The sequence below is a fragment of the Urtica dioica genome, chromosome 3 (assembly GCF_054948205.1).
Source record: "Urtica dioica subsp. dioica isolate 48M chromosome 3, U.dioica_male_clone48M_v1_H2, whole genome shotgun sequence".
In the NCBI taxonomy this organism is placed as follows: domain Eukaryota; kingdom Viridiplantae; phylum Streptophyta; class Magnoliopsida; order Rosales; family Urticaceae; genus Urtica; species Urtica dioica.
In genome coordinates, this window is record NC_142758.1 from 5,901,471 (window position 1) to 6,045,649 (window position 144,179).

Below are 144,179 nucleotides of genomic sequence, written 5' to 3' on the forward strand. Positions count from 1 at the left end.
CTTTTTCTTCTTCTTCTTCTTATTCTCCTCGTCGTCCTTTTTCTTCTTCTTCCCCTCGTCTTTCTTCTTCTTCTTCTTCTTCTTCTTCTTCTTCTTTTTTCTTCTTTTTCTCTTCTTCTTCATCTTCTTCTTTTTGCTTCTTCTCTTATTCCTCTAGTTTCTTCAGCTTCTCGTCTATCTATTGTTCCTCTCTTTATTTTCTTTTCTTTTTTCCGCTTTCTTCTTGGCCATCTCTGCTTTGTGCTTCCTCAGATTGGCCAATTTCTCTTCGGCCGATAATCGGTCTTGTTTCTCTTGGCTCTTCTTTTCGAACGCCAGTCTACGTCTCCAATTGTAGTACTGATCTAGTTCATCAAGCGCCACTCTGTAGCTCTTCACCGCGTCCAAAATCTCCTTTCTGAACTTTCTGTAGTCCTCTTGCATGTAGAGGAAACGATCGTGGAGAATTCCAACTGAATTTTCGAGAGCATCGAGCCAGGACTGTACATGAGCAAAATAACAATATAAGATGGCTGACGAACTAGGGTACTTTGTGACAGGAGGACATAGAAGACAAAGTATATTTTCAGGTAATTTACGTGAACTTCTATCAGCCATTCCTTGCTCGGCTCCAAGAATTGGTTGACCAAGTTCCTACTCAAATACTTCCCCGGGAAGAATTTTTTGAAGAGATTGTCATTAGAAACAACACCCTCGAACTTGAATTCCTCGTAGTCATCAACGACTTTGAGGAATGTAATCTCTTGGAAGTCTATCTTCCTAAACTCCCGAACATGGCCTCCAATCTCAATTAGGATCCCGTCTTTGGTTTCTCCCTCGAGGCTCCCGGTCCTCAACACCAGGTGGCTTATGATCGTCGATGACCGGACTATTCGTGGTTGCCTCACAAACTGCCAAAAACATGATTGGGCGAAGCCAGTTTGAGTTTCGACGCTGCGGCCGAGTAAGAGAGTGAGCAAATTGTCCAATCCCCAGTGACAGTTAAACCCGAAACCTTCTATGTTGGCCTTGGGTATACACTGTTTCCACTCCTACACATATGAGTCAATGACATAATTAGTGAAACAATTACATAAAGTCAATTACATCAACTATGTGGCCCAAACTGATTGTGTTCGTGACCGATATATCACGAACTCATTCACTCCGTGACCGATGTGTCATGAAGTGGGCCAGTCTGTGAGACATCGGTCATGAAGTGGGTGAGTTCGTGACACATCGGTCACGAACTCAATCAGTTCGCTACCGAAATGTCACGAACCAGGATCAAAATGTCACGAACTCACTTTTCGGGAAACCGGAGTGGTAGGACTCTCAAAGGCGGCCGCAACGCCTGAGGACTCGGCCTTGTTCTATATCAAACACAAAACAAACCAAGGCGTCACAAAAAAAAAAAACTCTAAATAAGCCACTTAATTTCTATTCTATACCTTTTTTTATCTTGGGTGGTGGGACCATGAACGCGTCATGGTCGAAACTCTTGGACGGCTCAAAATGTTCCTTTTCGAAGTCGTCCTAGGGCTTCGTCGGACACATTTTGAGGCCTCATCTGCCTTGGTATCTTTCGACTTTGTCATTGAAGATAAAACCTAAAACAAATCAAGTCACCAAACATGAAGCTGGATGCTAAAATACTCATCAACTAGAACAAAAAAAAAATTGTGGAAACATTACAATCCTTATTTTGAGTAAATACTCATCAAACAGGCAATACTCTACTGTTTTTTTAACCTAAAATCAAAATTTTCAAAAACAGTAAATGAATTGCGTTCCTGCTAGTTCAGAACTTTCACAATGAGTAAACATTGTATCTTCTTCAACAAACATTGATAAACCATTGAAAATATTGAGATTATTTTCATGAATGAATGTGATAGGTTGAGCGAGAAACCTAGGGATTTCGGAAAATAAACTCTACAATCGAAAGCTAGGGATTTCAGATCAATTTCTCTCACACAAACTCAACAAACACAAATTCAACAAACATGCAATTTTGGATCAATAATTAAATAAAACTCTTTTTTTTTTTGACAAAATGTTATCCAAGATCTAGAGAAACTCACTGTAGATAAATGGGTAGCCGGAAATGGGTCGTCGAGATCTGGGTTGCCGACTGAAGAGAAAGACAGTGAGGATGAGTCGTCGAAATTCTGGGTTGCGTGTGGGTTGGGCGAGAGTGCTAGTCCGCGTTTTGGGTTGCGCGTGGGTTGAGCGAGAGTGCTGATCTACGTTTTGGGTTGCGCGTTTAATTGGGTCGCCGAAATTTTTGGTTTTTCCAAGAGGGTTGAGCGAGACGGAGATAAAGAGAGAATGGTTAAATGGGTATAGAAGAAGGCGAAGAGGGGCCGACTGGGTAGTTGCGCGTGGGTAAGAGATGTGAAGATGGGTTGAAATCGTGGGTTGAGCGAGAAAGAGAAAGAGAGAGATGAAGATGAAGAGGCGGTTGAGCGCGAAAGAGAATGAGAAATGGAGTGAAGATGAAGAGGCGCGACGAGAAATAGAGGGAATGAGTACTTTCTTTGTTTAAATGAAATTTGAGGTATAATAGTCTTAACCCATTTGACTAGGTATTATATGTGTCAATTTTTGAGTTTTTAGCTATATCTGGTAAGTGACATTGAGATGATATTATTAGTGTCAATATCCCATAAATATAATACTAAACTGCATTACTAATCGAAGTTTTTCCATTAGAAAAAAAATTAATGAAAGTTTTTATATTTAAACCAAAAAGAGAATATATATATATATATATATATATATATATATATATATATATCAATTGATTAGCATTGTATTTATTTTTATATATCACGCCAAATAAAAAAAAAGTGTTATCATTAATATTTTTTTTATGGAACATTATTATTGTATCTTATCTTGAATTTCTTTAATCTTTCAAAGTTAACTGAATTAGCTTTTAACTGTGCTTTTTTTGCTGAACGCCGTTAAAAAAAATTAACTTTTTTGTTTTTGTTGTGTGTAGTAGTGGTATTATCATTTGTAATATTGACATATTTATTATTATTATTATTATAAGCTTTTAACCATTTTTAAATAATATTACTCTCTCTCTTTTTTTTGTTTTTTTTGTTTTTTTTGTTTTTTTTTGTTTACTAACTAACGGCAACGCGCGTGGGTTAAATAACTCGAATGTCCGTAAAATATGATACAAAATTCTTCTTAAATTTTTGTTTTGCTAATTTTGATTTCTCTATCGTAGTTTGGCGGAAATTAACATTTTTTTTTTAATAAAATTCATAATATATTAAATATTTTTCTAATAAAGAAACCAGGCTTTGTATAACGCGAGCACCTTTTTCACATAGAATCGTAGAAGCTGCAGAGTGCGAGCAATTGTCTTCTTCTCTAACTTGTAAGTTAAACATCGGCTCCTCTCACTTCTCTCCCTTGTCTCTCCATTTTTAATCGCGCCATGCTTTTTATTTTATTTTATTTTATTATTATTTTAAGTTCGTCCCCTTTCTCATTCTTCTTCCTCTATTGAATCGACTGGATAGCAAATTTGCCAACCTCGAACATTTTCCTGTCCTCGATCGGTTAATGGCGTCTCTCTAACAGTAATACCTAATCTTTCGCATCCTTGGCTTTTACTATTTGTTGCGTGTCCAGATTTTAGCCAAACGCCGATTTAGGGCGAGAAGAGCTCATTTGTGTATTTTTTTATTTTATTTAGTAGAACGATTGTTATTGTGCGTAGTCTGTCGATACTTGTAGTAGCTGATTAAGTTATTTGCTTTCATTTCGAAGTGCTGAATCTGAAGAAACTGTTGCTGTAGGTGATCAAATCTCCTAAATGCACGGAAAGTGGCGAAACGGCTTGGCAGTTTCAACGCTCTCAAAACTCTAAAATTACTAACATTATCTTAGTATTTCCTCGAGTTTCGTAATAATGACGACGCCAGCTCCAAACATGGGCTCCGCGCCACCTTCGTGGGTCCGGCCGCCGGGGCCCGGTCCCCTGGGAATCCCACGGCAACAGCAACAACCACAAAACTTTGCTAATCACGGGATGCCAAGTGTCCCTCTTCCTTCGGGCCCGGGTGTTGCTCCCCCGCAGATGGGCGCGCCGTACCCTCCCATGGGTGGTCCCCACCACCAGGTGCTCTGGCCGCACATGGGCGCCGTTCCGATGCCGATGCGTCCGCCGTATCATCAGCAACACCATCAGAATCAGCATCATCATCATATTTCCGTCCCCGCTTTGATGGCACGGCCCTTGCAAGCGCCCGACTCTCGCCCTCCAGGTGTCACTCCCTCGGGAAGCGTCGGCTCTGCGAATAAGGCAGAGTCTCTGTCCTCAGGTATTGGTTTGCAATGAAAATGGCGACGGAAGGTTGAGTGTGAAAATTGAGAGCACAAAAAGAAGTAGATCCTTTACGTTTTTTTTTTTCGTTTTTTTTACGTGAGAATTCAGAATTCTAATTTGTTTTGATTCGATAAATCAAAAAGTTCCGCCTATAAATGCGCTGTTTTGGACTGAAAATCGAGTAAAGAGTCTAGCTTTGAATAAAAGAAAAAGAGAGACAAATACACAGATTAAATTCAAATTTTTTATTTGGCCTAATTATCGATTAGAAGATTTTGCTTGTATGAACCGTTATTGGTTTGATACTAATAATAGGAGCCGTTTCGGTCTCCTAAGGATACATAAGTTGAGAGTTAAGACAGAGAAAGAAAGCAGGCATGTGCGAGATAGTGAAAATGAAATCTTGCGCACATTTGCATTCCCTTGGATTTTGATTTTCGATGCTATTTTGTTTTTGTAGGAAAATGAAATTCATGCTTAAGTTATGTACAAGTCCAAGCGAAATTGCTTGAGATTTTCATTCGCCCCGGTTCTAAACATGTGACTAGGGACAGTATCATTGCCATTGATGTTTATAAACTTTATATTGTCTGATTTTTCAATTAACTTATGTTTAGTGGGTTTGGCAGGTGAGAGAACCCACGCCCAAGTTGGTGTTGTTGTGAGTGAACAACCAGATTCATGGACTGCCCACAGGACAGAGACAGGGATTGTGTACTATTACAACACTTTGACTGGAGAATCAACTTATGATAAGCCACCTGATTTTAGAGGCGAGGTAACCATGGCTGGATGTTCTTAATGTTCGCTGCTCCACTAGTAGTGTGATAATTTAATCATAGTCCTTCAGCGGCCCCAAACTATTTGCTTGTATATGTAATTGCTTAAAGACTTGAACTTCCATCACGGGCTGTGTCTTTTGGTGAATGGTCTGAAGTCGATTAAAATTGGTCGGTTTCTTGTTTTTCAGATGTAGTAGTTGTAATTACCATTTCTTCGGTGCAAATTTAATGAATTTTTCTTTCTACTTGTTTCATGGATGCAGCTGGAAAAAGTTGCCGTGCAGCCAGTTCCAGTGTCCATGTAAGTGCTCTTCTGATTCATTGTTTTCCTGCCTATATCATTTAAAAAGAAAGTGATTGTATACGCTATTGATAAGTTGTTTTATATTGTGCTCATGCCTGTAACTCGCCATTTTTTTCCGGTGATTAGGGTGAACTTGCCTGGAACAGATTGGATGTTGGTCAGCACAAGTGATGGGAAAAAATATTACTATAACAACAAAACCAAGGTTAGATATAACCTTAGTTTATAATAATGTTTGATGGATTCTTTGTAAGATTTCATTATTAAAATATAAGTAGTTTCTCTTCTGTGGAAGAAAATAAAACCAAGTTAAATGCTATGCAATATATCTATTTCTAGGACTTCTGGCGCTAAATTTCAGTTTTGCTCTGGAAAACATAAAACAAAAGGGTCTTGTGGCATTCACTCACTTATTCATCTTCTGATTCTTTTGAATCAGAAATATGAAGTTCCTTTTAAAATAAGCTTGCAAATTATCACAGTGAAAGAAGAATACGAGACTTCCTAATAAAACAGAAGATAATTGTTTAAACTTTCCCTTCATGGACTAGTCGACTGTTTTCTTCTTTATGATCTGTCAATTTGCAGCCTTTATACATGAAAACTTGTTAAAATATTTAAAATTTCACTTTTGTATTATCGATTTTACTCTGCTGACATGAATGTGTTAATTTTTCTGTCCTCTAAAACTAAAATATGTCTAGAACTTCACAGTCAATAAAAAGGAATTAAGTTTCTCACTTGTAAGACTAATTTCAGAAAGAGGTTATGTGTTTGGTTGGAAGTTGACCATTATATGGATTTTTTTTTTCTCTCAATCTGTGATCAGGTAAGTAGCTGGCAGATCCCGAGCGAGGTAACGGAACTAAGGAAGAAGCAGGAGAGTGAGATATCGAAAGAAGAACCCATGTCAGTGCCAGATACTAATGTAGTTAGTGAAAAAGGATCTACTCCAGTAAGTTTAAACGCCCCCGCGATTAACACAGGTGGTCGTGACGCGATGCCTCTTAGACCCTCCAACGCTCAAGGCCAAGGATCATCCTCTGCTCTGGACTTGATAAAGAAAAAGTTGCAGGAATCTGGAACCCCCTCGGCTGGGGCTTCTTCCCCACATGTCCCCCTTCAGTCCGGAACCACCACGTCAAACTCAAACGGTTCTAGGGCAACCGAGGCCGCAACAACGAAGGGCCAGCAGAGCGAGAACAAAGACGCTAATGATGATGGGAATGGGACCGATTCCTCTTCCGATTCGGAGGACACAGATAGTGTGCCCAGAACGGAAGAGTGTATTATCCAATTCAAGGTACCTATGCTTGTGTTTAATGTTTTCCATTGATATTTTTCCCTTCTACTTTGTGTATCAAAGTTTGGGTTATTGTTGACCGTAGCTTGTTGCAGTGTACCTATATTTCATTTTGAAGGAAATTTGAATCCTTCAGCTTGGTGGGTTTCTTTCGTGTCCCCTAGACTTTTAACTTTAATTCAACTTGGGCTATGTCTGATAATGATAATGGATGCTTGTGCAGGAGATGCTCAAAGAACGAGGAGTGGTTCCATTCTCAAAATGGGAAAAGGAACTTCCAAAGATTGTCTTTGATCCACGATTTAAGGTTTGTTAAGAATTAAGTTCCTTGGTGAAGGTTCGAGGAATTTGCTAGTTATCATTGTAGATCAGGCATTGTCACATGTTTTAAGTTAGAGATTAGTCACTTGACAATTGACATAGTGTATGACATTTGGTTCCGCATGTTTTTTTTTTTAAACAAGAATGGTTATATTAACAGGCTGAAAGCCACTTTACAAAAAGGGAGTGCAAAACGCACTCCAGACCAAATCTTAACCTCCCACAACAAACCGGGAGGTCGGTCAGTAAAGGAACCAAAATTACAAAGGAAATCCTAAATATTTATATCCAAAAGAGATTTATATAACCGGGAGGTCTATAAAGCACTACTCCAGTCTCTCTGGAGGTCCGCCGAGGAGAAATTTTAAAACTCCTTGCAAGCATTGTGAAGCCAAAGAGCAATGTGACGAACTTAAAGATTGTCACATCGGTTTCTATGTCTCTGAAGATTTCTGAATGCTGTATGCTTTGGAAGAAGCTTGTGCAGTTTGTTCACTATTCCGGAGGTCCTGCCAACAGTTTTTTTATGCTTTTATTCCTACTCCTGTAACGTTGGATGGCATTATGCACTTGATGTTGTGATACTCTCAATTTAACATTAAATTGGTGAAATATTCTCTTAATCTAATAAATTTAGTTTCTTCTAAGAAATAAAATAAAATCGGTGAAGAAGTAGAGGAGACATGATGCTGTATAGTTTTAATGATATCAAGCAATTTGTTGGTAACTGTGTACATATACAGCGGCGATGTCATACATGGAACTGTAGGGCTTTGTTTTCCTTCCCTTCCCTTCCCAGTGTAGATACTCCATTTGCGACGTTTCTTATGGTCAAAGGTCTGGTTTTGTAGGCTATTCCTAGTTATTCCACTAGACGATCCTTGTTCGAGCACTATGTTAAGACTCGTGTGGAGGAGGAACGGAAAGAAAAGAGAGCGGCTCAGAAGGCTGCAATAGAGGGATTCAAGCTGTTATTGGATGAAGCCTCTGAGGTTTGATTGTTTTCCTTGGATTAAAGTGTTTTTCCCTCTGTCTATTGCATTTAGGAACCGAGTTATGTGATGTAAACTTGTTTGTTTGACTAAAATTTGTAATTTTCAGGACATAAACCCGAAGGCCGATTATCAAAATTTCAGAAAGAAATGGGGTGAGGATCCAAGATTTTTAGCCATTGACCGCAAGGATCGAGAGAATTTACTGAATGAGAGGTATGGTTGTGAGTTTGTAGCTGATTCACTAATAGGATTTGTCTTTTAATTTCAGAAACTTGGCATTTTAATTTATATATTTTTTATGAAAAATTTATAGACCTCCACTCAAATTCAGCATCTGGTCCTCTTAATTTTATTACTAAGACGCTTTTTTTTTTTTTTTTTTTTTTTTTTTTTTTTTTTTTCCCCCCCAGTAAAGATAATATAAGGTTCTTTCATTCTTTTTGTTTTACTTATTGTTTAATTTTTTATATAGTTTGTTATCTCCTTTTTTCCCTGCTAAGGGTACATCACTTATATGGTGTTTGAATTCCTTTAACTCTATAAAATCGGGTTGTTTCTTAAAAATAGAACTTATCTGGTGTTTTAATTTTCTAGAGTTGTAACATGGCTTATCTTGGTACACTGAACGCTAATTAATGTTTCCTTTGTCTTCCTTATTACTCGTAGATCTTAGCTTGTAGTCTGTAATACCTGTAACAGGCTTGCTGAGTAATGTTCTCTACGTACGTTCTTATCATATTTATATTGGACATTTCCCAAGACAGACTGATTTCTGTTGATAACCATTGAAAGCAACATGAGTCGGCAAGTACTAGTCTAGTGACCAGATTCTCGGATTCAATTTGGGTGTGTCCTTTTGGCCCTGTGTTTCTTTTGCATGTGTGTGGTAAAATGCTGTTTGTATTTCACTTTTCCTACTATGGTGGTTTAACTTATATTCTCTGTCTTTTCTCAGGATCCGTCCTTTGAAAAAGGCCGCCGAAGAAAAAGCTCAAGCAATTCGTGATGCTGTCGCAACCAGTTTTAAATCTATGCTTCGAGAAAAAGGAGATATAACAGTCAATTCACGCTGGTCAAGGGTGGGTCATTTCTAATATCGGTTATGTTGATGGTCATTTCCTGATATCTTGTTTTGTGCCGGGTTATGTAGTTTTCTAAATTTTTATTCTCTTTATGTGCGAAGAAGCATTACGTTAATAGTTTGACTGCTATTTTCTAGAAGAATTTAGTTGCTTGGCATGAGATAATTATTCTATGCTTTATGGAACCAAGCTGCTGATATCGATGCTACTTTCTATTATGGATTTATACAATGTCGCTACGATTCCTTTTACATTCAACTATATCATGTGACCCACAAATAAAACAAAATCCGATTGATAGTTATATTTTTATCCTTTACATTCATTTGTGGGTTTTGTTTTATAGGTGAAGGATGGTTTCAGAGATGACCCAAGATACAAATCTGTTTCTCATGAAGACCGGGACGCCTTATTTAATGAGTATCTATCTGATTTACGGGCTGCAGAGGATGAAGTGGAAAAGGAAGCAAAAGCTAAAAGAGATGAGCTGGTATGTCTCTTCTACAGCACTAAGAAAATTTTCACATCCTCGTTGTCTCTTTAACATTCTTGAAATATATATCCAATGGTTATTCTTTCAAAATCAGTTTGAACAGTGCTTATACGGGTTAACTTTTATTCTCCATTTTGTTCTTCATATTACCAATATTTGTAGAAATATACATCGTTTTTTTGGATATTTGTAAATTTTTTCATAAATATGAAGGATATTTGGGGATTTGCTGAGTATCTTTGACTTCCTTACAGATATTTTGAGTATTTTTAGGAGCGTCAATGTCCCTTCATTCATGTAGCTCAATTATTAAAAGGTGACTGATTTTGTAGCTTTGCCTGGAACTAACTTTCAGGATAAGCTAAAGGAGAGGGAGCGGGAATTACGGAAGAGGAAAGAAAGAGAAGAACAAGAAATGGAGAGAGTGCGAAATAAAGTGCGAAGGAAGGAGGCAGTTTCGTCTTTTCAAGCTCTACTAGTGGAATCCATCAAAGACCCTCAGGTACCTTGCAAATTCAGCCTTAAAAAGTATAATATGAAATGCGATTGACCAAAGAAGAATTCACGTGAGAAAGGAATGGCTGAGTCTGACTCTGAACCTCGTATTTGGGGCGTGTGTAGTTCCAAAAAAAAAAAAAAAAAAAAGAAAGCCAAGAGTGATTTAACAAGGGTAGTGAAGCTGCTTAAAAGTTAATGGTATGTGTACATACATAATTTATATGCTGAAGCGGATTAGTGCATTCAGGCATCGTGGACAGAATCAAAGGCTAAACTGGAGAAGGATCCGCAAGGCCGTGCATCGAACAACGATCTCGAATCTTCTGAAATGGAAAAGCTCTTCCGGGAACATATAAAGATGCTACATGATGTAAGTGTCACCACAACATTTAGCTCGCATTGTTTTTTTTTGTTTATTTTCCGATAAATGGGTTGATGTGATTTTCTTGATTCCAATTCTCAATAATATGCAATTTAGTTCGTTAATTGCCTATGATTGTCATGAATATTGAGTTCCCTCTTGTCACGCTCACGCCTCATAATATTTTAAAGATCAATTTCTTGTCATTATTTTTTTGAGGGACAAAATTAGCCCTGTTCAAGCACTTGCAAGCTTTGCACTCGTGAAACTCAACCTCATACTTATTCTATATTATCCGGATTTTTTTTGTTTTTTTATTTTTATTTTCAGCGATGTGCACGTGAGTTCAAAGCTCTGTTGGTGGAAGTTTTGACTTCTAGTGTGGCTTCTCAAGAAACAGACGACGGGAAAACAGCCCTCAATTCTTGGTCAACTGCGAAGAAGCTCCTAAAACCCGATCTCCGATACAACAAAATGCCAAGAAAAGATAGGGAAATGCTGTGGCGCAGATATGCTGACGATATGCTGAGGAAGCAAAAGTCAGAAGCCGGCTCCACGGAAGATAAAAAGTCGAACCCGAGAAAAAGAAGTGCCGTGAATTCCTCGTGGTTGCCCTCGGGATAGAGGAGCACACTAACAAAGATGAAACTAGTGTTGTTTAGAGATACCAACCAGACCTTTGGTTTTCACTTGTTTTCCATTGTCTTGATATATTTTCCTTTTTAAGGCTTGTATAAGTTCATGAATCTTGAAATATGGTATCTAGTAGTTTTTAACTCATTTCCCCAGTTTTGTTCTATATGTGTTGAGAGCATAGTTTTTCACCCAAATTTCAACTATATCAGTGCAGAATCTACAAAACCTAATCTATGACCAGTGGTTCTAATCAATTACTAAAAAAATGCCCACCAAACCCCAACCAAATTCCCTTTCTTTCATCTCTTTTCTACACCGATTTCATATGGAAAAAAAGGGCCGGAAAAGAAGAGGTGGATGTGTATGAGGGTCAGCCTATATACATGCTGTATGGTGCGAATCTGATGGCCTGTTTGAACACGAGCCTGTACACCAAGGCTGACTCAGGTTGACACGTCACTATGGCTCGGCTCTTGCCAAGGCTGAACGCCAAGATTTTAGTTTCCATTTAGATCTACCGCCTTCCATAAACACTCGAGCAAGTTTCGAGCGTTGGACATTTGTGAACTAATTTAACAGGACAACGGGGTTCTAGTGGGATCCGATTTGGCTTCTTCAGCTGCTAATCGGAATTCGGGTTTAGGACCTTCCACAATAACATTTAATGATTTTCTCTCTTTTTGTCTATTATTATTATTATTATTATTAGGGTAAACTAGCAATGTAGCCATTTTGAAACGTGGTTTTTAAGATTTTGTTCACGTTTGGTAAATTTTGTAATCTAGCAATTTATTGAAATTTACGACAATGAAATATCGAATATACCCTTGTGTGGTAGATATATTCGTGTGCATTGAAAGAGAAAGTCAATGAAAATCAAATCCATCAAATCAGATAAAGTAATTGACCTACGAAATAGAAAATAAAAATATGATGGAACAAATTCATATAACGTGTAATAAAGTGTACAACAAAATAAACGAAAATAAATAGGCGATTTTTGCGGTACTTGTGAATCGTCCGTAAGTTATGGAATAAATTCATATAGCGTGTAATAAAATATGTACAACAAAATAAACGAAAATAAACCAAAATAAATAGGCGATTTTGGCGGTCTCTCGTGGTCTCCGATTTACGGCGGAGGAAAATGAGGCGATTATGGTGGATCTAGGTGGTCGCGCAGATCTGTGGTCTTGCACGAAGGAGAGAGCACGGTGGTCTGGTGGTCTGCACCGATGGTGGACGAAGAGAGCAGCGAGCGGTAGTCATTCAACCGGTGCACTATGACCTCAAGGTCAATTCTAGGCATGTCGGCATGATTCCATGCAAACACGTCCTTGAAGTCCCGGAGGAAGGCAGTAAGTTGATTCTTGATTGTGAGCGAAAGCTGGTTGCCAATCTTCACAACCTGGTCAGGTTTCGATTCGTCGAGGATGACTAGAGGGAGATCGTCAGAAGACTTTGAGCCTCTCGGTTTCATCGCGAGGGTCGAGCTCCCCGACTTCCTTGCATCTTTCAGGTAGCATGGGTAACTGTCTTCCAGATGGAAGATCGTATTAACCATTTTTCTGGCAGTGTTGTCGTCGACCCCTTGGATGTAGCATATTATGGCCCGGGCTTGGTGCCGGCCATGGTCTGACCTCCCTTGTTTAGTCTTTTTCGGGAGTCGCCTTGCTCTTGGCCAGGTTTGACTCGGTGGCGGGAGCCTTGGTTGTTGCTCTTTCGACCGTCAAGGTAGTCTTCGACTCCCATGAAATTCTGTGCTCGAGTCATTAACTCGGTCATGGTGGAAGGGACATGACCGACGACGGACTTTAAAAAGTCACCAGTGCGAAAGCCTTCAATGATTGCGGCTATCGTGTTACTGTCGTTGAATCGATCAACCTTATACGATTCTTTAGTGAATCGGCCGAAATATCTTCCAAGAGATTTGTCATTCTCTTTTCTTCTTTTGGATCATAGATGTAGAAAAGCATGTCAGGAACGTTTCCTTCAGGTCTTTGAATGATAGGATGCTACCTGGTCTCAAGCTTTTGAACCACTCGAAACCAGGTCCTGCAAGTGTGAGAGAAAAGTCTTGGCACATGGCCGCATGAGTAACACCTTGCATCGCCATCTAGGTCCTTGCAGATCTCGGAAAGTATTTGGGCCATGGAAGGCAAGGAAGTTTCCTCGATGATCTCGTAGGCTCCGCTTCCACCTATGCCGTATTCTCGGAGGTCACGAACTTTTTTCAGAGATTGTGGATCATCGCGACGATATTGAGGCCGGTGGTCAGAGTAACCCCTTGCTCGAAAGGAGAAACTTGTCGCCTTTGTTTGACCCTTAGTCCGTGCGGTGATTCTCGTTAGTAAGAGCCGAAGGAGGAGCATTAGGTTGAGAACTTAGTTGTTCTCTCAGGTTTGCCACACGCAGTGCGCTAGGAGGTGATGTGATCCCTAACGTCTTGGTTCGTTGCACGAAGGCGCGAGCTTCGCCTAGGACCGGCTAGAGAGTTTCCTTCTCAGGAAACCGCCAGTGCGTTCCTTGTCTTTGGCAAAAGATTTGATGGATCGGTGATAGGTGCGTTTATTACGCGTAAAACTCCTATTTCCCGGACTAAAAACTAACGAGTCCTCAAGTGTTTTTGATAGCTTTTGTATGTTTGTGAGTGATTTTCAGGTTTAAAAGGTCAATTGGGTCTTGAGGAGGTTATTAGCGCATCATGTGACGATTCCGAACAATTTCAAGGAGATTCATACACATTTGGACAACTTGGAGCGAAACAAGGAACGACGTCCTCTTCGGCAGGATTTTGGGATTTTTAAATGATGATTCTGGATGATCCACTTCCAGAATTGGATAGAGCTCCCTCTTAGCTTTCCAACGCATGTTTATTTGCATAAATCGGACATCGGAGCTAGGAGTTACGACCGTTTAAAAAACGGTGTGCAGTGAACCGGGAAGCGCGCGGCGCGCGGACGAAAATTTCGCCGTTTTCGCCTCCAGAGTCGTACGTGCGGACCGCGCGAAGCCGAAAAAATGGTCTGCACGCCGCGCAGACAAAAGGGCGCGCCGCGCGGTCCAAAAATCAGCTTTTTCCAATGTTGCGTTTCTGAGCGAATTTTGGCCATTGGATCAAAATGAAAGGTCCAGATGGCTCCGAAAATAACCCCATTCAGCCTTAAAAACACAAATGCTAGGGTTTGAGGATGATCTCTCATCTTTGAGAGAGAGTAATTTTCTTTTCTCTTCATGTTTTCTTAGAGTTTCTTGGTTTTGCTTTGGAGAAGAAGGAGGTCGGAGTGCCATCTCGCCGGAATTCGTCCAGCCATCACCACCATAGTTTTATCCTCTTCCTCTATCTCTTGAACTCCATTTATTTATGAAGATTATGTTGGTTTCATTGTTCTTGATTTATGTTTGCTTTGTTCTTTGTATCACCATGAACTAAGCCTCCATAGGGCTATGGTGTAGCGAGTTCTTGACGGTTATGGATTCCTAAATAGATTGATTTTATTGTTGTTGTTCTTGTCATGTTGCTTAGTTCAATTCCATGTTTAATGCCTTGTATGAGATTAGCTACCTTATGCATGATATGTGTTCGATCTAATGCTTGAGAAAGATTAGGTTGTTGTGCTTTTGTTTTGGATTACTAAAATACATTCCTAGGCTAGAGATAGCTAGGCTGTTTTAGACTCGTGTGTACTCTTGTTGTGAATGCTTGCCGTGCTTTTTAGGAGTTGGGATCGAGAGATAAAACTCCGGCATTGAGTTTAGGTTGCTAGATGCTCGAGAGAGATTTAGTGATACGATTAGCGTGAGTACGAGTAGTAATATATGAACAACAATAATCGTGCGTAATTTCCGTGAATCCGAACCGTAGATTGAACTCGTGAAACCATAGTCCCCCGTCTTCATAATTGTAAAACCGTTCTTTAGTTTTGTTGTTTATTTTATTTACTTGCTAGATAATTTTGTGACAAACTTTCTATCATTATTTTTGGGTTCTCATTCAAACTTGTGAATCTTGAATCTTCAATTTAGCTAGTCCTCGTGGGATCGACTCGTTCTTACGATTTATTACTATTGCGACCACGTGCACTTGCGTGTGCGAGAAAATTCGCAACAATCGGCTTCTTTCACGGTGGGGAGTCCCCCATCTTTTGTGTGAGAAGTCTCGATATCCTCAAAATCTTCGAGGCCTTCGTAGTCGGGATCGTTGTCACGACCTTCCTCATTGAGATTTTCGGGTTCTCCGTTGGGGATTCTCGTATCGTGCATAGGTCGTTTTACAGCCAGCCGGCTACGGAACCTAGCGTTTATCGCCTTTAGTCAACGAATATCATACTCTATCTCCTAAATGCGGTCGTCCCGATTATCAGGAGGTGAAGAAATATTTTGAACCTTTAGCTGTGTTATCGACGTTTCGAACGCCCTCAGAATGCACAGGTTGTTGATTGCTAATCTTTTCTCAAGTCTGAGAAGATCGAGTTTTCATAAGAACAGAAAAAGATGATTGGAAGAGATTTCGGGCCGTTTAAGTCAGGAAGTCCCTTATTTCTAGCGCCAAATTATTGTCACACAAAAATGAACAATATTTTTTAATGCTTCGGGAGGTTCGACTCAAGGCCAGATCAAGTGGCCGCATCTGAGCTAACTGGGAGAAACTTGAAAGTCACAAGTTGTCGCTCCTCTAGCTAAAAAGAGTTCTTCGTTCGTTGCAAATATCTGAGAGTAAGAAGGAGATAAATTAAGCTTGGAGGGGCACATAGGCATTGTCTCTGGTGCGCGTTCTAACGCTCGACATAATCTGATTGCTATATGAGGTGGGAGCTAATATTTATTAGTGAATATTTTGGAAGATTAAAGACTCGACAGAGGAAACGGAGTGCGGAGAGTCCTCAACAGCGTTTCAGATCTCTAGAATCGAGTAATCTTGAGAGAATGAGAGTGTGTGTGTTCAGAGAGAATTCTTTGTACCTTGCCCTCTATGAAGAAGGGCTATTTATAGTGTTTAGGAGGCTGAGAAAGAGCTTCTGGTCGTTTGGCATGGAGCGTGCGGCACGATTTGGCTTGCGCGGGCGCATGAGGCTGTGCGCGCGTTTAGGTGCTGGCCCGCCGCGCCATGTGATAGACGGTGTGTGTTTTCGGAGGAGCGCGCGAGGAGCAGTCCTCGACGAACTGGCGCGGCGCGCCAAGCCCTTCGCGGGCCGTGCGCTTGTGTGCTTCGCTTCGTGGATGAGCTTGAGCTTGGACTTGAGCCCGTTTTAGACGGGCTTTTGGCTCTCTTTGGGTCTTGATGGACTTTTTAGTGGCTAGGTCTACTGGGGTTTAGGAATTAGAATTCGACACAAGTCCCGCTGAATTTAATGTTTTGGGTTTTTTTTTAAAACGACCGACAACAAATCGTACCTACCAGAATTCGAGAGAGGTCCCAAACCAAGAAGCCGGCTGTCTTCGGAAGCCACCGACCCATTCAGGCATCCACCGAAGCTTCGGATCCAATACACCATCTCGAGCCTTTAATGATGATCACATGGCCCACATAAGCCCTCACCAAATGCTCGAGACATAATTCATGTTGCCCGTTTTGAGAATATTCGAGTTATGAAAATAGCTAGCTTTTATCACTCGGGCCGCCAAAGAAGAAAAGAACCTCAGAATTCTTCACACACTCTTCACCAATAAAACTTGATTAAAAATTTCGAGAACTTGGAAATCCAACCCACCCTCTTCTTTGCGGCAACAAAGTATATCCCAATTTCTCCGATGAGTTTTTTTTTTCTTTTTTTTTTTCCTGATTTTATCCTACCAAAGTCTGCCGCAATACAGTGTATGTCCTTGACGAGAGTCTTAGATAGAATGAAGCAACTCATTACCTAATTAAAAATGGCTTGAAAAACCGCTTGATGATCATCTTCTTTCCGGTAAAGGATAAATAATTCCCCTACATGTTCTTTAGTTTCTTTTCCCGTAACCAAACAGCTAGTACTAAAGTTTTATTTCCACTCGCTCGATTCTATTAGTCCGTGGGTCCCACTAACTATTAAAGTTTTATTTACATTCACTCGATTCTATTAGTCCGTGGGTCCCACTAATCACATGTCACCCAATCAATAATGCAACTTCCATGATTAATCTACAAGGCTAACCAGAGAAAACATCAAAATTTCTACCACATGACAAGGGAAGAGTAGTAAGATCATGCACCAAAATACACAGATTAAAATCAACAAAAGTACAAAAATATTGAAGGCATGGATTCCTGACCTTGCCAGAACCTGTCACCAACATCTGACGATATATTTTTATCTCTTCGTGGGTGACTCTCTATCAATGATATATAATCATCTATATATATGTTTATTTACCTCCAATAAAATGTTCTTTGTTTCTTCTATAACTACGAACTTATTGATTTCGTAGTAATAGAAAAAGAGGATATATAAAAAAAATACAAATTAAGCATATACAAGACGACATTATTTCTAGGTTAGAGTTTCTCCAGGAATTGAATAAAAAATAAGGGATATTCGAGTCACGGTTATGAAAAACAAATCTTAAACAATCTGATTGCACTAATTATTTATATTTTTCCTGAACGAACCATAAAAATAAACTTCACTATAAAATATTAGAATTAATGACATTTTTAGTCCCTGGACTATGTCGTGTGTAACAACTTGGTCCTTCGGCGAAAAAAGCTGTAGCATCGATACCTGGTGAATGTGAGAAAATCACGATTGATCCTTCTGTCAAATTTTTCGTCTATTTAGACAGAAATGTGCTGACGTGGCTTGATCGACTAGGGTAGTTAAGTAATTTCCACGTCTCCTCTTTTTTTTTTCCGGAGCGGACTGTCCTGGGCTTAGCCCAAATATCTTCATTCGCACCTCTCACTAAATTCACTTCCAGGACGTCGCTAACAGAGGACCGGACGAGGTTCCCCGGCGAACACACTCCAAAGAAATCCCTAATCTCATTCAACCAGAAATAATCAACAAGTCCCCAAAACCAATCCCTGCAAAAAGCCCTAAAGCTCCGACCTTTTATCTCTCAAAATCCAATCCAATCGAATCCAAAGTGTTTTTGTTGATTAAATTTGGGGGTAAAGCCCAGGAGAGTCAAGTTGTGGACATCACGGCTATACACGGAGATTCGCGGTCTCTTCCGATTCATGTCCGGTCAATTCTCCGTCGCAAAGGCTCAGTAGTCTTGACCTGTATCCCCTCCCCTCACGGCGGCCGCGGCGCTCTTCCCTCCGAAGGCGGTTCTCCCTCCGACCTCCTCTTTCTCGCCGGCGGCGGCCTCGGCGACTCTTGATTTCTCTTCCTTCTCCGATCTACAATCCACTCACTGTTTCTTCTCTCTTTCCCTTCTCCTTCCTCGCCTCCTTTCCTTCTCCGTTCAAGAGGTCGTGTTATAACAACCGATAAGATGATGCTTAGAATCAAGCGAGTTCCGACCGTCGTGTCGAACTACCAGAAGGACGACTCCGACGAGCCGAAAGTCGGAGGTTGTGGCCGGAATTGCTTCAAGACCTGTTGTCTTCCAGGTACTAATTTTTTTTGGTAATTTTGTTGTTTGGTATGCGTTTTGAGGAGTTAGGGTTAGGGATTTGTGATTTTGTTGTTTATTGTGAGTTATAATAAATTATTGAGCTGATATGAAAATACTTGAAGAATTTGAAACCATGAACAAAGTTTGTGGTTTTGATTTATTGTGTCTGATTTCGGTGAGGAGTTTGTATTTTGTGTTCATGTTCTAGCTAATCATGAAGATCTAAACTTTGTTGCTGTGATGTGTTTGGATTATAGGGTCAAAACTTCCCTTGTATGCATACAAGAAGCTTGAGAAAGTTGTGGAAGAAGACAACGATTCGCTCTCCAGGCCGTCGGAATCGCCTCTGCCCCCGCGGACCACGCCGCGTCGCACATCGGAAAAGCGAGCTCGCTCCTCCTTCTCCTCCGATCTATTCCTTACCACGCGAGCCGGGGCCGAGAGCGATTCTATCTCCCTCTCGAGGTCGCCGAGAAGCACGGCCTAGGGTTAGGGTTAGGTCCGAGTCTGAACGATCGTCGGGAAAGTCTCTCCGACGCTGTGTTCGAGATGGCCTCGGTGGCTGGAGATCACCTGAGGAGGGCAAGAGATTTGGCTCCGACGGTTCCGGCGGAGGCTCGCCCGGTTTTGTTGCCGGCGGTGGCGGCGCAGGCGGCGCTGGACGGGCTGAGGAAAGCAAACTTCGATGTTTTCGATCCGAGGCTGAACAGAGGCGTCCTCGGATCTCCTCCCTTGTGGTTTCAACTGAAATTGAAGTGGCATTCTTTGAGAGGGAAATACTGATTCCAGTTTCTTAAACTTTTTTTTTTTTTAGGGAAATTTAGTTTCTGAATTATAGAGTTTATCATCGAATTGGAGATCATATACAATTGGATGATCTGAGTTTGATTTTAAGCTTGAGGATATTTTTATTCTTGTTTGAGATATATAATTCCAGGTTGTTCTGAGTTTTGATTTCGAATATGATCTCATTGTTTAGACTTTAGATCTCCATGAAAATGGCACAGTGTGTCTGGTTCAATTCAAACACGTTAATGACTAAACCAAACAATTAGAAAGAGGGAAAACATATAAAAAGAAGAGGAAAACCATTAAAACATGGGCAAAATGGTAACTACCCTGCCACGTCAGCACATTTCTGTCTAAATAGACGGAAAATTTGACAGAAGGATCAATCGTGATTTTCTCACATTCACCAGGTATCGATGCTACAACTTTTTTCGCCGAAGGACCAAGTTGTTACACACTACATAGTCCAGGGACTAAAAATGTCATTAATTCAAAATATTAAAATTTAATAAAATTCAAATGTCTATTGCAAACATTCAACATCAATTAGTATCTTTCTTGTCCCTATATGCAGAAACAGAGTGTCTCATTTTATAGGCTTATTCCTCTCTTAGATTAGTAATGTCTATAAAATTTTGTGATATGTCGTTTGTAACTCTCTCTCTCTCTCTCTCTCTCTCTCTCTCTCTCTCTCTCTCGTTAATCGTTAATCGTTAATATTGATAATTGAAAATTAACATTCTGATAACTTTTATATAAAAAAAAATTGTCTTGTGTAAGTTGAATACATATAATTTGTGGTATAAAAAAAGTCTTTCCATAATAGTTAGTGCTACGGTTTTTTTTTTAATGACTTTTTTTGTCGGTGGGAGGGATCTCACGACTTCCACTAGACCAAACTAGCTATCACTTAGTATTATGATCTTTTAAAATGTGTTTTTGTATTTTTATTTTTCATGATTGTTGATTATATGTATAGAAAAGCTCTATGAAAATTTAGGTAATTTTTTTAACAAAATTTTTTTATTTGAACACTTTATCTTATTCCATGATTTAGTAATCTTTTGTAATTTAGCAATGAAATTAATTTATTGTAGAATTTAATTGAACAATATTTTTTTTAGTAAATTTATAAAACTTTAGTCAGCGTGTTGCTAGACAAAAATGTTACAGTAATTATCATGCGAGGAATAAAAGTTACCGAGCAATTAATCTCAAGCACTTAGAATTTGTAGGCAGTATTATCTCTAAATACAGACGAATATAATAAAAAGAGAAAATGTAATTTAGGGTGTTGAACGATGTATGAAACTTTCTGATCGAGTTTGAGTGTGAAATTGTGCACATCCCTCTTCTAGTTGCTTCGCCTGTACGTTGGTTAATCAGACCCACGTCCTGTCATTTTTTGCATAACAGCCCCAAACGTGTAGTGTATTGTTATATTCTCGTATGCTCGGAATAAGCGTCAAGGTGCGTGTTTTACGTACTTTAGTTTTATTTATGGTCACGTGTTCTATATTTGACTAGTCTTTGACCTACTACTTTCTCTTGTCTTCAAAATTATGTTCGGTAGGGTTTATTTTTACCTTATAAATGGGTGATTCCTTCTGGATTTATATAGTTTTCGGGGTATCCGAGCTTTTTGTTTAGACTATGCAAATTGTATGAGTAACATGGTCTTTTCTATTTAGAACAATATTTTATGATTATTTCCTTAGAATTTCTTCGGTTTTTTAATTGACAACAAACAACATTTTCATAAAACCAAACCACCTATGAATAATAACTAATTAACTTCCATTTTTTAATCCTACGTTGAAATCATGTTGTTGATTAACCATCTATGTATTCACGGCTCACAATTAAAGATTACAATTGATAGAGTTTGGGTAGGATCTTGCAAAATCATATCCTACTCACAATTTTTATTTTTATTTTTATTTTTATTTTTTATTTATTTTATTTTATTTTATTTATTTTTTTGTAAAACCATACCCATTTATTTTTATTGAGTTTAGGTCTGGGTAACACTCTAGATGGTACATGGTAACCCACGAGTTTTTTTGTTTTTTTTGTTTTGTTTTTTGTTTTTTGTTTTTTTTTTTACTTATTTAATAGTAAATTTGTTAATAAAAAACAAACAAATCTAAAAAGGATACTTAAATTAATAGATATGTGCACTGAAATTTGTTAGAATTCATAAATATAGTAATAATTTCAAACGTATAGGGTATGAGTAGTGTGATGAGTAAGACACTTAAAACCCATACTCTATTCATGCTTATATAATTTTTAATGAGTAATATCAGTATCATATATAACTCATTTATTCGGATAAGACTCTATTCATGATAAGTAGGCATGAGTAAATTGCCATCCTACTCACAATAACAATAGGCAAATTGACTATGCTCAGTCTCACTATTTTCGTGTTTGTCTTGTTTGAAAAATAATAATTAAAATAAAGGAAAAATGGCATGAACTAGCCAATTCAAACTATGACTTTTGCAAAATAGCCATAGTTTCATTAGGTTAACCAAAATAGCCATTACTCTCATCCCTGGACTAAATTAATCCTGCCTGGATTAAATTTAATCCCGATATTTTGTGTGGATTAAATTTAATCCTGCCTGGATTAATAATCGCAGCTTGGCTATTTTGCTTATACTTGATAAACTTTGGCTATTTTGCAAATCCTTAAGTTCTATTTGGCCATTTAGCCGCTTGACCCTAAAATAAACTCAATGTATGTAAATTGCCATCCTACTCACAATAACAATAGGCAAATTGACTATGCTCAGTCTCACTATTTTCGTGTTTGTCTTGATGTTTGAAAAATAATAATTAATAAACTCATGTATGAGTTTAAAAGCGCGTTCTTATTTGAAAACAAAAATAAAAGCGGCCCATATATTTTTCGAATACATACAATCATCAAGATTTGTCGTACACTCTCCAAACTCTCGTTTTTCTCTTTTCCTTGTTTTTATTATATCTTACTTCAGCAAATAACAGGTCTCTCTTATTATCAAAGAAAAAAAAAATGTCAAATCTCTGCAATGTGCAAATCCACATTAATGGTCAAGAGACATTCTTTCTAAATGAGGTAAGTTGATATTTGGTATCATCTGATCAATTTCCCTTACTCATGTCCTGCTCATATCTTTCGTCATCATTCGAATTCAAATTAATTTTAATTTTTCAGAAGGTACTGTGTACTAAGTCAGAGAAGCTGAGGAAGATTGTGAAGCAAGAAAGGAAAAGAGCCCAGAATAAGATAACGACGAGCATAGTGATAGAGCTTGACGATTTCCCTGGCGGCCCTGAAGGTTTTGAGATGGTCTCGAGATATATCCACAACAACAGCGCCGATGGTGAAATTACAATCACGCCCTCGAACGTTTCTCTTCTCCATTGCTCTGCGATCTTCCTAGGAATGTCTTCTCTTTCGCAAAAGACAGAGACTTTCTTAGATCAAGAAACGTTTTGTCATTGGTCCTTCAAAGAAGTGCTTTGCTGCTTAAAAAGCTCCGAGTCCATGTTGTTTCGCCACGTGGAGTCTAACGGTCTGCTGTTGGAGAAGCTTGTTTCCGCTCTCTGTGCCAAGATCGCCCAGAGTTCGGACCCGACACGGGTCGCTCTCTCGTCGTTTTCGTCGTCATCGTCGCCGGGCTCGTCGAACAAGTCGTGGTGGTTCGACGATTTGACCGTTTTGTCCCCGAAGATCGTCGATAAAATAATCAGCCATTCACGGGTCTACAACAACCACATCAGTTATGATAATTACAATTTAGCCCTCACAAGGTTCTCACTCCACTACCTTAAAGTCGCGAGCTCTCGGAGAAGAGCTAATAAATATTCGAGAGCTGAGTTTGAGCGGTTAGTTGAAACGGCGGTTAGCGGGGTTTTATCTTCAGGCATGTACCTCAAATTTATTAATTTCAGTTATCTTACATGCAGTAAAATAAAATTCTCCCCCTAAAAATAATATTTTGGTATTTTTTTTTCATTTAAATAGTAAAATTGATTACTGATCCTTCCTGTTATTAGTTATTTTAGATTAATGTAATAAAATTAAAAATTGGTCCTTCGTAAACTTTTTATTTTAAATTCCTCGCTAGAAAAGATAAAGTTAAGTTTAACTCTTGTTAATCTTAATCGAGATTATTTGGTTCTGCGAACAAAAAGTATTTGGCTAGAGGTAATTAACAGAATTTTTTATAATCAAAATAGTGTAATTAATTAAAAAAAATAGAAAATTAGGCTAGTTAACAAAATATTTTAGGATTAACCATTTTAAAAAATAAATAGAAATATTTTCTTAGCTATTTTATTAATCTTTACTAGTGGATGGAATTATATTTCCCTCATCTGAATATCTTATTTGATCTATGGTCTCCTACTATAATTTTTTGACATTCTTGTCCCTTGTGTGCTTGTAGGGAAAGGGTCATTGTCTTGCAGATCACTCTTTTGGGCGCTAAGACTTCTAACCGGTTTCGGGATAAGCAACGACTCGAGGCTCGGCTTAGAGAAGCTTATCGGCGAAGTTCTCGACGAGTCAAACTTGGATGACCTTTTAATTTCTAATACCAACAACATTAATAGCAACATTAATGGTGGTGTTTATGACGTGAATCTTGTGATCAGATTGGCGAGAGTGTTTATGCTTAACACCGATCATACTAGTTGTGTGTCCCTACAGAAGCTGAAGAAAGTGGGAAGATTGATTGACATGTATTTGTGTGAGATATCGCCTGATCAAGCCCTAAACACGTCTACATTTCTTGAGGTTGCAGAGAGTGTACCGGATTCAGCTAGAGACTGCTTTGATGGGGTTTATAGAGCCGTTGACATCTATCTCCAGGTGAATATATTTCTCAATTAATAATCAAAATTCGTAATTATCATCGCCTAATCATTGGTAAATCCATCTCATCATACAATGGCCTACGCCCGCAATTAAATGAGTGACTAAAATTAAACCATAAATTGGAAGTTTTGCAAATGATGAAATGAAAACAAAACAAATAAGAGTTCAAGGTATTGTGGCTTTATCGTTTTTCCAATATGTATTTTTTTTCTTCTAAGTTTGCATTATTAAAAGGAAAATCCACTAAAAGCCCATTTTCCAAAACAAAGATTCTTTTTTTTATTATTATTATTTATCTATTTTTAGTTTGCATTATTTGCGGGAAAATCCAAGAAAACCATTTTTTTTTTCCTGAAACAAAGAGTTTTGAACCATGCAACACCAAAGGATAAGATATAAAATAATCTGATGTATATAGCTATACAGACATACACTTCGTGTGTATGTCAATGCGCTTTCCCGTGACGCTGTTGTGTTGTCCAAAAGATTCTCCATATCTATTTACCCTTCTAGAAAGGGCAACGAGAGGGAGAGAGAGAGAAATCGATGAACGTATGTAATACGTGTCAGCTTGTTTACAATTGCCAAACCAATGTACAAGGAGAATTCTTAGTGCGAAATTTAATCAAAACCATTTGATTTCTTATAGTGTGTTGTGACTCGGTGTCTTTTGGAGGAATATAGGTAGGACACATGAGTTTGTTTTGGATTTTATTCGCATTGTCGGTGCCGGGTAATCAAATACTTATTCTCTGACTTGAAAAACCAGCCAGCCTATCAATGTACGAATGATAAATTAGAATCTATGAAATTTAGAGCATCCTGTCTTTGTTTTATTTACTTACATACATATCCCTTTATTTTTTTTCATAACTTCTAAAATGTTAAAATGTAGTATCTTATATTTTCCAAATAGATTGTTTTTTTTTTTTTTCAAATGACATAATATATTATCTCCTACTCTACACTTTATTTAAACACCAAAATTTTATATTATTGTAACAATTTTATATTATTGTAACAATTTTATATTTATTATTTTTTAGACCACATATATTAAAATTGTGTCTTTATTTTCAATCATTTATTTATTTATTTATTTTATACATTTAAGATAAATTTAAAATGATTTGTAAATAATATAAATTAAAGCAACTAGATATAAAAGATGTAAATTAAATTAAGTTTAGAGTTTTTTTTTTTTGAAATTATACAAACTAATTAATAAATATAAATGAATATTTCATTATGAAATTTAATGAATTGTACTCCCACTAAAAGACAACCGTAATAAGTGCCACTAATCTAAATAGTTGTACGATATTGTCTTTATTAGTGACGTTATGAATATATTGTAAGATTATTTTTTTAATATTATTAATTTAACAAAAAATTGGCTACGTAAGCCACCTAAACTATAAGAATTATAAATTAGCCAATCTTTGGTAAATGCTTTGTAAATAGCCAACTTGCATACGTGACAACCTATTAACTACCTAAAATATATGTTTGACTATGTTAAATAAGTCTTTTATTAATCTGTTAATAAGTTTACTTGACTATTTACAAGAAATTAACCAAAGGTGGGCTATATCTCAATTCACTATATCCGTGTGGCTATATAACTTAATAACCCTTAATTTAATTATGAATGTATATAATATAATTCAATGATTAGAAACATATATATATATATATATATATATATATATATATATATATATAGTCGAAGGCAACTATACAACTCTCTTTAGGTTGTCGCGACTACATAATTCTCTTTCAAAAGCCATGACATGATATAGGCACGATTTATTGTGGAAAGCGGGACATAAATCTTCTGAAATCTAATATAGTACCTGTGGATATATAAGAAATATATTGAATCAGATTCTTATTTTATCTCATTCAAAACCAATATATTACCTATGGATACATAAGAATAAAATAATGTATTCTCCAAATAGGAATAGAAACTAAGATATTCACATAAATTAGTTGTGTTATCTCATTTCCATAACTTCCTTTTTATTATGGTCCTTACTTAAACCTCTGTCTTTGCCTTAAAATAAAGAGTATTTTTTTCAGGACTCACCAACAACAATTTAGTGAAGATAATATTTGAGAAAACATATAAAGCTTTAGGTTGTAGTAGGTATTAAGTATACTATTAAGAATATATATATTTTTTTAAGATATTTAGCTCGTGAGGTATTCCAACAATGATTTTAAATGTGACATAAAAAAAAATTTATTTATCCATTTCAAAGTTATGTAATATTTCCTTCAAAATATATGGGAGAAATAGGGAAAATATCAATAATACGCCATAATTTAACAGAGTTAGCATGATAACACTCATTTTTATAAATTTTACATTATATCAAAATACTCATTTAGTTATTACATTACAACAATTGTAAAACTATCTTTTTTATGTTTTTACTTTTTAATAAGGGTGTTCATGAGAACCGACAAACCAAACAACCCGATCATCCAAACCAAACCATACTCTTTTCTAACCAGCCCCATTACAACCCGAATTTTTTTTTGTTGAAACCAACCCAACCCGCAAGTGTTTCGGGTTGGTTTGGTTTTTGATCGTCATGAGATTGGGTTGAACCAAACCAACCCGATCCCGTTAAATAAAAAAAATTTCTCTAAAAAAATGAAAAATATTATCAAGGTAAAATAAAAAAAAAATGCACCATATGCTTTATGGTTTTAAAATAAGAATATAAATGCAATTTTAAATTAATTAATTATTTTGTAGGTGTATCTTTATGCTCACAACAGTTGACAAATAGATAATATAAGTAGATTCAATATGATCATAAAGACTTATATATATTAGTTTCAACAACTCATTTTTTTTATTACTTTACAGATTTTTCATGACGTCTAGATTTTTATGAAGTGTTAAATTTGAAATGAGACATAATTTATTTGCATGTTTTTTTTTATGAATTTGATTCAACGATTTTATTTTGTACCTTTGTTGTGTCAAATTAACCCGAACAACCCGACTTAAACCACCCCAAATAAATCGAACCAAACCAACCCGAACCGATATTAATCGGGTTGGTTTGGTTCGATTTATATCGGTTCGGGTTGGTTTGGTTTCAGTAACATAAATGGTTTGGGTTGGGTTATAAAAATGACAAACCGAAGATTTCGGGTCGGGTTCATGAAATGTACAAACCCGAATAACCCAACCCGATGTACATGCCTACTTTTTAAGAAAAAAATATTACCTCATTCTTTTCTTTCAACGACTAAAATAATCTAAGTGATTTCATCCTCATTATAATATATTTTTTAATTTATTTTTTCTTCTCTATTATTATTGGCTTCGGAATAATTTTTTATCTTATAAACTCTTGCCAATAGAAAGAATAAGGATATTATGAATTTTTTTTTTGAAGGCAGAGTATTATGATATTTAAATGTTCTATAATGCATGTTTCAACAATTAAGAATAGAATATAAATGAAAGTTTCTGATAAGTCAAGTATCATGATTTTTTCTCTTAAAACTAATTATATTTGAGGAGTAATCCTGGTCTTATACTTTCCTACGTCATGTCATCATTTTGACGTTTAGCTCGCCTTTTTAAGAAGACAGTTCACACGTCTTGGCCGAATTATATATTTGTTATGATATGTGTTTGCATTTTATGGGCTCAAATATCATATTACCATTGGATCACATCTCAAAAGAGAAGTATGAGCTTATAAACTCTGTTGTCTCTTCATCTTCTTGAAATTGAGAACAGGTCACCTTAATTATACTAAAATTGTTTGTTTACACTTTGCGATTTTCCCTAATGATAAGGCTCTAAACTTGTTCATGTACAGTCTCACCCTAGTCTCTCCCCCGAGCAAAGATCGACATTATGTAGATGCATGAACTACACAAAGCTAAGCCTTGAGACGTGCAAAGAGCTCGCAAAGAATCCAAAAATACCACCTAGAATAGCAATGAAAGCTCTCATGTCGCAGCAATCAGAAGCACCTACAAAACAATTCTACGTAGAAGATCTGCGGAAACCGGGTCCAAGAAAAATTGGTCCAAAGATGGTTGTGTGTACTAGATTTGATAATAATAAGAGCTATGTTGAGCAAAGCCAAGATGTGAAGATGAACTTGCAAAGGATGCGAAGACGAGTCATTGAATTGGATAAAGTTAGTAGAGATATGAAAGGTCAGATGTCAAGAATGGATAGCTACACAGATTTTGGCACGCCTACCCGTTCCAAAGCTTTGTATAGACTTTGTTAATTTATTTGTAATTTTTTTCCTTACTGATACATGACATAAATTATTGCTTGTAAGAGAATCAATGCTTCTATTGACGCATAAAAATATATTAAACATCGGTGGATATAATGACTCAAAGGTCGTTTTTGTCATGAATTGTTGTATTGTACTCAAATAGTTACAGAACTCTGTATGTACGCAAGTAAATTAAATCTTGGGGAGAGAAACATAATATATTTTGAGTTATGGCTGTTTGGAATAAAATTTTTGACGTACCGATGTTGACATACTATGTGTAGAGCCGAGTTTGTGTTGAATGGAATTCGGTCCATCACTGGAGAGGCTAATGAGCACTTATGTTCATTAGGAAAAAAAATAGGCTTTAGATGAGACAGAAAGCGAACTGAGCAAGGAGTAGCGGTGAAGATTTGGATGACGAGCGAGACGAGAACTCGTCGACGACGAAGGATCTCGGTGTTCTAGGCGACGGCGACGAAAAGAGAGATAAGGAGGCAGTGTTAGGACTCGTTGACAGCGGTGTTCTAAGCTCTTCAGCGACCTGGGTGAGAGAGAGAGAGAGAGAGAGAGAGAGAGAGAGAGAGAGAGAGAGAGAGAGAGTGAGTGAGGGAATGAGAGAGAGAGAGAGAGAGATCAAAATAGAGAGAATGCGAGAGAGCGAAACAGAGGGAGTGAGATAGACAAACCAAAGACACGCGACGGAGCGGCGGAGAACAAACTCGGATTTCGATTTGATCTCTAAAAAATATAACTGATTTGATTAATTAAAACCTAGAATCTATATGTGGGTTTTGCGCGCCTAGGTAGTTTAATTCTTTTAGACGCGAGTAGTAGCGTCTACACTCGCGTCATTATATTTTTGGTGCTAAAAGAAGAGGAAAATTTCCCTCTTATTTCTTTATTAAATTTTCAAATCAGCATGATTTATCGCATCTCGTAAAGTAACGATTTTCTTTAAAGGCTTCGGCTACTATTATCAAGATTAAGGCTTCGGTTACTATTATCGAATATGTAGATTCGGGTTATTCATGTTATGTTCAAACGTAACTCGCTAACAACCCATGCATTTATCTATGTGATTAGTCAATGGAAGTCAATCTTCCATTGACTCACTAAGAGATTTATCCTACGGGTAACATGGGTCACACCTTGAATCCTCTTTTAAAACACTCAAAGCGAGCAAATTAAAAACTCTAATAATATTTTCCCATAGTTAAGTTAGTACGGTATGTTGTCAATGGTGCCCACAAGAAGAGTTGTAGTCTTTATTTTGTACATTTGATGTAATAAAGTCTCACAAAGACTCTTGCTTGTAATTGCTTATTCATTAATAAAAAGTTGAAACGTTCTTTCATTCTTCATTGTTTGTTTGAAGCTTTATGATAAAACATTAGTCTTTAGTCCATAAACAAACTTAACAACTTACGAAGAGACAAATGTAGATTTGCATGAACAAACTCTTCGTAGTTTGCTTAAAACGATATATTCGCAATCTAAGGGTCAAAGGACTATTGACCTCAGTACGATTGTTAGGAGAATCTATGATGTCTGGTTATGGGGCATTGAGAGTTGGAGACTCTATAGTATTCTTCTAAGTATCTTCCGAAGGTACTGAATTGACCAGTGCACTTTTAGAGACAAAATAAGAACAAACCATTTAACCTCTTTTGTCTCGAAGTCACTACGTATGAATGGCATCGTGCTTACCTTAATCCTGAAATGAGACATGCCATTTCACAGCTTACGTATTCTCATTTGAGAAAGTCAGAGTTTGGACTCACTATGTGATTCTGAACAAGACCTATTGGTGAAGTACTAAGTTGTGAAGATGACATGAGTAACTTTGTGAAGTTCTCATAGATATGGAATTCATGTACAAGATTGCTGAAATGCAATGTATATCACCTCATGCTTTGTTCCTTGGAATGTGAATGAATGAACTGGCCAGTGTCCAAATTGAGTCTTGACTCTTTTGGATGAAACAATGTGACTTGTTAGCTCCTCGTAAATACATTGTTTCTAACTTATTCACAAGCGACAAAGGAGTTAAGGAAATAACAGCTAGAACGGTAAAATGGTAATTTTGTAAATCCCGACTAGCTGATGATATTCATGAAGGGTAAACATAGATAATATTCAGTGGATCTACTCATTACAATTAGGTTGAATTCTTGAGTAGAAAATAAATTCATTTGAACCGAGAGATTTTCAGTGTCAACTCTATAGTGGAGTCAGTTGGCATTAAGCTAAACTTGGAAAAGGTTTGTGAACTTTTGAGTCCAAGTATTTAGCTCAAGCTTTGTTCATTTGGATCCATGAGGTCACTGTCACAAATCACATCGAGTAGGAATAGTTAAACTAGAAGCTAAGTCAAAACAAGAACGAGACAAGTTTTACGAAAATTGTCAAAAGGGTAATTTTGTCTTTTTGGACATGGCATGAAATGAATGTCAATACATTTTTTGACATGGTCATATGATGACTTAAATCACTCGGCCATGATGTGTTCATTGGGCCTTGTGAATTAATTTCATTTCATAGAATTTTACTTGAAAATTCTTAATGGGCTTTTCTTATGTTGTCATGAACAAGTAAAGAAAAATCTAGAAAGGCTTTCTATAAGCCTTTTGGTTGTCCAACCCAAGGGAATGGGAGACTAAATTTCGTGCAGCCCTTATGAGAAAGAGAGTTTATTTTGTGCCATAATGTATGAAGATACTGTTGGAAATTGAGTAACATTAAATAGGTGCTTTAATTAGCTCAATTTAATTTGTTCACTAAAAGACAAAATAGTGTGTTGTTGATTGAGAAAGTGAGTTTGTGTGTGGGAAAGAGTCCCACATGGATCAAATACAGGTGAATGAGGAAGTGACAAGGTCGACTAGGCGAGCTCGACGAAGTCTTTTCAGCTCGACTAGGGCGAGGTCGACTGAACGAAATGACGAAATCATTTCAGCTCGACTAGGGCGAGGTCGACTGGATGAAATGACGAAGTCATTTCAGCTCGACTGGGGCGAGGTCGACTGGACGTCCTCCTGGTGAGCTCGACCTCCAGGCGAGCTCGACCTCCAAGCGAAACGGCACGGTCCGCGGGCTTCTCGCTGCGATTCTTGCCAACGGTCGCGCCTCCTCATTTAGCAGTTATTTGTGGTTACCGTTCGAACTAACGGTCACGTCGCTTCGAAACGAGCTATCGTTTGGCCAACGGTCGTGTCGTTTGCGACTATAACCGTAGTTCGACCAAAACAGTGCGTCTGTTCGTCGAACCTCTTCGCGAACAGGTACGATTGCTTATATAATCCGACTTCGGATTCAGTAATCAATACAGGTTTTCGAACCAACTTTCTCTCTTCCCAAAACACTTATCCAGAAACACTGTTCTTGCTTATTTTCGGATTTTCACTCTGTCTTGGTGCAGTCCGAACTAGGCTTGTCGTATCCTGCTGTATTCTTGTACAGAAACCTTAAGACAATTTGGGGTACTCGAAATACTATAAGGAAAGCGTTCATATGCGTGATTCAAGCCTCGAAGTCTTCAATTTCGAAGAATTATCTAACAATCTTATAGTATCTTGTGCTATGGCTACCGAGGCGTCTGTTTCAAGTCTGAAAGTGATGAGCCAGGACTTCGTCAAGTTAGATCGCTTCGACGGCACTAACTTTACTCGCTGGCAAGACAAGATGCGTTTCTTCCTCACCGCCATGAAGATCTTCTACGTGCTCGACCCGACGTTGGTGCCCATCCCAGAGCCGACGGACGAAGATGATGACGAACTCAAGGCGGACCGGAAGAAGCGTCAAGAGGACGAACTGCTGTGTCGGGGTCACATTCTGAACACATTGTCAGGCCGACTCTACGATCTCTACACCGACAATCCATCGGCGGTCGAGATATGGAAGGCTCTCGAGTACAAGTTCAAGGCCGAAGAAGAAGGTACCAAAAAAGTTCCTTGTCTCGAGTTACTTTGATTTCAAGATGTTTGATGACAAGCCTATACTTGCTCAAGTTCATGAATTGCAAGTTATCATCAACAAATTGAGGACTGTGAAGATAGATATTCCGGAGTCTTTCCAAGTTGGTGCAATTATTGCGAAGTTGCCCAATTCGTGGAAAGGCTATCGGAAGAAACTTCTTCACAACACCGAGGACTTCTCTCTGGAGCAAATCCAGAAACATCTTCGAATCGAGGAAGAATCGAAGATGAGAGAGAAGACGACGGATGCCGGTACCTCCAAGGCCAATGCGGTGAGCGCTAAAGGCAAGAGGAAGTGGAATGACAAGGAAGGAATTTCGGGTTCCAAAAAGGACTCGAAGAAATTCAAGCATTCCGGTCGAGCTGGGTCCGGCAACAAGCCCGTGTCCAAGGGGTCCAAAGGGGGCTGCTATGTGTGTGGCAAACCCGGTCACTATGCTCGAGATTGTCGACACCGCAAGACGGATGTGAAAGAGGTCGACGCCACTATGACCGATACTAACATAGTCGCTACGTTGAGCGAACTCATGGCGGTCAAAGGCAAGGTTCAAGGGTGGTGGTACGACACTTGTGCTACCGTTCACGTCGCCTATGATAGTGCTGCCTTCAAAACCTATTATGAAGTCAACGATGGACAAGCGGTTCAGATGGGAAACGAGCATCGCTCTCAAGTTGTCGGCATCGGGAACGTGGATCTCAACTTCACCTCCGGGAAGACGGTCACTTTGACAAATGTTCTCCATGTTCCGGATATGTGTAGGAACCTAGTTAGTGGCGATCTCCTAGGCAAACCGGGGATCAAATCTGTGTATGATTCGGGCAAGCTTATCTTGACCCATAATGTTGTATTTGTTGGCAAAGGCTATTCCAGTGAAGGGATGGTCAAACTTTGTATTATTGACAATGTTATTAATGAAATTTCTCCTTCTGCTTATATGGTTGATTCTGTTTCTTTATGGCATAGTAGATTAGCACATATTGGTTTTAGCACTATGAAAAGGTTAATTAAATGTGGTTTAGTTTCGTGAAAATCCGATAAATTAGATAAATGTGAAATATGTGTGAAATCTAAAATGATAAAGAAACTGTTTTATAGTGTAGAGAGAAATTCTAAGTTGTTAGATCTTATACACTCTGATATATGTGAATTTAATGGCATGTTAACCCGTGGGGGAAATAGATATTTTATTACCTTTATTGATGATTGCTCTAGATTTACATATGTATATTTATTGAAACATAAAGATGATGCTTTCAATGCTTTTAAGGTGTATAAGGCTGAAGTAGAAAATCAATTAGGAGTTAATATTAAAGTCCTTAGAAGTGATAGGGGCGGTGAATATTTTCCTAGTGATTTTAATGCTTTTTATGAAGAAAATGGTATTGTTCATGAATGTTCCGCACCTAGAACACCACAACAAAACGGTTTAGCCGAACGTAAAAATAGGACACTTCAAGAGATGATAAATGCCATGTTAATGCATTCTGAATTACATTTTAGTTTGTGGGGTGAAGCTTTACTTTCCGCATGTCATATTTTAAACCGTATTCCTTTAAAGAAAACTCAAATATCTCCGTACGAGGTATGGAAAGGGCGAAAGCCTAATATTGGGTATTTCAAAGTGTGGGGGTGTCTAGCCTACTACAAAAACATGGATCCTAAAAGGACCAAGTTGGGTCCTCGAGGGATACGAAGTGCTTTTATTGGCTATGCTACGAATAGCAAGGCATATAGACTTCTAAACTTAGAGTCTAATGTCATAGTAGAATCCCGACATGTGGAATTCTTTGAGAATCTTAACTCGAAAGGAAAAGAATCTCAAAATTCCATTAATGAAGAACCTCGACTAGGCGAGCTCGATCTCCAGGGAGGATCGACCTCAAGGCGAGCTCAAATCCCAGGCGAGCTCGACTAGCAGGAAGGCTCGACCTCAAGGCGAACTCGAACCTCGGGCGAGCTCGACCTCCAGGCAGGTTCGACCTCCAGGCGAGCTCGACCCCAGGTGAGCTCGACCCCAGGCGAGCTCGACCTCCAGGCAGGCTCGATGCCTCGAGAAGAAAGTTCTTCTAGAGTAGTTGTAGAACAACCCGAACTTCGGAGAAGCAAAAGAGTCCGTAAGACTAAGGAAATAGATTCTCGCCTCATTTCTTTTTACCTAGTAGAAGGAAATAGAGAGAGTTTTGCTCGAAAAATTCCTATTATTCTTCTTATTGAAGATGATCCTAAGACTTATAATGAAGCTGTGGCTTCTCGAGACTCTGCCTTTTGGAAGGATGCTATCCAAGATGAAATGGATTCTATTATGTCAAACCACACTTGGGAGATTGTCGATCTACCCAAAGGATCGAGACCTATTGGGTGTAAGTGGGTGTTCCGAAAGAAGTACCATAGTGATGGTACTCTTAACACTTACAAGGCAAGATTAGTAGCCAAAGGATTTCGACAACGGGAAGGAATTGATTACTTTGACACATATGCACCGGTAGCAAGGACAACAACAATTAGAGTGTTGTTTGCCTTGGCTTCTTTGTATAACCTCAATGTTCATCAAATGGATGTCAAGACGACATTTTTAAATGGAGATCTCGATGAGGAGATTTACATGGAGCAACCGGAAGGTTATGTGCTTCCGGGTAATGAACAAAAGGTTTACAAACTTGTTAAATCCTTATATGGATTAAAACAAGCACCCAAACAATGGCATCAAAAGTTTGACTCAGTCATACTTTCGAATGGATTTGTTCCTAACGTTTGTGACAAGTGTTTGTACACAAAGGTGCGTGGTAACCTTGTGATCTTCCTATGTCTCTATGTTGATGATATGTTGATCATTAGCAATGAGATGAAAGGAATATTAGAAACGAAGAGGTTTCTATCTTCCACTTTCGAAATGAAAGATCTTGGACAAGTTGATACTATTTTGGGTATCAAGGTTCGTAGAGCCAGTGGGGGTTATGAACTTAGTCAATCACACTATGTTGAAAAAGTGCTTGATAAGTTCAAACATTTAAATTTCAAAGAGGTGAACACCCCATTTGATCCAAGTGTAAAACTTGAAAAGAATGATGGAAGGGCTGTGGCTCAATTGGAATATGCTAGTGCGGTTGGTTGTCTTATGTATTTGATGCAATGTACTCGACCAGACATAGCATTCGCCGTTAGTAAAATGAGTAGATTTACTAGCAATCCAAGTACCGAGCATTGGAAGGCCATTGGGATAATTTTTGGATTTCTTTTGAAAACCAAAAATCTTGGACTTCAATACGGTCAGTTTCCTGCCGTACTGGAAGGATATACTGACGCAAGTTGGATATCGAGTGTCGGAGATAACAAATCTACGACGGGATGGGTGTTTACACTTGCCGGTGGGGCAGTTTCTTGGAAATCAAAGAAACAAACTTGTATCACTCATTCGACCATGGAATCAGAGTTCGTGGCTCTTGCTTCCGCAGGTCAAGAGGCTGAATGGTTGAGAGATCTTCTTTTAGAAGTTCCATTGGCTAAAGACAATATATCAACCGTGTCGATACATTGTGATAGTCAATCAACTTTAGCTAGAGCATACAGTGAAGTGTATAATGGAAAGTCTAGACATATTAGTCTTAGACATGACTATGTGAGGAAATTGATCAAAGATGGAATCATTTCGCTCACATATGTGAGATCAAGCTTTAATATTGCTGATCCGTTCACTAAACCTCTTGCAAGAGATTTGGTGAGATCGACCTCAAGAGGTATGGGTCTTAAACTCCTTGAGTAGCGATCTGACAATGATGGAAACCCAACCTAAGGTTATGAAATGACTAACAATAGGTTCAATGGGTACGAACAAGTCATTGAATTGGATATTCATAACATTATATAATAATGTTGACTGTTACAATCGAGAGGTTGAGTTTCTTAACTCTTAATGAAGTTCAGTCTTGAGGACAAGTATCTATACGTAACAGAGATACTGTAAGAACTTCACCTATGTGAATTTCGGGATGGTGCCGCCCCAAAAGTGAGAGTTGGAGTTTCTCTCATGAAAAATTCACGAGACAGGATGAGCACATGGCCATTAACGGTGCTAAGCGTCTGATATAGGCGAAGAACACTAAAGGGTGTGTGTTGAGTAATACCGATTTTATCACATGGAAAATAGGTTCAAAGCCTGGCTACCTAATTTCCGATAAAGTCTTGTGTTGCTTATACTAAAGATAAGTTCAAATCGAAAGATATTTATCTGTACTAACACTGTTTGTTTCTTTTCTGGATTCTACTTTGTCTTTTCTGAACAAGTGGGGGATTGTTGGAAATTGAGTAACATTAAATAGGTGCTTTAATTAGCTCAATTTAATTTGTTCACTAAAAGACAAAATAGTGTGTTGTTGATTGAGAAAGTGAGTTTGTGTGTGGGAAAGAGTCCCACATGGAACAAATACAAGTGAATGAGGAAGTGACAAGGTCGACTAGGCGAGCTCGACGAAGTCTTTTCAGCTCGACTAGGGCGAGGTGGACTGAACGAAATGACGAAATCATTTCAGCTCGACTAGGGCGAGGTCGACTGGATGAAATGCAGCTCGACTGGGGCGAGGTCGACTGGACGACCTCCTGGTGAGCTCGACCTCCGGGCGAGCTCGACCTCCAAGTGAAACGGCACGGTCCGCGGGCTTCTCGCTGCGATTCTTGCCAACGGTCGCGCCTCCTCATTTAGCAGTTATTTGTGGTTACCGTTCGAACTAACGGTCACGTCGCTTCGAAACGAGCTATCGTTTGGCCAACGGTCGTGTCGTTTGCGACTATAACCGTAGTTCGACCGAAACAGTGCGTCTGTTCGTCGAACCTCTTCGCGAACAGGTACGATTGCTTATATAATCCGACTTCGGATTCAGTAATCAATACAGGTTTTCGAACCAACTTTCTCTCTTCCCAAAACACTTATCCAGAAACACTGTTCTTGCTTATTTTCGGATTTTCACTCTGTCTTGGTGCAGTCCGAACTAGGCTTGTCGTATCCTGCGGTATTCTTGTACAGAAACCTTAAGACAATTTGGGGTACTCGAAATACTATAAGGAAAGCGTTCCTATGCGTGATTCAAGCCTCGAAGTCTTCAATTTCGAAGAATTATCTAACAGATACTTGCCAAAAGAAAAAGAGGAAACAATTTTCCTCTATGAAGAATGGGGGTAATCGGCCAAGCAAGGCAAGGGAGCAGAAGAGGAAACAAATCCAAGCCTTCTAGAAGCCCCCTTGGCCGCCCAAATGAGAAAGGAAAATAAGGCAATTTTGCCCATGAATATGTGATATTCTATAGAAGAGGAAACTACCTTATTGAAGGTAAAGCCTCTCCTATAAATAGGGGCCTTATTCTTCTCATTTCATTCATCCCAAGTTTTAGAGATTGATAGCTTCTCTCTCTAGCTTGACCGCCCATCCTCTCTCTCTCTAAGTTCTTTTCGTTTTTGTTTTGGCACTTAGGTCCACATTTGACCTAGTGTTTTAGCTCTTTTACTTTGAGACTTGTTCTCGAGTCTTCGTGTTTAACAGTGCCCACTCATTAATTCCTTTTCTCTCGAATGATTCTTGTGATAGAAACTGTCGCGGTTGCTCGTGTTGCCGAGGAAAGAAGAGAGACGTGTTGCAAGGGGAGACGAACGTTGCAACCTTTCAAAAGCTTCTCAACGTTCAAGCTTCTAAAAAGGTTAGTAAATTTATAATGCTCATAATAGTTTTTATTTATGTGTACTTGCTCTTTGTCTAGGTTAGTAAAATCGTTTTACTTGTCAAAAGAAAATTTTTAAAATTCTGCCGCTTACCCGAAGCCTTAGACTTTTTCTCAAACCCTAGATCAATTCCAACAAATGGTATCAGAGCTATGGTCAAAGATATGCATGTACATGTAATTAAAATTATGAGCTTGAAAATCGTTTTCGAAAGTTTACTAATTTTGTGACAAGTTAGAATTGTTTTCTTAGATTTTTTTTTTAATTTATTGCTCTTGCCTTTAATTAAAAATCATATTGTTTTTATATGAGTTTGGGATGTTATTAAAACAAATTAGAATCAGTTCTAAATTTTTTTAATTTTTTATATTGAAAAACGTGTTTTCAAGTTTGAGAAAATTTCGAGTAAATTTTATGAATAGTTTGCTTGTCTTACTAGTTTCTTTTATTAACTTTAATCGTTTTATGCTTGTTGTTATTTCTTTTATAACATGTTATTACCATGTTAATAAAACAAAAATAAAAGCTTTAAAAACTTACTAAAACGTTATGTTACACTCGATTCTTTTTACACACTCAAAGACCGAACTTTAATTATTTCTGTTTTCTTCGAGCTGGAGTAGAACCCGCAGTAAAAGTGGCATAACTCTCTTCTCAGAATTCGAAATTTAATGATTCTTATATCAAATTAAAGATCTGTCTGTCTTCTTTCCAATTCCACCAGGTTTTAGGTCAAAAGGACATCGGAGCCACTAGTTATGGCGATTTTACTCCGAGGTGCGCGGCTGTTCCGAAAGTCCATTTTTTTTTTAGAAATCCGGATTTTCAGCCCCACGACCATGAGTTATAGAACTCCAATGAGAAAATTTTCTTGAGCAAAATTTTTTTTCATAAGATTATAAACATGATGTGAAATATTAAAATGTTTTGATTTTGAAAGTTTAATTGAAATTGAATTTTTACAAAACTAGTTTGAATTTTGAAAAACCGTTTTCGTTTTCAAACTTGAAAATATTTTGTCATCCAAATCAAATAAGTTTTCAAAATGTTTTCAAAACTATATCTATATCATATATGTTCAAAATCTATATGCTCTTGAAAATTTGAGTGGGAGGTCTCTTCGTAGACAAGCCGAAAAATAAAAAGATGTGTAATCTCAAACTTTCAAGTGTTCGAGTGAGTTGAAGTTCACACTTCCCTCATGCACTTTCCCGGATAGAAAATAGGAAAAGATCCGAGTATGTCCCTTGTGCCTTTATGCACTAACACTGCTCTGAACATGAAGATCTAGGATTCTTTTCTAGTTGTCCGCTCTGTCGCTCTGTAACTACGAAATCCGTTTCCGAAATTATAAGAGTCGATGTACCAACTCCAAAAACTAAGTGGGAGGGTTATACTCGTTGTTTGTAACCCACAATCCCCAACACTAATGAAAGAAGTAATTAACGTGAGACTAAGAGTCACTCTTGTGGCCCTCTCTTAAATGAGAATACTCTATGGCGTTTATACTTGGATCATTGCTCAATGAGCTACGTCCGAGAGTGAGACAATGAAGACAAGGCCTCCTCTTGGGGGATTGTTTTTTCAAAGTTGATCTTTTGGATTAAGTGGTTGGTTGCACACTTAGGCTTAATCCCTTAGTAATCCTCCCTTGAGGCTCTGCCAAAGGATGTGAGTGATCAAACCAATTTAAAAGGTGGCTAGTCAAAAATTGGTGTATTGACATCTTGGCTAAGCATTAATGATGTGTCATTTACTTATAAATGGAGATTTTTTTGCAGCCTTCTCTTGAGGGAGTAAATTATCGTTTGGTTTATAACACCTTTGGATTTTATCAAGTCTTAAACAAACTTAAATCCTAAACCAAAGACTAAATCATAAACTCGTTTCAATTTAATTAGGCAATATGTCTCTCAACCTTCTCTAGATTATCTTTTCCTCGAACAAACTCGAAAACAAAAACTACGTAGATTCGAAACATAACCTCGATATCATCCTTACCGTTAACAAGCACAAATGGGTACTCACCACCCCGTGTCCTCCTCTGACGAATGATGATTCGACTCAAGAGGACAAAGACGCCCTGGCGGCCTGGCTCCGATCCGATGAGATTGCGAGGTGCTATAATTTAGCATCTATGAATAATGTGTTGCAACAATAACATCGTGACATCGAGACTGCCGCCAATATGCTCTACAATCTCCACGAGATGTTTGGAGGGCAAGGACGTCAAACAAGGAAACAAGCAGTCCGACAATTTATGAATTGTCGCATGAAGACTGGGACTCCTGTCAGGGACCATATGATGCTGATCATTAGTTACCTGAATAAGATGGAAATCCTAGATAGATATGATCTTGAAAACTCTCCCCGGATCTTTTGATACCTTCAAGAGGAACTACTCCATGAACAAGCTAGAGTACACTGTTACCAAGCTTATGAAGGAGCTTCACACTGCAGAAGGTCTCACTAAAAGAAAGAGGAATCAAGGAGAAACACATGTGTAATGTATAAACTTTTGTAAACGCTCGACTTGTGAATTTGAATAAAATGGGCGGGTTTTATTTCAAATTCTTGTTGCATATGAGACGTCCTTAAATTTTAAATATCTTGGGAAATGATAATATTTAAGGTCGATGAAATTTCGGAATGAGAATATTCGAGTAATTCAATATTATTATTCGGAACATACTCGGAGATTTAAAAGTCTCAAGAGTAAAAATAAATTCCGGAATCCCTTAAATATATTCAAGATAACAGGAAATAATAATAATTTTCTCGGTTATTTTTCAAGATTATTTTTAATTAATTAAGGACAAAATTGTGAGATTTTATTTTAAAAGGACTTATGTGCAACATTTTGAGGGATGAGATTGAAAGAAAAAGAGAAAAATGGGTCGTTTTAAGAGAATCGTGGCAATATTTGAGTGGACCACATGTTCACATGTGGCGTGACGAGAGAGTGCCACATGGCCACTTATTCCACTCTCCCTCTCTCTTTCACGGCCACCTAACACAATTTCCAAAAATAATTAGGTTCTTTTTATAAATTAGTATTTATAAATCCGCGTATCTAGAAATTCAGGGCATATCGGTCAAAAGTAGGGCATTTCCCATTTTTATAGGAACTAGTTTAGTTGAGATTTTACAAAAAAAAAAAATTTCAAATAATATTAATAATAAAGAGTACCCTCCCTCACTCTCTTTCTTTCTCTCATTCTCGGTCTCTCTCTGTCTCTTCTTTCCCTCTTCTTCCTCACGTTACTCGGCCGAAAGAACCAGACAAGGAAAAAAAAACCCCGAGCTCGATCTTCACCCGTCACCAAGCCCCATCATCACCGCCATCCTATCTCACTCTTCTCCTTCCTTTCTTCTTCGCGCGTCACCCAGCACCGAGCCACCGCACGCGCCTCGACCGAGCAGAGCAACTTCGCCGCGAGCTCGCCGTGACCACCGCCCGAGAAAGAGACGCCGGGAAAGAGTATTAGCACACCGAGGAGTCCAAATTCACGAGAAACCTGGTAAGGAAATCAAACCCGAATGGATTTGTGAGACCTAAAGTTCTTAGTTCCAAAATTTGGGGGTTTTGGTTCCGGGTTGAATTTGATGAAATTGCTTAGTTTTAATCGCTGTTTGGACTCGGTTGTTGATGTCTATAGCTCGAGTTTAAGGATTGATTCCGAATTTCCTTGATTTGGTTTGATTTTGGCCGAAAATGTGATGAACGAGGGTTTGATTTGGGGCTTTTGAATGTCTGTGTTTCAATTGATGTTTCTGAGACGTTTTTAAACCTGTTTAAAGCTTGGGTTCTGGTTGATGATGGATGTTCAATGATGATTTGAATTTTTGGGACGAGTTTTCTTTGGAAATTGCTCTTGGCCGTGTGTTTTTTTTTAATGAAATTCTGATGGTTGTTGTCATTACCTGAGGCTATGATGATGAATCTGAGAATCTGTGTGTTTTGGGTTGAGTAGTGGCTTGGCCGTGAGTTGTTTGATGTGTTTGGTTTGGTCAGTTTTTTTGTTTGGCTTTGGTGAAGTGTGTTGGCCGTGTAACTTGTTGGTTGGGTGGTTTATTTTGATGTTAGCCATGAGCAATACTTTTGGTTGTTTTGACCTGGTTATGTGTGATGATATTTCTGAGCCTCAATTTGAGTTTTGTGATCGTTTCCGTGTTAGGACGTTTTCGGTTAGTTGGATTCGGGTTGAGTTCGCTTGAATTGATTTTGGGTTCGGGTTGTAAGTTATGAAAACGGGATTTGGATTTTGGAAGTTTATTAGAGTTGGAATTAAGATGTTAATTGGTATCGGTTTCCGCGATTGAATTACAGATCTTGACGGACGGACGGGAACCAGACAAGTCGGAGGCGACAAGATCAATTTCTGAAGATATCAAGTGAAAGAGTTATCGAAATAAAGCTCGATTAACTCGTGAGTTTTAAATCGCTTATAGCGTTTAAATACTCTTAGATTGTTTTATGATATGTACTTTCAGTATTTAAATAAATAATTCCTAATTATTTATTTAATAATGCTTATGAATTTAATTTAATTATTCGTTTGGAATTCTCGGTTATTTTAATTTCGGATTATTTAATTTATTTAAGACCCATGACTACTTGTTGAACTTTATTTCGTATCATCCTCGATACGAGAATACACGAGTCTTGAATAAATTTAACTTCCGAAAAACCGGGGAATAATAAATTAAATTCTCGAATTCCGAACCAACTCTAATCCCGACAACGAACCCTATCCTCTTTAAGTAAACTCGAATCCAATAACTAACGGATATTCAACTCCGGATGCTAGCTCTTCCGACGTTTCGCCAAGAGTCAAGTGCCTTGAAGAACGTGTGAAGTAAGACATCTTCAGGAATCGTCAAGCTTTCTGTCGAACAAGTCCGGGTAAGTGAGGAGACATAAGTCAACTACTTACCAAGGGTATAACCCTGTTTGTTTGTGCGTTGGCTTGCCAGTAAACAAGAGTAGGTGAAAGCCTAAAATGAATAAACTCAAAAGTTAAGGCTTCGGCCACTCTTGCTTGAAAACTTAGCTCGGGTTCGCCCGTTAGGTTCAAACGTTAACTTGAACCAGCCACGTTTGCTTTGTGTGTAGTTAGACTTCTCTTCTAACTCTAGGAAGTAGGTTAGAATCGAGAGGACGGAAGAGCGATAGACTCTCAAATTCAATCGAGAGTAGAGAGTTCAGAAGTCACATTTCGAGCTTTCAACTTAAAACACTTAATGAGCTTCAAAGGGAAACAATAATTTCTTTCGGGGTTTATCCCGTCACGCTCTTCCGTATATAAGTTTAACGTGTACACTGCTAGCTGCAGAGTACCCAAACTTTTAAACTCGTGTCGGTGGTACTCATAAGTCCACGACTTGTGCTTAGCGGGCCATGCCGGTCCGTACGCCGAGTACTCGAAGCAATGGGTGAAGGTCGCGCATCGCGAGCTCATTGCTAGCTGGAAGACTCACCGGAAGATGCCTTGAGCACACCGGGGCGTAGTGGGTGAAGGTCGCGGTTCGCGAGCTCACTATGCCAGAGACCAGTGGCGCTGACGTCATGATGAAGAAAGTACCACTAGTGGATCCCAGACAGGTGTTAAAACTTAGATCAGCTGACGACTGCTGCTCGAAGTCTGAAGCTGGTCTCTAGTCGGACCGGAGGTTATAGCAGTGAGGAGTGTATAACCTTGCGGGACGGCCAGTATTCTAGGATGCGCGCTCATTAGTCACTTTTAGGTGATAGTTGCATCATGCATTCTTGTTTTCTTGTTCGCACGTCATATGCTTTGCATTAGCTGCTTTTCTTTCCTAGGCTAGACTCTCGCTTGCTTAGTCATTCGACTCATAGTTTTATGTCCCTTGGTAATGTAGATAAGGGCAAGGCGGCAATGTAAGCAACCGAGAAGGAAACCGAGACGAGACGCGTATCTCTTGACCTACGGGCTATGGGTTCTGGCTCGGGAAGTAGTCCTCAATATATAATATTTTGAATAATATCGACTCTTCCTTAAATAATATCCCGTGTATATATGTAAAGTCGGGAGCTTCTATGTACATATATATGTATGTATAAGGGTCGATATACGACTTCTTTTTCTAAACGAAAAACGAAAAATTTCCCGAGATTTTTGATAACCACTTTTGTTATAAACGTTTCCGCACTTTTAATAATATTGTATTTCGTTTATTATATGTTTAATAAATTTTATGTTTACTTTAAGTGTTTTATTTACATTACATTATTCATATGTAATATGCTCCCGCTACGTGATGTTGGTTCCATCGAGTCGTGGCTTGTGGGCGAGGTGACGACGCTCGCGTGTCGTGACAACATGCTACTGAGCAAAAAGCCTCCGCCTATGGAATTGAGAAGAGACCTCACAAGGCCGATAAGAAGAACTGTCTTGCCTATCTCAAAGCAAAGGAATATCGTATTGTACTAATTACCGAAGCATGCTTAGTAGCTGATAATGTATCAACGTGGATTCTTGACTCCGCTGCTACTAACCATATTTGTTGTTCCTTGACTGGTTTCAAGAAAACCAAAAGCTTAGAGGAAGGCGACTTCTGTTTCAAATGGAGTGATGGGAGCCTGGTGTCTGCGAAGGCTGTGGGATCTGTGACGCTGTCTTTTGAAGACCGCACTTTAAACTTGAAAAATGTTTATTTTGTTCCTACCTTTAGGAAGAACTTAATATCCGTTGCTCGTCTTCTTGAGCAAGATTATTGTTTAAAGTTCATTAAGAATGGAATTCGTATTTCGTTTCCTGATAATTCTTTTGTCACTGATGCATGCATAAAGAATGCTTTTTTCTACATCTATCCCACTCAACCTTGTCTTTTAGACACTGAAATAGATAATGATCTAGTTAGGAAGCCTAAGAGGATCAATTTATCTGAATCCTCCGATCTAATAAAATCTACATATCTCTGGCACTTAAGACTTGGTCATATCAATCTAGACAGGGTTAAGAGACTTGTGAGGGACGGTCCACTCCAAGCCTCTGCAATAGGTTCACTATCTACTTGTGAATCTTGCATAGAAGGAAAAATGACAAAGCGACCTTTCTCCGATAAGGGTCGAAGAGCCACCGAGTTGCTGGAACTAGTACATTCTGATGTATGTGGTCCGCTCAGTCAAGAGGCACGTGGTGGATACGAATACTTCATTAAATTCACTGACGATTACTCAAGATACGGTTTTGTCTATTTGCTCAAACACAAATCCGAGACCTTTAACGTATTTAAGGTCTTTAGGGCTTTAGTGGAAAAGCAAACTGGCAAAGTGATCAAAACCCTTCGATCCGATCGAGGTGGTGAGTATATGTCTGGAGAGTTCGATGACTTTCTTAAAGAAGAAGGTATCGCTTCTCAGCTTACCGCACCTGGCACACCTCAACAAAGCGGAGTGTCAGAGAGAAGAAATCAAACTCTTATGGAGATGGTTAGATCAATGATGAGTTACTCATCACTCCCTCTTTCCTTTTGGGGATATGCCCTCGAAACAGCCGCTTACATTCTGAACCAAGTTCTGTCCAAAACGGTTCCTGATACTCCTTATGAATGATGGACTGGTCGTAAAGTAAATCTTGGCCGCATCAAAATTTGGGGTTGCCCCGTACACGTGCTGAGACAAAAGACTAGCAGTTGGCTAGTAGGTCAGAATTGTGTCTGTTCATTGGATATCCAAAGGAAACCAAAGGTTTCACATTCTATAGTCCCGAGGATGATAAGACTTTCGTTTACACGAACGCTCGTTTCCTTGAGGAGGACAATATGAAGGATGCAAAACCTAGAAGCAAAATTATGCTTGAAGAAAAGTTGGGTGAGGAAGCTTCTACCTCATCTGTAAGAACTGTTCTCACCCCAACTGAAACACAACCTAACTCTTCAGAATCTCGTCAAGTAGTACTTCGACATAGTGGGAGGGCTACTCAAAATCCTGACAGGTACATGTCCTATGGAGACACTCTCGTAGCCGTCTCCGACATGGATGATCCTGTTTCCTCTAGCCAAGCAATGGCTTGTTATGAATCAAACCTTTGGCTTGACGCCATGAAAGTTGAAATGCACTCGATGTATGTCAACAAAGTCTGGAAACTTGTAGACCTTCCTGAAGGGATTAAACCCGTAGGGTGTAAGTGGATATACAAGAAGAAAATGGGTCCGGATGGGAACGTCGAGACGTTCAAAGCACGACTCGTGGCTAAGGGTTATACCCAAAAAGAAGGGATTGACTATGAAGAAACCGTTTCTCTAGTCGTGATGCTTAAATCCATCCGCATACTTCTATCCATAGCTGCAGCTCTGGACTATGAGATCTGGCAAATGGATGTCAAGACAGCCTTCCTGAATGGCAATCTTGACGAGCGCATTTATATGGCTCAACCAGACGGTTTCGTGGAAGAAGGTCAAGAGACCAAGGTTTGTGAGTTGCTTAAGTCCATTTATGGATTAAAGCAAGCATCTAGGTCATGGAATATTAGATTCGATGAAACTGTAAAAGGCTTCGGCTTTGAGCAGTCAATAGATGAGCCGTGCGTTTACAAGTCAATGCACGAAGGTAAAGTTGTGTTTTTGGTACTATATGTCGATGATATATTACTCATAGGTAATCATGTGGGTAAGTTATCTGAGGTTAAGGTCTGGCTGGCAAAGCAATTCGATATGAAAGATCTAGGAGAAGCCGCGTACATTCTGGGGACCCAAGTCTTTCGAGATAGGAAGAACCGGACTTTGTCGCTCTCTCGAGCATCTTATATTGATAAGCTGATGGATTGCTTCTCAATGAAAGACTCCAAGAAGGGCCAAACACCCTTTAGGCATGGATTTTCACTATCTAAGGATATACCGACTCCGATTTTCAAGCGGATAAGGATTCAAGGAAATCTACTTCGGGATCTGTGTTCATCCTTAATGGTGGAGCTGTTGTGTGGAGAAGTATTAAGCAATCTTGCATTGCTGACTCCACAATGGAAGCAGAATATGTGGCTGCTTGTGAAACATCCAAAGAGGTTGTATGGCTTAGAAGATTCCTTAAGCATTTGGAAGTTGTTCCAAATGTCAAAGAGCCCATGACCCTTTATTGTGATAATAGTTGGGTTGTCGCTAACTCAAAGAAACCTCGAAGCCATAAGCGCTCTAAACATACTGAGAGTAAATACCATTTGATTCGAGAGATCGTGCAGCGCGGAGACGTGGAAGTGAAGAAGATCTCAACGGTGGACAACCTGGCAGATCCATTCACCAAGGTCCTAGCGAACAAGGTCTTCGACCAACATCGAGAGGCATTAGGCATGAAGGACTACACACATCTTCTTTGAGTCAAGTGGGAGTTTGTTATCAATGGTGCCCACAAGAAGAGTTGTAGTCTTTATTTTGTACATTTGATGTAATAAAATCTCACGAAGACTCTTGCTTGTAATTGCTAATTCATTAATAAAAATTTGAAACGTTCTTTCATTCTTCCTTGTCTGTTTGAAGCTTTATGATAAAACATTAGTATTTAGTCCATAAACAAACTTAACAACTTACGAAGAGACAAATGTAGATTTGCATGAAAAAACTCTTCGTAGTTTGCTTAAAACGATGTATTCGCAATCTAAGGGTCAAATGACTATTGACCTCAGTACGATTGTTAGGAGAATCTATGATGTCTGGTTATGGGACATTGAGAGTTGGAGACTCTATAGTTCTTCTAGGTATCTTCCGAAGGTACTGAATTGACCAGTGCACTTCTAGAGACAAAATAAGAATAAACCATTTAACCTCTTATGTCTCGAAGTCACTACGTATAAATTGCATCGTGCTTACCTTAATCCTGAAATGAGACATGCCATTTCACAGCTTACGTATTCTCATTTGAGAAAGTCAGAGTTTGGACTCACTATGTGATTCTGAACAAGACCTATTGGTGAAGTACTAAGTTGTGAAGATGACATGAGTAACTTTGTGAAGTTCTCATAGATATGGAATTCATGTACAAGATTGCTGAAATGCAATGTACACCACCTCATGCTTTGTTCCTTTGAATGTGAATGAATGAACTGGCCAGTGTCCAAATTGAGTCTTGACTCTTTTGGATAAAACAATGTGACTTGTTAGCTCCTCGTCAATACATTGTTTCTAACTTATTCACAAGCGACAAAGGAGTTAAGGAAATAACAGCTAGAACGGTAAAATGGTAATTTTGTAAATCCCGACTAGCTGATGATATTCATGAAGGGTAAACATAGATAATATTCAGTGGATCTACTCATTACAATTAGGTTGAATTCTTGAGTAGAAAATAAATTCATTTGAACCGAGAGATTTTCAGTGTCAACTCTATAGTGGAGTCAGTTGGCATTAAGCTAAACTTGGAAAAGGTTTGTGAACTTTTGAGTCCAAGTATTTAGCTCAAGCTTTGTTCATTCGGATCCATGAGGTCACTGTCACAAATCACATCGAGTAGGAATAGTTAAACTAGAAGCTAAGTCAAAACAAGAACGAGACAAGTTTTACGAAAATTGTCAAAAGGGTAATTTTGTCTTTTTGGACATGGCATGAAATGAATGTCAATACATTTTTTGACATGGTCATATGATGACTTAAATCACTCGGCCATGATGTGTTCATTGGGCCTTGTGAATTAATTTCATTTCATAGAATTTTACTTGAAAATTCTTAATGGGCTTTTCTTATGTTGTCATGAACAAGTAAAGAAAAATCTAGAAAGGTTTTCTAGAAGCCTTTTGGCCGTCCAACCCAAGGGAATGGGAGACTAAATTTCGTGCAGCCCTTATGAGAAAGAGAGTTTATTTTGTGCATTAATGTATGAAGATACTTGCCAAACGAAAAAAAGGAAACAAATTTCCTCTATGAAGAAGGGGGGTTAATCGGCCAAGCAAGGCAAGGGAGCAAAAGAGGAAACAAATCCAAGCCTTCTAGAATCCCCCTTGGCCGCCCAAATGAGAAAGGGAAATAAGACAATTTTGCTCATGAATATGTGATATTCTATAGAAGAGGAAACTACCTTATTGAAGGTAAAGCCTCTCCTATAAATAGGAGCCTTATTCTTCTGATTTCATTCATCCCAAGTTTTAGAGATTGAGAGCTTCTCTCTCTAGCTTGGCCGCCCATCCTCTCTCTCTCTCTCTAAGTTCTTTTCGTTTTTGTTTTGGCACCTAGGTCCACATTTGACCTAGTGTTTTAGCTCTTCGACTTTGAGACTTGTTCTCGAGTCGTCGTGTTTAAAAGTGCCCACTCACTAATTCCTTTTCTCTTGAGTGATTCTTGTGATAGAAACTGTCGTGGTTGCTCGTGTTGCCGAGGAAAGAAGAGAGACGTGCTGCGAGGGGAGACGAACGTTGCAACCTACCAAAAGCTTCTCAACGTTCAAGCTTCTAAAAAGGTTAGAAAATTTATAATGCTCATAATAGTTTTTATTTACGTGTACTTGCTTTTTGTCTAGGTTAGTAAAATTGTTTTAGTAGTCAAAAGAAAATTTTTAAAATTCCGCCGCTTACCCTAAGCGTTAAACTTTTTTGCAAACCCTAGATCAATTCCAACACGGTATTCTAGGATACTAGTTAACACCAAAAAACAAGTAAGGAGATATTTGATGGTACCGCGGGTTCTTTGGAACGAATTGTTGAGAGTGGGGCCATCGGGTGGCAAGATCAACCCTAGTCAGGTGCTAGTATTATATAAATGTCGTAACCATCAGTGGATCCCAGAATAAAACTTTAAGTCGTCGAAAGAATAACTGCTCGTGTCTTAAGGTTGGCTTCTATTTCGTCATGAAGGTCATTCAGGGTGTTGAGTTCATGCACGATTTGGGATTGCTTGGCGATTAAAATAATGCACGATCTAAGATCGTTAATAGTTTAGCGTTAATGCATGGTCTTGAGTCAAGGCGACAAGTTCTTATTAGGTGTGCATCATACACAAACTATATGCGTATCGTTTTGATATTTGAGTTATTTATTTATTTCACATATATGAATTAGTTTTCATGCGATAGTTAATCTCGTATTCCTTATGTGTTATTTGCATGTCACACGACATTTAGATGCTTTCAATGCAATATAGATTTTCACATCCTGAGTCTTTTTTATTAATAGATTATGACCCTTGGTAATGTAGATTAAGGAAAAGCTCTAGCCAGTAAAGACGATAAAAAGTTAGTCCGGACACGTGTCGTTCGACCTGTGGCAAAATGAGAGTGTTTTCAAAACGAGGAATATTGTGTTTTGATTTAGTAAGTATACCTATACTTATTAACCTCGATTCAAACATGTTTGTGAAAGAAAAAAGAACCCCCCCCCCCCATTTGTAGGTTCTATATTTATATATTTCGTAGCTATTTGACTCAAATTACCTTATCTTCTGAGTTACCACTCGCGGTTCGCGGGTAGTGACATAATTTTTTGTATCAGAGTCTAGGTTGAGTCGTTTCTGTAGACTTTGAGATATGTGGTCCGGTATAGGTTCCTTAAACATCTTGAGTATCGAACCCTTTCTGAATTCCAATATAGCTTCCCTATATGAATCTGTCACTAGTAAACCCGACGCCTCGCTTTGTGAAGAGCGAAGCTTACAACGCGACCCCAGGTCAGGTGGGGCTACCCGCTGAATTTAATCATATCAATAATCGGAGGAAAAGAAACTTACAAGGATTCCCTTAGTAACGGCGAGCGAACCGGGAACAACCCAGGTTGAGAATCGATCGCCTTCGGTGTTTGAATTGTAGTCTGAAGAAGCGTCCTCAACGGCGGACCGGGCTCAAGTCCCTTGGAAAGGGGCACCGCGAGGAAGCAGTGTTAAGTTCTTTGAGCTACCTTAGTGGTTGTTATGCCTTTAATTGACCTTTGCCCTAATCAATGGAAAATTTATACTGAAACAAGATGTTGAGCTTTTTGATGAGTTGGGTACCCCAAGCATGCGTGCATATTTTTAACACCCCAGCTTTTACGAAGATGCACATCATTCAGCGGTCTCCAATACTAGCAACGGAGTACAAAAAGCGTATGTATAGAAAGTGTCAGGTACCCTGGTTCCGTTATAAGTCGGAAATGTTAGATGTTAGTTGGGAACAGAGATATGGTAGACGTGGATCATAAGAAATAGGAAGACCTCTGCGAGAGTCCCAGGAAGGAGCCTCAGTGGATCTACGTGAGCAATCACTCTATGAGTTTAGAAAGAGTAAGATCACCCATTCTACTACATATCTCTGGAGTGGACTAGCTTATTTTCTTGGGATTTATAGAGATATATAGTTATGAGTGTCATGTGTACCTGCATGTTTGCAGTGTCACTGTGTATGGCACTTTAAAACTTCATATACATGTGAAGGTATGTTCTCTTTGATAGGAATAACTATTTCCTATGGTATATACGATGTTAGCCTTGCTAGAGTCATGAACTCTATTGGCATAAAAGGCTTACATGTGTCTTGTGTGAATGGAGTGATGAAATTTTGCTTTTTAAATTGCCTTAGTGTCACCACATTTTTTTTAGAGTGGTGAAGAAGGATAAAATCGTTGGCGTAATGTTTAAGATCTCGGATATGCTAGTCAGAAGTTTTGATGTTTGAATGCTCACTCACTTCTTCACCTGGTGAGGTAGATGATGAGATGAATAGGCAAAGTCATGCTAGTGCACTTCGGAAATCAGCCTGATGTGAAGGGGATCTCAAAGATTGGGTATAAGACTCCTCTAGAAGAGATGTCTTTGTGTAGAATGATACACTAAGTGTTTTTCTTAGAACTAACCAATAAGCAATCACTTCAGCACCACTATGTGTATAGTTGATAGAGGTAGCCCAACTTTTGTTTCTCTAAGTTTGATTGTGGTGCCAATATTGGAAAGCCAAGATGTTGGTGTTTGGTGATGAAATTCACCAATCTTTGTCGAGGAAATTATCCCCATGGAAGATGAAGGTGCATCCGAGTGGAACTTTGTGAAGGCCAGGCAGTGGAAGTTACGTGTGATCGAGTTGATAAGCTCGCTAATTTTCCCTTCAAAAGTATTGGTTGATCAAGCTTGTGCAATATAGTTTCTATACCATCAAGTGTTGTTACCCTGTACTAGGTAAATAGGGGCAATATAGGACATCACCCTAACCAGATCTTTGTTGGATAGACTCTAAGAATCGATGAATGAGACAAGAAACAAAAGATGCTGCATAATGGACGTTACCAAGGTAACTAGGCTACGACCACTTGCAACTGCTATTCCAAGGGAATAGAATCTCTTCAAAGTCTTTCTAGAAGATCTTGTAGGTCTACCAAAGTTGCAAAAACGCGTTCAACATGGAGGTTGGTTTCAACATAGATATGGTAACGAAAGCTCTACATAATATGACTCTCACAAGAACTTCAAGCGCTCGTGGATAATGAAAAGCATTTTATATACACAATCACGATTTCAGATTGAGATGTTGATTCAGATTTGTTTAATGTGACTCAATTTCTTATAAATAAGGCTCGATCTTGTGTTCTCGAATAAACATGTTTAATATGCGATATAAGTTATATAATATATAAATGAAAGGAAATAGAATAAAGAATGATTTTATGCTTGATCAAAATAACAATACAGGAAACGATCAGCTAAGTGGCTTGATTACAAAGCGGAATAAATGGGAGTCACGCGTAAAATTGTGGTGGATTTTTATACTTAATCTTCTTGTCGTAGCATTTTTTTTACCCTTATATGTGCGCAAGTATTTTTTAAGGGGGTCCCTGTTGGTGATTATGCACCCATATAACCATGCGGAAAATTAATTACACTAACAAGAGCTAATTAATATTGATTATATGTAACAAGATCAAGATTTACTTGAATTAATATAAGCATGAGAGCAATATCAAGCAACCGATTTAAAATAGAAGAGTCATTAGGAAAAACTTACGGGTTTCTCCTTAGCTACATAATCTTCAATGCGTTCTTCAAGCTTTCGTTCCGAGTTCCTCCAACTCCTTCTTCAAGCTTTATCTTCCACGATCAGATTTCCGGGAATGGCTTTCGTACTCTCATCGTATGGCACTCAGAAGATGACATTGTAGTATTCCGAAACGTAATCTCCGAGATGAATAAGAAGAAAGAGTAGGCACACTCTAAATCTCACTACGACTCTGATTTATGACTTCAGATCGTACCGTGTTTATGGGAATGGAATCACAGAATTCCAAGGGAGAGGGAGAGAGAGAATTTTCATCCAACACCTAGGTGAGTTGGTCAAAATTCTTGCTTAAGCAATTGTGTCATTTTTGCTTTCTCTTAGACTCCTATTTATAGTGGTAGAAATGAGATATTCTAGGAAGATCATAGAGATATTTAATTCACCTGTATTCTTTCCTATATTGTAGTTAAACATGAACCATTGGATCTTAACTACATATCTTATTTTTTTCTCTCATCTATCACATCATAATTTAGGATATTAATTTCCTTATTTGTTTCTCCTATATTTAAAGAATCTAGATATTTAAAAATAGTAAGGACAATATTTTATTTCCTTATTTAATGGAGACTAGCTGGCCGTTTAGCCTTTTATCAGCTTGTTGACAAAGTTTATTGGTCCGTTCTAGTCATTCATTAAAATCTATACTAATCAATTATTAGATAATTTAAATGGAGTACTTTCGATAAAGCAATAAACATTAGAAACCATTTTCTAAGTTTACATAATAAACCTTAAGGAGCAAATAAATAGTCATTCATACAAACAAGTTATGAATATTGGTTATATGATATTTTCTAGGGAGAAAAATAAATTTAAATTTGTCCAATCCAATTGTCATAAGCATATGATTCAATCTAATTGATCCTTATTAAATAGACCCAATCGAATTGACCTATTAAACAAATATAATATTGTTGAGCTTTTGAGAAATAAATTAAAAATAATTTTTAAAAATATACTGCACATGTAAATGTCCTTTATAATTTTAAAGCCCAAAAATATTATTCCATAAGTTTTATAAGAGAAATAAGGCCTAATCCAATTGGCCCATTAGGAAATAATATCAATTCCTAAATTTTTTTATTGTGTGCCTAGGCCCAAATAATAATCTGAGCCCAGCCCAGAAAATCCCCATGTCCAGCCCACAGGGAGGCGGGTTGACCCGCCTTTGACCTCCGATTGCAGCATGGGCCACGGCTGGAGCTTTTCTTCTCTTCACGTTACCAGCGTTTGGGCTGGAGCTTTCCGTTAGGCCCAGCCTTCCACATTTGTCCAACACGCTGGATAAACGCTGAAGAAAGCCTTCACGCGCTTGATACCACGTGAGTGTGAGACATGAAAAAAATGAAATTTGTAACTTACTAAGTCATTTCAAACATCACGTTCTGCATATAGCTAATGTTTCGAAACTTATTAAAAAATAACAAAACAGATGAGGTGACACTTGAGTAAGTCATTTCAATAACTTAGTACTTTTTTTAAAGCCATAATGCTCCTTCATTTAAAGCAGTAATTTTTTTTAACATTGAATGACTCACTCACTAACTCACACTCTCTCTCGCATTTATTTTTCCGTTTTTCTTTGCTACAGTTCGTCACTCTCGCTCTCTCTCTCATAATTTTTTGTTTTTTTTTCCTCATCAAAACTACAAAAATCTGTATCTTCCTCATATGAACTCGAAATTGAGTGATTCCAAATCATACAGATTTGTAGCGACGAGAGCTTCAAAAATAGATCCAATGTGTTAGATGAAAGGTCATGTTTACTGCTATAGAATTTCGCCGGAGTCCACCATTGGTACATTTTCCGATCACCGGCGAAAGGTAGTCTTCTCCCCAATCTAAAAATAAAGTTTACGAGTTGGGTAACTAAAGCCCTCTATTAATTTATTTATCTCTCTCTCTCTCTCTCTCATTTTCTTATTTTGAACCACGTTTTTCTCTCTCATCCACTCTTGAACGCCGATTATGTGTTTCTTTGATCCGCGTTTTCGAGACCAATGCATAATAAAACATCAGGGTCGTCATTATCATCATCATTTCTTCTCAATGTTGCGCTGCTCAGATACTTTAAGAGTCGTTGCAATGAGAAAAAAAAATTCCACTATAACTTGTGGGAAACAACCAAGAGTCGTTGCTTCATCAAAAGTAAGGCTGGTGAGCATACTTATAAACTAAGTAGAAAGACTTGGAAAATAGTGATATGTTTCAAGTACCTGTGTACATTACTGAACACAATTGTTCTCGATGTCATTGAAAGTGGTCAACAACAAGCTGCACCTTGGATTGTGTTGCCACGTTATCAAGCACAAGTTTAGTCTTTATACGAGACTTCCTATTTGGCATAGAACATACAAAAAGATTTCATGAACGACTATGGGATCGAATTGACTTAAGAGAAAGCTTGGAGATGCAAGAAGGGTTGTTGGTTACGTAAGGGGAACACTCGATGAGTCATATAATATGTTACCTACTTACTTCTACTCATTGGAACAGAAAAATTCAGGTTCGGTTACTAATGTTGTTCTTGATGTTGATGATCGATTTCAATATTGTTTATGTTACCTTAGAGCTATTTTACGTGGGCTCACACATGTAGACTTATTCTTTGCATCGACGATACTTTTTGAAGATGAAGTGCAACAGAGATTTTTTGGTATAATTGCATTGGATGCAAACGACCAATTGTTTTCACTTGCATTTGTAGTTGTAGATAGCGAGAATAACCACTCTTAGATCTATTTCTTATGAAGGGAAAAATCCATGTGTTGTGTACTTTGCATGTTTCTTCTTCCCCGACGACCAATCATTCTTCTTCTCATGTAAGCTACGAAGTTGCCTTGAATCTCTAGCATCCCAAAGGAAAGCTCATAAAGTAGGCGGTGTCATCGGCAAGGCTCAATAACTCCATCTAAATGTGTTGCCCCAAATCCTTGCCGCTTAGAGCGCATTCTACAAGTAGACACAGCCGAATCTTGAAGGTGTCGTCAATATCCGTGCTATTCTCGAGAGCTATCTCAAACTCTGCTAGTGATGCCCCTTGAATCCAACTATTAGTGGAAGCGGGCCAGACCTTAACCTCGTTACCAACCCGAACTCTTCTCTTTCAGACCGGATAGGTTTTCCCCTACACCGAAATATATTGCATCCCTACTACGATGCTTAATTTGTTGCTGCAAAAGCTCATCAACAAGACATGTGAAATTGTACATATGTAGCTTAATTAAGCTCGCAAATTAAGTTCCACTCACTCTCATTAAAATCTTGTGATTTTTTCACTTTTCCTTCACTTCGAATAAATGAATGTGTCACTGTACGCACTTGACCGTCGTAATCCGCCGACTACAGAACCATCAACTCGTACGGCTGCATTAGAAAACAATTGGATGAGTTAAATTCCAAAAGTCCAAATTTCCGAATTAAGGCACAAATTCACTCATGAATTATGAAACAAGTCACAAAATCTGAAATATGGAGAACAATTTAACTACTGAAATCCGAATTAAGGAAAATTCTGAATTAGACAATAATTTCTGAAATAAAATGAAAAACATGGTGAATTTCAATTTAACAAAGAAAATTATGAAATATTAAATAATTTTCGAAATAAAGAGTACGAAAATATTAAATAGTTTTTGTGGGCTGCGCGTGGAGAACGAGGGCGACGGCATCGTGGGTTTTGTGTTTGGTGTCGGGATAAATTTGCGTGGATGTGTTTAGCGTGGAGAGTGGTTTTGGACAAAGAAATGGAATGAAAGGAAATCGTTATTAAAGAGTATTTTAGATGTTTCATAGACCAAAAACTTTAATTTTCCTAATATGTTTGATGAGGAAATGGCGGCATAAGTGCCCAAAGTTTTCGGGTTTTTACACTTATGTACCCAAACTTTTTTTCTCGCGGCATAAGTATCCAATGTCGCTTCTCCGTCACGCTTTTAGTGTTTTGGACGTTAAATGTTGTTTTGGACGTTAAATGTAAACGGAGAACCACGTGTCTTCATCCTACAATGTCTGAGTTAATATATGAGAGTAAATTATAACAAATTGAAAAATAAAAAAAATCAGCTCTGAACGAGATCATCCTGATGAACGACAACCTCACGGCGTGCATTCCCGCCGAGATCGGGAAACTGAAACTCGCCACCGTATTCGACGTCAGCTTCAACGGCCTCCAGGGGAACCTTCCGGAAGAGATCGGAAACATGAAGAGCGTTGAGCAGCTCAACGTCGCTCACAACAAGCTCACCGGGAAGGTTCCGAGCGCAATCTGCTTTATCCCTTCGCTTCTGAACTTCACTTACTCGTTCAACTACTTCACCGGCGAAGCGCCGTCGTGCTTGGAGAAGGGGAAGATGAACTGCGTCGCCGGGAGGAAGGATCGGAGGTCCGATCGAGAGTGCTCTTTGGAGGATTCTCGTCCTGTCGACTGCTCGAAGCTCGGCTGCGGCGGCGGAGAGTCTCCGTCTCCGTCTCCGCCGACGTCGAAGTGGTCTCCGTCGAATCGGTGGAGATCTCCTCCGCCGCCGACTAAGAAGGTGTCTCTGTCGACTCATCTTGCTCCGCCGCCGCCGAGAAGTTCCGCTTCTTCGCCGCATTACAACCGCAGAAGTCCACCGCCGCCCAAGAGTTCGGCTTCCTCACCAAGCTACAATCATAGAAGCCCACCACGTAACCACTACTCTCCCGAACCGACCTATCACAGCCCACCACCTAAGCAATACTCTCCTGAGCCGACCAATCACAGCCCGCCTCCGCCACCAATGCAGTACTCTCCAGAACCATCTTACAAAACCCCGCCTCCTCCGCAGCCGACCTATCACAGCAACGCCACCGCAAGAAAGAGAGCTGATTTTTTTTATTTTTCAATTTGTTATAATTTACTCTCATATATTAACTCAGACATTGTAGGATGAAGACACGTGGCTCGCCGTTTATATTTAACGTCCAAAACAACATTTAACGTCCAAAACACTAAAAGCGTGACGGAGAAGCGACATTGGATACTTATGCCGCGAAAAAAAAAGTTTGGGTACATAAGTGTAAAAACCCGAAAATTTTGGGCACTTATGCCGCCATTTCCTCTATGTTTGATAGGTATTTAGTTTTATGTCCCAACAATGTATTATCAAGTTTCCCTAAAATGTTCCTTTCATAAAGAAAAAAAAAAGTTTCCGTAAAATTTTTCCGACCTAAACATAAAACTTTACCTGAAGTAAAATCAGTGACATTTTGCAATATTTTATTCTTCATATTATGTAAATTTATATATAATACATTTAGGGGAGAAAAAGGAGCAGCTTTCTTGTTCAGCACTTCTATACTTCTCTACACCAGTCCGTCGTCGAAATCAAATCTGGGAGCGAAAGAGAGAAGACGATTTTGAGAATGGATGTGATTAAGACACAGCAGATATCGGCGAGGCCGATAGAGAAGGTGATAGTACATCCTCTGGTTCTTCTCAGCATCGTCGACAACTACAATCGCGTCGCTAAAGACTCTCGCAAGCGAGTCCTCGGCGTTTTGCTCGGAAGCTCTTTCAAAGGAACTGTCGATGTCACCAATAGTTATGCCGGTTCGTCGCTCGATCCGTTTATTCTTCTTCTTCTTTGAATATCGCTTGAAAACTTTTTAGGGTTTCGACTTGGTACTTCCGGCGATTTATATCTTCCTAAGATATTCAGCTCAGAAGACTATTCTCTGATTATGATGCGAAAATGGATTTTACCCATTCTCTGTTTCCTATCGGAAGTCCATTTTCTAGGACTTTGTTATATTTTGGTACCGAAAAGGACGGGAGCGAATTTCATAGGCAAACACGTCCTTGTGGTTGCCAATTAATTTTGTTCTGAGATTGTTATTTTGCCGATTTGAATTTGCTTCGTAGACATCCAATGCTGACCCTTAAAATGCTTGTTTCAATATTCCAGGCTTTAAATTAGTAGAATAGTTTTACATCACTGTCATTTGAACCTAGTTATGTATTGTTTAGGTGTTAAGTTGGGTTCTATCAGAAAACCCCCACTTCTTGGACTGTTAGGATTCTGGTGTAAAAAACTAGGTTTTTTTTTTTTTTTTTTTGTTGACGGTTTTCTACCCATTGTTCTACAGCAATTAATGTTCCCAAATATCTATCTTGGAGTTGATTAACTCTGTGTTTACATTGATTCCAGACTTCTTACATTACATCCATACATTCATTTATAAGTATATGCAGAGTATGGTTCACATTAAGTGTCCTTTTGTTTGAACTAATTTTCGGATCTAACAGTTCCATTTGAAGAAGAAGAAACGGACCCCAGCATATGGTTTCTTGATCACAACTACCACGAGGCAATGTTCTCAATGTTCAAGAGGATCAATGGTACGGCTTCATAACTTGACTTGGTGTGGACAGTGTTTTTTTTCTGAGTTTCTGCGGTTCATGGATTTACTTCTCTTTTTATCGGCAGCCAAGGAACACGTTGTTGGGTGGTATAGCACTGGTCCAAAACTGAGGGAAAATGATCTCGATATTCATGGTTTATTCCACGAGTAAGAAGTTTCCATTTTACTACGCTTCATGCACTATGATCTTTCCATGGGTGTTACTAATTCCCATCTCTGTGGTTAAATCTACAGCTATGTTCCGAATCCGGTTCTGGTCATAATCGATGTCCAGCCTAAGGAGTTGGGAATACCCACAAAAGCATACTGTGCTGTTGAAGAGGTCAAAGAGGTATTAGATTTAATACAAATAACCCGTTTAATTGCTCACAACTATAACTTCATTGTTTTCTGTAGTATGAACATTGTTAGTAACCAATAATCATGTAAGCTAACATTTTACTATGGTTTCAACTCTACAGAATGCTACCGAGAAAAGCCAGAAGGTGTTTGTCCATGTACCTTCAGAAATTGCCGCCCATGAAGTCGAGGAAATCGGTAATCCCATGAGATGCAAAATTGAGTCTCCAATATTAATTAAGAAGAAACTAAATTATATTAAATAAAAGAGTTTTGGACGAGAAGGGAAACATAAATTACATAACTAGTTGGGACTAGACCAGTCCTCGACTATATTAATCAGACAAAGAGAAGTCTTTGAATTCATTCCAAGAACATAGAGGGTCCCTCCAATATATAGCCATATGTTTTTCCTCAAATTAGTTCTGTGGTATCCTCTAATCGATTAACAATGGGGTTATTAGTTGCTTTTTTGCTTGTTCTGTTAAATATATTCCAATTATGTCGACTTTTTTTTTTTTTTTTTTTTTTTTTTTTTTTTTTTTCTTTTCTTTCTTGTGGATTTCACACTTTAACTTTCTAAACCTCAACAGGAGTGGAACACTTGCTTAGAGATGTGAAGGACACAACTGTTAGCACACTTGCAACAGAGGTTTGCTCTTTGTCTCCCTTGAATGACATATTTTCACATTGGGTTCTACTCTTACTGTTTGGTTGTAACTCCCAAGAAAACCGCAAATCTCTAACTATTATAGCATTCCTAATTTGATTGAGAGATTACTTTTAAGACTTCCTGAACGTTTTTTTTTCCTTTCTTTTTTCTTGTGCAGGTGACTGGGAAACTTACAGCCTTGAAAGGTTTGGATTCACGACTGTGGGAGATCCGGAGCTATCTCGACCTTGTCATTGAGCAGAAACTCCCATTAAACCATGAAATCCTATATCATCTACAGGTTTTGTTCCATCCATCATACTTGAATTTGCTATATTTTGCTTTTACCGTTCTTCATTGTGTTTTATTATTTGTTTCTAGTATATGAAATCTTACCCTTATTCTTTGTTTATAATTGAATACTTGCAGAATGTATTCAATTTACTACCAAATCTCAACATTTCAGAGCTGATTAAAGCTTTCGCGGGTCAGTGAAGCAAAATCATTATCCAACCGAGTTCTGGGTTTTATTTGAAGTATCTGACCTGTTTCACTTTCTATACTTTGTTACAGTGAAAACAAATGATATGATGTTGGTCATCTATCTGTCTTCTCTGATCCGAAGTGTCATTGCACTACACAACTTGATCAACAACAAGGTCATTTTCTTTTCTGATAAGTGTCTGCAATTTGCTTTGTGAATTGGTTGTCTTGGTCTTGTGGTCTTTAAGAACCTCTTCATTAGTTGGTCAATTTGATGTTTTTAAGCTATCGGTTGTACTTGTGCCTCATTATCGTGCCAATGACAATTTGCTTTAAACATTTCAGATGCTTAACAAAGAGCACGAGAAAGCGGAGGACTTGAAACCCGTTAGCGTACCAGCTGCAGGAAGCGAAATTGCTCGGATTTGATGTACTCGGTTATCGAACTCGATGTTTGTCATTTTATCCCTGAGATAAGAGGAAGTAGTGTTGTGTTTTTTAAATCATCAAATATACCTGGTTTCTTTTTTTCAATTATCTGTTGCATGTCCTTTCATTCAACAATTCAGATTTTGTTCAACTAATTTCTAGAGCATTATTACTATTTAATTTGAGCTCTGTACTCCCTTTATTTAAAACTTGGAAAATTAAGCAGAACTACTTTCTTGAATGGATTGAAAAATATTGGGGAAATTTTACGAATATCCCATTTGAAGATTGTAATCCCCCGTTACCTCAGATTTTTAAAATATTCTATGAACAGCTTCTCTTTTAAAAATTAAATGAAATTTTAAAGGGTAAAAAAAAAAATGCAACTCAATTAGCATGTTCAGATCAGAACGACTACAGAGCTCTAGCGGGATGTGAGTTTTGATTGGAGCAAAAATCTGAAATCGACTTGATCTAGACTAGTTTAGAATTACTATTTAGGGGTAACTTTGGTGTTAGAACGTCTAAATGTGCTACGTATAAATGTTCTCTCAATCAAGATTTAAAAGGGAAACTTGATAAACCAAGCTTAGTGTAGCATGTGCTTTGAAAACCAAACCATATTTTGGGTCCTTTAGGCCTTGTTTGGTATGAGAGAAAAGAGGAGGGATGGATTAGAGAAACCAAGCATTTGACCATGTGAATTGTCCAAATTACCTTTAAGTTAAAATTCTTTTCAAAATCAATCCTTTATTTGTCTCCACTCCCATTCCCTTCCCAAATCACGCGTGCCTCCCTTTCCTTTCCCTTTTCAATTAAAAAACATAAAAAAAAACCCCGCTCAGGCCAAAGTCCAGCCCTACTCTCTTCACTTATCCCCGTCGGTCATCCTCATTTCGGTCCATCCCTACTCGTCATTTCGGTCCTTCGTCGCCAGTCCAGCATCCTCGCGAACCAACAGAGCCCTCCTCGCCAGTCCAGCCCTACTCGCCATTTCGCTCCTTCCTCGCCAGTCCAGCCGAGTCGCGAACCAACCGAGCCATCCTCGCGAACCAACCGAGCCCTCCTCGCCAGTCCAGCCGAGTCGCGGACCAAACGAAAATGGTGAGTTTGTTTTGGGTCCCATTGTTTTAGGGTTTGTTAATGGTTTCATAATTATTTAGATGACATTATTTCAAAATCTTCGATTATGACTTGTTAGGGTTGTTTAGAATATGTTTCGAAGATTTTGGGTCTGAGGGTTTGAAGTTTTCGATGAATTTTTGGTGATTAAGATTGTTTTGATATGAAATATTGGGTATTTTTGGTGTGAAAGTTTGGGATGTAGTTTTGATTACACATTTCGGATTTTTTGGCTATGAAGTTCATAGCGGTTTGAAGGGATTTCGAAGATTTAAGTTTGCTTTGTTTATGTAATGGATTTATTTTTTGTAAACGATTTCAGAGTTTTCAGTTAGTTTATGTGTTTCATTTCAGACGTTTCAGTTATTCTTTGTAATGGATTTTCAGAGTTTTCAGTTATTTTATGTAATTGATTTCAGAGTTTTCAGTTATTTAACGTAATGGATTTCAGAGTTTTCAGTTAGTTTATGTAAAGGATTTCAGAGTTTTCAGTAAGTTTATGTAAAGGATTTCAGAGTTTTCAGTTATATTTTTTTATGGATTTCAGAGTTTTCAGTTATTTTTTGTAATGGATTTCAGAGTTTTCAGTTACTTTTTGTAATGGATTTCAGAGTTTTCAGTTAGTTTATTATGTAAAGGATTTCAGAGTTTTCAGTAAGTTTATGTAAAGGATTTCAGAGTTTTCAGTTATTTTTTGTAAATGATTTCAGAGTTTTCAGTTATATTTTTTTATGGATTTCAGAGTTTTCAGTTATTTTTTGTAATGGATTTCAGTTAGTTTTAAGTTATTTTTTGTAATGGATTTCATAGTTTTCAGTTAGTTTATGTAAAGGATTTCAGAGTTTTCAGTAAGTTTTGAGTGATTGATTCTTTATTTCGAACTTTTCTCACTGTTTTATGACAACTTATCATTTTTTTGTAGGCATCGAAATATGAATTGTTAGTTCCCATCTGTAAGGAGTACAGTGGTCAAATAAGTTTCAGAGGCAGCGGGTACTTGAAGAAAACAAGCACACGATTTATAGCATTCGGATTACAGGCTAGGTTGAATGACACACAATTTAGTTGGATCGATTCCCCTTCCGTTACGGGGTTCAACTTTAATGGTGTGATTATAGACCAACTTCTCCAACGACGCATCCAGCAAAGATGTCCGGATGCAATTTACTTTGGTATCGGTAAGAATCCTATCCGTTTCGGAAGAAACGAGTTTGCTTTGATGACCGGACTAAAGTTTAGTGTGCTTCCGTCAACGGAAGAATTCAAGAAGCACCTTTCAAGCAACCGTCTGTTGAAGACGTATTTTCCTGACCCCGAACACCTTGATGACAACGACAAAAGAAAACTTCACAAGCCACCGTCTGTTGCTGAGTTAGAGGCAGCTTTTCTGAAATGCACGAACAAAGAAGACTGCTACAAGCTTGGACTTTGTTTGATTGTGGAAGGCGTGATACGAGGGAAGGATAGTTGGCAAGGTATTTAGGAGGAGTTGTTGAGTATGGTTGATGAGCTCCCATACTTTATGGCGTTTCCGTGGGGCCACATTAGGTGGGCTGCCACTCTCGAGGGGTTGCTAGCGACGGACCCAAAACACCTTCGTAGCTTATACGAGAATCGAGGTAAGAAGCAGAAGAAGGTTCAAGACGCAAAGTATGTGGTCCACGGGTTTCTTCATGCGGTTCAATTTTGGGTGTACGAGGCCATAGAGTTTCTCGGTGTAGAGTATGGCAAGAAATTGACCGAAAATAGCATTCCGAGAATGCTCAAATGGGTGAGCATGAAACAAGCAAGACAGAAGGGGTTCACAAAAAAGTTAATCCGACAAAACTCTGATCTCCATTACATAAACTAACTGAAAACTCTGAAATCCATTACATAAAATAACTGAAAACTCTGAAATCCATAAAAAAAGATAACTGAAAACTCTGAAATCTTTTACATAAACTAACTGAAAACTCTGAAATCCATAAAAAAAAGATAACTGAAAACTCTGAAATCCTTTACATAAACTTACTGAAAACTCTGAAATCCTTTACATAAACTAACTGAAAACTCTGAAATCCATTACATAAAATAACTGAAAACTCTGAAATCCATTACATAAACTTACTGAAAACTCTGAAATCCATTACATAAAATAAATGAAAACTCTGAAATCCATAAAAAAAGATAATTGAAAACTCTGAAATCCTTTACATAAACTTACTGAAAACTCTGAAATCCTTTACATAAACTTACTGAAAACTTTGAAATCATTTACATAAACTAACTGAAAACTCTGAAATCCATTACATAAAATAACTGAAAACTCTGAAATCCATTACATAAACTTACTGAAAACTCTGAAATCCATTACATAAAATAACTGAAAACTCTGAAATCCATAAAAAAAAGATAACTGAAAACTCTGAAATCCTTTACATAAACTAACTAAAAACTCTGAAATACATAAAAAAAGATAACTGAAAACCCTGAAATCTTTTACATAAACTTACTGAAAACTCTGAAATCATTTACATAAACTTACTGAAAACTCTGAAATCCTTTACATAAACTCTGAAACTCTCAAATTTATCTCATACTCTTTTCGTACATCTTCTATGATGTTCCTTGGTGTATATGATGTCGATTGAAGACTATACTTATGCTTGATAACATGTCCTACAATCCATGGTGCAGCTTGAAGTTGGCCACTAGCAAGGGCATCAATCGAACAAGTATGTGCAGAAACATACACACTCACTTCGAACATATCACTGTTTGGTAGTTTATTCCCTCTCAATTTCCAAGTACAATCACCAGCTTTGCACTTGACTACCCACCGACTCTTGCTTGTTTCGAAGACCCTATACTGAAAGCTCTTTCTCATGGCAAGCATGGCAACTTTAGTTTTCAAATCAAACTTGTTATAAAAAATTTGCCCAACACATATGTCCGAAGAACTGCCAGTGGAAGAAGGCGTACTTACATTTTCCTCCAAATCGGGAATTGAAACATGTGCATCCCATAATTTCGACTTCTTATGAGGCGTCACCGGTACTGGCTCTGACATGGGAATATCATTATCATTCATAACCGGATCATCCTCACAATAGAATCCTCTTGCATCAAAATCTTCCTCATCATCTCCATCATCATCTTCTTCATCATCACCATCCTTATCTTCCTCATCACCCTCTTCATCGCATGGCGCCTGAAAATCATTCACCTCGACGCTAATACCTAAGCATGCTACCTGAGAATTTGGGGTTAGTGAAACTCCCCTTCTTGGAGTTGTACTGAGAGCTGCATCAACAATGTTTCTTTTCACGGGTGTTACGCACAAGGAAATCCTCAGCTTGGAGTGACCAGAATTCTCTAACATAAATGACGTCACACTAGCATCCGATGCCAAAATGAGAGGAGGCATTGGTCTTCCAGCCCAAACATACGCAACTTCAAGTTTCAAATCGTATAACGACTCATCGACACAAAAAGCTTCGTACATAGCGATTAATAGCTCCGCCCGAGATATGTCTTTCGCGAGTGCACGCAGTTCGAATCGCGATTCATTAGTATATTCCCATCTTGTACCTTTGTTCACCCAAGTACCATCAAATAAACAATATATATTCACGTTTGAACTTGTTACGAAGTTAAAAAGTGTACATTAGAAGTCAAATCTGTACAAGTTAAAAAATTCGAAATTCAATCGAAATAATAGCTATAAAGTTCGAAATTACAGACAACAATTTCGAACTTTTTCTTGAACCCAACATGACGAACTCAAGTTAAAAAGTTCGAAATTCAATCGATATAACAGCTATAAAGTTCGAAATTAAAGACAACAAATTCGAACTTTATCTTGGATCCAACATGACGAACTCAAGTTAAAAAGTTCGAAATTCAATCGAAATAACAGCTATAAAGTTCGAAATTACAGACAACAATTACGAACTTTTTCTTGAACCCAACATGACGAACCCAAACTCCTTTTTTCAGGAAATCAAACAACTCTCTTACAAAATATCATCGAATTAGGGATCGAAAGTTACCCATTTTTCTTCTCTCGCCGCGAGGAGGGCTCGGTTGGTTCGCGACTCGGCTGGACTGGCGAGGAAGGAACGAAATGGCGAGTAGGGCTGGACTGGCGAGGAGGGCTCTGTTGGTTCGCGAGGATGCTGAACTGGCGACGAAGGACCGAAATGACGAGTAGGGCTGGAGTTTGGCCTGAGCGGGGTTTTTTTTTAAATGTTTTTGAATAGAAAAGGGAAATGGAGGCACGCGTGATTTGGGAAGGGAATGGGAGTGGAGACAAATAAAGGATTGATTTTGAAAAGAATTTTAACTTAAGGGTAATTTGGACAATTCACATGGTCAAATGCTTGGTTTCTCTAAAGGACCCAAAATATGGTTTGGTTTTCAAAACACATGCTACACTAAGCTTGGTTTATCAAGTTTCCATTTAAAAGACCACCCATGATGGGGATATTTTGCTTTCCGCACACTTACAGAAGCCGTTTGAAAATTTCTCGTGGTATGCTCTAAAAAATCGCCCAAATTCTGCTAATAGGTATGCTCTAAAAATCGCCCAAATTCTGCAAATATTGCAAATTTATACCAAAAAAAATGTTAAATGGAAATTTTACCATAAATACCGCTGTTAATTATTATTCTTAGTTTATTAATGAATCTGGTATATTCATCACAATTCTAAATTTTGTATTAGTAATATATTAAATATTAGGAATTGATGATATATAATATAATATATTAGTAGTGTAAAAACTAATTTATTTGTTTATGAAATAGCCTCCGGTATAACATTTTAATGCAGTTTACCCATGCGATAACCGCTTGTCACGCGGTACAGGTTACCTTTAAAGTTAATCAAATACCACAGTATATCACACGGTATACGATATACTAGAAAAATCGAAGGTGCAGTGCGGTTGCGGTAATATTTTTATCATGGAACTCGATAAATAAGAATATTCATTCTACACACTTCTGGTTTCATTGTATTATAAACGTTCTCTAAAGAGATCTTGTTCGATATTGAGAAAATCATAAAACATAGAAAGATAAGTTTATAGAGTGATTCACATTCATCTGATTGTGTGATTATATTTGACAAGAAATCACCAAAACATATTGGCATCTTCTATGGAAAGTGACATCAGTTTCTCACACTCACTGATTAGAAACGCAAAGGCGAGATAAATATTGAAAGAATTATAGGAATTGCGGTTATGATAACCGAAGAATTGTAGATGATCGAATCAGCTAAATCAAACCATCAACAAGATAAAATGAAGTAGCGGTGAGTAACCAAAGAGAAACTACCAAAACATAAAGGAAAAATTGTACAAAATAGTCATTTGAAATTTATTGATTAGCAAAATAGCCAAAGTTTCAACTTTTCAGTAAAATAGCCAAATTTACGCTTTCAAAATTTTTTTGACAGTCAGGATTAATTTTTTTGATGATTATTATAACCAATTTATCACTTTCAAAAAAATTAATCTTGGGTTCAAATTTTTTTTTAAACCAACTTGCTTCACATTTTGGTTATTTCACTAAATTAAGACAAACCTTGGCTATTTTGCAAATTTGTAACTTTAAATTGGCTATTTAGCTACATCACCCAAAAATAAAAGACGAAATGTTTTACCGGAGTTGAGAGAGCAAAGAATAACAAAAAGTGAAGGTTCGAAAATCCCTTACCAGCATAAAGAAATTGGAATTTATTAAATTTAGTCATTGCAAAATATATATTTTTATATTATACTTCATCCATATACCTATGTAAAATGTATACGTGTATATATATATATATATATATATATATATATATTCATATTTGTCAAAAATAATTATTATACAAGCCTTTATATACACTTACTTAGTATACTATATTTTGATGAAAAATTACACGGACTATCCAACCCTAAACGTTGCAATTTCATTTTAACCAACGTTTCAATATTTTTTTTATTAACTAGCCAAAGCGATGACGGGGCAACTAATTTCGAATTTCTTTCACCAATTGTGTCCTTTTGAATAAAATGGGTTAGTTTTATATTAGTTTTTAAAAAAATAAATAAAGTTCTTTAATCAATATGTATTTATGTGATTTATCTCAATATCTCTCAATAAATGTTGTTTATTTGATCTCTCTCTCTCTCTCTCTCTCTCTCTCTCTCTCTCTCTCTCTCCAAGTATGTGGAGTATAAAATGGAAATTTCTTACTCTTCTCTTTCCTTGTCCTTTTACCATTTTAGCTAAAGAAAAACCGAGACATAAAGGATTAAAAATTGCTTTTGCTAATTCAGGATAATGAATCATGCTTCATCACTATATGTTATGATTTTTGATCCATTGTGTGATGTTTGTATTATAATTTTACTTCACACTAGAGTTGTCTGACTCACAAAACTCTTAGTGCTTTAATAGGCTGCACAATCATTGAGGCTTCCTCTGGCAAGATATTTTATTAATTTATTTATTTTGGCGATTCTGTAACAATAATGCTTTTTTCAATTCATTTTGGTCTTACCCCTTAACGATTTAGGGTTTTTATTTTCTTTTCCCGATTATAAACAACTAATAATGACTATATAGTTAATAATCAGAAATTTTGGTTTGTGGATCATTAGTATGTTATCTTTTTTGGAGAATCTGTTTGACAACAAAAATGGACTTTTCATGTTTAGTATGAATATCATGATTTAAAGGTTTATTTGCAATAATGAATGTTTATTTGCGTTAATATGCGTTGATTTGAAATTAGTGTTGAATGTCTTTGGAATATGTTAATTTGTGTTGATACGTGTTGGTTTGTATTGATTTATTGTTAAATCTGTTGACTTGTGTTGATTTCTATTGATTTGAAAACTAGTGTTGGTTTGTGTTAATTTGTGTTGATTTACGAGTTAGTGTTAAAATGCCGTTGCAGTCTGTTAATTTGTGTTAATATGTGTTTATTCGTATTAATATCGATTTTTATTTGTAGGAGAATTGGCGACTTTGTGTCTCCGGTCAGAGAATTGGCGGTTCGAGACAGATCGACGATGAAGATCGGCGGAAAATTGCGCAAGTGACTTGGCGTTGAAGATCGGCGGTGAATATCTCATAATATCGTTAGAGATTTTTTTTAATCTATTAATGAAACAGTTATTTATTGTAATATTTTTTTATTAATTTATTTATTTCTGTTAACTAATTTATATTTGGTAACTTTCATTTTAAATGAATGGTATTATTGTCTATTTATGTTGGTTAATGTGGTTAATTGGCTAGTCCACAAAATAGACCAAACATTGACTATTTTGCCAATTTCATGTTTCATATTGGCTAGTATACACTAGCTCCCTATTTTATATACTATAGCTAGTGTGTACGGTGTTGATCAAATTCATATGTAGTATGTTTTATTGCTTATATTTATAAACTAGTAGCACTTTGCACTAACTGAAGTTAAGCAAACACGAACATGCCAAACAAAATGTTCAAACTCAAAGGTGGACGAGCTAAAATACTTTCAAATGGCGAGAATGAACTGGGGAGACATTTGATTGATACATGATCATATTTCGAAGAGATGGACACTCGAGCTACAATTCAAAAAAAAGTTAAACATTTGAAAGAAAATTTACATATCACATTTATATAAAATATTAAGCAAATAAGTCATAAAAAATAACAATAAAAAAGGTTCAAAAAAATTTCAAAATTGTATACTAGCATTATAAGTCAGCTTTTATCTTCGGAACTGGTATACTTTCGATATACGAGTGATATGCCATGGTATTTAGTAAAACGGTTTGGTATAAAGTGTTGGAAATAATGTGTGTTTATTGATATTAAAGAGAACTTAATATCAATTTATGGGCTGATTTGTGGAAATAATAGTGTTGGAAATTGAAGACCGGCGGTGAATATCTCATAATATCGTTAGAGATTTTTTTTAATCTATTAATATCTCATACGAGTAAGCCCATTGTGTATAAAAGGCTCCTTCAATTTAGATTAGGTGAAAGATTACATTATAATATATAGAGTTTGGGATTGCAAAAGTGGTTGTTCACAATCAATGTGAGACTAATTTGTTCTCACTTTTAAAAAATAAAAATAAAAGCGAAGTGAGATTGAACACACGATTTCAACTTACTTTTCAACTTACGTGCTGTGAAATTACTAACTAGACTTTTTGTTTTACACTCGCTTTACACTTGCTTTTGTTTTTTTGCTGCTTCAGTCCACCCTACCACGTACGTTTGTTTGTATTTTTTGTTTGTTTCTTTCTTTGTTGTATTTAGTAATTAGTGTAGTCATCAGTTACGTATGGTATATAACATAATTATTAGGTTATATCAATGTAGATATGTATCTGAGTTACTAACTAAACTCGTCACTATAGACAACAACAAAAAAAACAACACGACTATGCACATTATTTTCCTGCCTTCGTAGAAAATGGAAGATTCAATCTCTATTCATCGGATTCCAGGCCTTTTGTTTTCTTCCCTTTGCTTGCTGAGAAATGAAGCCTTTCCATCAAAGGCCGTGGTGCACGTGTTTTCTGGTCGAATCCTCTCACACACACATAGCCTGTGATTAGACCACCACTTGTTTACATTTCCACCGTAGTGATATATATTTATTGACAAAACTGAATTAGAATGAAACCGTTTTTTCTATTAAAAAAAAATAGAGTGAAAACTGTACAAAAATTCAGCACTTGTCTTGATGAGCCTCATTTAAATTTTGAGGATTTGAGAGCTACAATGCCTGTGTATGGGAATGGTGTACATATAATTCATTTTAACATGATTTCCGTTGAAGATAATAGTAAACTTGAGCAGCACTTTTGGTGAAAAATTGTATATTCTTGCAAGTGCAGAATAGAGCATTGCTTAGGACGGAATTTTAAGTGCTATGGAGAGTAGAGGCTAGACGCTTTATACTCATTTGTTACTGGTTCTAATTAAGATTACGTGGACATACCTTTCCAAAAGCAGTGTTGAATACCTTGCGTTGTCATACCTATAGGACATGAATTACAATGTAATAAGACTCATTTGTTTACTTATTTTTTTTTTTACTTCTTACAGCATATAAACCTAGTAAATCATACCTTTAAATATGGATGGTATTGACTTGCCAAAGTACACAGTTCGCCTTTCAAGCTTCCAAATCCATTCCCTCGGGACGGGTATTGGGTTTTGGCTTGAATCTTCGTCTGCGAAAACCTGCAAAAGAAAAATAATGGTTGTAAGGCCGAGAGGATGATATGTCGTTGTCTTGGCTTCTCACCTCATTGACTTGAAAGTATGTTCCGTTAAGAGGAAAGCTTCCTCTCATTGCTGTCCGACACGGAATCTGCCAATGAGATAGCCATCACCAGTTTCAGAATTCATAATAAGCACATTTTTTGCATGTATAATTTATTAAAGCAATTTCTATATATTTCTTTGTCATTCTCATGATATAGTTCACAGTTGAAGGTTCCGGAAGATGTTCATACCAAAACTGTTCCTCGGACTTCTTGAGAATTTGCTTCCCGAGGGCTGTTGCACGAGAAACACTCCACATCATTGCACAATTTTGTAGAGATTTGTGAAAAACAGCTTTTCTTTGGTGGTGAGACTGAATTTGGTGTTTCACCTGAGACGAACTTGATGGACTCTTCCTTAGTACAAGACTCATAAAAAAAAAATAACTTTTACATTTTTCTTTCTAATCTCTAGCTGTCTTTCTTTTAAATATAAATCAAACAAGAGACTATGATTCTTACACACAAATCATAAATAAGAACTACAAAAACATTGATAATTTCTTGCCTGGTGTCCATATAGCCAAGAGATACTGGGTCGGGTCATCAGGTTCTCTCTTCTCCATTTGCATCTGTATAGATATAAACATAGCCAATCCAGCCAAGTATAAAAGAAAGTGTTTACATGCCCTTCTGAGGATATGACAGTATAGTTACAGCTTTACCCTTTTTAGAAGAGGGTGAGTATCCGGAAGCTCATACCTGCAAGCATTATATATTCTCATCGCGTTAGTGAACTAATTTTCGCATTTCAGAAACTAATGATTCCAGTTCAAACTCATCTTCTTCGCATAATGACTAGTTTGTCTTTACTCTTCAGACTTACACTTGGTGCTCTGTTCGCAGCCGACTCACGCTCTTGAGCTTGGGCATGGGAATGGACGCAGCTTCACGGTCCATAGAAACCAAGGCTTTAGACATCTCACCCTCTCGGAGCTCCAGTTTTTTCAGAATAAAGCTCTCTACGTTCTGAGTGAACTCACGGAGATCGAGCTCGATCGTGGGAATATCATCAGGATCTTCGGGATAGAAATCCTCGATGTCCGGGATCGTGAATTCTGGCTCGGGCGACGCTGGCTCTTCGATGATCGGCTCGCAGCATCTCGGCCGGCCTCGTTCTGATTCTCCGACTCGAGGCTCGGGGAGCGCTAGCAGTGCTCCCTCGTGGGTCCGGCTGAGGTTTGCGTTTGCGCATTCCTTTTCGTCCGGTCCCGGAAGAGCAAGCCCTGCACTGGGTTCCGAGAATAAATCATACCAAGATGTTAGGCAGCTTCTAGTCATAGGATGTCTGGTTTACTTATTTATTTGTAATTACTCTGATAGAATCTTAGGGGATGGGGTAATTGTAATAATTAGCTATTAATTAAGGGTTGGTTTTTGGATAATTGGTAATATCTTACCCTATAAATAGATAAGAGTTACGGTGGTCTCTAATACCCGAGTATCTTTGTATTCCAGTATCAGTTTGTATAAAGAATTTCAGAGATTCTAATCATATTCTTGATTTATTGTGATGGAAGAAACCTGGCAAACGCACTCGCAAAGTGCTTGCATTCTCCCCTCATTGGACACGAGTCGCAATTCGGCTTGCTTTTGGTGCAAAAGACCTTCATTAAATATCAGTTATTAGCCGTGACAAATAATTTAGTCTTAATAGATACTAAAACCGAACCTTTCCGAATGTAATCAACTGGTAATGCAACTCGTACCTGCAAAACCAAAGTTTCAGATGTTCGAGTCAAACCAATATACGATTTTCTTTTCAAGTTAGAAAGGAAATTTGCTTCTTATTACAGTGTTTTTTGGTCGAGCTTACACAACCGGGGCCAGAGATACTTCTGAATATGGTCCAACATCGGGTACCTATAAAGTAATGATGAAGTGAAGGGTTAAGGAAACAACATTTTTATTTATTTTTTTTAAAACTGAAATTTCCAGTTAAAATTAACCGAGAGATTTCGAATAACCCTGGTTAACCTTGACTATGAAATCATGAACATATTTTGGAGTAGTGATAGTGTATAGAGGCGGAGAGTTCTCACAGCTCAAGAAGATGAAGCTGCAGCGACTCTGGCAGCGGCTGAATGGGGACCCATCCTAGCCGTACAGCTATACGACCCACATTCGTGTCCACCTGTCAAAGAACGTTGACTTATTTTCTTGGTTCTGATTTCCAAAGGACTCTTAGCAACAAACACCGAATTACAGTTTTAGCATCGAACTTAACTGGGAATGCGAGATGGTGAAGTGTCAAAAGACGCACGCACTCCACGCTTTTCAGACCGAGTCCCCTGATGCTTAGCAGGAACTCTCTGCAGTTTCAACTCACATTTTAACAGAGAAGAATGAGTAACACCCAGCTAGTGAAAATGAAAGAGACTCACTTTGCTTTGTCTGGCGGAACATCTCTCAACCACTCTAGCTCAGTACTTCCATGCTCCTTTACAAGTCGCTCGAGAAAATCCTACACCAACGTACCAGATCTTTTTTATTTTCTTTACCATGTGAATTATTACAATTAATACGATACTTTTTTTTTTCTTTTACCTGGATTCGCTGAGAGAGCTTCTCGTGCATCCCTCGTTCTTTGATCGCATCAGCAACTTCACCAACATCGGCTTGTCTTACAGCTTCCCAGTCCAAAGAGTCCCTCGTGTTATCCGGTCTCTGCTTTCTTCCACCAGCCTCTGCTCGTTTTCTCAACTGATCCCAGTCCCGATCGTCCTTGTCCTTCCTCATAAATCTCTGACTCTTCTGGTTCGAACTAGATTCCTTGTGACTCAAGGTATGTTTGGAACGATTTGACAGATTTTCCTGAGCCGTGACCGGTGTGCTTTGCGATTCGAAGGTTGTCTCTCTGTCTACCAAAGGGCTACCTGTTAGAGTCTCCGTCGATTTCGCGTCTGAACTCATTTCGGCGGGTTCATCAACATGCAGATTTTTCAACAAAGAAGTTGAGGCCTCTAAACTATCACTAGTTTGAGAGGTCGAGGGAATTTCTTCTCGTTCCATGCAACATTCTACGCCGTTGCTTCCGAGAGATTCTTGCCTCTCGAGGCCGGTGATTTCACTCATATCATCTCCATTATCCTCGGGAGCATGTGTCACGATCGGAATATCACGGGCTGAATGGTTCGGAGTATTCGGGCCGAACGATTCTGTTTTATGCTTTGATATAAGAGGGTAACTCGCAGCTAGGGACATAAATGCAGAGCTGTAACACCACAAAAGACATCAAAAAATAACTAGTAAAAAAATATATTATTAGGACCCTATTGATTTAGAGACTATCCTCACCTAGACAGATGGTCCGACACATTTTGAGTGAGGAAGACACCGACTACTGAATCTACGACCGATCCTTTCCATTTAGAGAAGCGTCTATCTCCTGCAGATTATCGTATTGTCTTAATATACAGCAAGCAGGTCTAGAGAGAGAGCATATCTTATTAGTAAAGAACATGTCATTTCTTATATCTCAATTCAATGCAACTCTACAGATAATTATAGTATAGAAGTGTTAAGTACCTTGAATAATGTGCATTCTGGCGATAAAAGAGTCGGCTCGTCTCCGAAAAATGCTCCGCTCTTGCTCCCACCATTTCCTTTTCTCGTCATCTAACCCATCAACGCCTTCGTTGTTGATATTCTCAAGCAAAAGATTCCAGACTCGGGATGTCTCTTCATCGAGCTCCACTTTAGCTCGAGGCCGAGGAGGCTTCTCGATGGGAACGAGAACCATCTTGTTCTCTCTCTCGCCATCGATATTCAGGCGCTCGAGGCGCCTCTCGATTTCTTCAATCTCATTGAGCAGAGGAGATAGTGGCGGGCTTCTCTCCTTTCTCGCCACCGCCGGCTTCGTCTGAGCGATCAACGCTTCGATGCAGGTCTCAGCAGAAGAAGACGAATCGCGAGCTCTCGCAATGTTTCTCGATCTCTTCTTTGTAGTCATCGGTCTCTCACACGCCGTTATATCTATAACGATGCGATCATTTTGCGTGTCTTCTTTTTCAAACTCCACTCTGCCGGAACATCGTTGTGCATCGCAAAACGCAGAGTTCAACGATACCTCCTCCGCGTTGTTATTCGACCCTATTTCGCTTCTCTTCTTCTTGTTGTTCTGCCATGAGATGAACCGATACGCCCCTGCACTATTATCATCGTAGTGAACCCTGTTTGCTGGTTTTGCCGCGTTGCAATAGTTCCCCGTCGACTCGTGTCCCTCGATCTCTGCTCGTGCGTTTTGGACCGTCACTTCTTCGATCCCCCGACAGAGCTGAGCAGTGACATCCGAATCGCTCGTCCGATCTCCATTCGGCTCTGTTTCCTCGAAGTTCAACACCATTCTGCAAGATCGCTTTCGGGGCGATCTTCTTACAGTGTCCGGTTCCATGGGAGTTTCCGAAGAGGTTTTCTCAATGAGTTTACTTCTAACATATTTTCTCTTTTCCTTCGTCGTTGGAGCCATTGGGGCTCTTGGGTTTATTTCAGTGAACACTCTTGGCCTAAGCCGTTTCCTCCTCTGCTTCGGCTCCGGCGTGACGATCCCCACATTCTCGGAATCATTCTTACTCTCCAGTGTTGCTCGAGAAGCTTCCTTATTATCGTCCACATTCGAGCTCTCATTCGATCGTGCAGACTTGCCCGGTGTTATTGGGGCGAAGCTGGGAATACTGTTCAGCTGAGTAGTTTCCGGCGCCAAGTTCAGATCATGATCTGTAGCAATATTTCAGTTCAGTCATATACAAACAATGTAGCTATAAGATGATCACATATCAAGACATGTATGTAAACTGGATCAACTTCATAGCTAATTATCAAAATACTAACTTTAAAGCTCTTAGTCTGCCTGCCAACTTATTTGATTATTAAATCCTTTTTTTTTTTTTTTTGATCGTTCACCAAACATAACGGTGATGCATAACTATTGTCACTCACGTGAGTTGACGATAATTTTTTTTTTTGTTCTTTTTCTTATGTGCGAGCGTGAGCGTTGATATACGAACGCTCACGTGCACACGAAAAAATATATATATATACATACGCAGGTGGGACCCTCTAGCATGTGGGCCCTCCCTGCCTCCTCTCTTAACAACGACCGCTGATGAAAATCATTTTCGATTTTCGTTGCGTTCGCGCGCGCGGAAACACAAATTTGTCACGAGAACTTGACACGAGTGTGACATGCATCAATATATATTCCCGCTATATCAATCGATTACGTAAATCACAGAGAAACTAAAAGAATCAACTCACGTGGGCTGATTTTGTGGCTGGTGAGATTTCCGAGTTGGAGCGCATGCAATAGCTCGAGGCGTTTCCCATGCAATAGACTCGGTGCTGATACAGCTATCAACTTGTTTCCTTTGCTGTGATCCCAAACCGAAGATTCCACATTTCTCGCCCTAATCGGGTCTGAAATCACCCTCTCGCTCTGTTCTCCACCACCACTGTCCATTTCGCTTCTTCTTCTTCTTCTTCTTCGACTTCTTTTTCTTTTCTCCCTTTTCTCTTTTTGCTCTGATTTTTCCGATTTTTGTTTTCTCCACTCTTGATGGTCTTCAATGGCGCACTATATCAACCCTAAGAAAAATAAATAAAAATGTTGGAATGACCTCTGGTCGGTGAACCCATTTCAGCTTTTATAAAGAAAGCCTTTAGATATTTTCTTTTATTGATATGATGTATGGGAAAATAAAGACAATTGTATTGATCATAGATATATAACTGGGAGATTAACCAGTGAGAGTTGAGTCAATGCTGTAAATCTAGCCAAACTAATTAAATTTTCTTTTAACAAAAAGAATAACAATGAAGTTTTAATTCTCAAAGAAAGCAAGGGAATTATGCAAACACCTTTCATCATTATTTCAAGAGCTTGTTGAACTATCAACTTCTTTTCCCGGTAATCTAACGTCTTCGGAAACCTTTAAACATCAATTCAAAGGGAAAATTCGTAAAGTCCAATGAGAGTGTCTCAATGATGGCATATGCAATACGCGTGTCTCAACCCAGTAAAGCGACGAAATGCATACGTGGCGGCAGATCTGCCACGTGGTATGTTGGACTGTGTGATTATTATTATTATTATTATTATTATTATTATTATTATTATTATTATTATAATTATTATTATTATCTTTTTTGAATGAAAAGTTGTGACTTGCGATGAAAAGCATCATTCGGTAGTTTTGGAGGGGGTATCCGGTTTGCTGTTATTAATTTAATGTGCATTTTCACTAGAGTTGTTGATCATGAATTGTATTGGCTATGCGTTTCTAGAGTGTTATGCAATTTCAGTGGATTTCTTAATAAAAATGGAGTTTTTCAAAACTAGGAGTAAATAAATACTAAATGATTTTTTGGACGTTTTTTTTAAAAGGTCAGCAATAGTACCTCTTCATTTATTTCTATTTATGTAATTACCATTATACCCTTATTTATTTTCTATTTTTTTTAAAGAATCCTAAAAAGTAAACCCTACTCTCATCTCTCATTCTTTCTTTTCTTTCATTTATTATCGGCTTCATCTTCTCAACTGCACTTGTTTCATCTCCTCCATTGTCTCTGTCGCATCTCCTCCATTGGCGTCGTGTTTCATTGTCGTCCGGGTGTCTGGATCTCAGCCGGCGTCCGTCCTCTCTCTCTAACTTGACGGCCATCCCTCCTCTCTCTTAGTTCGCGCCGTCCGTCATCTTCCAAGGCCACCCACCTTCGCCGCCGTCTCTCTCTGCCCTTTCCGGCGCAGCAAGCTCCCACATTGACACTCTTTTCGCTCTTTATTCCGGTAAGCTCCCTCATACATAGCCATTTCGTTACAGTGTTTGTGACCAACGTTGTCACGAAAGATTCAGCATGACTCAATATTTCGTGACAATATAGTCACAAAACGAATTTAGTTTCGTGACTGTCACGAAATTAAATTATTTCGTGACACCCATAGTCACGAAAGCTTCAGCATGACTCCATATTTCGTGACAATAGTCACAAAACGAAATTATTTCGTGACACTATTGTCACGAAATTAAATTATTTCGTGACACCCATAGTCACGAAAGCTTCAGCATGACCCCATATTTCGTGACAATATAGTCACAAAACGAAATTATTTCGTGACACTATTGTCACGAAATTAAATTATTTCGTGACACCATAGTCACGAAACTAAAGTCTGCAATGACAAACATGAACGATATTATATAATATGGATTCAAGTGCTTACTATATATCTGCGCATATAATAAAGTTTTATGAGAAAATAATTTAATGTGACTTTATCTCCACTATTTGCAGTTATGAAAGACATTCATATCTTCGTCAAGCATAGCGGTAGATGGGTGAAACATGAACGATATGACGCTGGCCCTGGGTGTGCAGTGGGAATCTTAATACCGGCAAAAGCAACGTACGAGGTGTTTATGCAGCTATTGTATGCCACGCTCAATCGCTCACCTAAAACTCAAGTCCTCCGTGTTTCTTATGAGACAGAAGGGTCGGTACCCCCAGTAAGTATTGACTCCGACCTAAGTTTGAAATGTTACTTGCATCTTCGGAAGGAGACACCGGACAGATCCAAATTTAGTTTGGTAGTAGATATGGAGCTATTGAAGCAAGAGCCGTTGGTTTCGGACTCAGGCGTTGGTTCAACTCCGAACACCGGTCAACCAGCACAAGCGGACATGTCGTCTCCTAAGTCGGAGGCTAGTTCTCCCGAGATCCCCGACCCGAATCAGAGTCATTCAGGCACACCATGGCAGACCCCTCCGCGCTCAGGCACTCCAAAACGGTTTAGTACGCCTTGCTCTAGAACGAGGAGGACGAGTCAATGCGCTACGCCTTCCACGGATAACCAAAATATGCATCCTGACCTTGATGTGTCAGATATTCACTCTCCGCTGAGACTAGTCAAAGGAGAATTGTACGCCAACAAAGCAACTCTGAAGAAACATTTATGCATGTTAGCAATCACCATACATTTTACGTTCAAGACGAAGAATTTTAACAAACGGTATATCCATGTTGTTTGTCGAGATGACTCATGCGCGTGGTCTGTTCGTGGAGTAAAAAAGACTACATCCGAGATCTTTGAAGTGAGGAGGTGACTTATTACTTATTTCTACATTGATATTATCGTGGTCACCCGAAATTAACATTGCTCTTACATTCTTGCAGGTATGATTCTGAGCACACGTGTGCTACACAATTCGAACAAGGAGAACATCCTCAAGCTACGTCCACATTTGTAGGCGAGACTATGAAACACAGGTACATCGATCCATCATGTTCACCATGCAAACCCAAAGACATCATGTCCTACATGCAACAAGATTTTTGGAGTGGACATGTCCTACAAAAAAGCATGGAGGTCAAGACAGGCGGCACTATCATCATTGTTTAGCACCGATGATGCATCGTATAGATCTCTGCCTAAATTCATGTACATGTGGTCGACTAACAATCCAGGTTCGTCATTCGACCTTGTCACAACTCCTCGATCCCACCGTTTCAAATACTTCTTCATGTCGTTTAGTGCTTGGAAAATGGGGTGGAAGTATCTACGGCCCGTAGTTATCATCGACGGCACTTTTTTGAAGAGTTACTATAAAGGCACACTGTTTTCAGCATGTGGTATGGATGCGAATGAATAAGTTTACCCCCTCGCATTCGGCGCTGGTGATTCAGAATCTACTGAATCGCGGGTTTACTTCTTGACAAGGTTAAAGGAAGCAATCGGGGAGAGGTCACATCAGGTCATAGTGTCTGACAGGAACGCGGGAATCATTAACAGTGTGAAAAAGGTTTTCACTAACTCAGACCATGGTTATTGCATGTTTCATCTTTTGAAGAACGTGAAGAACCAAATCAAAGGTCTACCAAAAGAGGTGAATTGGACGTTCTATGCTGCAGCAAAGGCATACACGTATGCAGAGTTTGAAAAGTATATGCTTATGATAGATGAGGAAGATCCAAGAGTCCGAGCGTATCTTCAGAACGACGTAGGCTACGAAAAATGGGCTCGTAGTTTCTACACGGAGAAGAGGTACTCAATAATGACATCAAACAATGCCGAGTCGCTGAATGCAATGAATGTCAAACCGAGAGAGTTCCCTATTGCCAAGCTATTTGATTTTCTCCGGGAGAGAATGAGTAAATGGTTTTACGAACGTAGAGAAAAAGCGTTGGGAACGTTGACGATCCTTTGCGTTGACGCGAATAAAAAACTTGAAGAATACCACGCTAAATCTACTGGAATGGGGGTACGTGATAGGCATTCAATTTTTAATTTTTTTATAATATTTTTTTTATTATAACCCGTAAACAAAATGGTATTGGGTGCGAAACAGGTGCATCCATCATCGGTGTACGAGTTTGAAGTCGTTGATAGAGAGGGGCAAAAGTGGGCTGTAAATTTGAGAGATAAGACATGTAGTTGCCGTGTCTTTCAAACTGACAACTTTATCTGTCCCCACGACATTGCGGCTTGCGGTTTTCGAAACTTCGCAGTTGAGAAGTACATATCAAATTACTACACCACCGAATATTGGAGAAGTTGTTATGCAGGTGTAATTCATCCAATTGGCAGCGAGGAGTCGTGGAATTTTCCAGAGGAAGTCACGCAAAAAATAGTAAATCCACCTCATGTTGCGGCTCGTGCCGCCGGAAGACCGAAAAAGAAAAGAATACCCTCTCAATGGGAAGGGGATGAGGATAGAAGGAATAAATGCAGTCAGTGTGGTGGAGTAGGACATAATCGAGCCACATGTCGCAACGCGATCCCGACCCACCATAGCCGACCCCGAACATGAGCTCGATTGTTCCTTTTCTTTAAAATTTTTATTTGATGTACCAATTTGGATTTGTACTTTACTTTATTTCTCATTTAGTTTGTTATGTTTGTTATGGATTTTTATATTTCTCATTCGTGACGTTTTAGTCTCATTAAACAAGTTACGTGACGTAAACGTCACGAAATCTATTGATAGAGAAGTCACGAAATAACAATTCTTCGTGACATAGAAGTCACGACATCCAATTGTTTCCGTGACAGAGAAGTCACGACATCTTCATTTTTCTTAAAATAGAAGTCACGACATCCAATTGTTTCGTGACAGAAACGTCATGAATTCCCGAAAGTTTGTGACATAGAAGTCACGAAGTTCGAGCCATTTTCGTGAACCATGATATCTTTCGTTGTTTTGACCGAGTTGGTAATTGGGATATGGATATTTAATAGCAATAAATGGCATTCATAGCAATTAAATTACTGAACAACCAACTTTGGAAGTTAGGTAAGAATATTTATTTTAGCATTTACTTACTACAAAAGTTAGGTAAGGAATCCTCATATTTATTTGACCTTTGATATTTACCTCATATCAAACTGATAATATTGTTCGAAAGAGTCTAACGGTGAAATGGACGCTAAAGATCCAACGACGAAGGGAAGAGATTCGAGTAAAAAAGTTTTGACGGTGAATGAGACGTCGGAGATGCCTTCAGGAAGTGCAAACTCGACCGCGAGATATTACATGATTCCATCTCTGCGCCCTCCCAGGAAATTAAAGAAGCGTCATGACATGAGGGAAGCTGAATACAACGAGTATGTAGAGATGCATGCAGGTGAGGATTACAAATCTCCGGTTTTAATGGCTAACTCCGTTCTTCAAGAAATATTCGGCGAGAATTGGGAGGAATTTTTGAAATCAAAGGGAGCTATTGTCGAAGACCATAAAGATTTGCCGGCTTGCCAAAGGGGGGTGGATGGAAAGAAATAAAATGTAGTTCGAGATGAGGTACTCAATATTTACAATGTTTTAATGTTTAGACGGTATCACATGTTTTAAAACTATTTGTATAATTCTCCTCCTATGTTCATATGTTTTTAAGACTTTTTCTTGATGTACTAATGTTGGGTATGGACTTTTTTTTTTCCAATTTCGTGACTGGTATGTCACGAAAACGTACCGTTTCGTGACTTGAAGACTTCATTTTTATGACATGAACGTCACGAAATCCCCATTTTTCATGACAGGAACGTCATGAAATCCCCATTTTTCGTGACAGGAACATCACGAAACCCCCATTTTTCGTGACATGAATGTCACAAAGTCCCCATTTTTCGTGACATGAACGTCACGAAGTGCACAATTTTCGTGACAGGAACGTCACGAGATCACTATTTTTCGTGACAGGAACATCACGAGATGCGTACCAATTAACCGAACTTATGATCTACTTCGCTCATTTGATCTTGTTTGGTCCTCATAAATTTCCTTCTAGACTCTTAAATGAGTTGTTTTGGGAGGACTACCAAAAAAATCCAACATTAAGGAGAAATTAGAGTTGAAAACGACATGTCGGACGACATGATGTTCAACCTCATTCACCTATGTTCATATGTTTAGAGTACTTTAAATTCCGTCCCTTTGAGATGATGAAATAAAATGAGACAAATGAATGTATGTCAACAACACTTCACGATACAAAACACATTAGTTCGTCAAGATGTTCTAGGTAAGTAGAACTCACTTGCCATTTATCCTTCTCATATTTTCTTGATATTCTAGGTAAGTAGAACGGCTGTCCATTTATTTTTCAAATTTTATCATTTTAATATTCATAGCAACCATTGATCCCCTACGACGGATTTAATGAAAAGAAGAAGAGATTTCTCATTAAATTCCATCAAAGGGAACAATTTCGTGACTGGTATGTCACGAAAACGTACCGTTTCGTGACTTGAAGACTTCATTTTCGTGACAGGAACGTCACGAAATCCCAATTTTTCGTGACAGGAACGTCACGAAATCCCAATTTTTCGTGACAGGAACGTCACGAAGTCCCCATTTTTCGTGACATGAACGTCACGAAGTGCAAAATTTTCATGACAGGAACGTCACGAGATCACTATTTTTCGTGACAGGTACGAATGATAAATATAAAAATTAAAAAAGAGGTATTTTACAATACCTCATTTTATTATTTTGTAGTTGTTTAACTTGAGTACAGTACGACCTTCGAACCCGTTACCTAGAGGAAGCCACATAGCAATCGTCTAGGCTATCGGGAGAGTCGTGATAGGTGGAGCACTAAATTTAAATTTATATAATTAAAAGCTGGAGTTCAGGTTAGACTCGTTATACTCATTGTTCGTGACAGGAACGTCACGAAATCTCACTTTCGTGACATTATATTAATTTTTTAATTTAATTTTTTTGTATGTAGAATAGAAAATAAAAAATTATTTCATTAAGGGTATTTTGGGGAGTTCAAATTATTTTTTTGTAAAAAATAAACGAAAAGGGTGATATTTGTAATATAATATTTTTTTAGGGGATAAATCTCGCATTTTGATTAAACACGAGGAATACTCTTGTAATTTTCCCTATTAATTTCAAACTTATTTTATTAAAATAATAAATATAATAAACATGTGTCTATTTTATTATTTTCGTGGAAATTAATTTAAAACTTATTTTATTAAAAATAATAAAAATGTGTCTACTTTTTTCGTGACAGAGAAGTAACGAAGTCCCCATTTTTCGTGACAGAGAAGTTACGAAATCCCAATTTTTCGTGACAGGAACGTCACGAGATCACTATTTTTCGTGACAGGAACGTCACGAAGTCCCCATGTTTCGTGACATGAACGTCACGAAGTCCCCATGTTTCGTGACAGGAACGTCACGAGATCACTATTTTTCGTGACAGGAACGACACGAAGTCCCCATTTTTCGTGACAGTAACGTCACGAGATGCGTACCAATTAAGTGACATCAAGAATCTATTTGGCGTTGTTATGAAATCATATGAATTGTATTTCATATAATCACATCCAAAAGAGTATAGAGTTACATATTTAATAATTTACTGGCCCCTATACGTACGTATAAAACATAGACCATGTCTTCGTGACGACCTTGTCACACAAATTCTACAAAGGAGAATTAAAAGTCACACCGCCATCACAAAGACATTCCAAAAGAATACACTTCACCCTATTTATAAGATTTGGATCATTAACCACTTCTCCTACTTTCAATTCTCTTCGTCTGACTCAACATTGTTTGCGATCTTTAATGCCCCGTACTTGTACAACTCGGTTGCCATCTTCTTTCTGTACATGGAAATATTGTCTTGATGCAAACTACTCACCGGAATCCCATGGATCATAAATTCGGCGGCCTTTACGCAAAACATGCCACAGTCTCCCCTGTTCATGGTTGCTTACTAGTATTAAATATACATCAAAATAGAACATGATAAACGATTATGAGAAGAGATCTTACCCATTGGATTGTTGTGGCATAGGCGCTATTACTATTTTAAATGGCTCCGAGTTGCCATCTCCCAGACCGACGACGCCCAACATAATGGGGATAAAATCCGCCATCATCCGTATGCTATCACGAACATTGCGTGCATACTTCGAGTCCATAGAGTCGTATATCGTTAGCGCTCTACGGCTTAGGGAAATTACGACAAGGAGCCAGTGGTCTGGCACATGGACAGGGACGTAGATAGTGTTAACATCTGCCCATGGAGTGTTTGCAAAACCTGTTTTTTTTCGGCAGTTATGTAGTCAAGCACAACTAAATGGTCCGTCCAATCAAACACGTCCTTGTTCTTCCATTTGGACCAAGCATCATGGCATCGGGTGAGCATTGGTAGAAAGTACGAGTTGGTTGTCGTAAACGGCTTTCGGACATTTCCATACTTCCCATTCTTTCTCAAGTAGTAGAAAATGACGTCCATATGCTGCAAAATAAAAAAATTCACAGAAATCAGTGACATATAAGTGTTCACTTCGTGATAATATTGTCACCAGATTCTTATCTTCATGTGGTGACAACAACACAGTTTCTGGTGACAATGTTGTCACGTACTAAATATTAACAACAACAAATAAATGCAGTTGACTATTGAGTATGTAGAATAACAAGCGAAATCCAAGTGAATTAATTCAGGTATCCAGGTTCAGAAATTCATTGTCACGACATATAGAATTTATTACATGAAGTTCAAAAAACCAAATAAAAAACAGGTCACAACAAAGCTAGAAAAACCATGGTTTTATCTATTTACATTCACACAAACAAAAAACAATCCGAAGTGCAGTGGTGTTTGTCATCCCTGGCTCTAAAAAACCTGGTTGAGCGGACATACCTCTCCCGTAAGCCACTCAACCGGGGTCCACAAAGAGTAAAACCACGTCTTCGATGTAATCTCAACCACCGTAAAATGGAACGAGGGAGATAAATCTTCTTCTGGTGACTTGTACTTCGGACGGCTGAAAAATCACAAGTATTAGATCTCATTTTTATTTAAAATTACCAGACAATATATGTAACAAGGAGAAAGATACTTACGCATTTTTGTGATTCGATTTAAGACCAACTTTAATCCATTTAGCCATTGCTGCAATATCTCCCACATAAATCTTGTCTTTAGGGTAGGAGAATGGATAGACTGACAGTGGCCGAAGTGGTCGTGTGAACCTCGTAAACACAGTCGGCACGGGTGTCGGTGTGAAGACCGCTGGCGCCCTCCTATGGCGAGTAGGCTTTTCATCTGATGATGAAATCATTATGAGCTTTCCAGGTATCTTCAACAACGAGGAACAGACCTCATCAGCCGCCTCTGGACGTGGCATAGGCGTTTTAGACTCCTGGGTCTCTTCGGCTCGGGTCTGGTCCTCGCCGGTTCGAGTCTGGTCCTCGCCGCCATCCGCGTGCGTTTGGTTCCTGTCTACTTCTTTTGGCCCTTCATCTTCAGGACCTCTCCCACCGTCTTCATCATCTTCAATATCATCTTTTTTCTTCTGAAGATCATCTTCTTTACATTTGCCTCCAATAGATGGTTGATCTTCATCATTTTTCTCGGCTTCTTCGTTGTTGTTCTCAAACTCATTTGATTTGTCCACAACTACTTCTTCATTACCCTTCTCCTCTTCTTTGTTCTTCTCATCTTCTTTGTCCTTCTCCTCTTCCTTGTTCTCTTCTTTGTCCTTCTCCTCTTCTTTGTCCTTCTCCTATTCCTTGTTCTCTTCTTCTTCTCCTTGTTTCTCTTCAACATCGATGTCGTTCATGGGAACTTCTGTCCCATCATTCCTGTGCCCTTCTTCTCTGTTCACATCTTCCATATTCTCTTCTTCCTTCTCCTTCACCTCTCTTCATATTTCTGGAGGTTGACAAAATCATCATCCTGAGAGACTTGTTGCTTGTCCACAACCTATTTCAAGGTTTATGAAATGGATCGCACTTCAGTGGAAAACTGCTTCTTCCACTCAAGAAACTCTATTCTGAAATGTTTCAGATCTTTTTCCATGGCGGACATGCCTATCTGCAATGTAAAAATAATTTTGTATGAGAATAGAATCATGAAATGAAGTATTTTCGTGACATACAAGTCACGAAATCAATTATATTCGTGACATACTTTCGTGACATAGATGTCACGAAATCACGTATACTCGTGCCATGAGAGTCACGAAATCAAATATTTTTTGTGACAATAATAATGTCACAAACATACTTACCCATTTCGTGACTGTTATGTCACCAAAATATTGGAATTCGTGACTTACATGTCACGAATATAATTGATTTCGTGACATATATGTCACGAATTTACTTGATTTCGTGACTTTACTGTCACGAATTTACTTTACTTAAGAAACCATTACCTCAATTGATGATGATGTTGTGGTAACAATGTCTTCTTTTTTCTTCTTCCCCCTCTTCTCAGAGGGGCTCACAACAGTCCTCGCAGTTTTCGCAGACTCTACCTCACCACCGATCGGCTTGAATTCGATCTGGAAGAGGTCCGAAGTTAATTAAATTTGCATGTTCTTATAAGTAAGAGATTAAAATTCAGTTAAATGTACATATTCTTATCAATCATATTCATACCTCTTGGAATCGAATCTTTTGTAGTTGGGACTCCAAGACCTTCCCTGATTTAGTAGCCCAACGCCTCATCAGCGGCGTTGCATCGGCAACGAGTATTGAGGCGAAGTCCAGCTCCACGAATCGTGTGATGCACTCGTAACCCCATATCTGGAGTGGGAGCACGAAACCCGGCAGGTGGAGTTTTGGGTTCTTACCCTCCTTGATGGTCTTGGGCTTGCTCACAAAGCCCACGATAGAACCTAGAAATAAGTTCCAGGCGACGTCTCCCCATGGGTAGTTGTTGAAAACAACCGGGTCATCCACCATCTTGATGTAGCTATCGCAGGGGAGGTTGACGGTCTTCTCGGCCGCCAAGAGAACATTGTACAGAAAGTGGAGGAGGAGTAGTCTCACCCTCCTCTCATCTGGCCATTCCTGGCTACTCTCAAGGATTGCACCAATGTTGGCATTTTTTCGGCAAAGAGCACCATTACAGAAGGTGACATTGTATAGCCCTCCCTCAACAACATTAGCGTACCGTGGTTGTTCTGCGTAGTTTTCGCTGAATCTTAACCCTGTGATCAGGGAAAAGTGCTCTTTGGTGAACTCGCGGGGTCTTCCACCAATCTCCATGACCAGATAATCGTTAGATGCACCGGCCTCATCATAATAACCAGATCTCAATACCAAATGACTTATTATTCTGGATGATTTTGTTATCAAGGGCATGTCTAGAAACTGCCCAAAACACGTCTTTTTGAATAAGTCTTTTTGGTTGGCGGTCATGCCGGTCTCCTTTTCGAAGTCGTCCAAGTTCCCATGGAAGTTGAACGAGTAGCCTGAGTCTATTTCATCTTCTTTTATCCTTCGTATGAAACCCTAAAAATTACAACATTAAACACATAAAGTTAAAACATTAAACACATATGATTTGGAACATTAAACACATAAACATTGTGGTTTTCGTGACAATTGTGTCACGAAATTTCTGGGTTTCGTGACTCTTGTGTCACGAAACTTCTGCGTTTCGTGATAATTGTGTCACGAAAGTTTTAGGGTTTCGTGACACCTATGTCACGAAATTTATGGGTTTCACTACAATTGTGTCACGAATTTTAGGGTATCGTGACATAGTTGTCACGATACCCAGAAATTCGTGATATAGTTGTCACGATACCCAGAAATTTCGTCACATAGGTGTCACGAAATCCAGATATTTCGTGACACAATTGTCACGGAAATCCATAAATTTCATGACACAATTATCACGATACCCAGAAATGTGTGACACAAAACAATTCACAGAACCTACATCTAATATGAGCAAGCCTAGAAAATCTAATTTTCTTACAAAATACACACATAATCCCCAATAACATAAAAAATGAACACTTTTGTCAAACTAACAGTTACATGAAACACACAATAAACATGCAAACCCATGAATCAACACAAAATCCACACATAATCAACACAAAATTAACATGCAAACCCAAAAGTTTTCATTTTTGTCACGAAATAAAAAATTTAAGCAACCAAAAAACTGAAACCACCAATTGCAAGTAAAAAAACTCACCTTGTGAGGTCTCTCGGATGTACAAGGGACGAGGAGTCAGAATTTCAAGGCGACTCAAGAACCACCTTCCTCTTCTTCTTCGGCGGCGCAATAACCTTCTTCCATTTCTTGGCCGGGGAGTTTTGCATTGGTGACTCCGAGCCAAAAGTCACGTGTGGACTCCGACGCGGGGATGCATGCGTCACTGGAGGTGGAGTTTCGGCCGATGATTGAGGAAGACTCCTCTTTTTAGGGTTAGGTTTTGGAACTTTTTTTGGGGGGGGGGGGGGGGGCGTTTGGTCGGCGACCTGTTCTTTTTCTTCATTTCTTGGGCGAAGAATGGACGAGAGTGACGAAATGAGTGAGATTATGGAGTTTGAAAAACAAATCGAGACGGTTTTTGGAGTGTTGGTTAAGGAAGTTGGACGGTTTTTTTTTCGCTCGCTCTCTCTCTCTCTTCTGGTTAAACTCGGTCAATGACGAAATGAAGAGGAAGGTGACGTGGAGGCAAGGTAAGTGAGGAAGGTGACGTTGAGGCAAGGTAAATGAAGAAATCCGGTCATCTTAGTTTTTAATATATAATTAATAAAATATACACATTTTTTATTTTTTAAAATAATTTTGTGTTAATTTTCATGAAAATAATAAAGTACACACATAAATAATTAATAAAATAGACACATTTTTTATTTTTATGAAATTAGTTCGATTTAATTTCCATGAAAATAATAAAGTGCACAAATAAATGATTAATAAAACAGACAAATTTTTTTATTTTTATGAAATTAGTTCAATTTAATTTCCATGAAAATAATAAAGTGCACAAATAAATGATTAATAAAACAGACAAATTTTTTTTATAACACATGTATTAGCGTTGTTAGTCCTCCAAATCAACTCATTTAACAGTCTAGAAGCAAGTTTATAAGGACAAAACGAGATCAAAAGAGCAAAAGAGAGCATGTTTCACGTAATTGAGTGGGAATTCGTGACATCTTTGTCACGAAAAAAAAAAAAAGAAATTCGTGACTTCTATGTAACGAAAAATAGGAATTTCGTGACTTCTACGTCACAAAATATTGGGATTTCGTGACTTATTTGTCACGAAAACTAAGGATTTCGTGACTTATCTGTCACGAAACAAAGCTCTTTAAGTCACGAAACAATACGTTTTCGTGACATACCAGTCACGAAATGGGATACTTTGATGGAATTTAACGACAAATCTCTCTTTTATTTTATTAAATACGTCTTAGGTGACCAATATTTGTTATAAATATAAAAATAAAAAATTTGAAAAAATACATAGTTAGTCAAGCTCTACTTACCTAGAAGATAATGAGGAACTAATGTGTCTTGTTTTGTGAAGTGTCGTTGACATACATTTGTCGTCTGAGTTATCATTTGTCACGAAAAATGGGAATTCGTTACCTTTATGCCACAAAAAGTTAGAATTTCGTGACTTCTATGTCACGAAAAATGGGGATTTCGTGACTTATCTGTCACGAAAAATGAGGATTGCGTGACTTTTCTGTCACGAAAAATGGGGATTTCGTGACTTTCATGTCACGAAAAATGGAGATTTCGTGAATATCCTGTCACGAAAAATTGAGATTTCATGACGTATCTATCACGAAACAAACTCTTCAAGCTACGAAACAGCACGTTTTCATGACATTTCAATCACGAAATTGGATACTTTGATGAAATTTAATGAGAAATCTCTCTTTTATTTCATTAAATACGTCTTAAGGGACCAATGATTGTTATAAATATAAAAATAAAAGAATTGAAAAAATACATGGTATGTCAAACTCTACTTACTTAGAAGATCATGATGAAATAATTGAAAAAATACATGGTAAGTCAAAATACATGTAGGCTAATGATATTTATTTTTGTCAAAACCTATGGTAATCAAACAGTTATACAGAACTATCCGAGTTTAGCTAGTTCTTTCGATAAAAAAACAAACAAAAAACCCGCAAGAGAGATCAATCAATGGCATGATATAGCACATTATAAAAATATGAAGCAACACAATATAGCTGTATACTACCCACACAACCTGACCTTGTTCCACCGGAAAACTTCCCCGTCGTCGAATTTGAGGGACAGAGGGTTAAATGGCTTGCAGTGCTGACCTTCCGACGAAGCATAAGCCGACACCGCAAACGCAGCGACGTTCAGCGCTCTCTCCAAGCTGTTCCCCTGAAGAAAAAAAACCCATAAACCAGTGTCTCTCCCGTTCAAAAGACATTCTTCTCATTAATATTAGAAAGCCGTGTTTTAGAGCGTGTACCGCTTTTCCATAGTGATAAGCGCGATCGAGAAGATAAGAGTATTCCATGTCTTCGCAGCATTTCTGGAGGGAGGAGATGGGCTCGTTGAAGAAGACGGGGAGGCAGAAAAAGATCGAAGAAGAAGAAGAAGAGGAGAAAAATGGTGGAGAGAGAGATGAAGTGAGATAGTCAGAGTAAAAGGAAAAAAATATATTAAATGAAATATAAGGAATTGTAATTAAAAAGTAAAAGTAAGGGTAAAATTGTAATTACATAATTCATTTTAAATTCATAAGTCCTATTTGTGACCTTTTGAAAAAAAAAGTCCAAAAAAGTCAAAACACTTTTTTTTACTCCTATTTAGGGCAATTTCCCTAATAAAAATGAGTGTTTCCAACATGTGAAGGCCCGGGATGTCGTTTGTCCAACATGTGAAGGCATTCTGACTCGGCATCCACAAGGCCGGTCTCAGCGCATAGGGCCGTTGCTTGACTCGGACTTTGCGAGCCCAATTTATCATTTTTTGAAATTTTGAGATCGATTTCTTTTTATCCCGTCAGAGCGTAGTTCCTTCAAAATGGTCATCCACCAAGCACACAAGACGTGAAAAGTCAACATCACTAACGAATTGTCGTCGGCCTCCTACATTACATTTGGAATAGAAATCATATCAAAATTATGATTATTTCAGTAGTTTTTTTACTGAAGACAACTCCAACCTTAACACTAAGTTTTGTGTTAAAATCACACTATTTTTGTGTATTTTTAACGCTAAATTTTTTTTTTTCAACTTCAATCACAACACTAAATTTCACGTTAAAAGTACAATTCTTCATTATTATATTATTAAAATCACTAAAATAGTACAATAAAATTGGTTTGGCAATGGAATTAGTAATCAACTAAAGCTAAAATAATATAAAACTATTCTTTTTGGATTCTTATCCTACACGACTAAAGCTAAAATAATATAAAACTATTCTTTTTGGATTCTTATCCTAACACAGAGATTGAGACCATATTGACACAAACAAACCATTTATCAACCAGCATTGACATAAATAAAATTTATGAACTAGAATTTCACGTCGAACCAATAAATATAGAAATAACTAGAAAAAAACAAAGCAAAAAAATGGGTTTCGGTTTGAGATAGAACCCATTAAGAATATATAATCCAATAAGTCTTTTACCCGTGATCAAAATCCTAACAAAAAAATTAAGAACTTCACAGCTATCAACGACATGACTTTTTCAATTTGAGATGTTAATTTATTTTCAAACGTTTAGAGTAAGATGAGATTTGGTGTAGGGTTTGAGACCAAATAGTTTAAATTTGGTGTGGGTTTCTGAGAGAGACGTTGTGGAAAAAGGCGTGTGAAATTTGAAAGAGAAATTTGTTTTTATTTTAAATAAATAAATAAGAGTAATTAATGTTATATTGCGTGTATAAAATTAATTCAAGGAAATTAACAAATCTCGATCTACTTAATTGATTTCAATTTCGTTAACTGTTTGTATATTTTTTTTAATTGAGATATGATGAAGCGTGGGCTACTTAGTATAATAATGAGAATGCAACAACAATGGTCATGTGAGACTTTTTACATTATTCATTGGATAAATTACAAGAATACCCCCTAAACTCAAGGGTCGGTAACGAACTGCCCCCTAAACTCGAAAAAGTCACAAAAAATCATCTGAACTCTCGTTCTGTTAAAGTATTGCCCATTCTGTCAAAAATATTCCGTTAAAATGAGCACATGACTCTCACGTGATTATTATTTGAAGAGAAAATTAATAATATTGTTTAAATAATTAAATAAACCATTTATTTATAAAAATCACAACCCTTTTTTTTTATCCCTTCTTCTTCTTCCTTCGATTTCTTCTTCTCTCTTTCTCCTTCTTGCGCGCGCCTTTAGCTTCACCGGCTTCAAGCCTCTTCGACAGCAAGTTTATAACGATTTCATCCGAAACCAACTTGCCCTGGTTTACGATCTCCGAAAGCTAGCAGATAAACAAAATTAGCAACAAAATTAGAACACACACGTATTGGATATGTGAGAGCTAATCAGAAACCAAAACAAAATCGCCTTTGTTGATTTCCAACCTCAAAAATTGATATGTTTTATTCATCAAAATCAATAATGTTCATATACAACAATCCTATCCAAAAGAACTAAACAAAAAATCAAACTTTCTTATCTAAACGTCACAATCACAGCCAATCCAAACTAAGCTCAGAAATCGAGCTTACAACGAGAGCTCAATTTACCCTAACTTTCTTATCTACGCAAATTCTGTCTGTAAATTTCACAATTGACAAACATTTATCATTAATCAGAAATAAAATTACATAATTCACGACTCCAATTGATCACGGATTAAGACGAAATAGAGAGCCTCGGACCGAATCGAACCTGGCGGGAGAGAGGACTAGTGGAAGCGAGCTCGTGGCGAACGAGATCGCCAGTGGCGATGTGAGGGATTCCGAGAAGATTGCAGATCCGACTTGCGTATGTTCCTTTTCTGACGTCGGGAACGCCGAGGAAAACCCACTGGACGTTCCTCTCCGACGGATCTCGGCGCGCGAGGCTGCTATTAGGGTTCAGAGCCGCCGAGGAAGAAGAGAACGAGCGAAGCGCCGATGAATTTAGGGTTTGCTTCGATAGGCGGGTAAGAGCCGCCATTGGAGTTGAATTGAAAGAAGCAAAGCATCCAATTTAATCACGTGAGAGTCATGTGCTCATTTTAACGGAATATTTTTTACAGAAGGGGCAATACTTTAACAGAACGAGAGTTCAGGTGATTTTTTGTGATTTTTTCGAGTTTAGGGGGCAGTTCGTTACCGACCCTTGAGTTCAGGGGGCATGATTGTAATTTATCCTTTTTTATTTCAGTTAATGACTAAATTGTAAAATTAACCAAACATACATATGGCCGTGATCATCCTAATTCAATACCTATATAGAATTTGTCATAACAAATTCAATACCTCATCTACATCGCCGTCCCAACAAATTTTAAAGTCGCTTTGTTCATCATTTTTCGAGTGATTTTGGACGTGACGATATCTAAAATGTATTGAGTAAATTTATTATTGTTAATGGTTGAAAATAGATCAACACTAAATATCATAGTGATTTAATCCAGGGTCGGACAATGTTACCTCACTAAGATCAAATTTGTATGAATTCATTCAACTCCAAGCTCCGTGTGAAGAATTTGTCGTTTGATTTGTGAGCTTGCTCCAACTTTGCTTGTGTGTTCATTAGAAACAAAGAACACTGAGTCATTGGGGTGAAGAGGCGGTGCCTCTGGCGCGCTCTCCGACGCTCACATTAATGTGATTGTGTTGGGCGTTTATGAATTCTCAAGAGTAGACTCAGTGAGAAGTAATTTTACCAAAGCTTCGAGTGTGTAAAAAATTGTTACCCCTCCCCCTCGCGGAGAAGGGGTAATCATAGAGTTGGAGAGGCCATGGGAGACCCCTTGAGCTTGCCTTGGGCAGCAAGGGCACGCCTGGGCTTCAGATGGCTGAGTCGTGGATCGGCCACTGGCCGAGGGCTGCCCCGGTTATGGATCAGCCATTAGGTGTGAGCCGGCTCGGCTGTGGCTCGATCTCTGGCCGAGGGCCGACTTACTTGTGGCTCGGCCTCTGGCCGAGGACTGGCCCGACCGTGGCCCGACTCCTTGGCCGACAGTTGGACCGACTGTGGCTTGGGCTTGGCCTCTGGCCGAGGATCGGCCCGGCTATGGCCCGGCTCCTTGACCGAGAGCTGGCCCGACTTTGGCTCTGCTCCTCGGTCGAGAGCTGACCTGGGTATGGCTCGACCTTTGGTTGATGATCGGCCCGGCTTCTTGGCCGAGAGCTATCCAGACTGTGCCTTGGCTCCTTAACTGAGAGCCGGCCTTGCTATGGCTCGGCTCCTTGGTCGAGGGCTGGCCTGACTTTGGCTCGGCCTCTAATTGAAGACCAGCCTAGCCGTTGCAAGGCTTCTTCGCCGAGAGCTGGTCTGGTTGCGTCTCGACTACTCGGACTCGGGTCAGGGGCCCTTCCTTGCCTTTTGGCTTTAGTTTGGTCGAGCATTATGGATTTATTTTAACCTTAGCTTGGCGGGATTTTTTTCCGTTCTTTTTGTCGATTTAATCTAGTTGCGGGTCATATGTCTCGCTTTTTTTAAAACTGAGAATGACCGCATAACAATTATTTTTTCATATAAAGTTTGATAACAAATTTCGAAGTGTTATGTGTTTAAAGAGCTAAGATTTAACATTGTTTTAATGACTTTCAAAAAACAAAACTATCCGAATACTTGAAATTAACAATAAGTAATGTGTCATATACGGACATCTGCGACTGATTGAGGTCAGGATCAGCCAGGTGTGGCCACTTGGAGTCGACTACGGTTGATTGCGGTCAATGAACAACGCATACGATACCGCAGTTGACGATAGATATGCAAGACAAGATGAGCAAACCCTTGATTTTCATCTCTCTAACTCAAAAACAATAAATTATAACTTAGAAATATAAAATCCAACAACATATATTTAAATTTGAGAAGTTTTAATTTGAAAAAAGACATTTTAGTAACACATATAATTTTTTTGCAATATTTAACATATAATTAGACTCAACTCCTATTATAAAATTCATTTTATATAAAAAAAAATTGTTGATGTGGTTTTATCGCACAACATTTGCGACGTGCATTCCACGGAGAGGTCCGGTTCAACACACCGTGAGTGGGAGATCTCCTTCTTTGGCTCATTGGAACTAAAAATGTCAAGGGTTAGGAACTGTGAGACATCTTCTTCCAAGGCTCTTCGGGTTGGCGATCAAAGCAACTTCTTGCGGTCACAAAGGGATCAAGGCAGATGAGGACAATCCCGAAATAACCAAGATCATCTTAGTTCCTTATGAAAGTGGTCCTAGGTAGTGGTGGACGTCCAAGTTAGCTCCTCCCTTGCTCTTTTTCCTAGATCAAGTGATGAAATAAGATAATAATAAGATGTTCATATATGTGTGGAGTGAGTAGCTTGTGAATATGAGTTCTACAAGCCCCTAGACACTCCTAAAAGGTTGATAAATAGATATTTGTGACACCATAATGTATGAATAGACAAGTAGGAGAATGATGTGTAGAGAGTGATTTTCCTCCAAATCTAGAGAGAAGAGAAGGAAAATGTCACTCTTTTAGTGATGCTTGTGGTGTTCTTGAGTGTTGTGAAGTGAAAAATAGGGGTTTTTTTTTTTTTTTTTTGTGGTTGTGTAGGTGAAGGATAAAGATGAGTGGGAAAAGATGGAAATATGTAGGAAATGATGAAGATATGTGGGGAATGGTGATGATTTGGGGTGAATTTGGTGGCGAGATTGTTCTTGAAGTGATGAAAGAAAATAGAAATGATAGCGTTTGTGGTGGAATGAGAGAAAGATGATGATTTTGAGTGTTAATATGATGTAAGAGATGAGAGAGGTGGTTGAGAGAGAATTTATGTAGAGTTTTGGTATAAAAAATTGGGTCTCTCTTTCATGTGGTGAAAGATAGGATTTTATAGAGTTTTTGAGATGTAAGGGTGTGTTGTGTTGCCCTAGATGCGTAATGGGACCCATTAAAGCAGAAAAATGAGGTTGGGAAGCCTTTGGCACAAGCCTTGGCTGCGTGGCACCAAGAGGCAAGGGAATCCGGGCCGACAAGAGAATCATAGCGAGGCATGGCACACGACGAGAGGTATGGTAAAGCTCACAACGAGGGTGTTGCGCTTCGGTTTCGCTGTTCGTGGCACGTGTCTTTTTGCTTTTTTGGAAAGTCATTTTCTGGTGTCAAAAAATATTTTGGAGTATGGAATAGTGTCACGTCATATTTGGCGTGACACCAAACTCATTTAATATCCTACACCATAATGGCGTGAGATATAACGTACGGCTGGAGCATCAAATATACGATATTCCCATCATATAGCGTACGGGTGGAGATGGCCTTAACGATAAGATAAAAAATTAAATGCTAACAAAATGGGAGCAAAATATTACTAACCATGTAATAGTTTCAATAGAAACCTATAAACTATATAATAGGAAAGGAGACCCCGAATTACAAAAATACGTACACGTAAAATAGAATTTAGGAAAATTGATCCCGTAGATTGTTGAGAAGAGCTTTCCGACCAGGGAACAAGAGCGATGGATTTGCAGCCTTGTTACTCCCATGATGCTCTTCTTTCTTCACATTCTCTTGTGTTTCTCCGTTTAAGTCTTTCGTCCTCCTCTTCACCCTCGCCCTCTCTCTCCTCTCCGCCCTCTTCCCTTCTCCCCTCTCTCTCTCCTCATTCTCCCTCGGAATCCTTCCTTCCTTCTCCGCCGCCTTCTCGCCTCGCCTCGGAATCCTGCCGCTCCGGGAAGTCCCCAGCATGTCAAAGTCAACCCTCCGCCACCCCTCGGCGTCGTCGTTGTCCCACTGAAACCGATCGCTCAGCTCCGCCAGCGCCGACGAAGCCGAGGAGACTCGGTGGTGGTCTCCGGCGAGGAGGGCGCGGGCGAGCTCCCACTCGGTCCGGTCGCGGTAGATGGGGTCTCGGAGGACGTGGTCGGCGAGGTGGGCCCACCGGAGGGAGTCTCCGGCGCGGAGGTTCTGCGAGACCCACCGCAGGTAGTTTGGTGGGAGGGTGCCCAGGAGCTTTCCCTTGTGCTTCCCGAAGTCTATGGGCGTGTCACGTGGCAGAAGCGATGAGCATTTCAGCCGGTTCGGCGGAGTTTGAAACTGTGTGACCCAAAACCCGCTCTTCATCCCTGAAATTAGGAAAGGAAACACGAAGCCCACTTACACCACCACCATTTTGTACTTGTAATGTGAGGATAAGATATTTTCTGAGACCTTATCAATGACGTCATCATGCCATTCTACAGACGTCACTGTCAAACGATGCGACATTGGAGAGTTGAAAATATGAGCACATTAAAATCAACAATAGGTATATTTTGTTTTTTGCTGCTTGTATAGAGTTTTGATATGTTTCGTTTTTCAGTCCAATGAAACATTAAAATTAATACAAAAATTATTGAGCATAATCTTAGATTTGCAAATGACACGTGTGAACTTTACTTTATCAAAATTCCTCCCCGTCTTCTCCCTTGGATATGAATCATACTCGTGAGCATACGCAAACTTGTGTGTGTGTATATAATGTATCCGTATATATATGTATATAGATTTGCATGGGTGCATGTTTTTAGGCATCATATCGATGAACTAGTACTCTGATGCGACTGATGTTCCCATGAAGCCCTCAAAAGGCTCATGAAGTGCGGGTAAAAGCTCAGTTTGATCCTCTCAACCAAGCAAAGTCTTCCAACGCCTTTTGAGCGCTTCACACGCCTCGTGACAAGGTACAGCTTGAAGCCTTATGTTCCCATCATTGATACTTTCTGTTGCCAGCCCAAGCCTCAGCAGCGTATCGACTGCTTTATCGACCGGCATTTCGACCTGCATGAGGTTAATTAATGCTTTAAACTGGCTCCAATATGCCGTATGTACTGTGCATATATATACATATATATATGTATGTATAGACACAAACACCGTGCACGAGTCTATGACAATATTTCTACCTTTACTTTGAAAGCATCGTAGATGAACCTCTCGCATTTGTCCCCAACACTTGGATGACAACCCTGCATCTGTAATTGATTAATCATTGCTAATTATAAAGAAGTATGCTTACTTACACCCTTACAAAATGATCAAGATTCTACATTGTTGTAGACAAGAAAAGAAATCTGTTATTAAAAAAATAAAAATAAAAAAGTTTCTAAAGACAGAAATATTATGCATTGAAGTTTCAAGGTCTAGCCACGTTCCATAGTGAAACATGAATATTGGCCATTGGGGTGATAAACATTTTTTTTCTTCGTCTTAATGGGTTGTGACCACTAAAGCCAAAGAGAGCTTTTAGATATGGCAAACAAGAAGCTCAATTAATCATGTAGATGATTGAAGAGCCATTTCTTCGGCTTACTTTCCTTGATAGTTTTTTTTACCCCAAAATGAGGCAAGGAGATGAAATTTATTGCATCAATGTTACCAAGCGATAACTCAGATTAGAGGTGTGCAGAAAATTAGAAGCAGACCTTGTCCGCCATTTTGAGCAGCACTGCATATGCTAGAATGGCTTCCTTATACTGCATATAATATTACAGGAAAAAAAATATATAAATGGCATGATGAACCAAGAAGCAAATTACCTGCTATATCTTAACATGTAGCTTTTCAACGTTAAAAAAGAATCCAAAACAAGTCATTTTTGCTCAAGTAGGATTGAGTTGCTTTCTGATAAAACTACGTTTACTTTTCATTAGAAAAGAATCCAAAACAATTCATCTGCTCAAGCAGGATAGAGTTGCTTTCTGATAAAACTACGTATACTTTTCACCATTTAAGAAAAAATATAATTATGTTAAATCTTCAAAGAAACATCTAAACATTTCTTCACATATTCATCATTCAGGTAGAACTTTCAGGAAGCTAATTGGTCTCATCACTTAGTCAGCACTGATAATTTATCAGTATCTAATTTTGTCGAAACTTAGTGTCTAATTAAAAGGTTAATAACAATGCAACCCCAAAAAAACTTTAAACTAAATTATATAAAAAAAAAAAAAAAATAGGGGCAATTAGGCAAGTAGCTCATTAGTCCACTCTCCTTTTAAAAAATAGTTCAAGTTTCATTTTATTAAGAAAATAGCTTTATTAAATTAATTGTTCAGTTAATTAAATTAAATGTTAAATTATGTTCAGTTAATTTAATTAACTTAGGGCTGGTGGGCTGTTTTCTTAATAAAATAAAACTTAGGCTAAATCCTTAAAAGGAGGTTAAGGGCTAGTTGCAACAAATACTTGAAAAAAACATAACTAACATAAAAAGAATGGAGAAGCTTCTTACTTGTTGCTGTTCAGAAGCATCCAAGATAAAGTGTACGGCTCCAAAACCACTTGCTAAGGTCTTTTCATAGAGAGTCCTGTTCACCAATAGCTGAAGAAGAAATCTTAGTTTAGAGCTTAACCATTTTTTTCTTGAAATCACCAACAGATCTATATGGAGGGACAGAGAGAGAGATAAATGTTTTCGACTATGTTCCTAGATGGAAATCAAAATCATCTCTTATATAGCGTTGGAGAACAAAGTTGTCTCACTTGATATCTATCCCACGTCTGCTTGTAACCGAGAGCAACTCGAGACGCGAATATTATAAGTGCAGTAACGGCAACTACATCAAGGACTATGGCCGACCTGGAATGAAATGGCACAAAATTGTCAAGTTTCTGGAAAATAGACTAAAAGAAATCAGTGCATAATCATTGGTAGGTACTGCAGAGAGCAAAATTTACTCAGAAGTTTATACAGCTAAGGGCGTTATGACAAAATTTACACTATCCATGTATACTATATATTGCTCAATCAAAAACTTGAATTATACAGCAACAAAACACATGTAGAGCTGTGTTTCGCTGCAAATATAAGATATTTAAATAGGATATACCATTTTGCAGCCATGCAAACGAAACATATTCATGTTTTCTTAGCCTTTATCCATTTCAAGATATATCCTTTACAAATTTATCCTGCTCAAAGACTCGAAAAGGATGAAACCTAACAAGCTTGAGGAATTACCCAAAACACATGCACCCTATAACCTTGAAAACCTATTAAAAATGCCAAACAAAATACCATTGACCTGAGAATTTACTACTATGTGAGTAAAGAGGTGGTAACATCCATTTGAAAGAAAAAAGAAACATACGGAGAGGATGAGACATTTTCAAATTTGTAGTTTATGGCGTATGCCAAAAGCCCTACTATACTTGCAATATCCAAGCGTACCTACAAGTTAATAAGATGTGGTCAAAGTGCTATTTTTTCAAAGAATAACAGCAATTAAATATTGCATCCCATTTCCAATTGGCACTGAAACATGGAACTTCTAGCTCAGTTCTTTTTATGGGGAATGCTAGCGCAAGAACAAAAAATACATTGAGACCAAATTTGTAATGAGGAACATCACAGTACTTTCAATGTAATCTGGTAATTTCTCTTTGGAACATCACAGGATATACTACATTTTCTGAGTGACTCATAGGTGCAAAGAAGAATATTATCAAACTTGTTTTTCCCTAGTTTGCAATACATTTGTGAATTCTTCTTTAGCCCACAATACAACATAATTATCTCAGAGTTCCAAATACTATACTATAATGTATAAGAAAATCTCCATACCGTGTCTATAATCCGGAAAGACAACTTTTTGTGGGGAAAGACAACCTGTAGAATAGTATTTCCGTGGAAAATCATAGATAAACATTACAAATAATCAATATATAGCCGAAAACATTCTATTATGTAAACATATAACTTGAAGTCGTAAGGCTTACTGGTAAATCTGGAATAGGAATCAGCTCATATATCTTTAATTGTAAAGAGGGAATGTCACTTTTGTTTTCAGCATCCCTTTCATCCGCTTCATTGGTGTAAAGCAAAATCAACTCTTCAAAGGCTGGCTCCTAATTGATTATGATGCCACACGTCACATTAGAGTGGCTTCTGCCAAAAAAAACTCACTAACAAAATAACTTTTGAAAAATTAATGTCAGAATTAATCTCCATAAAACAAGTGTGAGAAAGGAAGGAAACCATTTCTAATCAATTTTGCCGGCACACATAAGCTAAAAAGCTACACAGTTTTTTTTCAGTTGATAGTTTCTGTCTAGTTTTTAAATTGGGAAAGTAAACATTTTTCGAAATTCTTCATGCTACATGATATACCTGAAAAAAGGGCAAAACAAGACAAAACAAAAACTAAACGGTGACAGCATCATAATTTTCAGCATAATTATTGCAAACAACGTCTCATGTAATACACAAATTGAAATTCATGCATTCACGTAGTTGAAACTGATATAACAGGAACTGTGCTTGAGGCTTACCTGGAGGATTGATTGCGAGAGAAAAATGGATACTGAAGTTTTGAACTTTTTCCAGATGTCATTTCCACAGTTTTTAGTCGAAGCGGGTCTCCAAATATCACCAAGAGTTATCCTCGATAAGAGAATGGGCCTAGAACAAGAATTTTATTATTAAATACACATCTTTAAGTGTGTATTCATGCATATTTTACTACCATATGAAATGAAACCTAGCCCTCAAGATATTGGTTCAACGGTATGGAAACGTGCTTGTGATTCTGAGTGATACATAGTCAAATCTTGGGAGCTGAAAGGAAATTTGTTCTCTTCGAACATTGCGATAGGCAGCGTGGGGTTATATACATGAAACACAGAAAAAGTCATTTTATAACCAAAGTAAACCCACCTCCAACTTCCCTACTACACGCTTCTCCATTTCTAAGATTTTCACCGTTTATTTACGCTATTCACAATGTCAATTAACTATGACGAAAGAAACTGTGAATCGTGCAAACATATTATTGAGGTTTAAGCTGAGATGTATAGATATTTGCGAATCTTATATCGCAAGTTAGTTGTGTACCCTCGGTGCATTTCAATCCTAGTAGGAAGCTCAAATTCTACTTCTAGTGAGATGGATATAAGCCAAACATAACAGATTGAATTGCATACTCTGTAGCTTCCAAGTATTTCTTTACGGCTATATAAATATATTTTTTTTCTTTAAAAAGAAATCCAAGAAATAAAAAAAAAAAAAAAAAAAGAGTAGGAGTTCTTTTGGTTCTTTAATGAAGATGCTTCGTTTGACCTTTCTTTCTTTTGAAAGGAAACGGAGAATTTTTATTTAGAAACGGCAAAGCCAAGAAAATACAAGAGCCTGCCGTCGGAGTTTTTTGTTTGTTTGTTTGTTTGTTTGTTTTTGGAAAGGCAATATTTCTTTTGTCGTAGTGAATGCTTTGGGAAGAGTAAGACATACAAGTCAGCTCCCAAACTGAAAATTCTACCTTCTTTTTGGGGTTTATGGTGGGAGAGATATAAGAAGCCATTTACATTTAACAAAGTCAATAGCCGTCAGGGCATTGCTTCGCTGTAAGGCGCAATGACACAAGTCCAAATCCGGAACAAAAATTTATTGTCTCCTGGAACCTGGTATTCACTACGTGGGTGACAAAAAAAAAATACAGTAAAGACAACTAGGACGGCTTTTTGGAGATCGCCAACTATGATGTAGCTCTATGCCACTTTCTAATGTTTCTGGATTTAAGTATTGTGTATTATGTACCCCTTTGTACTTTTTTTTTTAAATAACAAATTATCCTTTAAAAAAACACTTGGAAGAAGGAGAAGAAAAAAAGGGATAAAAGTAAAGGGTACTGGCACAAACCTCTGATAAGGTTCGGAAGCATGACCATCACCATCGAGCTCAAATGGCGTTTCAGGTATGGGAGAAATGATTCCAGCCCAAGTAAGCAACTTCCTTATAAGCCTTCCACGGGGACCAACAGGTGACAGAAGTCCTTCATAACGAGAAACAGCCCTTTGAGCTGCGAGCCATATTGGAAGATCCTTATCTGAAAGTTCGTCTGCTCCTAGCACCTCATCTGACGTTTCTCTGTTTTGTTGAAACGATTGCTGAAAGAGAGCTAGCTCCTTAAGCCAAAGCTTGTACTGTTTCATCCAATCTTGTCCTTCCGCAACTTGCAGTGTGTCTCTAAAAGCCTATTGAAAAAGATAAATAAGCCGCTATGAATTCAATGTCACGTGCCATTAAGGGCCAAAACACTAATCCTTATATCAAATTGTTCTATAGTTTTTCCTGTCTCGTAGAATATCATGGACTATAAAAGGTTGTCAATTTAGTTATTCAATAGTTGAATAAAGCAGATGATTAATTTAAATATGCTCTATAGAGAAAGGAAGAACCTCCATCATCCAACTACCAAGTTTTCCCAACGGTTTCGATACGACGAAGAAGATCCCTAATAGAAGCTTGGACTGCAAGTAATCCAGTTTTTCAACGAAAAGAAGGCCCTTTTGTCTCTCCGTGGCATATCCCCGCCTTTACAATGAAAATTAAACCTTACGTGAGCCTGTCAATAAACTGCGTTTGCTAGTTATCTTGGAAATGCCATTTGAGCACTATTAATCTGCATCTAAGTCACTATTGTTCGAGAAGAAAGTAGAAATGTATAATCCATGTTTTCTGTGCCCTCAAAAAAAAAGAAGAAGACGAGAGAAATATCATACAAACTACAAAGCAATTGTGTTAGCTACAAATAGAATCACCTGAAAATTATTGCATTTGATTCAGATGCCCTCTTCCAATCAACGTAAATCGGCAAATTAAGTAGGTAATCAGTGTTCAGTGCAGATGTAAGCATCAAATCCCTTGCTGATAATTCCTCAAACTGAGCGTTGCTAAGTAGTTGCATGAAGGCACGCTGAAAACGAGTGGCCACAGCAACTCTATCCCAAAAAATGTATATTAATAATAATAAAATATTTTACTTTTTATTTTTCAGTCCGAGTCATTTGTTCCCAAGGCTGAAGAATCATGTTCTAGTTGTATTATTTATCTCCCATGGGAATCTTTAGTAAGGTTTGAACAACCCATTCCTTTTTCTTTTTTAATTCTTCCCCGCCTACAAAGCTTATTTCAACTCTCAAGAATTGAACCAGCGACTTAGTTAAAGAATCACACTTAAGAAATCCGTGTGGGTTACCATTCAAGAAGCTATGACATAACGTGATTTCTCTTCTCAAGCTAGTTCAAACCTTAACAGCAAAATTGATAGTCGCTATAAATGAATTTAACAATCAGCCTAAAACTTGACAATCACATTGCAGTACTATTTGTTCCAAAATCGATTTAAGGTATGTAGTTTTATTTCTGCATTTAATATTTTTTGTGGCTGAGAATCAAGTTTTGTTTAGGTTATAAAACATTACAACTGTAAGGAGTCCAAGCACAGTTTAGTCTACAATACCTTTTCACTTCTTTGGGCGAAGAAGACGAAGAAGGCAAGAAATTCCTCAAATTCAAAACGTAGTTGAACGCAAATGGGTCTTCGATATCATCATCACCCCTACCAGTACCTTCAATGATTGTCTCAACGCCGTTAACGTCATCGAAATCCGACTCTTCTTGAGCTTTCTGCTGGAAATAATCAGATCGCATTTCTTCCAAAATGCTCTTGTGCTCAGCGTGAAGAATAGTGTCCAAACTCCTTCACGTAGTTTCAAAACTAAGATAAATGAACATTGCTCTTCTCGCTTTCTTTTGCCAAACGAAAATTCAATAAGTGAAGAGTTTCTAGAACAACATACGAAGAAAGGATGAGGAAGTCTTCGACATCTTTATCGCCTCGAAAGATGTCTGAAACAATGGCGTTGAGAAGGTCGGACTTGGAAACCGGGATGTACTTTTGTCTCGGGACTCGTACATTCGATATCGCTTCCTCTTCTTCTTCTTCTTCTTGTGGTCTTTGAATGTCGTTTTCGTTCTCGGTTTTGGCCTCCGAGTTGAGAGATCGAACGACGTCGTTTTGGAACGTCAGAGGCGGAGGAATAGCTGCCGCTTGACAACGGCATTGAAGCGTCGCCGAATTCGGAGGTGGAATGAGAGATCGCCGGCGATATGACGTTACGCGTGTCGTCACCAGAGTAGAAGAAGAAGAAGAAGATGAAGCCAACATTTCTCAGAATTTACACCGAAAGGGAGAAAATAGATAAGAGTAAGGCAGTGAAGCTGAGAATACAACCAACCAACTCAGTTTGGTCCTCATTCGTAACCATTTTCGTTCAGTCTATTACATCTCTGGCTTGGATTTCTTCTGTTTTTTTTTTTTTTTTTTAGAAAGAATTGCATGGCCGTGAATATTCGGATTTTTAGGTTGCTTAATTAGTTACGGATCCTCTGTCTACGAATTGTGTCGCCCCTCCCTGTCCTCGAATGATACGCTGACACATCACTGACTCTTTTTTAATTGTATTGCGATTGCCTTTCCTTGTTTGTTACAAAGTTTTTTTTTTTTTGAGGGGTTGTTACAAAGTTTAAATTCGGGGGAAACCGGCAGAAAACCGATCCGAGATCCGTTTTTTTTTTTTTTTAGTTCTGGTCTCATAATGAGTAAAACAGGAGTTTTTCATCAAATTCGGACGGGGAATCTGACCGGATTTCGGTTCGTAAATTTTGGTCCGGTTCAGTCTATTTTTTTTTAAAGCTAGGCTATAAAATCCAAAAAATTTCATTTTTGATGGAAAGTTACCCTAAAAATTTTCGTCTCGCTCAAGTGTTTTTTCACGAGGAATCTGTCTAGGTTATGGCGCTCCAAAGGCCAAATTTCACGTCATCTCGGCGGAAAACTCCTCTTGGTTGAGGTATTTTCCCAGGTCACGAAACTTTACTAATTTTTTTATGATTTTGAGTTTTTATTTGAAATTTCTTGTTAATTTATGATTATTAAATTTAAATTCATAGTTTTTAACATAATTCTAGTGTTTATTATGAGTTTATGTTCATTTTTTCTAATTTTGTTTGTTTAATCCGAAAATAGGTTGATATTAGTGGGTTTTTTTCTTGTTAGTTTTTTATGATTAAGTTTAAAGTCATATTTTTTAACTTGATTATTGTTTTATTCCGAATTTGTGTTGAATTATTTTCAATTTTTTTAGATCCGGAAATATGTTAGATTTGATGATTGTTAGTTGAATTTAGTTTTGATGATTGTTAGTCTAATTTAGTTTAGAAATTTGATTATTGTCACTTTAATTTCTTAATTTGTAGTTTAGAAGAATGTGCCCCTCGATCCAGCTAGGAGGTATTGTACGCCTATTGCCGGAAAAAATAATGCGCACCGTTGTATTTTTTGCGGTCACATTATTGGAGGCGCGGTGTCACCCGAGTGAAAAACCACCTTGGCAAATATAGACGCGACGAAGAGTGTGAAATTCTGTTATAAAGTCTCTCCTGAATTATAGGAAGAGATGCGAGCTTTAATTCTTGGCAATGTAAAAAAAATGAAGCAGAAACATTATTTGGACGCAACGATTCGCAAGACATTGAATAAAGGAGTTGACGATTCAGACGATGAAGAAGACAGCTAAGCCTAATTACGATCAATGATGAAGAGGTCACGACAAGAGGCGGCTCGGACATAATGGGAGGGCCGGACGCAATCGGGTCCCGGTAGTGGTTCGGGTCCAAAATCTCCACCTGCTGTTTCATCGTTATATAAGTCTTCGAGTGCTAAGCAAAAACAAATTGACGAGATGGTGGAGCCGAAGAAGAAGACATGGCTCGGAAAATCTATAACCAAATTCTTCGTTCATCAGCATGTGCTGGCGAGCAAGGCGAACTCTCATGAGTTCAAAAACATGATTACGACTGCTCAAGATCTAGGTAATCCTCAATTCCTCATCACTTAATGTATTTTCATATTGCCGCTTGTATTTTTGAAATGTTAATGTGATGCTCATCTATATTAAAGGTCTTAATGTTCTTATACCATCACCGTATGAAATTCATAACAAGTACCTCGATTTTGAGGTTGCAAATGCGGAGAACTACGTGGAAGACCAAAAGAAGCGGTGAGAAAAGTATGGATGCACCGTACTGACTGATGGTTAGACGGGACCAACCAGGCTGAGTATCATCAACATCATGGTTTATTGCACTGGTGCAGCGGTGTTCTTAAGGTCCATTGATGCATCCAAGAAAGTGAAGGCATGGGAGTACATATATGGAATATTGAAGGACGTGGTCAAAGAAGTCGAAAAACACAATATCGTCCAAGTCGTGACCGATAATGGATCGAACTACAAGAGTGCTGATTTGAAATTGTCCCGACGTTATAATGTGTTCCGGACACCTTGCGCCGCACATTGTATAGATCTTATGTTTGGAGATATTGGGAAGAGAGTTAGTGTTAAGGGGACTATCAGAGCAGCAAAGGATGCGACAAAGTTCATCTACAACCATAGCAATATGTGTCCAATTTACGGGCACATCCCAAGTGAAATTGTCCGTCCTAGGGCAACAAGATTTGAAACAAATTATCTCGCTCTTAGAAGTCTCCGAGAGAAAAGAGCTGCGTTGAGGACGATGTTCACTAGTCAATTGTGGGTTGGGACAACAGCAAACTGAGCTGAACACCTACATGTAAATCCATCACCGAGACTTTTCTGAACTACAGGTTTTGGCAATTTGTCGACGAGGTGTGTGCCATATTCGAGCCTATGTACACCACTCTTCCATTAGTGGAAATTGAGGTGCATCCGATGATAGGATTACTGTACTACGTCTTCCATGAGATGAAGAAGAAGTTAGAAGCGATGAATGGGAAAAATGGGTCGTCGACATCGTGGAGCATAGGTGGAGTAGTCAGATGTTGTTGTCAATGGTGCCCACAAGAAGAGTTGTAATCTTTATTTTGTACATTTGATGTAATAAAGTCTCATGAAGACTCTTGCTTGTAATTGCCTGTTCATTCATTAATAAACTTGAAACGTTCATTCATTCTTTCTTTGTTTGAAGCTTTATGATAAAACCTTAGTCTTTTAGTCCATAAACAAACTTAACAACTTACGAAGAGACAAATGTAGATTTGCATGAACAAACTCTTCGTAGTTTGCTTAAAACGATATATTCGCAATCTTAGGGTCAAAGGACTATTGACCTCAGTATGATTGTTAGAAGAATCTATGATGTCTGGTTATGAGGCATTGAGAGTTGGAGACTCTATAGTTCTTCTAGGTATCTTCCGAAGGTACTGAATTGACCAGTGCACTTCTAGAGACAAGATAAGAACAAACCATTTAACCTCTTATGTCTCGAAGTCACTATGTATGATATGCATCATGCTTACCTTAATCCTGAAATGAGACATGTCATTTCACACCTTAGTATTCTCATTTGAGAAAGTCAGAGTTCGGACTCACTATGTGATTCCGAACAGGGCCTATTGGTGAAGTACTAAGTTGTGAGTATGTCATGAGTAACTTTGTGAAGTTCTCATAGATATGGAATTCATGTACAAGATTGCTGAAATGCAATGCATGTCACCTCATGCTTTGTTCCTTGGAGTGTGAATAAATGAACTGGCCAGTGTCCAAATTGAGTCCTGACTCTTTTGGATGAAACAATGTGACTTGTTAGCTCCTCGTCAATACATTGTTTCTAACTTATTCACAAGCGACAAAGGAGTTGAGGAAATAACAGCTAGAAGGGTAAAATGGTAATTTAGTAAATCCCGACTAGCTGATGACATTCATGAAGGGTAAACATAGATAATATTCAGTGGATCCGCTCATCATAATTAGGTTGAATTCTTGAGTAGAAAATAAATTCATTTGAACCGAGAGAGAGATTTTCAGTGTCAGCTCTTTAGTGGAGTCAGTTGGCATTAAGCTAAACTTGGAAAAGGTTTGTGAACTTTTGAGTCCAAGTGTTTAGCTCAAGCTTTGTTCATTTGGGTCCATGAGGTCACTGTCACGAATCACATCGATAGGAATAGTTAAACTTGAAGCTAAGTCAAAACGAGAACGAAAATAGTCAAAAGGGTATTTTTGTCTTTTGAGACAAAAGATGAAATGAATGTCAATAAATTTTTTGACAAGTTCATTTGATGACTTAATGTCACTCGGCCATGACTTGATCATTGGGCCTCGTGAATTAATTTCATTTCATAAGAGTTTTATTGAAAATTCTTAATGGGCCTTTTTCATGTTCTCATGAATAAATGAAGAAGCTTCTAGAAGCTCCTTCTAGAGACATGTTGGGCGCCTACCCTATAGAGAAATAGGAGAGTTTATTTTGTGCATGAATGTATTTAGATACTTGCCAAAAGAAAAAGAGGAAACAAATTTGCATAAGGATGCATAAGGAACTTCGGCCATGTTGAGAGAAAAGGCAAGCCATGAACAAAATTGGAAACAAATCAAGGCTTCTAGAAGCCCTTGTTGGCCGAGTGTCTCAATAGGGAAAAGAGGAAATTGGCTCATGAATATGTGATATTCTATAGAAGAGGAAACTACCTTATTGAAGGTGAGACCTCTCCTATAAATAGGAGCCTCATTTCCTCACATTTCATTCATCCAAGTTTAAGAGATTTGAGAGACTCTCTCTCTAGAACTTTGGCCGAAACTCCTCTCTCTCTCTCTAGTTTATTTTCGATTTTTCTTGTTTTGGCACCTAGGTCCTCACTCGACCTAGTGTTTAGCTCTGCGATTTCAAGACTCGTTCTTAAGTCGTAGTGTTTAAAAGTGCCCCCTCACTAATTCCTTTATTTCGACTGATTTAGTGATAGAAACTTTCGTGGTTGCTTGAGGTGCCGAGGAAAGAAAGAGAGACGTGCTGCGAGGGGAGACGAGCGTTGCAAACTTTCCAAAAGCTTCTTCAAAGTTCAAGCTTCAAGAAAGGTTAGTAAACTTCTAGCTCATATTAGTTTTTAATTACATGTACTTGCTCTTTGTCTAGGTTAGTAAAAACTGTTTTTACTTGTAAAGAAATTTTTTAAAATTCCGCCGCTTCCTGAAGCGTTTAATCTTTTTCTTAAACCCTAGATCGCTTCCAACAAATGGTATCAGAGCTATGGTCAAAGATATGGATGTACATGTTTTTAAAATTATGAGCTTGAAAATCGTTTTCGAAAGTTTACTAATTTTGTGACAAGTTAGAATTGTTATCTTAGATTTTTTTTTAATTTATTGCTCTTGCCTTTAAATTAAAAACCATGTTGTTTTTCTATGATTTTGGGATGTTTTTAAAACACATTAGAATCAGTTCTAAAAGTTTTTAATTTTTTATTGAAAAACGTTTTTTAAAGGTTTGAGAAATTTCGAGTAAAATTTTGTGACTAGTTTTGTTATCTTGCTAGTTTCTTATTTTTACTTGAATCGTTTTATGCTTGTTGTTATTTCTTTTTATGCCTTGTTATTACCTTGCTAATAAAACACAAATAAAAGCTTTAACAACCTTCATAAAACGTTCCGCTACACTCGATTCTTTTTCGCACCTAGCTTTAATTATTTCTTTTTCTTCGAGCTGGAGTAAACCCGCATTAAAAGTGGCATAACTCTCTGCTCAGAAATCTAAATTTAATGATTCTTGAATCAAATTAAAGTTCTGTCTGTCCTCTGTCCAATGCCACCGGTTTCGGCTGAAAAGGACATCGGAGCCGCCAGATATGGCGATTTTACTCCGAGGTGCGCGACTGTCTGAAACTAAAGTTTTTAGAAATCCGGATTTTCAAACCCCACTACCATGAGTTATAGAACTCTAATGAGAAAATTTTCTTGAGAAAAATTGTTTTTCATATGATTATAAACATGATGTGTAAGATTAAAATGTTTTGATTTTTGAAAGTTTAATTGAAATTGAATTTTTACAAAACTTGTTTGAATTTTGAAAAACCGTTTTCACTTTCAAACTTGAAAATATTTTGTCATCCAAATCAAATAAGTTTTCAAAATGTTTCAAAACTATATCTATATCACATATGCTCAAAATCTATATGTTCTTGAAAATTTGAGTGGGAGGTCTCCTTGTAGACAAGTCGAAAAATAAAAAGATGTGTAATCTCAAACTTTCAAGTGTTCGAGTGAGTTGAAGTTCACACTTCCCTCGTGCACTTTCCCGAAATAGAAAATAGGAAAAGATCGAGTATGTACCTTGTGCCTTTATGCACTAATACTACTCTGAACATGTCGATCTAGGATTCTTTTCTAGTTGTCCGCTCTGTCGCTCTCTAACTAGGAAATTTGTTTCCGAACTTATAAGAGTCGATGAACCAACTCCAAAAACTAAGTGGGAGGGTTATACTTGTTGTTTGTAACCCACGATCCCCAACACTAATGAAAGAAGCAATTAACGTGGGACTAAGAGCCACTCTTGCGACCCTCACTTAAATGGGAGTACTCCAAGGCGTTATTGCTTCGATCATTGCTCAATGAGCTACGTCCGAGAGTGAGACGATGATGGCAAGGCCTCCCCTTGGGGGATTGTTTTTCAAAGTTGACCTTTTGGACTAAGTGGTTGGTTGTACACTTAGGCTCAATCCCTAGTAATCCTCCCTTGAGGCTCTGCGAAAGGATGTGAGTGATCAAACCAATTTACAAGGTGGCTAGTCAAAATAGATGTATTGACATCTTGGCTTAGCATTAATGATGTGTCATTTACTTATAAAAGGAGATTTTTTGCGGCCTTCTCTTGAGGGAGTAAATTATCGTTTGGTTTATAACACCTTTGGATTTTATAAAAGTCTTAATAAAACTTAAATCCTAAACCAAAGACTAATCATAAACTTGTTTCAACTTATATAGGCAATATGTCTCTCAACCATCTCTCTATCTTTCTTTCCTCGATCAAACTCGAAAACGAAAACTACGTAGATTCGAAACGTAACCTCGACATAATACCTACCGTTAACAAGCACAAATGGGTACTCACCACCCCGTGTCCTCCTCTAACGAATGATGATTCAACTCAAGAGGACAATGACGCCTTAGCGGCCAGGCTTCGATCCGATGAGATTGTGAGGTGCTATATCTTGGCATCTATGAACAATATGCTGAAAGAGCAACATCGTGACATCGATACTGCCGCTGACATGCTCTACAATCTCCTTGAGATGTTTGGAGGGCAAAGGCGTCAAACAAGGCTACAAGCAGTCCGACAGTTTATGAACTGTCATATGCAGGCTAGGACTCCTGTTGGAGACTTCATGATACTGATCATTAGTTTTCTGAATAAAATGGAAATCCTAGTATCTGAGATTGATGGGAAGAATATCATAGATATGATCTTAGAAACTCTCCCCGCATCTCTTGATATATCCAAGATGAATTACTTCATAAACAAGCTAGAGTACACTGTTACCAAGCTTATGAAGGGACTTCACACTGCTGTAGGTCTCACTAAGAGAAAGAGGAATCAAGGAGAGGCACATGCTACTGAGCAAAAAGCCTCTGCCTCTGGAACTAAGAACAGACCTTACAAAGCCGACAAAAAGAACTGTCCTGCCTATCTCAAAGAAAAGGAACATAGTATTGTACTAGTTACCGAAGCATGATTAGTAGCTGATAATGTATCAACGTGGATTCTTGACTCCGCTGCTACTAACCATATTTGTTGTTCCTTGAATGGTTTCAAGAAAACCAAAAGCTTAGAGGAAGGCGAGTTCTGTTTCAAATGGGGTGATGGGAGCCTGGTGTCCGCGAAGGCTGTGGGATCCGTGACGCTGTCTTTTGAAGACCGCACTTTAAACTTGAATAATGTTTACTTTGTTCCTACCTTTGGGAAGAACTTAATATCCGTTGCTCGTCTTCGTGAGCAAGATTATTGTTTAAAGTTCATTAAGAATGGAATTCGTATTTCGTTTCCTGATAATTCTTTTGTCACTGATGCATGTATGAAGAATGCTCTTTTCTACATCTATCCAACTAAACCTTCTCTTTTAGACACCGAAATAGATAATGATCTAATTAGGGAGCCAAAGAGGATCAAACTTTCTGAATCCTCCGATCTAACGAAATCAACATACCTATGGCACTTAAGACTTGGTCATATCAGTCTAGATAGGATTAAGAGACTTGTGAGGGACGGTCCACTCCAAGCCTCTGCAATAGGTTCACTACCTACTTGTGAATCCTGCATAGAAGGAAAAATGACTAAGCGACCTTTCTCTGATAAGGGTCGAAGAGCCACTGAGTTGCTGGAACTAGTACATTCTGATGTATGTGGTCCACTCAACCAACAGGCACCTGGAGGATACGAATACTTCGTTACCTTCACCGATGATTACTCACGATATGGGTTTGTCTACTTGCTCAAACACAAATCCGAGACCTTTAACGTATTTAAGGTCTATAGGGCTTTAGTGGAAAAGCAAACTGGCAAAGTGATCAAAACCCTTCGATCTGATCGAGGTGGTGAGTATATGTCTGGAGAGTTCGATGACTTTCTTAAAGAAGAAGGTATCGCTTCTCAGCTTACCGCACCTGGCACACCTCAACAAAACGGAGTGTCAGAGAGAAGAAACCGAACTCTTATGGAGATGGTTAGATCAATGATGAGTTACTCATTACTCCCGCTTTCCTTTTGGGGATATGCCCTTGAAACAGCCGCCTATATTCTGAACCAAGTTCCGTCCAAAACGGTTCCTGGTACTCCTTATGAACGATGGACTGGCCGTAAAGTGAATCTTGGCCGCATCCGAATTTGGGGCTGCCCTGCACACGTGCTGAGGCAAAAGACTAGCAAGTTGGCTAGTAGGTCAGAATTGTGCCTGTTTGTGGGATATCCAAAGGAAACCAAAGGTTTTACTTTCTATAGTCCCGAGGACGATAAGACTTTCGTTAGCACGAATGCTCGTTTCCTTGAGGAGGACTTTGTGAAAGATGCAAAACCTAGAAGCAAAATTGTGCTTGAAGTAAAGTTGGGTGAGGAAGCTTCTACCTCATCTGTAAGAACTATTCTTACCCCAACTGAAACACAATCTAACTCATCAGAATCTCGTCAAGTAGTACTTAGACGTAGTGGGAGGGCTACTCAAAAGCCTGACAGGTACATGTCTTATGGAGACTCTCTTGTAGCCGTCTCTGACATGGATGATCCTGTTTCCTATAGTCAAGCGATGGCTTGTTCTGAATCAAACCTTTGGCTTGACACCATGAAAGTTGAAATGCACTCGATGTATGTCAACAAAGTCTGGAAACTTGTAGACCTTCCTGAAGGGATTAAACCCGTAGGGTGTAAGTGGATATACAAGAAGAAAATGGGTCCTGATGGGAACGTCGAGACGTTCAAAGCACGACTTGTGGCGAATGGTTATACCTAACAAGAAGGGATTGACTATGAAGAAACCTTCTCGCCAGTCGTGATGCTTAAATCCATCCGCATACTCCTATCCATAGCTGCAGCTCTCGACTATGAGATCTGGCAAATGGATGTCAAGACAACCTTTCTGAATGGCAATCTTGACGAGCGCATTTACATGGCTCAACCAGATGGTTTCGTGGAAGAAGGTCAAGATACCAAGGTTTGTGAGTTGTTTAAGTCCAATTATGGATTAAAGCAAGCATCTAGGTCATGGAATATTAGATTCGATGAAACTGTAAAGAGCTTTGGCTTTGAACAGTCAATAGATGAGCCTTGTGTTTACAAGTTAATACACGAAGGTAAAGTTGTGTTTCTGGTACTATATGTCGATGATATACTACTCATTCGTAATGACGTGGGTAAGTTATCTGAGGTTAAGGTCTGGCTGGCAAAGCAATTCGATATGAAGGATCTAGGAGAAGCCGCGTACATTCTGGGGATCCAAATCTTTCGAGATAGGAAAAACCGGACCCTGTCGCTCTCTCAAGCATCTTATATTGATAAGGTGATGGATCGCTTCTCGATGCAAGACTGCAAGAGGGGTCAAACACCCTTTAGGCATGGAGTTTCACTCTCTAAGGACCAGTCTCCCAAGACTGCACAAGAGATTGAAGACATGAGGAAGATTCCTTACGCCTCTGCCGTAGGAAGCCTCATGTATGCTATGCTTTGCACTAGACCTGACATCTATTTCGCCGTTGGCGTAGTTAGTCGTTTCCAATCCAACCCTGGACCCGAGCACTGGATTGCTGTTAAGCATGTTCTTAAGTATCTTCGAAGAACTAGGAACTTGATGCTTATATACTCAGGTACTGACCTGACTATGACGGGATATACCGACTCCGATTTTCAAGCGGATAAGGATTCCAGGAAATCCACTTCGGGATCTGTGTTCATCCTTAATGGTGGAGCTGTTGTGTGGAGAAGTATTAAGCAATCTTGCATTGCTGACTCCACAATGGAAGCAGAATATGTGGCTGCTTGTGAAGCATCCAAAGAGGCTGTATGGCTTAGAAAATTCCTTAAGTATTTGGAAGTTGTTCCAAACGTCGACGAGCCCATGACCATTTATTGTGATAATAGTGGGGCTATCGCTAACTCAAAGGAACCGAGAAGCCATAAGCGCTCTAAGCATATTGAGAGGAAATACCATTTGATTCGAGAGATCGTGCAGCGCGGAGACGTGGAAGTGAAGAAGATCTCAACGGTGGACAACCTCGCAGATCCATTCACCAAGGCCCTGGCGAACAAGGTGTTCGACCAACATCGTGAAGGATTAGGCATGAAAGACTACACACATCTTCTTTGAGTCAAGTGGGAGTTTGTTGTCAATGGTGCCCACAAGAAGAGTTGTAATCTTTATTTTGTACATTTGATGTAATAAAGTCTCATGAAGACTCTTGCTTGTAATTGCCTGTTCATTCATTAATAAAGTTGAAACGTTCATTCATTCTTTCTTTGTTTGAAGCTTTATGATAAAACCTTAGTCTTTTAGTCCATAAACAAACTTAACAACTTACGAAGAGACAAATGTAGATTTGCATGAACAAACTCTTCGTAGTTTGCTTAAAACGATATATTCGCAATCTTAGGGTCAAAGGACTATTGACCTCAGTATGATTGTTAGAAGAATCTATGATGTCTGGTTATGAGGCATTGAGAGTTGGAGACTCTATAGTTCTTCTAGGTATCTTCCGAAGGTACTGAATTGACCAGTGCACTTCTAGAGACAAGATAAGAACAAACCATTTAACCTCTTATGTCTCGAAGTCACTATGTATGATATGCATCATGCTTACCTTAATCCTGAAATGAGACATGTCATTTCACACCTTAGTATTCTCATTTGAGAAAGTCAGAGTTCGGACTCACTATGTGATTCCGAACAGGGCCTATTGGTGAAGTACTAAGTTGTGAGTATGTCATGAGTAACTTTGTGAAGTTCTCATAGATATGGAATTCATGTACAAGATTGCTGAAATGCAATGCATGTCACCTCATGCTTTGTTCCTTGGAGTGTGAATAAATGAACTGGCCAGTGTCCAAATTGAGTCCTGACTCTTTTGGATGAAACAATGTGACTTGTTAGCTCCTCGTCAATACATTGTTTCTAACTTATTCACAAGCGACAAAGGAGTTGAGGAAATAACAGCTAGAAGGGTAAAATGGTAATTTAGTAAATCCCGACTAGCTGATGACATTCATGAAGGGTAAACATAGATAATATTCAGTGGATCCGCTCATCATAATTAGGTTGAATTCTTGAGTAGAAAATAAATTCATTTGAACCGAGAGAGAGATTTTCAGTGTCAGCTCTTTAGTGGAGTCAGTTGGCATTAAGCTAAACTTGGAAAAGGTTTGTGAACTTTTGAGTCCAAGTGTTTAGCTCAAGCTTTGTTCATTTGGGTCCATGAGGTCACTGTCACGAATCACATCGATAGGAATAGTTAAACTTGAAGCTAAGTCAAAACGAGAACGAAAATAGTCAAAAGGGTATTTTTGTCTTTTGAGACAAAAGATGAAATGAATGTCAATAAATTTTTTGACAAGTTCATTTGATGACTTAATGTCACTCGGCCATGACTTGATCATTGGGCCTCGTGAATTAATTTCATTTCATAAGAGTTTTATTGAAAATTCTTAATGGGCCTTTTTCATGTTCTCATGAATAAATGAAGAAGCTTCTAGAAGCTCCTTCTAGAGACATGTTGGGCGCCTACCCTATAGAGAAATAGGAGAGTTTATTTTGTGCATGAATGTATTTAGATACTTGCCAAAAGAAAAAGAGGAAACAAATTTGCATAAGGATGCATAAGGAACTTCGGCCATGTTGAGAGAAAAGGCAAGCCATGAACAAAATTGGAAACAAATCAAGGCTTCTAGAAGCCCTTGTTGGCCGAGTGTCTCAATAGGGAAAAGAGGAAATTGGCTCATGAATATGTGATATTCTATAGAAGAGGAAACTACCTTATTGAAGGTGAGACCTCTCCTATAAATAGGAGCCTCATTTCCTCACATTTCATTCATCCAAGTTTAAGAGATTTGAGAGACTCTCTCTCTAGAACTTTGGCCGAAACTCCTCTCTCTCTCTCTAGTTTATTTTCGATTTTTCTTGTTTTGGCACCTAGGTCCTCACTCGACCTAGTGTTTAGCTCTGCGATTTCAAGACTCGTTCTTAAGTCGTAGTGTTTAAAAGTGCCCCCTCACTAATTCCTTTATTTCGACTGATTTAGTGATAGAAACTTTCGTGGTTGCTTGAGGTGCCGAGGAAAGAAAGAGAGACGTGCTGCGAGGGGAGACGAGCGTTGCAAACTTTCCAAAAGCTTCTTCAAAGTTCAAGCTTCAAGAAAGGTTAGTAAACTTCTAGCTCATATTAGTTTTTAATTACATGTACTTGCTCTTTGTCTAGGTTAGTAAAAACTGTTTTTACTTGTAAAGAAATTTTTTAAAATTCCGCCGCTTCCCGAAGCGTTTAATCTTTTTCTTAAACCCTAGATCGCTTCCAACAGATGTGTCATCCATTACATATTGCATATTTCTTCCTCAATCTAAAGTTGCAATTTAACTTGGAAGTTACCTGTTGTCAATGGTGCCCACAAGAATAGTTGTAGTCTTTATTTTGTACATTTGATGTAATAAAGTCTCACAAAGACTCTTGCTTGTAATTGTTTATTCATTAATAAAAAGTTGAAACGTTCATTCATTCTTCCTTGTCTGTTTGAAGCTTTATGGTAAAACCTTAGTCTTTAGTCCATAAACAAACTTAACAACTTATGAAGAGACAAATGTAGATTTGCATGAACAAACTCTTCGTAGTTTGCTTAAAATGATATATTCGCAATCTAAGGATCAAAGGACTATTGACCTCAGTACGATTGTTAGGAGAATCTATGATGTCTGGTTATGGGGCATTGAGAGTTGGAGACTCTATAGTTCTTCTAGGTATCTTCTGAAGGTACTGAATTGACCAGTGCACGTGTGAATTGCATCGTGCTTACCATAATCCTAAAATGAGGCATGCCATTTCACAGCTTACGTATTCTCATTTGAGAAAGTCAGAGTTCAGACTAACTATGTGATTCTGAACAGGGCCTATTGGTGAAGTACTAAGTTGTGAAGATGTCATGAGTAATTTTGTGAAGTTCTCATAGATATGAAATGTTGTCAATGGTGCCCACAAGAAGAGTAGTAGTGTCTATTTATGTACATTTGATGTCATATAGTCTTACGAAGACTCTTGCTTGTAATTGCCTATTCATTCATTAATAAAGTTGAAACGTTCATTCATTCTTTCTTTGTTTGAAGCTTTATGATAAAACCTTAGTCTTTTAGTCCATAAACAAACTTAACAACTTACGAAGAGACAAATGTAGATTTGCATGAACAAACTCTTCGTAGTTTGCTTAAAACGATATATTCGCAATCTTAGGGTCAAAGGACTATTGACCTCAGTATGATTGTTAGAAGAATCTATGATGTCTGGTTATGAGGCATTGAGAGTTGGGGACTCTATAGTTCTTCTAGGTATCTTCCGAAGGTACTGAATTGACCAGTGCACTTCTAGAGACAATATAAGAACAAACCATTTAACCTCTTATGTCTCGAAGTCACTATGCATGAATTGCATAATGCTTACCTTAATCCTGAAATGAGACATGCCATTTCACACCTTAGTATTCTCATTTGAGAAAGTCAAAGTTCGGACTCACTATGTGATTCCGAACAAGGCCTATTGGTGAAGTACTAAGTTGTGAGTCTGTCATGAGTAACTTTGTGAAGTTCTCATAGATATGAAATTCATGTACAAGATTGCTGAAATGCAATGTATGTCACCTCATGCTTTGTTCCTTGGAGTGTGAATAAATGAACTGGCCAGTGTCCAAATTGAGTCCTGACTCTTTTGGATGAAACAATGTGACTTGTTAGCTCCTCGTCAATACATTGTTTCTAACTTATTCACAAGCGACAAAGGAGTTGAGGAAATAACAGCTAGAAGGGTAAAATGGTAATTTAGTAAATCCCGACTAGCTGATGACATTCATGAAGGGTAAACATAGATAATATTCAGTGGATCCGCTCATCATAATTAGGTCGAATTCTTGAGTAGAAAATAAATTCATTTGAACCGAGAGATTTTCAGTGTCAGCTCTTTAGTGGAGTCAGTTGGCATTAAGCTAAACTTGGAAAAGGTTTGTGAACTTTTAAGTCCAAGTGTTTAGCTCAAGCTTTGTTCATTTGGGTCCATGAGGTCACTGTCACGAATCACATCGATAGGAATTGTTAAACTGGAAGCTAAGTCAAAACAAGAACGAAAATTGTCGAAAGGGTATTTTTGTCTTTTGAGACATAAGGATGAAATGGATGTCAATAAATTTTGACAAGTTCATTTGATGACTTAATGTCACTCGGCCATAATATGATTAACTGGGCCTTGTGAATTAATTTCATTTCATGAGAATTTTATTGAAAATTCTTAATGGGCCTTTCTCATGTTGTCATGAACAAATGAAGAAGCTTCTAGAAGCTCCTTCTAGAGAGACTTGGGCGCCTACCCTAATAGAGAAATAGGAGAGTTTATTTTGTGCATAAATGTATTTAGATACTTGCCAAAAGAAAAAGAGGAAACAAATTTCCTCCAAGAGGAAAGTGGGAATCGGCCAAGTGAGAGACAAGGCAAGGCCTTGAACAAAATAGGAAACAAATCAAGGCTTCTAGAAGCCTTGAGTTGGCCGAGTGTCTCAAAGGGAAAAAAGAGGAAATTGCTCATGAATATGTGATATTCTATAGAAGAGGAAACTACCTTATTGAAGGTGAGACCTCTCCTATAAATAGGAGCCTCATTTCCTCACATTTCAATCATCCAAGTTTAAGAGATTTGAGAGACTCTCTCTCTAGAACTTTGGCCGAAAATCCTCTCTCTCTCTCTCTAGTTTATTTTCGATTTTTTCTTGTCTTGGCACATAGGTCCTCACTCGACCTAGTGTTTAGCTCTGCGACTTCGAGACTCGTTTTTAAGTCGTAGTGTTTAAAAGTGCCCACTCACTGATTCCTTCTTTTCGAGTGATTTAGTGATAGAAACTTTCGTGGTTGCTCGAGGTGCCGAGGAAAGAAAGAGAGACGTGCTGCGAGGGGAGACGAGCGTTGCAAACTTTCCACAAGCTTCTTCAAAGTTCAAGCTTCAAGAAAGGTTAGTAAACTTCTAGCTCATATTGGTTTTTAATTACATGTACTTGCACTTGTCTAGGTTAGTAAAAACTGTTTTACTTGTAAAAGAAAATTTTTAAAATTCCGCCGCTTACCGAAGCGTTAATTATTTTCTCAAACCCTAGATCGAAAAACCCTATATGTTCTTGAAAATTTGAGTGGGAGGTCTCCTTGTAGACAAGCCGAAAAATATAAAGATGTGTAATCTCAAACTTTCAAGTGTTCGAGTGAGTTGAAGTTCACACTTCCCTCACACACTTTCCCGAAATAGAAAATAGGAAAAGATCGAGTATGTACCTTGTGCCTTTATGCACTAATACTGCTCTGAACATGTCGATCTAGGATTCTCTTCTAGTTGTCCGCTCTGTCGCTCTCTAACTAGGAAATTTGTTTCCGAACTTATAAGAGTCGATGAACCAACTCCAAAAACTAAGTGGGAGGGTTATATTCGTTGTTTGTAACCCACGATCCCCAACACTAATGAAAGATGCAATAACGTGGGACTAAGAGCCGCTCTTGCGACCCTCACTTAAATGTGAGTACTCCAAGGCGTTATTGCTTCGATCATTGCTCAATGAGCTACGTCCGAGAGTGATGCAATGATGGCAAGGCCTCCCCTTGGGGGATTGTTTTTCAAAGCTGATCTTTTGGACTAAGTGGTTGGTTGCACACTTAGGCTCAATCCCTAGTATCCTCCCTTGAGGCTCTGCGAAAGGATGTGAGTGATCAAACCAATTTAAAAGGTGGCTAGTCAAAATAGATGTATTGACATCTTGGCTTAGCATTAATGATGTGTCATTTACTTATAAATGGAGATTTTTTGCGGCCTTCTCTTGAGGGAGTAAATTATCGTTTGGTTTATAACACCTTTGGATTTTACAAAAGTCTTAATAAAACTTAAATCCTAAACCAAAGACTAATCATAAACTTGTTTCAACTTTTATAGGCAATATGTCTCTCAACCCTCTCTCTACACTTCTTTCCTCGAATAAACTCGAAAACGAAAACTACGTAGATTCGAAACGTAACCTCGACATAATAGTTACCGTTAACAAGCACAAATAGGGTACTCACCACCCTGTGTCCTCCTCTGACGAATGATGATTCAACTCAAGAGGACATAGACGCCTTGGCGGCCTGGCTTCGATCCGATAAGATTGTGAGGTGCTATATCTTGGCATCTATGAACAATATGCTGAAAGAGCAACATCGTGACATCGAGACTGCCGCCGACATGCTCACCAATCTCCATGAGATGTTTGGAGGGCAAAGGCGTCAAGCAAGGCAAAAAGCAGTCCGACAGCTTATGAACTGTCGCATGAAGGCTAGGACTCCTGTTGTAAACTTTATGATACTGATCAAAATGGAAATCCTAGGATCTGAGATTGATGGGAAGAATATCATAGATATGATCTTAGAAACTCTCCCCGCATCTCTTGATACCTCCAAGATGAACTACTCCATTAACAAGCTAGTACACTGTTACCAAGCTTATGGAGGAACTTCATACTGCTGTAGGTCTCACTAAGAGAAAGAGGAATCAAGGAGAGGCACATGCTACTGAGCACAAAGCCTCCGCCTCTAGAACTAAGAACAGACCTTACAAAGCCGATAAAAAGAACTGTCCTGCCTATCTCAAAGCAAAGGAACATAGTATTGTACTAGTTACCGAAGCATGCTTAGTAGCTGATAATGTATCAACGTGGATTCTTGACTCCGCTGCTACTAACCATATTTGTTGTTCCTTGAATGGTTTCAAGAAAACCAAAAGCTTAGAGGAAGGCGAGTTCTGTTTCAAATGGGATGATGGGAGCCTGGTGTCTGCGAAGGCTGTGGGATCCGTGACGCTGTCTTTTGAAGACCGCACTTTAAACTTGAACAATGTTTATTTTGTTCCTACCTTTGGGAAGAACTTAATATCCGATGCTCGTCTTCTTGAGCAAGATTATTGTTTAAAGTTCATTAAGAATGGAATTCGTATTTCGTTTCCTGATAATTCTTTTGTCACTGATGCATGTATGAAGACTGCTCTTTTCTACATCTATCCCACTCAACCTTCTCTTTTAGACACCGAAATAGATAATGATCTAATTAGGGAGCCAAAGAGGATCAAACTTTCTGAATCCTCCGATCTAACAAAATCAACATACATCTGGCACTTAAGACTTGGTCATATCAGTCTAGATAGGATTAAGAGACTTGTGAGGGATGGTCCACTCCAAGCCTCTGCAATAGGTTCACTACCTACTTGTGAATCCTGTATAGAAGGAAAAATGACTAAGCGACCTTTCTCCGATAAGGGTCGAAGAGCCACTGAGTTGCTGGAACTAATACATTCTGATGTATGTGGTCCGCTGAACCAACAGGCACGTGGAGGATACGAATACTTCGTTACCTTCACTGATGATTACTCAAGATATGGGTTTGTCTATTTGCTCAAACACAAATCCGAGACCTTTAACGTATTTAAGGTCTTTAGGGCTTTAGTGGAAAAGAAAACTAGCAAAGTGATCAAAACCCTTCGATCTGATCGAGGTGGTGAGTATATGTCTGGAGAGTTCGATGACTTTCTTAAAGAAGAAGGTATCTCTTCTCAGCTTACCGCACCTGGAACACCTCAACAAAACGGAGTGTCAGAGAGAAGAAACCGAACTCTTATGGAGATGGTTAGATCAATGATGAGTTACTCATCACTCCCTCTTTCCTTTTGGGGATATGCCCTCGAAACAGCCGCTTATATTCTGAACCAAGTTCCGTCCAAAACGGTTCTTGGTACTCCTTATGAACGATGGACTGGCCGTAAAGTGAATCTTGGCCGCATCCGAATTTGGGGTTGCCCTGCACACGTGCTGAGGCAAAAGACTAGCAAGTTGGCTAGTAGGTCAGAATTGTGCCTGTTTGTAGGATATCCAAAGGAAACCAAAGGTTTTACTTTCTATAGTCCCGAGGACGACAAGACTTTCGTTAGCACGAATGCTCGTTTCCTTGAGGAGGACTTTATGAAGGATGCGAAACCTAGAAGCAAAATTGTGCTTGAAGAAAAGTTGGGTGAGGAAGCTTCTACCTCATCTGTAAGAACTGTTCTTACCCCAACTGAAACACAACCTAACTCATCAGAATCTCGTCAAGTAGTACTTAGACGTAGTGGGAGGGCTGTTCAACAGCCTGACAGGTACATGTCTTATGGAGACTCTCTTGTAGCCGTCTCCGACATGGATGACCCTGTTTCCTATAGCCAAGCGATGGCTTGTTCTGAATCAAACCTTTGGCTTGACGCCATGAAAGTTGAAATGCACTCGATGTATGTCAACAAAGTCTGGAAACTTGTAGACCTTCCTGAAGGGATTAAACCCGTAGGGTGTAAGTGGATATACAAGAAGAAAAGGGGTCCTGATGGGAACGTTGAGACGTTCAAAGCACGACTTGTGGCGAAGGGTTATACCCAACAAGAAGCGATTGACTATGAAGAAACCTTCTCGCCAGTCGCGATGCTTAAATCCATCCGCATACTCCTATCCATAGCTGCAGCTCTGGACTATGAGATCTGGCAAATGGATGTCAAGACAGCCTTTCTGAATGGCAATCTTGACGAGCGCATTTACATGGCTCAACCAGACGGTTTCGTGGATAAAGGTCAAGAGACCAAGGTTTGTGAGTTGCTTAAATCCATTTATGGACTAAAGCAAGCATTTAGGTCATGGAATATTAGATTCGATGAAACTGTAAAGAGCTTTGGCTTTGAACAGTCAATAGATGAGCCTTGTGTTTACAAGTTAATACACGAAGGCAAAGTTGTGTTTCTGGTACTATATGTCGATGATATACTACTCATTGGTAATGACGTGGGTAAGTTATCTGAGGTTAAGGTCTGGCTGGCAAAGCAATTCGATATGAAGGATCTAGGAGAAGCCGTATACATTCTGGGAATCCAAATCTTTCGAGATAGGAAAAACCGGACCCTGTCGCTCTCTCAAGCATCTTATATTGATAAGGTGATGGATCGCTTCTCGATGCAAGACTGCAAGAGGGGTCAAACACCCTTTAGGCATGGAGTTTCACTCTCTAAGGACCAGTCTCCCAAGACTGCACAAGAGATTGAAGACATGAGGAAGATTCCTTACGCCTCTGCCGTAGGAAGCCTCATGTATGCTATGCTTTGCACTAGACCTGACATCTGTTTCGCCGTTGGCGTAGTTAGTCGTTTCCAATCCAACCCTGGACCCGAGCACTGGATTGCTGTTAAGCATGTTCTTAAGTATCTTCGAAGAACTAGGAACTTGATGCTTATATACTCAGGTACTGACCTGACTATGACGGGATATACCGACTCCGATTTTCAAGCGGATAAGGATTCCAGGAAATCCACTTCGGGATCTGTGTTCATCCTTAATGGTGGAGCTGTTGTGTGGAGAAGTATTAAGCAATCTTGCATTGCTGACTCCACAATGGAAGCAGAATATGTGGCTGCTTGTGAAGCATCCAAAGAGGCTGTATGGCTTAGAAAATTCCTTAAGTATTTGGAAGTTGTTCCAAACGTCGACGAGCCCATGACCCTTTATTGTAATAATAGTGGGGCTGTCGCTAACTCAAAGGAACCTCGAAGCCATAAGCGCTCTAAGCATATTGAGAGGAAATACCATTTGATTCGAGAGATCGCGCAACGCGGAGACGTGGAGGTGAAGTAGATCTCTGGCAGATCCATTCACCAAGGCCCTAGCGAACATGGTCTTCGACCAACTTCGAGAGGGATTAGGCATGTAGGACTACTCACATCTTCTTTGAGTCAAGTGGGAGTTTGTTGTCAATGGTGCCCACAAGAAGAGTAGTAGTGTCTATTTATGTACATTTGATGTCATATAGTCTTACGAAGACTCTTGCTTGTAATTGCCTATTCATTCATTAATAAAGTTGAAACGTTCATTCATTCTTTCTTTGTTTGAAGCTTTATGATAAAACCTTAGTCTTTTAGTCCATAAACAAACTTAACAACTTACGAAGAGACAAATGTAGATTTGCATGAACAAACTCTTCGTAGTTTGCTTAAAACGATATATTCGCAATCTTAGGGTCAAAGGACTATTGACCTCAGTATGATTGTTAGAAGAATCTATGATGTCTGGTTATGAGGCATTGAGAGTTGGGGACTCTATAGTTCTTCTAGGTATCTTCCGAAGGTACTGAATTGACCAGTGCACTTCTAGAGACAATATAAGAACAAACCATTTAACCTCTTATGTCTCGAAGTCACTATGTATGAATTGCATCATGCTTACCTTAATCCTGAAATGAGACATGCCATTTCACACCTTAGTATTCTCATTTGAGAAAGTCAAAGTTCGGACTCACTATGTGATTCCGAACAAGGCCTATTGGTGAAGTACTAAGTTGTGAGTCTGTCATGAGTAACTTTGTGAAGTTCTCATAGATATGGAATTCATTTACAAGATTGCTGAAATGCAATGTATGTCACCTCATGCTTTGTTCCTTGGAGTGTGAATAAATGAACTGGCCAGTGTCCAAATTGAGTCCTGACTCTTTTGGATGAAACAATGTGACTTGTTAGCTCCTCGTCAATACATTGTTTCTAACTTATTCACAAGCGACAAAGGAGTTGAGGAAATAACAGCTAGAAGGGTAAAATGGTAATTTAGTAAATCCCGACTAGCTGATGACATTCATGAAGGGTAAACATAGATAATATTCAGTGGATCCGCTCATCATAATTAGGTCGAATTCTTGAGTAGAAAATAAATTCATTTGAACCGAGAGATTTTCAGTGTCAGCTCTTTAGTGGAGTCAGTTGGCATTAAGCTAAACTTGGAAAAGGTTTGTGAACTTTTAAGTCCAAGTGTTTAGCTCAAGCTTTGTTCATTTGGGTCCATGAGGTCACTGTCACGAATCACATCGATAGGAATTGTTAAACTGGAAGCTAAGTCAAAACAAGAACGAAAATTGTCGAAAGGGTATTTTTGTCTTTTGAGACATAAGGATGAAATGGATGTCAATAAATTTTGACAAGTTCATTTGATGACTTAATGTCACTCGGCCATAATATGATTAACTGGGCCTTGTGAATTAATTTCATTTCATGAGAATTTTATTGAAAATTCTTAATGGGCCTTTCTCATGTTGTCATGAACAAATGAAGAAGCTTCTAGAAGCTCCTTCTAGAGAGACTTGGGCGCCTACCCTAATAGAGAAATAGGAGAGTTTATTTTGTGCATAAATGTATTTAGATACTTGCCAAAAGAAAAAGAGGAAACAAATTTCCTCCAAGAGGAAAGTGGGAATCGGCCAAGTGAGAGACAAGGCAAGGCCTTGAACAAAATAGGAAACAAATCAAGGCTTCTAGAAGCCTTGAGTTGGCCGAGTGTCTCAAAGGGAAAAAAGAGGAAATTGCTCATGAATATGTGATATTCTATAGAAGAGGAAACTACCTTATTGAAGGTGAGACCTCTCCTATAAATAGGAGCCTCATTTCCTCACATTTCAATCATCCAAGTTTAAGAGATTTGAGAGACTCTCTCTCTAGAACTTTGGCCGAAAATCCTCTCTCTCTCTCTCTAGTTTATTTTCGATTTTTTCTTGTCTTGGCACCTAGGTCCTCACTCGACCTAGTGTTTAGCTCTGCGACTTCGAGACTCGTTCTTAAGTCGTAGTGTTTAAAAGTGCCCACTCACTGATTCCTTCTTTTCGAGTGATTTAGTGATAGAAACTTTCGTGGTTGCTCGAGGTGCCGAGGAAAGAAAGAGAGACGTGCTGCGAGGGGAGACGAGCGTTGCAAACTTTCCACAAGCTTCTTCAAAGTTCAAGCTTCAAGAAAGGTTAGTAAACTTCTAGCTCATATTGGTTTTTAATTACATGTACTTGCACTTGTCTAGGTTAGTAAAAACTGTTTTACTTGTAAAAGAAAATTTTTAAAATTCCGCCGCTTACCGAAGCGTTAATTATTTTCTCAAACCCTAGATCGATTCCAACATGAAATTCATGTACAAGATTGCTGAAATGCAATGTATATCACCCCATGCTTTGTTCCTTGGAATGTGAATAAATGAACTGGCCAGTGTCCAAATTGAGTCCTGGCTCTTTTGGATGAAACAATGTGACTTTTTAGCTCCTCGTCAATACATTGTTTCTAACTTATTCACAAGCGACAAAGGAGTTGAGGAAATAACAGCTAGAAGGGTAAAATGGTAATGTCGTAAATCCCGACTAGCTGATGATATTCATGAAGGGTAAACATAGATAATATTCAGTGGATCCGCTCATCATAATTTGGTTGAATTCTTGAGTAGAAAATAAATTCATTTGAACCGAGAGATTTTTAGTGTCAACTCTTTAGTGGAGTCAGTTGACATTAAGCTGAACTTGGAAAAGGTTAGTGAACTTTTGAGTCCAAGTGTTTAGCTCAAGCTTTTTTCATTTGGATTCATGAGGTCACTGTCACAAATCATATCGAGTAGGAATAGTTAAACTAGAAGCTAAGTCAAAACAAGAACGAGACAAGTTTTACGAAAATTGTCAAAAGGGTAATTTTGTCTTTTTGGACATGGCATGAAATGAATGTCAATAAATTTTTTTTGACATGGTCATACGATGTCCTAAGTCACTCTGCCATGATGTGTTCATTGGGCCTTGTGAATTAATTTCATTTCAAAGAATTTTACTTGAAAATTCTTAATGGGCTTTTCTTATGTTGTCATGAACAAGTAAAGAAAAATCTAGAAAGCCTTTCTAGAAGGTTTTTGGCCGTCCAACCCAAGGAAATGGGAGATAAAATTCGTGCAGCCCCTAGTGTGAAAGAGAGTTTATTTTGTGCATTAATGTATGAAGATACTTGCCAAAAGAAAAAGAGGAAACAAATTTGCTTCTAGAAGCAAAGGAATTTCGGCCAACTAAGAGAGAGTAAATGAGGAAACAAATCCAAGGCTTTGTTGGACAAGCTTGGACGTGCAAAGCAAGGGAAAAAAGAGGAAATAAGATTTCCTCATGAATATTTGATATTCTATAGAAAAGAGGAAACTACCTTTTGAAGGTAATCCTCCTCCTATAAATACCCCACCTCACTTCTCTCATTTCATTCATTCCACATAAGTTAGAGATTGAGAGACTCTCTCTCTAGACCTTGTGGCCGATTTCTCCTCTCTCTCTCACTAGTTATTTTTCGTTTTTGTTTTGGCACCTAGGTCCTCATTTGACCTAGTGGTTTTATCTCTTCAACTCTGAGACTTGTTCTCGAGTCGTCGTGTTTAAAAGTGCCCACTCACTAATTCCTTATTTCTCGAGTGATTCATGTGATAGAAACTTTTGTGGTTGCTCGAGTTGACGAGGAAAGAAAAGAGACGTGCTGCGAGGGGAGACGAACGTTGCAACTTTCCAAAAGCTTCTCAACGTTCAAGCTTCTAAAAGGGTTAGTAATCTTTTATGCTCATAATGGTTTTTATTTACATGTGCTTGCTCTTTGTCGAGGTTAGTAAAATCGTTTTACTTGTTAAAAGAAAATTTTTAAAATTCCGCCGCTTACCGAAGCGTTAAAATTTTTCTTAAACCTTAGATCAATTCCAACATTACCATGGACAATATTCACATGGCCGATGTCACAAAGTTGTTTGATACCTTGCATCCGGAGTTAGATGGGGTCACTCTTGAAAAATAGGTATAATTTTGCATGAATGAATGTAGTTGAGATTTTCTTACTATGTATATGAATGTAGTAGTCTCATTTGATTTTGTAATTACAGTTGATCGCATTTCGAGAAGCTAGAGGAGACTTTTCACAAAGAAGTGCTATTTCGGCACGAGGGATGTTGTGTGCAAGTAAGAATTTGAAAAGATATACAAACCATGTCATAGAATGTTATGAAATGAAATTATATGATTTATATCGCATGATTACAGGTGAATGGTGTGAATGTTATGGAAACTGGACTCCGACTTTACAGGCGTTGGTCATTTGAATTTTGTCACAAACTTCATCGGTGTCCGCTTGTGAGAGGAATGGGAGTACATTCTCCCTCGACCACACAAAACAAAGGAACCGCCTATCATACAAAAGACTCGAGAAGCTTGTTTTCTGCTCATACAACATGAAGTTGCAGCTCTGAGAAATAACTCGGATTCAAGATAACACGATGGTCCCAATGGATCATTTGGATATCATCGAAAGAGCTTTCGAATGTTCGAGGAATGACAATGAGGGAGACGATGAAATGCTTCGCTGGATTGAGTCGGTTCACTTAGACAACAATGAAATACTTCGCTGGATTCAACAAGATGTCACACTTAAGAGTTGTTCTGAAACAAGCGCTCGCCTAGTGACATGACTCCTTGTCAATCAATCATTCATAATCCTTCACGTCTTCAGTCTTAATGAGCTCCATTTCAGCCGAGTACTTCTCCATTGAGTAAGCCATGGCAGCAGTCATGACTTTACCTTTCAGAGACTGACCTTTGAATACCTTGTTCAAAAAATAACATGTAATTAGTAACTACAACTTATAAGAAAATAGTATAATGGAAATTAAGGATCAGTAACTATACCTTATTAAAATTGTTCCTCAAATGTCAAGAACAATGTCGATGCTCAACAGGTATTGCACCTTATTCCTACATGCCATTCAGTGCTTTTGGTAGACCATTTTGCTTGTCTGTTATGAACGTCCAATGTAGACCATAATGGATCTTCACATCCTCTCTTAAATACTGGAGAAACCTCTGGGGAACTTTCTCTGTATTTGGATTCCACAACTACATAAGCAATGGGGAACATGTTGTTGGTAGCATCCACCCCTATTGCTATGAGCAATTGACCAGTGTGGTGTCCATTGATGTGATAGCCATCTAGACCTATCACAGGTCTACATCCCTCATTGAAACCGTCGATACAACCCTTGTAGCATATGTACATCCTTTTGAACACAACCTTTCCATTGAAAAGGCATGTGTCAAGCATAACTGTTGAATCAAGATTTGATCATTTGGTTTTTGCACTGTAGTTCCATAGTCTTGCATACTGTTCTTTGTATTTCCCATCAAGATACTGATGTGCGAACTTCCTAGCACGATATGCCTTCGTCTTTAAACAGTCAAGGACAAAGTCCTGATGAACTTTGTTCATAAAGCTTGACGTTGACCAAGCTTCATTGTCCTGGAATTGATTCCTATAGTGCTTTGACAACCGTTTTCACGTTGCCAAACTTAAAAAATAGAATAGTATAGGAATCAGTAAACTAAACATAATATGTAACTATTAGTGTATATTAAACATAATATGTAAACTAAACAAAATATGTACTCGTTGGTGTTACTCCTTGCACATGTATGCTCTAGATTGTAGGTCTTTATCAGGAATGCGTTAGTATCCTCTATGAGTGATGCATAACAAACCCACTTACATTTTGGATCTCTACAACAAACCTTGACTCTGTTTGGATCATTTTTTGAAAAAAAAAATATGTTTACCAGCATGAATTGAATACTCCCTAATAGAATCTTTGAAAACATTAGCATTAGGGAATACTAACTCATTCTGAAACATACTTGACTTATGTCAGTGTCCTCTCTGAACTCAGAGAAGTTATGCAATACCTTCTTCTTCTTCTTCTTCTTCTTCTTACATCTTCTTCCGTCATCATCTTCACTTGATGAACTTTCATGCATGATCATGTTATACTCATCCTCGTAGTCACTTCGATCATCTGCTTACATCTCATTATCACTAAGATATTTTTACCTTTGGCATTTAGAGTTGCATCTACAGTATCCCAATCGACAACCACTTCATCTTCACCAACCTCATAACCATTTTATTCTTTAATGCCCTCTTCATCATCACCAAACTGTTGATTATCATCACCATCAGACTCTATCTCTTGATAGACATCAGAACAAGGATCTCGGTTCAGGTTCACATCACCAACAACGCATGGCTCTTGACTCAGATTACAACTAGCAGGTACATGAAGCTATTCACCACAAGGTTCACTAACAGGTACATGAAGCTCAATCTTTGGTCTAGGGTGACCACACCATATCTCAACAAAACTTGACTCAACTAGTTTTACAATCCTTGTCAGCAAAAACACATCATCTAAAACGTGGTCTACCTCATTACCAAATCCAGTCTTCGAATAGTAAATAGCTCCCACCGGGTACCCAAGGTCTTGTTTTAAAATACCATATAATTCTACTATAGACATTTTATCTATGTCAGAGTGGAGATAAGAAATGGTACCTTTAATATACCTCCACCCACGATTGTTGAGCTCCATTTCACCCACAAGGTGAAGCATGCAGGTAAACAAGCTAGATCTAGCTACTGTAAACAAACATTAAATAACCCACTCAATATTAAAACAAATAAAGTAAAAGATAAAATGCAACGACTTCAAACTGCACAATGGCCCGTATGTACCCCGGTTTTACACACACAGTGGGACATCACACTAGGACAAATAACCCACTCAATATTAAAACAAATAAAGTAAAAGATAAAAGGCAATGACATCAAACTGAACAATTGACCGTATATACCCCGGTTTTACAAACACAGTGGGACATCACACTAGGACAAATAACACTTTTGGATGCGACTTTTGTCGCATCCAATGGTCAAAATGGATGCGACATTGGATCCGACAAAGTCGCATCCAATAGTCGGCATCTAATGATCCTGGTCGCATTCAAAATTCCACATTTTGGATGCGACTAGTCGCATCCATCCATTATCGCATAAAAAACTATTGCGAGATATTATATTTGGCGGGATATTAGACTATTGGATGCGACAATCCAATAGTCTTTCTCGCGTTATGGCGGGTGAAGTATTGGATGCGACTTGTCGCATCCAATTATAACTCTATTATTTTTTGAAAAAATTTAATTAATATTTATTAAAACAAAATTAGAATTAAAAAATAAATTTCTTACAAAATGTAATAGAAAATATTATATTCATTCGAACGTAATAGAAAATATTTTATAAAACATAATATAAAATATTTTATAAAACGTAATACAAAATATCTTACAAAACATAAAAGTCAATTTCGTAATTATAAATAAATTATTTCTTTCGCACTTGATACCACTTTTCCATTGTGCCTGATCCTCTTCCGCCCCTGCCTCAGGATGTGCTGATGCTGCTAGAACGCTCTCGCTGGAACTCGAAAGAAGTTGGCATCTGGTCATCAGCTCTTGTAGCTGGCGGCGTAGTTTGAGGCTGCGTTGTCGATGGCGACGGCTGACTCGGTCTCATGCTCTGTGTGAGCTCGAAAATCTGTCGCTGTATCTGCTCCATCATGGCCTGCTGGACTTGCACCGTTGACTGCAAGTCGCTAACAGCTGGATCATGCCGAGTGCAAGAGGACGAACTTGATGACGAGCTTGCGTCATGAGCTACAGCGAGGAGCAAAGCTCCCCTAGTCATCGATGTCCACCTCTGCGCCTTCTTCCCCCCATTGCCGCTGCATATCCGCCATTTTACTTTGGATTTGTTCCTTTACAAATGTGATAAAAAAAAAACCAATAAAGATTATCAAATATAGATTAATAAGTAATAATTATGATTAAATTAAGACATGAAAACTTACATAGAGGCCTTTCGCGGCTTCCGTTGTCCAGTTGCCTTTGTCGTCTTGGTGGTAGTGCTGCCACATCTCTAGTGCGGAGCCCAAGGTCCCATCTTCCCTAATCTGCAAGTATTAATGAAAATATGCGCAACATATTACTATATAATATTAAATATTGAAATTACAATTTTACGAATCAATAACTTACTTGCATCCGATGACGAGCCAAGAAAGATATTGACCCCTGTCGACTCTTTTGCCTTCTTCTTCTTCTATTTTTCTTTGTTATGCTCAGACGCTTTCTGCAAAATGTAAATCGAGTTAATTCAAGCTCATAGACGATAACAGTTTCTTTAAAAATATTAATTTAAACTCTTCTGTATCAAACCTCTCTATCGCCTTCTCCAAATTTGCCTGACTCACGCCCTTTGGCGTTTCTTGTTTAGCGAGATCTTTTGGCCACAAAATTTGATTCTGAACTTCCTCGATAATTTTGACTTCACGTTACGAAAAATGTGATGAACTTGACGCCGTTAACCTAACAGCTCGGATATTGATGAGCGATTTGAAAGGACCTAGCAGATAATGCATAGATTTCTTCAGAGATGTCAGAGCCACTAGCTTTCATATCATAAATCTGGTTTCAAAACAAAGCATTGATAAATACGTGTAAGAGCTATCTAAAAATGTGTACACTGTATTTACCTTTTTCGCAAACCAAACTTGAATTCCTTCCTATGCGCATCGTCGATATTATCAACTCCAGTTTCTCTCATCAGTTCCCAATGCTCACTGTTGCTTAAAATGTTACTGAAACAACATTAAAAACAATGGGATAACTTAGAGAAAAACGTAGATCGATAACTTACAACAAATATGGATCCACTTCAGTACAGTTGGTATAGATGTACCACTCCGCCATCTCTTTCTGCTTATTGTCTAACACTATCGGTTTCATCATCCCATAACGCACACACTTCTCGGATAAAAAAACGGAGAGAGAGAGAGAGAGATAGAGAGAGATAGAGAGAGAGAGAGAGAGAGAGAGAGAGAGAGAGAGAGAGAGAATGAGAGACAAAGAGATAGTTAGACAGAGAGAGAGAGAGAGACAGAGAGAAAGAGAGTTAGAGAGAGTACCTGAGATAAGACGACGGAACGAAGAAGACGCCGGAGATGACCGAGACCGGAGACGACGGCGGCTCAATAGAGGAGACCGGCCAGAGACGCGCAACAAAGTAGACAAGAACGGAGCGGTTGTGGTCCGTTGGCGGTGGCTGACTGTGGTCTGGTTCGAGAAAACTAGTGCGGAGACGGAGCATGAGCAGAGAGAGATGAGAGAGAGATTCTGTAAAAATGATAAAGAAAGAGGCGGAGATGAGCGTGACCTAATTTTTGGATACGATAGAGTCGCATCCAATGCCAACCCAAAATTGGCATTGGATGCGACTAGTCGCATCCAAAGGGAATGAATTAAAAAAAATATCCATGCCATCAACTGAACGAAAATAAAGGGTGGAAATATATGCCGCTTTAAATTTTGAATTTTTGGAAGCGACTTTGTCGCATCTGAAAGTCGAATCAATATATCTGGAAGGCATTCGATGCGGCTAGTCGCATCCAAAGGTAATGAATTATAAAAATATCCATGTCATCAATTGAATGAAAATAAAGGGTGTAAATATATGCCGCTTTAAATTTTGACTTTTGGATGCGACTTTGTCACATCCGAAAGTCGAATCAATATATCTGGAAGGCGTTGGATGCAACTAGTCGCATCCAATATTTTATACTTTTAGTTAAATGAGCGAGAATTTTTTGATTCTCGGTGACTCCATTGGATGCGACTAGTCACATCGCATCTAAAAGTCACCGGATGCTAATAACTCAAATTATCCTAGTGTCAAGACAAAAGAAATAAATAATGGAACATTAAATATTTAACAACCAATTTACAAAAAAAATATCGAAGTGGACCATAGAATAAAATACAAGCTTTAACTCTTTTTTACATATACCATTAAAAAGACATTTGATGTGGTCCCGAGAAAAAAATATAACATATAAATCTTTTCCATATTTGAATTCTCTTCACATGTGTTCTCTTCTTCGCCGGTGATTTTTTCGCAGGTGTTTTCATCGCTGGTGATTTTTTCGATTTGTCCGTCATTGTTCAATTCACAGACTTGGGAGAATAAGTTTGCGATTTCGAATTTTTGGGAACTGCGATTTTAGGTTTGTGATTTTTTTGGGTTGTTTATGATTTTTTTTTGGTCAATTACGAGTTTTATAATGAAACGGAAAGGAAAACAAATAAAGATATCAAAACAAATAAATATATTAAAGATTAAGATACTACCCTCTGAGTGAGGTATATGTGCAACACACATGTTTAAAAAAACTAACAGAATCGATACAATATTGACAGAAGGACGATTTATGAAAAACTTGAAAAGCACGTGACCAACGGTTGTAAAAAAAAGTGGGATAGATATTATTACAACCCCTATAGTTCAAGGGGTAAATGCGAAATTTATCCTTCTTCTTTCAACAACATAAACGAAACGTCAGAACATCACCCACCGCCACGACCAAACACCGTTGGGGGTCAAAGCGTACCGTCGTCGCCGACATCAGCATTCAAGTCGATTTCTCCTCCACTGGTGCCACCAATCGCTTCCTTCCACGGAGGCGCAATAAGTTTGGAGGCGTAATTCCTCCGTGTCTACGCCAGCCACCGCTCTCATCTACGAGAACAGGGAATTACACGAACAATGTCTCCGAGTTCAACACTGTCATCGAATCCCTTTCATTTCAGAGAAGGTTTTTTTTTTATATTTTTTCGATCTTCATCTTCGTTTTCATGAAATTGACGGCGCAATCACTGTCAAGAGCCCAAAACAGTTCTTATGCCATCGTTAATGGCGTTCGAGGCGGCCATGGAGAATCCCTTGAGCTCTTCGATACTCGCGTAGCTCTTCCTCGCTGCCACCGTCGGACGACGCTTGTCTCCGGCGCCAACGGATTTGCTCCCCTTCAAACTCGACATCGGATTCGCCCTCGACACTCCTCCCTTCGGCCGTGGAGTCATCTCAATCATCGTCGGCATTGGAGGTCTCCGATCCTCTTTCCTCAGCATAGACGTGAAATTGGGTACAAAGCCTCGGCCGAGGAAGAAAAATTGGAGACTTTTCTTTTGTCATCGTTCAGTTCATAGATTGCTTTGGTGCTTTGATTTTAATTGGTTGCACTTTTTCCCCTGGATACTTTCCATTTTGCGTTGGGGAAGAAATTTTTGTCACTTCATAAATAATTCCATTCTACTCCTAACCGATTTAAGTAAAGCAAACGAAGGAATAGATTTGTCTTTACATTCCATTCTCATTAAGTTTCTCGTTCTCATTCCCATTCAGTTTTTATTTCGTAACCAAACAGTCATTAAGTGTTATTGGTTTAGAGGATTGCTAGGAAACTTTTTGTTTATTTATTTTGTTTACTAGGAAACTTTTCCAGCTCCCCAAATGTTCCGGGCCGTAAATTGTGACGCACATAGTTTGTTGGAGTTGCTCCTTTTAAATGTGCTGCAGCAATGAAAAGTTGCCACGACATTTATTTTTGGGGATCAGTATTGTGAAAACACAAATTAATTGAAAAATACAACATTTAGATCAATTTAATAAGAGAAATGATCTTCCTCACTGTAACATCGGTGCTAGCGGTGACACGTGATATCATATATTTAGTCTTGTTCTTTTGTGGGTCCTATTTCTTTTCAATACACAACATAGCAGTTCTCTTTTATAAAATAGAGATATCTATAAAATATGACTTGTATCACAACCAAGGTTTTAAATTCCAGGGGAACCGGACGGTCCGGTTCCCCCTTTTTTGGACTCCCCGGCACCGGAATCACCAAAACCGGAATTTTCCGGTGATTCCCAGATCAAAGCTATTTTTCCACCTCTCGGTCCGGTTCAGTTAAAAAAACAAAAAAACCCGGATCCCCAGATCAAAGCTATTTTTCCCCAGATCCCGCCAAACCGCCACCTTCCCGACACGACGACAGCCAATTCCTCCCAGATCCCGCCGGATCCCGCCTTTCCCGGTGTCCTCGGCGGCTCACGGCGTCCTCGTCTTCTCAGCTGAGACGCGCGCGCGAGGTGGCTTCGGGTCTCGGTGGCTGTCGGCCGAGCTTCCTCTTCGCGAGCTCAACTCCGTCTCGCTCTCTCGCTCTCTTCATCTCTCTCGCTCTCTCGGCTTCTCTCTCGCTCCCGCTCGATTCTCTTATTCTTCTTCTTCTTCTTCTTCTTTTCTTTTCCTTTTCTTCGGTCTTTCTTTCTTTCCTTTCCTTCTTTCTTCTTTTCTTTCCTCGTGGGTTTTCTTTTTCTTTTTCTTTTGGCTAATGTGCTTTCGGCCATGAAGACTTAATGGCAAAGGTAACTAAATGTAGATAAGTGATGAGTTGGCAAGCTCAACCTTATCCTATTAATTACAATCCAACCATTTATTCCTTATTTTCTTTCAAATGGATCCTGATAAATTGTTACAACTAACTCCTCCTCATATAATTATTTAATTAAATCCATAATCGAGCGGATTATAATTATATGATTCGAACCGAGAATTTTCTCATTCGTTCTCGATTAATTCAAATATATTCAAAGTTTCTCGAAAATAATTCTCGTTCTTGAGAATTTATTTCTTAAATTATCTCCCGAAAATATTTCCTCGGAAATACTTTATTAATTGAGATAACTCGATAATTCTTTCACTCCTTCAGAGATTTCTCATTACCTTAATATATTTAAATTACTCGATAAACTCATTGGACCATAATTCACTCTAGAGATGGAAAAATATAACGAGGAATTTACTTCACTAACTTCCTTCCGGATTCCTTTCACGTTGAAATTAGTTAGGTCGTTAAAATATATTTTCACTTTCACAATCTTTCTTACATTCGTAAAAATATTCTAAAACCTTATCGACCTTGATATTCTTAATTTCTCATTCTCGATTATTTCCTCGTTCCTTCGAGAAACTCCTTGATATTATTTCCTTTGAAATCTTGAAATCTCACTTGAAATGTGAACCGAGGGAGTATAGAGAAAATCTTCTCGTTTATCTTAAACGAGAGAGGAATGAAATTCTATATAAATTCAAACGAAAGAGAGAAATATAATCTCATTTATTTATTTGCGAGAGAGAGAATCATATGGAGAAGGCGTTTAGAAAATTAGGTTGTCCGGGTCTCACAATTACTGTATGATCGCTGCATACGGTCGCTTTGAGTTGTCATTTATATTTCTTCTATTGAACTTACTTTTTGTTGTGTTTGTAATTTGGTATTGTGTTGAAACATTGTACACTATTTTTAATTTTATGAATTTTATCCTACGTACTTTGTATGTTTTTTGTATATTTCTTTTATGAATTCCCCTCGGTAAATACGGTATTTGACAGTATTCCTCTACGGTAACGGTAAGTTCAACGGTACCGTTTTCCTTTTTTTTCCTACTTTCCCCGGTATTCCTTTACGGTACCAGGGGTTACCAGTAAATTCTGAAGCTCGGAACGGTAACGGTAATGGTATTTCGATCCTTGATCACAACGCCAAACATTTTTTGTTATCTTAAAAATATGACTCATTTGATCAAAATACATTTAATGACTCGAGAAACTTTTTTTCCCCTCGTTGTGTGGCCGTACATGGCAGCGGATCATAGAATCACAATTTTTTCAATTAGTTTAGTTTTCATAGGTATTTTGGTATTATAAGTTTTTTTTTTTTTTTTTACACTTTCAAGATAAAAACCCGAATTTAATGTGTCATTTGTCATAGTTTATGAAACCTTATTGGAAAGAGTATTTTTATATATAACTAAACACAATCATTTCCATTTAAAAAATTTATTTTATAAAATTTCACATATTCTTATTAGTTTCTCATGTACAAGTTCCCAAAATCCAAAATTTTCACATTCCCAATCTACGAAGTTCATCAAATTCTCCAGCTACAAACTTCCTGAATCCAAATTTTCGTTTTCCAATCGAATAAGAATTATCATGTCACCTTTCACGTATTTCAAGTTTAGCACTTTCGTGTCACCGCAACAAGCTCCGGTCCTTACATTAGGAGTTCACCATGTCTACCAAACACCTCTATGGCTGAAACCTCGGGATAATGTTACAGCCCGGGATTTAGATATCGTAACGGGAGCAATTCTGATTAGATTTTCGATAACAATAAAAATGAAGCACGCAAAGCTCCATCGGAACCTAATCTCTTTTCACACTTGAGAGAGATTAAATTATTAGCTGGGGCTAATTTTTATTGAATGAAAATATCTATTTACAGTTAGGTGACTTACAACCCTAATTATACTTTCCCAATAAATGCATTTAATTAAATAAATTCGTAATGATAAAAATACGTAACTTAAAAACCTAATTTCTTAATTTAAAACCAATTTTCTAATTTAAAGCCTTAACTTTCCCCATTTAAAGCCCCTCAATATGAGATACATAACATTATCCTCATCCTTATCTTTGAGCTTGTCCTCAAGATCAAGCTTCAGCCACCGCCTCATCTACCGTTTTCCAATTCTCCTCTCTTAACTAAAGAAAGAACAAATTTTTACAGTGATGACCGGGAATGAATATCTCATCGCAGTTGAAGCAAAGTCCCTTCACACGATAATCGGCCATCTCTTAGTTGTTCATCGCAGTTGAAGCAAAGTCCCTTCGCACGATAATCGGCCATCTCTTAGTTGTTGATCTTTCTTGAAGCTCTGCTAAAGACCATGTTTTGGTGACGATTTTCACTACTAGATGCCTCTCCGTTTTGCGACCCGCTCGTATGTCCCGGTGAGCGAGGCCCAAGACTAGGAAATTCGCCAAACATTTTCTATCCTCGATCATCCAGAAAATTCAATTCTATTTTGTAGGCTAGATTCATGGCGATGTAAAGCGACTCGGGTTTGTGGTATTCAGCTTCTCGACGAAAGCTATCTAATAACTTGGCACATAAGTTCTAAATCGCCAAGCTCTCGGTCAAATTCGTTGTCCATCCCTGGCTTCAAAGTCAACGCAATATGATTCAATCGTTCCCACATATCGAAGGAATATGAGTTTTCCCAGGGGATTGATGCTCTACAGAGGGCAAAAAAATACATACACCGCTCTAAGAAATCTATTCACAAAGTTAGTGGACGATAAACTAGCCTTCGAAGCGTGTGTTACGAAGACAAATGTAATATGAGATCTAGCAAATGGATGTCAAGACTGCCTATGATTCAATCGTTCCCATATATCGAAGGAATATGAGTTTTCCCAGGGGATTGATGCTCTACGGAAGGCCAAAAAAAATACACACACCGCTCTAAGAAATCAATTCACAAAGTTAGTGGACGATCAACTAGCCGTCGAAGCGTGTGAAACTGTTGTCAAATGTAATATGAGATCTTGCTAATGGATGTCAAGGCTGCCTTCCTGAATGGCAATCTTGACGAGCGCATTTATATGGCTCAACCAGACGGTTTCGTGGAAGAAGGTCAAGAGACCAAGGTTTGTGAGTTGCTTAAGTCCATTTATGGATTAAAGCAATCATCTAGGTCATGGAATATTAGATTCGATGAAACTGTGAAGAGCTTCGGCTTTGAGCATTCAATAGATGAGCCGTGTGTTTACAAGTTAATGCACGAAAGTAAAGTTGTGTTTCTGGTACTATATGTCGATGATATATTACTCATAGGTAATGATGTGGGTAAGTTATCTGAGGTTAAGGTCTGGCTAGCAAAGCAATTCGATATGAATGATCTAGGAGAAGCCGCGTACATTTTGGGGATCCAAATCTTCCAAGATCGAAAGAACCGGACTTTGTCGATCTCTCAAGCATCTTATATTGATAAGGTGATGGATCGCTTCTCGATGCAAGACTCCAAGAAGGGCCAAATACCCTTTAGGCATGGAGTCTCACTCTCTACGGACCATTCTCCCAAGACTGCACAAGAGATTGAGGACATGAGAAAAATTCCTTACGCCTCAGCCATAGGAAGTCTCATGTATGCTATGCTTTGCACTAGACCTGATATCTGCTTCGCAGTTGGCGTAGTTAGCCGTTTTCAATCCAACCCTGGACCCGAGCACTGGATTGCTTTTAAGCATGTTCTTAAGTATCTTCGAAGAACTAGGAACTTGATGCTTATATATTCAGGTACTGACCTGGCTATGACGGGATATACCGACTCCGATTTTCAAGCGGATAAGGATCCCAGGAAGTCCACTTCGGGATCTATGTTCATCCTTAATTCTGGTGCTGTTGTGTAGAGGAGTATTAAGCAATCTTGCATTGCTGACTCCATAATGGAAGCAGAATATGTGGCTGCTTGTGAAGCATCCAAAGAGGCTATATGGCTTAGAAAATTCCTCAAATATTTGGAAGTTGTTCCAAACTTCGACGAGCCCATGACCATTTATTGTGATAATAGTGGGGTTGTCGCTAACTCAAAGGAACCTCGAAGCCATAAGCACTGTAAACATATTGAGAGGAAATACCATTTGATTCGAGAGATCGTGCAGAGCGGAGACGTGGAGGTGAAGAAGATCTCAACGGTGGAAAACCTGGCAGATCCATTCACCAACGCCCTAGCGAACAAGGTCTTCGACCAACATCGAGATGGATTAGGCATGAAGGACTACACACATCTTCATTGAGTCAAGTGAGAGTTTGTTGTCAATGGTGCCCACAAGAAGAGTTGTAATCTCTATTTATGTACATTTAATGTACTATAGTCTTACGAAGACTCTTGCTTGTAATTGCTTATTTATTAATAAAAGTTGAAACGTTCATTCATCCTTCCTTGTATGAAGCTTTATGATAAAACCTTAGTCTTTAGTCCATAAACAAACCTAACAACATATGAAGAGACAAATGTAGATTTGCATGAACAAACTCTTCATGGTTTGCTTAAAACAACATATTCGCAATCTAAGGATCAGAGGACTATTGATCTCAGTACGATTGTTAGGAGAATCTATAATGTCTGGTTATGGGACATTGAGAGTTGGAGACTCTATAGTTCTTCTAGGTATCTTCCGAAGGTACTGAATTGACCAATGCACTTCTAGAGACAAGATAAAAACAAACCATTTAACCTTTTATGTCTCGAAGTTACTACGTATGAATTGCATCATGCTTACCTCAATCCTGAAATGAGACATGTCATTTCATAGCTTATGTATTCTCATTTGAGAAAAATCAGAGTTCGGATTCACTATGTGATTCTTAACAGGACCTATTGGTGAAGTACTAAGTTATGAAGATATCATGAGTAACTTTGTGAAGTTCTCATAGATATGGAATTCATGTACAAGATTTTTGAAATGCAATGTATACATTGTTTCTAACTTATTCACAAGCGACAAAGGAGTTGAGGAAATAATTGTTGGAATTGATCTAGGGTTTAAGAAAAAGATTAAACGCTTCGGGAAGCGGCGGAATTTTAAAAAATTTCTTTTCAAGTAAAACAGTTTTTACTAACCTAGACAAAGAAGCAAGTACATGTAATTAAAAATCAATATGAGCTAAAGAGTTTACTAACCTTTCTTGAAGCTTGAACTTTGAAGAAGCTTTTGGAAAGTTTGCAACGCTCGTCTCCCCTCGCAGCACGTCTCTCTTTCTTTCCTCGGCACCTCGAGCAACCACGAAAGTTTCTATCACTAAATCACTCGAAAAGAAGGAATCAGTGAGTGGGCACTTTTAAACACTACGATTTAAGAACGAGTCTCGAAGTCGCAGAGCTAAACACTAGGTCGAGTGATGACCTAGGTGCCAAAACAAGAAAAATCGAAAATAAACTAGAAAGAGAGAGAGAGAGGAGTTCGGCTAA

General features: G+C 38.4%; 8 protein-coding genes and 1 long non-coding RNA gene across 12 annotated transcripts; 5 read left to right on the forward strand and 4 right to left on the reverse strand.

Moving 5' to 3' along the window:
* Positions 1–3,291: 3,291 nt before the first annotated feature.
* Positions 3,292–11,249, forward strand: PRP40C (pre-mRNA-processing protein 40C). Of its 3 annotated transcripts, none has more exons than XM_089609133.1 (14): positions 3,292–3,376; positions 3,801–4,325; positions 4,948–5,108; positions 5,376–5,413; positions 5,543–5,621; positions 6,246–6,719; positions 6,943–7,026; positions 7,892–8,032; positions 8,142–8,248; positions 8,991–9,114; positions 9,464–9,607; positions 9,966–10,112; positions 10,347–10,478; positions 10,800–11,249. In XM_089609133.1, exons 2-14 carry the CDS (start codon positions 3,914–3,916, stop codon positions 11,091–11,093), a joined length of 2,337 nt encoding a protein of 778 aa, XP_089465259.1. In that variant the 5' UTR covers positions 3,292–3,376; positions 3,801–3,913; the 3' UTR covers positions 11,094–11,249. The 3 variants fall into 3 exon arrangements, with proteins under 3 accessions (XP_089465259.1, XP_089465260.1, XP_089465261.1); XM_089609134.1 differs by having other exon boundaries at positions 10,356–10,478; XM_089609135.1 differs by having other exon boundaries at positions 4,960–5,108.
* Positions 11,250–18,524: 7,275 nt separating this feature from the next.
* Positions 18,525–19,430, forward strand: LOC149402226 (uncharacterized). The gene is made up of 2 exons (XM_089608276.1): positions 18,525–18,658; positions 18,947–19,430. Exons 1-2 carry the CDS (start codon positions 18,525–18,527, stop codon positions 19,428–19,430), a joined length of 618 nt encoding a protein of 205 aa, XP_089464402.1.
* A 2,941-nt stretch (positions 19,431–22,371) lies between these two features.
* Positions 22,372–28,809, forward strand: LOC149402227 (BTB/POZ domain-containing protein At1g50280-like). Its single transcript, XM_089608786.1, has 4 exons — positions 22,372–22,542; positions 22,642–23,353; positions 23,879–24,303; positions 28,164–28,809. Exons 1-4 carry the CDS (start codon positions 22,480–22,482, stop codon positions 28,584–28,586), a joined length of 1,623 nt encoding a protein of 540 aa, XP_089464912.1. The 5' UTR covers positions 22,372–22,479; the 3' UTR covers positions 28,587–28,809.
* Positions 28,810–58,487: 29,678 nt separating this feature from the next.
* Positions 58,488–61,741, forward strand: LOC149402228 (26S proteasome non-ATPase regulatory subunit 7 homolog A). The gene is made up of 10 exons (XM_089609697.1): positions 58,488–58,798; positions 59,495–59,587; positions 59,676–59,757; positions 59,845–59,941; positions 60,072–60,147; positions 60,543–60,601; positions 60,780–60,902; positions 61,031–61,088; positions 61,175–61,260; positions 61,430–61,741. Exons 1-10 carry the CDS (start codon positions 58,612–58,614, stop codon positions 61,511–61,513), a joined length of 945 nt encoding a protein of 314 aa, XP_089465823.1. The 5' UTR covers positions 58,488–58,611; the 3' UTR covers positions 61,514–61,741.
* Positions 61,742–70,973: 9,232 nt separating this feature from the next.
* LOC149402229 (DNA glycosylase/AP lyase ROS1-like) lies at positions 70,974–76,419 on the reverse strand. Its single transcript, XM_089608277.1, has 17 exons — positions 75,480–76,419; positions 75,249–75,339; positions 74,499–75,165; positions 74,336–74,415; positions 74,179–74,263; positions 73,994–74,085; positions 73,746–73,814; positions 73,624–73,660; positions 73,476–73,558; positions 72,778–73,182; positions 72,617–72,653; positions 72,460–72,523; positions 72,144–72,283; positions 71,933–71,998; positions 71,754–71,868; positions 71,624–71,662; positions 70,974–71,227 (listed from the first exon to the last, which is right to left on the reverse strand). Exons 1-17 carry the CDS (start codon positions 76,417–76,419, stop codon positions 71,109–71,111), a joined length of 3,129 nt encoding a protein of 1,042 aa, XP_089464403.1. The 3' UTR covers positions 70,974–71,108.
* A 175-nt stretch (positions 76,420–76,594) lies between these two features.
* On the reverse strand, positions 76,595–77,856 carry LOC149402230 (uncharacterized). The gene is made up of 3 exons (XR_016296039.1): positions 77,808–77,856; positions 77,208–77,534; positions 76,595–76,667 (listed from the first exon to the last, which is right to left on the reverse strand). It is a non-coding gene; the product is annotated as an uncharacterized LOC149402230 (long non-coding RNA).
* Positions 77,857–97,659: 19,803 nt separating this feature from the next.
* Positions 97,660–98,512, reverse strand: LOC149402231 (golgin family A protein). Its single transcript, XM_089609300.1, has one exon. It carries the CDS (start codon positions 98,470–98,472, stop codon positions 97,810–97,812), a length of 663 nt encoding a protein of 220 aa, XP_089465426.1. The 5' UTR covers positions 98,473–98,512; the 3' UTR covers positions 97,660–97,809.
* A 108-nt stretch (positions 98,513–98,620) lies between these two features.
* Positions 98,621–106,496, reverse strand: LOC149402232 (DUF3754 family protein, putative (DUF3754)). Of its 2 annotated transcripts, XM_089609298.1 has the most exons (14): positions 105,970–106,496; positions 105,630–105,869; positions 104,929–105,108; positions 104,566–104,701; positions 104,027–104,361; positions 102,664–102,793; positions 102,112–102,240; positions 101,957–102,001; positions 101,484–101,563; positions 100,876–100,972; positions 100,625–100,714; positions 99,813–99,863; positions 99,294–99,356; positions 98,621–99,168 (listed from the first exon to the last, which is right to left on the reverse strand). In XM_089609298.1, exons 1-14 carry the CDS (start codon positions 106,335–106,337, stop codon positions 99,016–99,018), a joined length of 2,097 nt encoding a protein of 698 aa, XP_089465424.1. In that variant the 5' UTR covers positions 106,338–106,496; the 3' UTR covers positions 98,621–99,015. The 2 variants fall into 2 exon arrangements, with proteins under 2 accessions (XP_089465424.1, XP_089465425.1); XM_089609299.1 differs by lacking the exon at positions 99,813–99,863.
* A 1,417-nt stretch (positions 106,497–107,913) lies between these two features.
* Positions 107,914–108,787, forward strand: LOC149402233 (uncharacterized). Its single transcript, XM_089608278.1, has 3 exons — positions 107,914–108,043; positions 108,132–108,231; positions 108,286–108,787. The coding sequence occupies exons 1-3, from the start codon at positions 107,914–107,916 to the stop codon at positions 108,785–108,787; spliced, it is 732 nt and encodes a 243-aa protein (XP_089464404.1).
* The last annotated feature ends 35,392 nt before the right edge of the window (positions 108,788–144,179 follow it).

Bases quoted from the DNA above. Each gene is read 5' to 3' on its own strand.
- PRP40C (XM_089609133.1), top strand. From the start codon at position 3,914: ATGACGACGCCAGCTCCAAACATGGGCTCCGCGCCACCTTCGTGGGTC. The intron at 4,326-4,947 runs GTATTGGTTTGC...ACTTATGTTTAG, and splicing joins GGCAGAGTCTCTGTCCTCAG to TGGGTTTGGCAGGTGAGAGA. The intron at 6,720-6,942 runs GTACCTATGCTT...ATGCTTGTGCAG, and splicing joins AGTGTATTATCCAATTCAAG to GAGATGCTCAAAGAACGAGG.
- LOC149402226 (XM_089608276.1), top strand. From the start codon at position 18,525: ATGATGCTTAGAATCAAGCGAGTTCCGACCGTCGTGTCGAACTACCAG. The intron at 18,659-18,946 runs GTAATTTTGTTG...AGCTTGAGAAAG, and splicing joins CCAGGTACTAATTTTTTTTG to TTGTGGAAGAAGACAACGAT.
- LOC149402227 (XM_089608786.1), top strand. From the start codon at position 22,480: ATGTCAAATCTCTGCAATGTGCAAATCCACATTAATGGTCAAGAGACA. The intron at 23,354-23,878 runs GCATGTACCTCA...GTGTGCTTGTAG, and splicing joins TAGCGGGGTTTTATCTTCAG to GGAAAGGGTCATTGTCTTGC. The intron at 24,304-28,163 runs GTGAATATATTT...GTTCATGTACAG, and splicing joins CCGTTGACATCTATCTCCAG to TCTCACCCTAGTCTCTCCCC.
- LOC149402228 (XM_089609697.1), top strand. From the start codon at position 58,612: ATGGATGTGATTAAGACACAGCAGATATCGGCGAGGCCGATAGAGAAG. The intron at 59,588-59,675 runs GTACGGCTTCAT...TTTTATCGGCAG, and splicing joins AATGTTCAAGAGGATCAATG to CCAAGGAACACGTTGTTGGG. The intron at 61,261-61,429 runs GTCATTTTCTTT...TAAACATTTCAG, and splicing joins ACAACTTGATCAACAACAAG to ATGCTTAACAAAGAGCACGA.
- LOC149402229 (XM_089608277.1), bottom strand. From the start codon at position 76,419: ATGGCTCCAACGACGAAGGAAAAGAGAAAATATGTTAGAAGTAAACTC. The intron at 72,654-72,777 runs GTAAGTCTGAAG...TAATGCTTGCAG, and splicing joins CTGCGAACAGAGCACCAAGT to GTATGAGCTTCCGGATACTC. The intron at 71,663-71,753 runs GTATGATTTACT...CATGTCCTATAG, and splicing joins AATACCATCCATATTTAAAG to GTATGACAACGCAAGGTATT.
- LOC149402231 (XM_089609300.1), bottom strand. From the start codon at position 98,472: ATGAAGAGCGGGTTTTGGGTCACACAGTTTCAAACTCCGCCGAACCGG.
- LOC149402232 (XM_089609298.1), bottom strand. From the start codon at position 106,337: ATGTTGGCTTCATCTTCTTCTTCTTCTTCTACTCTGGTGACGACACGC. The intron at 105,109-105,629 runs GTATTGTAGACT...TTTTTGGGATAG, and splicing joins TCGCCCAAAGAAGTGAAAAG to AGTTGCTGTGGCCACTCGTT. The intron at 99,864-100,624 runs GTAAGAAGCTTC...TATTATATGCAG, and splicing joins ATGCTTCTGAACAGCAACAA to TATAAGGAAGCCATTCTAGC.
- LOC149402233 (XM_089608278.1), top strand. From the start codon at position 107,914: ATGGTGGAGCCGAAGAAGAAGACATGGCTCGGAAAATCTATAACCAAA. The intron at 108,044-108,131 runs GTAATCCTCAAT...TCTATATTAAAG, and splicing joins TACGACTGCTCAAGATCTAG to GTCTTAATGTTCTTATACCA. The intron at 108,232-108,285 runs GTGAGAAAAGTA...GGGACCAACCAG, and splicing joins GTGGAAGACCAAAAGAAGCG to GCTGAGTATCATCAACATCA.